Source organism: Embiotoca jacksoni, unplaced genomic scaffold, assembly GCF_022577435.1.
Source record: "Embiotoca jacksoni isolate LCO1_2020_lvr unplaced genomic scaffold, fEmbJac1.0.p SCAF_55, whole genome shotgun sequence".
Classification (NCBI taxonomy): Eukaryota; Metazoa; Chordata; class Actinopteri; family Embiotocidae; genus Embiotoca; species Embiotoca jacksoni.
The window spans coordinates 125,001-256,815 of NW_027185409.1; the positions used below are offsets into that span (position 1 = coordinate 125,001).

The following is a 131,815-nucleotide window of genomic DNA, read 5'->3' on the forward strand; positions in this document are numbered from 1 at the left end:
AACTTCTCTCATAAAGGTCGAAGTCAATATATTTTTTCCACACATTTTTTTTTTTGTCGCCTAAAGTCGCTTCTTGTTGTGTTTTTGGGGGCGTGTCTGTTTGATTGACAGGTCTGTGGTGCAGTCAGGTTTCCGCTAACTACCGCCGCTTGGAGCAACGTCATCGGGCAAAACAAATGATCATTTCCCAGCATACCTTCTGACCCGGTAACTGAAAAGAAACAAGTCAAAGTGACCGGTAGAAATAATATCTTATTTATGTTTTTTTTTTTTTAAATAAAAACATCTTTAGCAACATATCAATAAAGATATATGAAGATTTATATAAAATACACAATGACTCAAAACCATGTATTTTACACACTGAGGTGGGAAGGTTGCCACCCATTGCTTATAATATCTTTCAGTGTATGCACACGGCATATGTCTCCCCTGAAACCTTTTATAGTGTGATGAAGCTTTGAACTCCATGAATGTCAAATAATAAACGCTTTTTAAGTGTTGACTGTTTTGAACGTGAAAGAGTTTCAACCCCCCCCCCCCCCCCCCCCCTATTCCCTGCCTCCCCCCCGGGGTCTATTTTAAGAGCCTCTCTCTGAGATTACAACACCATGACGCCGGTCCAACAGGTTTGGGAGCTCGGCTTTGTACCAGCCGATACTGCACAGTAGCAGGCGGTATGACTTCGGGAGAAATTCAAAAAAGGAACAAATCCCTTTGTTGTTTAATGCCGATGGCGACGAGTACACGTGTCAAGAGAGGATGTTCGTTGCTCGGATGGATTACTGAACCGGTGTCCCGTTGCAGGAGCCTCTTTCTCTGAGGAGACGGTTAACATTTCTCGTTGGCAAGTTGTATCCAAACAACCACCAAAGAGACACAAAACAGCACTGGGGACGCGGACACTGCAAAAAGTTTCAACAACAAAAGAGAAAAGACGCAGTCAGCGAAACGAGAGATGTAAAAAAAACAAAACGTAGATGCACAAAATGACCAGAAAGAGATTTAAAACTGGGTGAAAGAGAAGCGACTAAAAAGAGACGCAGGATGAACTCAGAGATGCTGATTTAATGCAGAGATAAAAAGAAACTTTAAGAGTCATTGAAGGGCCGAGATCTAAAATGGCTGCAAAACGCCGCAAAAAGAAACGGAGACGCAGAACGACGAAACGAGAGATGCACGATGATCGGAAAGTGAAAACTTACAAAATAAAACAGATGCAAACCTTAAAAGACAAGCAAAACAACAACAAAGAGTCAAAACAACAACAGATCTGTTTGTCTCCTTCAGTCCGAGACACTTTAATGTGTCCACAAAGTCTGTATCCGTCCCAGATCTGGTCCCTCGAAGTCTGTACGGATGTAGGGAGGGGGCGCGGTGTAGTACCGGACCTCCGCCGCTAGAGGGCGGACGATAAACAAGAATGGACACGGGTATTAGGAGGCGCGATTGGAGGAGGGCCGGAGGAGGAGGAGGTCCGTCGTGATGTCAATCTCCGTAGTTCCTTTGTACACTGACAGACTAGAGATACGAGGAGGCACGCTGCTCTGACTCACAGCAGCTCACACACGGAGAGGACTCCTCGTGGCTGAGCCCGGCCCCGAGCACCAGAGCTCCTCAAACGGCACCGAGAGGCGGACCATCAAACCCCGGTGACAAGAGGGGGCGAGGGAGGGAGAGACGGGGAGGAGACGCGGGCCGAAGCCTTGAGGAAAAGAGGAAAATAATAATAATAATAATAATAATAATAAAAATTAAAAAAGAGGAAACAAGTCGGTCATGTCAGTGGTGAAGAAGAGGAACTCCAACTCTTCGGCGGACAGGGAGGAGGACAAGCAGGTCACGGAGAGGATGCTGTCCCCGGAGAAGGGGGGCTTCGACCGGGGCGATGCGGCGGGGGGCGACGTGAAGAGCCCCAACAGTGACGCCGCCGTCGCCGCAGGGAAGGGAGAGGAGGACGGGGTCGCCCTGAAGAGGACCATCACCTTGCTGAACGGCGTGGCCATCATCGTGGGCACCATCATCGGCTCGGGCATCTTCGTCACCCCGACCGGCGTGGTGAGGGAGGCCGGCTCGGTGGGTCTGTCCCTGGTCGTGTGGGCGGTGTGCGGGGTGTTCTCCACGGTGGGAGCCCTGTGCTACGCGGAGCTGGGCACCACCATCAGCAAGTCCGGCGGGGACTATGCCTACATCCTGGAGGTGTACGGCCCCCTGCTGGCTTTCCTCAAACTCTGGATCGAGCTGCTCATCATCCGGCCGTCCTCCCAGTACATCGTCGCCTACGTGTTCGCCACGTACCTCCTCAAGCCCATATTCCCGGTGTGCCCGGTGCCGGAGTCCGGTGCCAAGGTGGTGGCCTGCCTCTGCATCCGTGAGTACCCGAGCCAGGCCGGTCCGGGCTTAGCCACGCTTCCCCCTGCCGAGGATGATGCAACTACTTTAGGCGGTGTCGTTTTTTCTTTTGTTGTTTTTTTTTTTTTTTTTTTCTTTTTTCTTTTTCTTTTTTCTATGTGTTTAAATAGTTCACTTCCTGTGTGGAAAAACGGAGCACACCTGTGTGGGATGAAGGGGCGCGCGAGCATACACACCGTATCCAACATACATCTTACGCACCACGTGCGATGCCGCAAACACACACACGCACACGCACGCGCGCGCGCGAGTACAAAAGCATTCACGCCCGCAGCTTTAAAGACAGCGGTGAAAAATGCAGCAATATTACATCAGCTGTTTAATGTTCAGTGAACATGTTTGGTTTTTAATTTCTTCGTTGTAATAATTTATTTAATTTTGCCACTTAAAAAATATAAAAAAAAAAAAACATGCCGATATTAGCACATTTATTCTGAATTTGAAAGCATATAAAATCCATAATATTACTAAATATAAATATTTTAATACATTCAAATGAACTTAATTAGACGAGTTCAACTGTTACATTTGTGATATTTGATCCTTAGTTATAAATTTAAGAATTTGCATGTTTTTTTAGTTTTTACTGTTAATTTTTGCCGCATATTCGATATTCACCTTAAAATACGATCAATTTGAATGATTTTCAAAAACACGCGTTTTTGTCTTTTCTTTTCTTTTCTGCACTTTGTTTTGGAGTTTTAACCAGATTAACTTCATACATGTTGCATCTGACATACAAGCCCCCCCCCCCCCACACACACACACAAACACACATATCTTCAACTCTGCTTTAATACATGATTTCACATGACGCTGTGTGTGTGTGTGTGTGTGTGTGTGTGTGTGTGTGTGTGTGTGTGTGTGTGTGTGTGTGTGTGTGTGTGTGCGGCGGCTACCAACTCTGGTGGCTAATCTTCAGGATGACTGGAGGCTAAATCCTGACTGAGACCACATGACAGAGCTGTGCGGTGTGAGGCTCAGTTATCTGTGTGTGTGTGTGTGTGTGCGTGCATGCCTGTGTTGGGGTAGTCAGGGTCGCTATGGACCTCCGAGCCAGCTCCCCACACACACACACACACACACACACACACACACACACACACACACACACACACACACACAGACCATTAAGTCTATTTCGGTGCAGCTCTTTGTTGCATCTGACCTGCTTCTGTGGGAATTTGTGCGATTCAGATCAGCGTGTGTCCCTTCGATTAAGTTTATGCACACGGCACGCCTTTTAATTGCCCAAGCATTAGCCACTTGTGTGTGTGTGTGTGTGTGTGTGTGTGTGTGTGTCCAGCCCTTCTTACTGTACTCTCTCTCTTTGTCCTTTTCGAACACAGAGCCTCATTGTGCCGTCTCGTCTTTTCTGTTGTGGCGCCGACCTGATTTAGGAGCTTTGCAAGAACCTGCTGCTTTAGTTAATCACTTTTAATGGGGTCCCGGGTTTTAATGGCCACTTCAGCGATTCTAGTGTGTGTGTGTGTGTGTGTGTGTGTGTGTGTGTGTGTGTGTGTGCGTGTGCGTGTGTGTGTGTGTGCGTGTGCAGGACCGGCACTGCGTATGAGCGTTTAAAAAAAGTTTTGTACAATTTTTTTTTTAATGTTTTCGGGGAGGACGGGACGAAGAAATAAACTTTCTAATCCACAATGTGACTTTACAAAAAAAGTCGAGAACCAGAAGCTCCAAAACGTTAAAAAAAAAAAAAAAAAAAAGTGTTTGATTATTTTAAACATTAAAAAAAAAAAAACATCTGCGGTAGAAACGAATGCTCCTTCTTAAAGTGCCCGCCTCTCTCTTGCCTCCGTCTCCACAGTGCTGCTGACCTTCGTGAACTGCTACAGCGTGAAGGCGGCCACCAGAGTGCAGGACTTCTTCGCCGCCGCCAAGCTGCTGGCGCTCGGGCTCATCATCATCATCGGCTTCATCAAGATCGGCCAAGGTACCGCAGATAGACTAACTCACTCAGTGTGTGTGTGTGTCGCACGGCCGCTCTGGAGGGGCGGACCAATCGGCGAGCGGTGTCGCTGGTTAACCTGCGTTTGTCCCGCCCCCTTTCCTTCACTGTGATTGGACGGCTGGTGACGAGCGGAGCGGCGATATTTTTAATTTCTTGTTGACCGGTAAAAAAAAATAAAAATAAAAAATAAAATAAAATCGGTAGACGCTGAGCACCTGGTCAAGAATTAAAACAATTTTAATAAATATGCTGTACTCAGGAAAAAAAACACACTTTGATGGGAGGTGTCGAGTTTCGGCGCGTGCTGATTGGTTCAAATTAAACCGAGGTCGATGCCCACTTGGACGAACGACTGCAAACCGGAGGGTTGTTGGTATTCAAGCGGTGAAAGTGTGTTCTCGTTCACACCGGGTTAAATCCATAAATTCACACGCCAGGCTGATGTTAACATGAAAAGACGAGCATTATGGTTTTTGTTTTTGTCAAAGACTTTTAGATGAATAAAAGAAGCTCTTTGAAGTTGCGTCCAAGTCACATCACCGTTAGTTTGAGGAATCCACCTCGACAGGAAACGATTCAAAACTTGAAACTCTGAAAAGAAACAGTCGTTATTTCATAACTTTTGGGTTTTCAAATGACAAATTTGGACGTTTTGCAAGTTGCAAACGTGTTTCCTGTCAAAGTCATACATTCATGTAAAAAAAGCGTTTTTCATGATTATTCGGTGTTCCTCTTTTGTTTATTCAAATGCAAGTAAAATACAAATCCAAAAACACGCAAAGCTGCATAGGACACTCAGTAGATTCAGTAACACATGCGGGAAACACCAGCTGAAACAGGAAGTGGTTAGCTCAACTGAGAGCTGCTGGCACTGCCTCCTTTTTATCCTCTTTTATGGAGCTTCAGTTGGTGAATTTGATTATTTAATTTCTCCGTGACATCCAGTTCCTAGTTGCTGCGCAGGAAGACTGAATGTTTAGTATTTGTTTGTTCTGATAAACAACAAACAAAATCAAATTATAATTTTCTTGGTGCGGCCTCAATCACACACACACACACACACACATTCAATTTTTTTTTTTCTTTTTTAATCTCTTTGATCCGATGCGATCGCACCACATCCTCATTACGGCCGCGAGACGCAGGCAGAGGAAAAAAAAAAAAAAAAACAGCACAATGACTCCTCAGTCGAGTTCGTTTTGGCCGTAGACGTCCACTCATTAGCGACGTCTGGACGAACCCATCGGCCCGAATTCGCTCTCTGAAAGGTGCGTTGTTAACACGGGCCGGCGTGAAGCCCGTCTGCTTCCTGTCTGAACAGAAAACAAAGAGGTACATTAGATCTGGGAGGTTTTTTTTGGGTTTTTTTTTTTTCCCGCTCATAAAAAAAGAAGAAGAAAACTAAAACATGAACCTGACCTGCTCCCTCCAGCTGTGTTTTTTTTTCTTCCTCTTCTATCCGGAGCGCTGAAACATGACCTCTGACCTCTCCGACCCCGACAACCGGACTTGAACTTTTAGCCGAAGGTTCGACTTTTGCTGACTCCGCATTTTATCGTCGTAGTTTTAACAAGAACACCAAACGGATAAATTAACCAAACTGTCTGAAATTTCAAATAACTGTAAAAAAAAACAAAAAAAACAACAACAAAAAAAAACAGTTTTGAGGTCTTTTTTTTTTTTTGGTGATTTACGTACATTTCCCTTCATGAAGTAGATTGTTTTGTTTGTAAGGAATCAGAATTTCAGATCACAACAGCAAAGAGACAAAAGTAGGGACTTGCTTTAGCTTTTATTACATTCAATTTATATGCAAATAATCCATAATAAATATATATATATATTTTTTATAAGAGCCCGACATTTACAAGTAGAGTTTTGAAGCGTTAACGGACGGTGGGCGGAGACTTTTGAAGCCCCGCCTCCCGCCCGATCCAAAAATGTGAGCAAAATCAGACAAACTAGATTTAAAAATGAAAAAAAATAAAACAATTTTTTTTTTTTTTATTTAAACATTTTTTTAATGTAGTTTTGAATTGACTCAGAAATGTTTTTTTTATAATGTTTGCGTTAAAATTTCACCCTTAAAAAGTACGAACTGTTTGCAGGTAGTATGTAAACATGCTATTTCATCATAAAAAGAAAAAGGACGTGATTTGGACCGAGTACGCTTTCTTCTTCTTCTTCTTCTTCTTCTTCTTCTTCTTCTTCTTCTTCTTCTTCTTCTTCTTCTTCTCCCTTTTTGTGGGCGGAGCTTCAGCGCCACCGACTGCCTCGTCGACTCGGCCGATGTGAACCTATCGTCCGCCGCGCAAAGGATTGTGGGTCAGAACAGCCAGAGCAGCACGCTTGGCCTGCATACGGCAAAAATACGAGCGGGGGTAGTAGGAACATCCTGGTACTTTTACGTTTAACATACTGGGACGTATTAAATCCAGACACACTGGAAAACCTGTAAAGCATCATATTTAGGACGCTTCTGCATCGGTTATCCAACCTTGAAAGGTCCGTTTGAGGGTTAAGGATGTCAGCGAGTATCCGTGTGTGTGTGTGTGTGTGTGTGTGTGTGTGTGTGTGTGTGTGTGTGTGTGTGTGTGTGTGTGTGTTCGCGGAGCTCGGAGCCTCATAAGGTCAGAGCCTGCCGGTGTCTCAGATTAAAGAGCAGTGTAATCTGATTAGCTCCAGTAAGGCTCCCGCTCCCTCAACCTTCATCCCGTCACTCTCCATCTGTAACAACAGCGTCGCCCTCCCTCCTTCTCTCGTCTTCATCTTCCTAAGCACATCTTGTTGTCTGTTAGCGGTTGAAGGTGAATCACCGCCACCTTCTGGCGGTAGAAGCGCATTACTTTAAGTCGCCGGTAAAAACAAGAGAAATGACACCGATACGATCATTGCATCAACTGTGATTTTTTTTTATGACTTTTTGAGAATTATGACCCGTTTAATTTTTTTAAAATTTGTAGTTAGCAGTTTACGCTGCTTTTATGATTGTTTCCGAAGTGCTTTAAAACTGCAATACCACCGAGTACCACCAGAGGGTCAGCTCCAAAAAGCTCCATAGACTCCCATTCAATTTCTCTCATGAAATACAAAGTCATTCTTTCTGATTTCATTTTCTGTTGGTTCATCTGGGGAAAAAAAAATAATTCGATGAAGAAGAGGTATGTTTGGGGGGGTGTCTGTTTGATTGACAGGCCTGTGGTGCAGTCAGGTTTCTGCTATAGGTGGGCGGGGCATCTGTGTCCTGATTCACTGCATGCTCCGTCCCCAGCTCGTCCAAATATGGTCACGTCTGACTCCAAAATAGCAAAGATGACGACGTCACGGTCGATTAGAACGACTTCAACTTCATTGCACGAGTCCCTGATCGATGCGCCCGCTTCAGAGTGTTTTTACTTTTCTGAAAAGATGAAGAATTTCATTCATTTCAGTCTGAATGTTCTCACTGAATCCTCGTCAGACTCCTTTTAATGGCCGAATCCTTCAAGTTCACTTCGGTTTATTCAGTCCATGTTGGCATGTGTGCACTCGTGTGTGTGTGTGTGTGTGTGTGGATATTTCATTGTGTGTGTGTGTGTGTGTCTCACTTTCACTGCCTGGCACCGGTGTCATGTGACCAGCCGATGCGTGGTGGAAAGTAATGAGGCGAAGGAAGAAACAAAGCAGATTTAAAAGAGTGGAGTTAGAAAAAAGAAAAAAAAGAAACATATTTGTGAACTTTAGAGGTTTCTCCGCATTGCTGGCAAACACGAGGAATTCTGGTCTTAATCCGGCGAAACAAAACACATCTCGCTGAATGAAGGAGCTCGTTCCGTGTTTTCTTGTTAATGAGAGTGCGAAAGAGTCAATAAAGATGCAGCTGAATTCGTTTTTATTTCCTCCTGAAGAAATGAAGTGCCTGTAAGACTTTTCTCTGAAACACTTGTGTTACCACCGACAGATCAAACAGACACGCCCCTCAAAAACAGGGTTTTTTTTAAGCTTATTTTCTAATGAATGAGGGATTATTTTTAGTTCGACCTCGAGAAAACTAAAAAGAAGGAACGCCTTTAGCTAACAACACCGAAACAAAGTTATTGACTTTGTATTTCATGAGAAGTTGAATGGAAGTTCTCTCCCTGTTCTCGTCCTACCTCAACGACCTCACCTACCGGGTAACTTGGTGAGGATCTATGTCTGAACCTTGTCCTCTCACTACTGGTGTCCCTCAAGGCTCCGTCCTGGGTCCCCTCCTCTTCTCTCTCTACACCGACTTTCTCGGCTCTGTCATTCACTCGCATGTCTTTTCCTACCACAGCTATGCTGATGACACCCAACTAATCCTCTCTTTTCCCTGATCTGAAACACAGGTAGCAGCATGAATCTCTGCCTGTCTGACTGACATCTCTCAGTGGATGTCCTCACACCACCTGAAAATCAACCTCCACAAGACTGAACTGCTCCTCCTTCCAAGGAAAGACTCTCCCACCCTTGACCTGACTACTACCTTCAACAACTCTGTTATCCCGACCCTGACTGCTAAAAACCTCGGTGACACTCGACAGTCAACTCTCTCTTACTGCCAACATCACTGCAACAACACGTTCCTGTAGATACATGCTGCACAACATCAGGAGAATACGTCCTCTTCTCACTCAGAAGGCGGTGCAGGTTCTGGTCCAGGTTCTGGTCCAGGTTCTGGTCCAGGTTCTGGTCCAGGTTTTGGTCCAGGCTCTGGTCCAGGTTCTGGTCATCTCACGCCTAGACTACTGTAACTCCCTCCTGGCAGGTCTACCTGTTAGTACCATCCAACCTCTGCAGCTCATCCAGAATGCCGCAGCTCGACTGGTCTTTAACCTCCTAAATTCACTCACACTACTCCGCTCCTTCTCCTCCTCCTTCTCCTCCTCCTCCTCCTCCTCCTCCTCCTCCTCTACATCCAGGACATGGTCCAACCTTACATCCCAGCCCGTTCACTCCGCTCTGCTTCTACCAATCGGCTTGTTGCTCCTCACTGAGCTAAACACTCAACAAAATCCCGACTGTTTGCTGTCCTGGCTCCTAAATGGTGGAATGAGCTCCCCACCGACATCAGGACAGCAGAAACTCTGAACATCTTCCACCACAAACTAAAAACACACCTCTTCAGACTTCACCTTGAACAGTAGAACTTTAGTAGCTTAAAATGTCACTTACTGATAGAACTTTGTAGTTTGGCTTTCTCGAAAGAAATTGTATTTTCTTGATTCCTGTTGTTCTGGGTTTTGTACCCTCATGGTTGAAATGCACTTATTGTAAGTCGCTTTGGATAAAAGCGTCAGCTAAATGAAATGTAATGTAATGTAATGAGTCTATGGGGGCTATTTGGAGCCGACCCTCTAGTGGTACTCGGTGGTATTGCACTTTAGTGGTATTGCACTTTATTGGCCTAATTTTTCAGACCCAGAAAAGCTACGTTCACTTTTGATATCCACTCAACGGTAACGTGGACTACTGCCCTGCCTGAACAAGTCAGGAACAGGTTATTGACAACATGTGTGTCAATTAATGTAACAGAAGACTAAATTACACTTAACTACACCTGCGATGCCAGTAGAGCAATGTTAAACCTGCACACACACGTCGACTGAATGCTACAACAAATTCTCCCTCAATGCAGAAACCTCCCATCTGAGAATAAAGGAACTGATGAGTCATTGATGAGTCAGACTTCACCTGAATGTGTAGGTGAAGTCTTCACCGAAGCTGCAGGAGGAACAGGATATTTGACGAGCAAAGACGAGGGCAAATAAGGCCGGAGGTGGAATGAGGTCACGTTTTATTGGGATGTGTGGTTTCTCAACTGGTTTAAAAAAAAATAAGTTTTTAAAAAAAAAAAAAAAGCAGCACCATCCTTTTCGCAGATATTCTTCAGTAAAGCACATTTTCCTGACCTGGAGAATAACCAGTGGATTGATATACAGTTTACCATCTCAGCTAACCCTTATTCACACAACACACACCATGCCATGTATTTTTAAATTAAGTCTTTAATTTGCAGATTCATGATTTTGTATTCATGGTTTTGATTTCGAAATAGCAGGATGGCGACGGACAACATCCGAAGTCGTTGTTGGTTTGCCGCTTGGTTTGGTCGCAGAAAGACACGTGTCAGTGTTGCCGTGTCGTATATTTAATTATCAGTTTATCGTTGGTTGATTAATCCATAAGAACCGGATAAATTCAACGGGGTTCAACCACAACTGTCAAATAAATGTTGTACGGTAAAAACATCTGGAGTTGAGGTTATAGACTGTAAATAAAAGTAGCTTCCGGGTCTGAGAAATGAGGCCGATGTGGAAGTGTTTTAAGCTGCAGTACCACCGAGGGCCAGTAGAGGTCGGCTCCAAAAACAACAAGAGATTTAAAAACCCGGACCCGGCACAGCACCCCCGCCAGGCCGGTACGTAGACCACGCAGGACAAACCCATCTGTCTGGTCGTAGGTATGAACACGTGAGACGGTCCGGGCAGACAGACAGCCAAGTAATCTGTTTTTTTTTTTTTTTTTTTTCCCACACTGCACGGCGGCTTATTGCTAAAACCCTCCCAGTACCAACAGAGCCCGGGGATGTTGGTTTAGCAACCGTCGCCGTGTCTGAGAATGTGCGTGCACGTCGCCGGGAGCAGGAATGTTGAACAGATCCACAAAAACCGGCAGAAAAACCCGGTGGTCGGAGGAGAAGCCGGTCCCGTAAATCCTCGCAAAACAGTCCCGAGTATTCTCCGTCCTCCTCCACCGACGTCGGCGTACCTTTCAACCTCCTTTCGGACTTCTTCACACCGCGGGAACGAAATCGCTCAATGACCAAATAGCAAAAGTCTGCATCATAACAAGTGCGACTTTAAAGATTTATTAGCGTCTTGAAAACTGTTAATCTGTGAAATTAGAAGTGTAGAAGTGCTACTGTTGTTTTGTAGTTTGTAAAATCATCCTGCAAACTTCCCTTTCGACTTCGTTACGTACGGAGGCCCCGAGGGGTCAAAAAGCATTTCAGAAAACAGTGTTGGTGAAATAATGTCACGGCCATTTAAAGGCATTCAAAGTCTCTTGAAACGTTTTCCTTTTCCAATGAATAAAACTTTAAAGCTTCATGACGGTGTTGATATGCATAAGAAGATATTTTAGTGGTTTTAAGCACCGAAACAAATATTGTTTTACATCTATTTTATTTATTTTTTGAAGCTTTTCTTTGGAGCTCTACCAACAGCAGCCTGTCGGTTTCTTTAAGACGTCTCTTCTGATTGGCTGACTCTCTTCTGATTGACGCGAGTGTTGAGTTTGTGACATCACAAACTTATGGGAGTCCCACACGGCCTTTTGACACTTTATGTTCATACAGTGCTTAGACCTGTTTTAATTTAGACATGGGACCTTTAAGCAGATTAAAAATAAAAAGTCAGGTACAGCTACTTAAAGAATAAATTAAAGGATAAATTTCCGGTTTATTTTAACGTGACGTCACGCTCGAGGGTCGAGCTCGAGCTCCCTGAAGCTTTTTCCCAAAAAAACAAACGTTTAAATTAATTCATGTAAAAACAAAACAAAACAAAAACATTTTTCTGGAAAGTTCGTGCTTCATTTTTACACCGTTTGCTCGCTGTCTTGTTGCGTCTCCTCAAACAGATTCCACGTGAACAGAAAATATGAGGTTATATTAAAAAACAAACTGTAAAGATCCTTTAATGAAGACTTTTTCTCTCTCGATGCCTCGGGTCGGTCTGCGTTTCTTATTATTGACCGTCTTAACTCCAGCGATTCTCCAGACCGGCACTGATCCGCATACCAAGATGGATTTAAGGAGGAATATTCGTCTTTCCCTCTGTGGGCTTTTTTGTTGTTGTTGTTGTTGTTGTTTTCTGTGTTGTTTCATTTATTGTCTGGCAGGTTGGATGCGTATTTATTTATTTATTTGTCTCTTTTTATCCATTTCTTCTTCTTCTCCTCCTCCAGGCGGCACGGACGGACTTCTCCCGGAGAATTCCTTCAAGGGCTCCAAGTATGAGTTCGGCAGCCTCGGCCTGGCGCTCTACAGCGGCCTGTTCGCCTACGGTGGCTGGTGAGTTCAACATCAGGACCAACCAGAGTCCCTCAATCAAAATGGATGGAAATGGATCACGCTTTGGTGTAAATTAGTAGCGTGACATCATCTTCCGCAAGTTTCCGCTGAAATTGAAATAGTCGTTTAACTCCTTTTATTTCGCTCTAAAAATGCAAAGAACGTCTTTCTTTGTCGACAATAGTCTGATATCGGGTCAAAAAGATTCCTCTTTGTTCTGAGTTTTTTTTAGTTTTTTTTTTAAATTCTTGGACATATACAGACCGATAATACAATATTTAATACCTTTTAATACGAGCCCCAAAAGTGCTTCACATCAGAGCAACATAAAAAAATTAAAAAAAATCTTACAAACAGAACAGTAAGTTAAAAAAAAATGAATAAGGTAAAACTAAGTTAAATCAAAATTAAGGATTTAAAACCGCAACAATAAAACCACGATTTTAAGAATCAAATAAATAAAACTCAGGAAAAAAAAAAAAAAACACCAGGGATGGAAACAATAATTTACAGTTTCATATCGGGATGATAAACATCACTAGAAAGCCAAATTTGAAAGACAGGACTTTAGTTTTCTTTTAAAAAGAAGAGGAGGCGCTGTAACCGGACATGTTGTGGGACACGAGGAATATTTAAAAGAAATCTGGTAGGAAGATAAAACATCTGTTTTTATTCTGTAACCGGATCGGATTTTTTTTTGGCCTCTTCCAGGAACTACTTGAATTTCGTTACGGAGGAGATGATCGAACCCTACAAGTGAGTTCAAACCCTTTTAAAAACTGCCATATGTTTAAAGTACTGCGTGTTTTTACAGAAGGTTGATTGACAGGCGGCCATTGTTTCCCCCCCCCCCCTTCAGAAACCTTCCTCTAGCGATCATCATCTCTCTGCCCATCGTGACGGCCGTCTACGTTCTCACCAACCTGGCGTATTTCACCACGCTGTCGCCCGACCAGATGCTCAGCTCGGAGGCCGTCGCCGTGGTGAGCGCGCACTTTTGTATAAAATCAAATGAAATAAACAGTTTACCATCAACCCAACTTTAACTTTCCGTTGGCACGGCGACTGAAGGATTGAAATTCAACGTTTGTTTCCCGACCATAAACGTTGGCGTACTTGAGTGTAATTTTATGCAACTTTCTGTGTTTTGTGTTTTGTGTGTGCGTGTGCGTGTGCGTGTGTGTGTGTGTGTGTGTGCGTGTGCGTGTGCGTGTGCGTGTCCTGCAGGACTTCGGTAACGTCCACCTGGGTCCCATGGCGTGGATCATCCCCGTGTTTGTAGGTCTGTCCTGCTTCGGATCGGTCAACGGCTCGCTGTTCACGTCATCCAGGTAACACACACACACACACACACACACACACACACACACACACACACACACACACACACACACACACACACACACACACAAGGAAGCACCTCCATAAACACCCAGAATCTCGTCTCAATATTATTATTATTATTGTTATTATTATTATTATTATTATTATTATTATCATTATTATTAATAATGAGGTGTTGATGTGTCAGGTTGTTCTTCGTGGGCTCCCGGGAGGGTCACCTGCCCAGTCTGCTGTCCATGATCCACCCGACGCTGCTGACGCCGCTCCCCTCGCTCATATTCACCGTACGTGCTCCTTTTTTTTTTTTTTTCTAATCGTATATAAAATGATAATGAATTCAAATTAGAATCGCAGAGATCTTGGTTTTTGTCGTTGTTGTTGTTCTCTTTGGCGACACCTGTGGCGATAAGCAGTCATTGCAGCTGTTTTAATTTTTTTTATTTTCTATTTCACTTGAGATGTTGTTTGTTTTTCTTTGGATTGCCACTTTTTTTTTATCCTTCATCCCCATCTTCTTCATCATCGTCATCTTTTTCTTGTTCTTCTTCATTATCTTCCTCTTCATCGTTATCTTCTTTTCTTCATCGTCATCTTCTACATCGTCTTCTTCTTCATCGCCATCTTCTTCATCGTCATCTTCTTCTGCTTCATTGTCATCTTCGTCTTCATCGTTATTGTCTTCATCGTCATCTTTTTCATTATTTTCTTCATTGTCATCTTTTCGCCATCTTCATCGCCATCTTCTTCTTCATCGTCATCTTCATCATCATCTTCTGCTTCATCTTCGTCTTCATCGTTATTGTCTTCATCATCATCTTCATCGTTATTTTCTTCATTGTCATCTTCGTCATCTTAATAATCGCCATCTTTTCATTTGTCATCTTATTTTCATCTTCATCTTCTTCTTGTTCTTCTTCTTCTTCATCTTCTTCTTGTTCTTCTTCTTCTTCATCTTTTTCTTGTTCTTGTTCTTGTTCTTCATCTTCTTCTTGTTCTTCTTCTTCTTCATCTTTTTCTTGTTCTTGTTCTTCTTCTTCATCTTCTTCTTGTTCTTCTTCTTCATCTTTTTCTTGTTCTTGTTCTTCTTCTTCTTGTTCTTCTTCTTGTTCTTCTTCTTCATCATCTTCTTCTTTTTCTTGTTCTTCTTCTTGTTCTTCTTCTTCTTCTTCTTCATCTTTTTCTTGTTCTTGTTCTTGTTCTTCTTCATCTTTTTCTTGTTCTTCTTCTTCTTCTTGTTCTTGTTCTTGTTCTTCTTCTTCTTCTTGTTCTTGTTCTTGTTCTTCTTCTTCTTCTTCTTCTTCTTCTTCTTCTTCTTCTTCTCCTCCTGAATAAATAAACATGAAATCATGAACATGACCTGACGTCGTCAATGATGAACGTCAGACAGGTGATCTGTGTGTGTTTCTGTGTTTCTTCCCTCCAGTGTCTGATGACGCTGCTCTACGCCTTCTCCAACGACATCTTCTCCGTCATCAACTTCTTCAGCTTCTTCAACTGGCTCTGCATCGCCTTGGCGATCGTCGGCATGATGTGGCTCCGTTATAAGAAGCCCGAGCTGGAGCGGCCGATCAAGGTGAGTCGGACGTCCCGTCACACACAGGAAAGAAATGAGGTGCAGAATAAAACAAGATAAAATGCATAAAATTAAACACAAATACAGTTCAAATATAAAATAAGCAATATGAGACAGCTGCTATAACAGGAGGCTTCTTCTGTGTGTGTGTGTGTGTGTGTGTGTGTGTGTGTGTGTGTGTGTGTGTGTGTGTGTGTCACTTATTGTTTTAATTGTCCAGCCCGCATGTGAGGCATTTAGGGGACGTCTGTTAATTGGAGCTCTCAAGTGAAAATAACCTGGGTGACACTCTCCCCCCTCTAAAGTGCATGGAAGCTGAAAGGCCTTAATGTTTAACGTAAAAAAAAAAAAAAAAGACCAAACATCTTTCAAAGAACAGGATCGACGTTCGCGTCTCCGTTCGTTTGAGCTACTTTTAAGTCCTGAAACCGCGAGAAGGAATAACGACGTGAAAGAGGAAGGAGAGCGAACTATGGAGGACGGACTTGGACTTTTTTTTGTTTTTTTTGTCACCGCTGACTCCGGTTCGCTTCGGCAGACAAGAAAAACGTTGCCGGTCTGCCGGCCAAACAAAGATCCATTCAGATGAAAAGAGACTGATCGCTGATTAAAGGACAGAAGAGGAGCTGGATGCTTGTCAGCTGCTGTCGGTGTGTGTGTGTGTGTGTGTGTGTGTGTGTGTGTGTGTGTGTGTGTGTGTACTTGTAGTCCTTACGTTGTGGGGACTTGGATTTGTTTAGTCCTGTTTTTCTAGGAGAGGAAAATCAAGTAAAAAAAAAAAAAAAAAAAGAAAGTCGTGTCAATCTTTACACTTTTGAAACAGGGAAGATAGATTTGTTGGTCCGTGTGTGTGTGTGTGTGTGTGTGTGTGTGTGTGTGTGTGTGTGTGTGTGTGTGTGTGTGTGTGTGTGTGTGTGTGTGTGTGTGTGAGACAGTGGTGGCTCTGTCTCTGTGCTGACCTCTCTCTCTCTCTCTCTCTCTCTCTCATTCACTCTCCCACTCTACTTCTCTCTCTCTCTCCTTTTCTTTTCTTTGTCAGTCACATTCCTGCTGCTCAACAGAGCTGCACTGGAGAATCACACTTAGGTTTATTAATTTATTAAAGAGCATCAGCAGCATTCATCTGCGCTCTGCTCTGAGATATCTATATATATCCGGTAGATATCTGCTCGATAACTTCTCTGTTTTTGGTTCCCTCTTTGCTCTCGGTATCTGCAAACAGAAAAGTTAGTGGCATGAAGGTTAAAAGCAGCTCATCCCACTCCTTTCCTGAAGGGGGCGCTGAGGAGCTCTTCACTCACTCTTCTTCTTCCTCCCCCCTGCAGGTGAACATCCTGCTGCCGGTGAGCTTCGTGCTGGCCTGCCTCTTCCTCATCGTCGTCTCCATCTGGAAGACCCCCATCGAGTGCGCCATCGGCTTCGGCATCATCGCCACCGGACTGCCCGTCTACTACGTCGGCGTGTACTGGAAGAACAAACCCAAGTGGATGCTGCGTGGAATCTGTGAGTACATCACGAAAAAAAACAAAAGACAAATATTTAATGAGAGAAGTTTGAATGGGAGTCTATGGAGCCGGAGTTTTTTTGTTGTTTTGTTTCGGTAGCCTACCTCCAGTGGCCGTCGGTGGTATTGCAGTTTAAGTCGCTTCCTTGTCGGCCTTCATGAAGCTACGTCCACTTGTATAGACAGATTTTGTCCCCCAAGTATTTGAAACCATAGCGGATGGAAACCGGCTTTAATTCACTCGTTTCTTTTGGAGTATTTTCTTGAAGTTCATTTAAATGTTGTAAACACGACTCTCTCTCTCTCTCTCTCTCTCTCTCGTGTGTTTTGACAGTCTCCACCACGGTCTGGTGTCAGAAGGTGATGGAGGTCGTGCCTCAGAGGTGCTAGAAGGCCCCGCCCACTCACTTCAGCCAGTGGCCAATCAAATTGCACCGACAGCGATCTCTGGGCTCTGACATCACACCCGATGAAGCTTGACCTCCGTTAACCCACTTTCACCCTCTCTCTCTCTCTCTCCCCTACACACACACACACACACACACACACACACACACACACACACACACACACACACACACACACACACACACACACACACACCCCCTGTCTGCAGGGTGCTGATATGGACCTGATGAAGGCGTCTGAAGCTCTTTAACCAGTTTTTCCTGTTGTTTCTCATGTTACTGACATTATTTGACTATTTTGTTTTAGTCTCTACCATTTGTAGTTATTGCATTGTTGTTGTTGTTGTTGTTGTTTTTTTTCCGTTTTTTGTTTCTACAATGCATTTTAATGAGTTGTTTAAACACAATTTTCACGTGAATACGTTCATGTGAAACATCCTCTCGTCAGAAAACCTGCTGTATTTTGTAGCAAGTTGTGCCTTACGTGGCAAAAACGAGGTCGAAACAGCCGACGACGTGCGACCGCAGTCTTAAAAAACCCGCTGTTTCAATAAATCAGAGGCGTCGCAAAGCGGGATTAACGACGTCACACGTTCGTGAAGATTCGAGGATTCGGGTCAGTCAGATTTCTTTGTTTTATATATATATATATATATATATATATATATATATATATATTCCATCACACATAGTCTTGCTGCCGTGTTTGACTTCACAGCAGCTCGGTAAACTGAGCCAACTTTGCTTAACTAGAAGAGCCAGAAAAAAACAAAAAAATTTTTTTTTGCTTTTGTGGAAGCAAACGAGCGTATTATGTGCCGCCTACTGAAGTCGCCTCGCAGGGTTTCGAGTCTTTTCTTTTTCAATCTCCGAGATGGGAAACAGTATTTTCAGTCCAAAAGTGGAACAAAATCGTGTTTCGGGGTCGGCGATGTCAGGATCAATATCTCGCCACACAACGAGCCCCCGACGTCGCTGCAGCACAGAGAGTGTTTCAGACTGATGAAGCCGACTGTAGCGCACACTTTTGTTTTGTTTGTTTTGTTTGTTTTGCGTTGTGGATGTTTGTTCTGAAGTTTGTGTGTGGGGGGGGGGGGAGGGGGGGAGTTAGTTCTGGGACACACACACTTCCTCCGTATTATTTACTACGTACACTTTTGTCACTGTTCGACACCTCCGTTACATTCTCCGCTGTGTTTCCGTGTGTTTTTGGGATGTTTGAGGGGTGAAAGGTCAAAAGAGGATCACATGCTTTTGTTGTTCTTCTGTTTTGTTTTTAAGGTGGGGGGGGGGGGGGGTGGTGGGGGGGTTGAAGTACACAAGGAGAACCTTCTCAGATCACATTACGAACCGTTGGTTTTTCATTTCTCATTTACACTGCGAAAGTTACGACAACAACAATCAAGGTTTGTGATGTATTACTAATGTCAACACCCCCCCCCCCCCCCCCCCCCACACACACACACACACACACACCCCTCCTGGCAACGATGGACCAAAAGTACACGCTACCGTGGCGGCGCCGTCTCCGTGGAGACAGCGTGAGCACGGCGGACGCCGGAGGGGTTAATGTGTACGTTGTTGTTGTTGTTGTTGTTGTTGTTTTTGTTTTTATTAGGGGTAGAACCTTTCTAACACTTCAGCCATCGCAGAGCCGGTGGGAAACTAACACGGATAGAACCGTAGAAAAGTTTATTTATTTATTTTTAGGAACGTTTGATGTTTTATTGTTATTTTAGTTCCTCTAATTTGTTTACAGCGCAATTTGTGAAAAGTACTTTTCAAATAAATTTTGAGGTTTTTTTTTTCCACTCTTGTGTTCTCTTGTGTTTGTTTTTGATAGTTTCATGTTATTTCTTGATTTTTTTGTTCTTATTATTTAATCTCTTATTATTTATCATCTAATTTAAAATTAGTTTTTTTCGTGGATAAAGCCGCTCTAATCGATATTTTATATGAACGGTGGATGAAATGCCGTGAAAACAATGTGAAAGTCGTCGAGTCCGCAGTTCATTATCGACTCTGCTGCTCCCTTTAACTCCACAGAGCTCTTTATGGTCTTTCAGCTCCTTGTTTTGGTTCATCCTCACCTCGCTCAGCGACCAAGAAAAAAGCTTTTTGAGTTCAGTGAAAAAGTTCTGATAAACGTAGAGCTGCGAAGACAACGTTGGATGTGATGGAACGAAGTGGAGCATTTAGCAGTTAAAGACCAAAACAAAGCTGAAAAGTACATCGTTACGTTTGCTGGGTGTTTAAAATAGGCAAATGTTTGCCGACGTGTTATTGTTGTGTTTGTAGTGCCCCCATGTGGACTAAAAAAATATAACGCAGGATTGAGGAAGATGACGGTGAATATTCGGTTCCAACTCGTCCTTAATTTGACAGCGTTTACAAACGAAGGCTTCAAAGGCTCCAAATATACGCAGCGATTGTTGAATACGTATTAATTTTAAGTTAGCCGCAAGAAAAATAATAAAACGGGCTGCGAGTCTGAACCCAGCTCGGCCGTGAACCTTTTTTTTTTTTTTGAAGACATTTTTAGGATCCGTGTTCATTTTGAAAAGCTTTCAGGTTGCGTTGTTTATCTGCGGTTCAAATTCAGACCAAGTCCGGTCGTGACCCGCTCGGTGCCTTCGTCTCGGTATTCAGCTGCAGCTCTTCCAACTTTTCTGGTTTTGCCTCATTCGGCTGTCGATGCAGAAGAGAAATCCTTCAGAGTGAAGCGAAGATTTGTTCCTTCGCTCGCGCTGCTCGACGTGAACATCCGACCGAGTGCTTCTTTTCAAGCCTCGCAGAAAGAAAAAAAAGTGCCGACGCTCAAAGTTCTCCGAGCGTCCCATCAAACGTTTTTTTTTTTTTTCAAGTAGCCGCAAATTCCTGCTTCCTACTTCTGTTCCCGGGGTTGTAGGCTACAGTTGAATGGATGTGGGAGTCTTAAAGCCTTTTTGGGGAGGGGGGGGGGGGCCGGCTGCTTTGTTGCAGCTGCAGTCATTGTGATGGGAACACTCGGACGCTTTCAGACCAAACAGAGGAACGACTCTCGAGTTGTTTCTTTTACCTTCGGAAACTCGGGTTTGGGAAGGACATCACACCTCCTAGCGTGGCGTTTACCAGATTCAAAACTCACAGGGAGAATATATGTATATATATTTATATATATATATATATTTATACTCACATATATTTATTTATTTATAACAAGACTAAGTTGACAGAGATGAGATTTGAACCACAGTTGAGCTTCAGATGAAGGAAGATTAAACCTGAAAGATGAAATTAACGTCAACAAAAACATCAAATAAGAAGGTTGTGTTAAAATATAAGTGACGTAGTTTGAGTAGATAAAAAGCAGCATTACAACTGTTGATGTGCGCTCGTGTTTGCCCGGCCAATAGGAACGCTGGAGCGATGAAAGATGGTGATGAGCTGGTGGTTGCCATGGCAACATTACTTCTGCCCCCCCCCCCCCCCGTCGTGAAACAAGGAAAACAAAGACGTTCTCTGAGTATTTTTATTTTATTTTTATTTTGTTTAAGGATAACTGCTGATGCTGTTGTTTACGCGGAAAACATTTTACAGTGTTTTTTTGTTTGTTTTTGTTTGTTTGTTTTTTTTAAATGGCGGTTGTTGGTGCTGTTCAACGTCTCGTGCTGAAGTTGCAGCTAAAAAAAGTCCCTCATAAAAATATCATAAGAACTATAATCTAGACACCAAAAAAAAAAAAAAAAAATACGGCGCTTCCTCGAACAGTTATTCGAACAATTCGAAGCGCTTATTTCTTCTTTGTCGCGTCTCAGTTTGATGCGTTTAAATGCCGTTAGAAATGCCAACTTTTACTTTGAGCATCAGCTGTTTTCTGGACGACGCCGGAGCCGGAGAAGAGCTTGAGGACGGAGCGACCTTTTAACCACCGTGCTGCTGCTGCTGCCGTCTTTATGTTCTTTCCCTCTTGACATTTGTATGATTTTTTTTGTATTTCCTGTTTTTATTCAAGAGAAAAAAATAAATAAAAGTGTTTCTCTCGTAACCTCTTCGAAAGTACATATTCACGTTCACTAACATTTCGACGCAGTTTAAAAAACAAATCGGGTAAAAAAAAAAAATGTACTCAGGTGTTAAAATACAAACGAAAGCCGGTTGGTTTTTGAGGTTAACGTGACGCACGGCCGATGAATGTTCGCCGGACCGAAGGAGCTTTAATCCTCTCGGGTATTTGGAGCATTCGATTGGACGACTGATCCGAGGTCGAGTTCGCGGTCTCGTGGTGAACGTAAGCTACGATGGCGACAAAACTAAAACGGTTTCACTTCAAACGTGCAGAAGATCTTTGTGATCCATCATTTCATCCCACGATGTCGGACCGCAAGTCCGTTTAATAGCTTTCAGTCACATTACATGATCTTCATCAGCAGTTAAATTAAAAGCAGAAATGTGGGTTTAAAATTTCTTTTGAAGTTAATTTAATAATCTTAGATTTATACGACGGATTTGAAAGAATGAATTTAATGCAACATTTAAAAGAGGCCTCGGTTGACCTTCGGGGGCGTTTAGTCGTCTTCAAGCGGCCCGAGGGACGCGACCATGAGACCAACACCTGTGACGTGTTGTTGGGAGTATTTAGAGATTTTTTTTTTTTTTGACTGAATCCATCTGTCGTCGTTTTTGGTTTCATTTGCGTTACAAAGAGTTTTTGGAGTTTTGGTGAAGTTGGAAAGCACCGTACGAGGTGTGATGGAAAATGTCTGGCGCCAAAGGTTTTGTTAATTTTAATAAAATAGGTAAATGAAAAACAAAAATTTAGAACTGAAATTTTTTTTAAATCGATTTCTTTCTTCAAAATAATTTCAGAATTGAATCGAAATTATATTCAAATGTTTATATTAAATTCTTTCAGTTTAAATACACTGTTGGAGTATGATATTCACTGACAAAATATTATTTTCCTGGCAAAAACCTCGGCTCCTTCAAGATAATATCCCCTTTTTTTTTAAATTTTAGAAATGTTCATGGTGAACGTTTTGGCACTTGTTTAAGTTTCGGGAAAGACGATCTTGTTTAATACAGAAAAAAAAAGTCTACAACTGTTTACAATGAACTAAAAGCACAATCATTCCCTCACAAACAAAGTGTTTTTGTTGCCAAAACATTTTGCATCACAAGATAAGACGCTTGCTTGATACGTCTGCTGGGAACCGTTAGAACAGTACGTTTCATCAAGAACAGCTTATCACCACCAAGACACTGTTTCCAACAGCTGTTGTTAAAGAAGTGTAACTACCACACAACAGTCATGGAAACCAGTCATGAGTTTATGAGTTTGTTGCTCATAAACTAGCTCAATGATTGATGTTCGATTATAGATCAAGAGTTATATGTTTTAAGGCACAATTAATTATTGACTAGATCGTAACCTATAAGTTTTCTTCAGATTCAGGTCCAATTGATTTGTTTGCGCTGGACTAACCCGGCATAAACTCAGCTTAATAATTAGACAAATGCATATTTGCAGTAGCGCACGATAAAGACCTCATCATGAAAAAGTTCAGAGGCAACAAGTTTTGAAATATAAATGCACCGTTTTATGTACAGTTTTATAATCTGCTTTTTTTTTTTTTTTTGTGGAGGGATCCGTCTTCACTTCCTGAGGTTCCTTCCATGTTTTTGATGTGCGGAATAAAGGAGTTATTTTTCATTGTAAGTAAATACGTTCTTTATTCTAATAAGACTGAGCAATTCTTCAAGGTGATATCGTTAAAATGTGGAACCGAGGTTTTAAACTGGGTCTGTTTGGACCGTTCGGTTGTGAACATCCTCAGAAATGAACCAGGTGCAATATACAAGATGGCCTGTAGGGGCAGTGTGGAGACGGGACAGAGTCAAGGACCTGTTAAACTCGATGGAAACAAGTTCTTTTTCTTCTTGTTCAGTTTGTTTTGCAGTTTTTTTTTTTTTTCTTTTCTCCCACAGTCTGCTGCAGCTGCTGATAAAAGCCGTGCGAGAGGAAACTAGACTGCAGTACAACAAACAGTCTGCATCCACACGGACAGGTGTGAGCTCTGATTTTCACTTCCCTTAATAAACACACAAACAAACACAGATGCTGGGTGGAGCGCTGGGATCAAACAGTCACTTGTTTACTTGTGTTTGTCTTTCTCTATTGTTTGTGAGGATTAAAGCAGCAGCAGAGGACCTGAAACACAACATGAAGTTCGGGTTTGTTGCTGATTAGATTCAAACAAAACTTTATTCTCACCAATTCCAGTCAACTATATGTATATCAACTGTTGCTTGATCAATATGTACGTGTGCGAACAAGGTTTTAACAAATTGAAGTGCTGAGAGAAGGATGAAGGACTGATGACTAAAATACTTTGCATTTTCTTGTATGATTTCTTTTCAAATTCGATAATCCTACGAACCACCACATTATCAGGACTCTGTGTGTGCAGGGACAAATTTAAATAAATATAAAAATTAATTATACAAATATTTTTGGAGTCTGAATACAACTTAATTCTTATAGATTTGGTATCAGGTCACATGAAGGAAATAAATATTGTACTGTATAACGAACAGTGATAAAAAAAAAGATGTGTGCGTTTGCTTAAATTTCTGAATTTCATTGTTTCAGGAGGATGATATCCGTTTTCCACGACGGTCTGTGAGTTGTGTGTTCCTGCTGCCATGTTTGTGTGCGTGCAGCAGCTGCACCGGCGTCTATTTAAACAAACCTTTCTCATCCCGCTGGGGGTAATTTCCGATTTCTTTTTCAAGTGTCAACATCTCCGTCTCATCTCGTCGCCTCTTTTCCGTTATTCCCTCCCTGCAGCGTCAGTCACAACCAGACGTCCAGGCTAACAGGCGAGACGGCACGATGCCGAGGACAGTATTGACGCAACCTCGCTGAGTCACAACAGCATTAGTGTGTGTGTGTGTGTGTGTGTGTGTGTGTGTGTGTGTGTGTGTGTGTGTGTGTGTGTTAATGCCGAGGGACACAGGTGCGACCATCTGCTCTGATGTGATCATCAGATAAAACATCGTTTGTTCAGAGAAGATGTCCGTGTTCCCATTTCGACTCTCCGACTGACCTGCAGCTCTAAAAGTACCCGCGTTCAGAAGTCCAGTTAAATGATCCCGAATTAAGTCCAATCAGATGTCAAGCGAAGCCGAGTCATTTTAAAAGTACGTCGGGTCAACCTGCGTCATATCGGTTCGAGACGAGAGCGGCCGTCGAAAGTCGAAGTGAACGACGAGCTAAAAACAACTAATATGAAAAACAATCACCGTAAAAACATCGACTAAAAACCAAATCAGTTCAAATCCAACAAACTCAAATCAAGTCCGATTTCATCAAATCAACACGTCACCTCAACAAACTGAAGTTGAGTCGGATCAACGCAAGAGAAAAAAAAAAATCAGAAACTCAAACCAAACAGCACAAAGTCAAGTTCAGTTAATGGAGTCGAGTCGAGTTATAATAAATTAGTTCAAGTCGATGAGTCGAGTTCAGACGAAAATAAGTAAAATCAAACAAACTAAAAAAACAATCAGTTGAATTGAGTCAAGTTGAGTCGACTAAAATAAGTCAGTTCAAGTCAATTTCAAATTCACTTTAGTTTAATCGACTAAAATCGAACAAACTCCGTTGAAGTAAATCAAATCTGTTCCAGACAAAATTAAGTAAAATCAAACGGACACAAACGAGCTGATTTTAACTCAGGCAGGTTGAGAGTCAACTAAAACAAGTAGTTCAAGTCTGCTTAAGTTCCGGTTAATAAAAATAAAAATAACGAACTCAACTTTTGTTAAGTAAATTAAATCAAGTAAATCGAGTCAGGTTAAATCAAAATAAGTCAGTTCAAGTCATCTCAAGTGGAAACAACTGAACAAACCCAACGAGGAATTCAACTAAATTCAAACAAACCAATCAATTCAGCTCGATAAGAGTCGAGTGAAATCAACAAAGTCATCAACACAAAGTCACGTCAAGGCAATGAAGGCAAAATGAGTCCACAAAAATCAAACAAACTGAGGTCAAGTCAACTAAATAAAGTCCGATCAATGAAGTGAGGTCAACTCAAATCAAACAAACTGACGTCAAAGTCAAATTTAGTCGAGTCAAGCCAACGAACGCCAAATAAACTCAAACCAAGTGAATCAAATTCGGTCATTTCAAATCCAGTTTCAGAGGAATTCAATTCAGACAGCACTCGATTGTTCAGCTTCAAAATGTGGCCGAACTTCAAAATCCTCTCGGCACGTGTTTCCTTTAAAGAAACGCCGACTGTCCCTTTATCTCGGCCGAAGAATTTCACTCGCGGGCATCCGAAGCTGCAAACACAAATAGCCAGTTATCATTACAAAGACACGTCCACACGACCGCCGGCGCTTGTGATGGCGGCGTTTACGACCGGTCGGAGGCTCGACGTGTCTGCTGATCAACACTTCCCGACGCCTCGCGGACGTTCGCGCCTTTCGGGCACCGAGAGGCGGTCCGGCTCACAATCTCACAACGGCCGCTGTCTCACGGATCCCCACATGACTCCTGGGAAAGCGTTGCAGTCGGTCCGCCTCCCGGGACCGAAGGCAAGCGTGTTAATCGGGACTTTAAAACAACTCTAATTTGTGTTTATTTATTTTTTTTACCCAGCGGCGACGTCACCCGTCGGTTTGTGAACGTCCGTTATGAAGCCTCGAGTTCGGATTTTGTCCGGCGCCGCCTTTGGTAGTTCGGAGCGGTTGTGACCATATTTGGACGAGCTTGAAGGGGTGGGGGGATCTGATTGGAAACCTGACGATACTACGTCCCGCCCACCGATAGCTGTAACCTGACTGCACCGCAGGCCTGTCAATCAAACAGACACGCCCCCAAAAAACAGGTCTTCTTGAATCTTCTTTTCTAATGAATGAGGGATTATTTTCAGATGGACCTCCAGAAAACTAATAAGAAGGAGTGACTTTAGCTAACAACACCGAGATAACTGATGGACACATTTTATTCACTTTGGATTTGATGAGAGAAGTTGAATGGGAGTCTATGGAGCCGGAGGCTTTTTGGAGCCGACCTCTAGTGGCACTCGCTGGTATTGCAGCTGAAGACGCTTCTGGATCAGAACCATTTTTCAGAGCCAGAAGCTACGAACACTTTTATATTCAATCTGTGGTTTTAATGTTCACTTTTCTGTTTTTGCATCGGCCTGAAGTGGAGATGATCAACATGTGGTCCCTCGGGCTCTCTGCTAACCTTCCTGTCTGAACAGACTGTGTTTTATTATATTCACTAACGGCACACACACACACACACACACACACACACACACACACACACACACACACACACACACACACAGAGACAGAGGAAAGATTATATCAAATATGAATGGAAATATAAATTTATCCCACATTTCGACCTTTCACTCCGTGAGTCGCACACGCAAGTTAGCAGTCAGGAGTGAGTTGTGGGCAGAGAAGTCACGTGTTGTGTGTGTTTTTTTTAGTCAGCTGAGACCAGCGTGTGTGTGTGTGTGTGTGTGTGTGTGTGTGTGTGTGTGTGTGTGTGTGTGTGTGTGTGTGTGTGTGTGTGGATGCTGGGGAGGAAAATGAATATCACAATATGCTGATAGATGTCCGGAAAGAGCTGATAGCCACGGCAGAAAAGAAAAAGTGGCCTTGGGAAATGAATATGTCGCGTCTAAAAACATTGCGGCCTCCGTTTTTAATCACAGTGAAGAGATATGAAACAATCAGGAGGGATAACGAGTGGGCTGATGCATTCAAAGGAGCGGAGGGCAATATATATATATATATATCAGTTATCATTTAATCCTGCGGCGGGTAATATCCTCACCACTCAATACCCACATATTGCTTTAATCTGAGTCTTTATCTCTCTTCAGGTGTTAGACAATCAAATATTTCTGTACCTGTAAAGATCTGTAAAAGGAGAAGTAAACACACAGCTGCCCTCTTGTGGTCATAATTTGTACTGTCATTCATTTATGAAGCATCTCAGTTTGCAGGATTTCTAGTGTGTGCAATTAAAAAAACAAACTAATTCTCCACTCAAACCAGAAAATCTTTATTGAAAATCTTTATTGAATCAATGTTTTGTGTGCATTCAATAACAGGGACAAAAATAATAATAATAAACTTCATTTTTAGAGCTCCGTTTGTACCTGAAATGCAGCTCAAAGTGCTTTACAGCAAGAGAATTACTTAAAAACAGATATAAAGGAGCATCCAACTTTTAAAAAATGTTATTTGAAAACAAAAATAAATTGCATAAGAACAGGTGACTGAAACATAAGCCTTTACATTGATTAAATAAAATACGGTTAAAATATAAAATAAAGCAAAATGCATTTTAAAAAGCGCACTATAGTTCATAACTGCAAGTGCAAGAGAGCAAGAAAACTATTTTTAAAAAGGGCAATCGCAGCAGTAAAGTGGCTTCCTGATCTTGCATTTTCATATCTGTTCAACAGAGTTCAAAAGTTCCCCCATGTTGGTTTATTTTAAATGAACTAACTTTACATTTGAAGCTACAGTCAACAAGAAGCCTCGCCGCCGCCGTGTGAGTTCAACGCGGGTCACGAGGGGTTTTAGTGAAAAACAAAAATGCCTTATCAAGGTGTCAAAGATGCTTTGCGTCTGATTAGCATCTGTCTGTTTGTCTCTGTGACATTCAACACACACCGAAGACAAACAGACATGTGCATTCAAACATGCTGACCACTCTTTACTGCCATGCACGAGGACACGAAGCGAGGTCGTGACCATGGAGTTAAAACGAGCATCTCAAGTATCACTAAATGATTTGAAATGATTTGATGTCAATCAATATCTCGTCTGCAGAATCCCCCATAACTTAATTTAACGTGTTCTAAAGGCACACGTGAAGTTTCCATCGTGAATATGTTTTATTAAACTACAAAAAAAAAATACATGAGTCTCAAAGAGCATGCTGGGAAGTCTAAGCTACTTTTGCTTCTTTACAATTTGTATTTAATAAGCTTTGTGCATTTTCACCAGTGTATTCATTCAGGTCATTCAATTCAAATAGCTTAAGTCAGAATAACTCATGTTTATATGCTGTAAGGTCAAAAAATAGAAACTAAATATTTTAAGTTAAATTTACCTGAAATTAACAAATGTCTTTATTTAACCAAAAAAGATTAGTTGGCTCTACTTAATTCTTACGACGACTATTTCCCCACCAGCATGTTTGTACGTTTGTTTGCATGTGTGTCAAAAATGAGCTGAGTAAGCATGATCAGTTTGCATGTTTAGGGTGCAATGAAGGACTCTTTAATTATTATATATTATAATAATATATTATTTAAAATACACATTCATTAATTCATAAATACATTTACTTGAAGATGTAGTTTTAAAAAGACAAATAACAAAGTAGCCCACTGCAATAAGACTTTACAATAACTCGCCTCTGGCAAAATCCATCACAGTACAATAACACTGTTGACTGTGTTTCTTGGTTGTTTGTATATTATATATATAGATATATACTGTACTGTATGTATATATATACATATATATATGTTGATTGTGTTTATTGGTTTGTTGTATATAATATATATAGATATATAATGTACTGTATATATACTGTATATACTGTGCATTTTATATTTTATATTTATATTTTTTTACTGCTATTTACTGCTATTTTATTTGATTGCTTTTCTATTATTATATTATTCTATTCTATTATTTTATTCTATTGTTCTATTATTGTCTTATTGCTTCTGTATGTATGCTGCTGTGGCGAAAAAAATTTCCCCTCGGGGATTAATAAAGTATATACCTACCTACCTACCTACCTAAATAACTGGATTCATAAATGTAAAACTAACAATGTGACCGACGTCCTCCGAGGCGACAGAGGGCGCTGGCCGCGTTCACCGCAACCCGGTGACGTCACGTTTTGTTGCCGGAAGTAAATCTGACTCATCGAGGGTAAAAGCGCCGAGATTTCGGGCATGCGAGCGTGTTTGTGTTTTCCGTGTGTCTCGGAATTCATCGGAATTAAACCGGGAAATTAAAGTAGAGCAGTTGTCCGTGAAATTACCGGCAGACAAAATGGGGAAAAAAGGCAAGAAGGAGAAGAAGGTGAAGGGAGCCGAGAAGACGGCGGCCAAGATGGAGAAAAAGGTTTCAAAGAGGTCCAAACGAGAAGAGGTGAACTCTTCATGTTTAAATATTAGACGTTAACATTTGCTAAATAGTTGTTTTCTTCCCCCTCCATGACGTAATGTGTGTTCGTTTTTGCATATATTAATACTAACGCAAGCTATCACAACGGTCTTGAAAATAAAACCCACTGAAAGTCAATGAAAGTCAAACACGGAGGTAAAACGGTTAAAAGTCACCTTTAATTATTATATTAATTTTTTTTCTACAATTTATATTCACCGGCTTTATTTTCCAGCTGTTACTAACAAGGTTAAAACACCTGCAGCCTGTCCTGACTGCGGTTTAAGGTTTGTAATTGGGGAGCAGAACAGGAACAAAATGCTAATTTAAAGAAATTGTGCCACAATAACTGAAACAAGATACTTTAAAAAAATAATAAAATGAATAAAAATCCATCTGGTTTTTGTGTTTTTTGTGTCCTTCTCACTTCGTGTTTCTCTGCAGGAGGATTTGGAGTCTCTGATTGCCGAGTTTCAGAATCTGGACGCAAAGACGACGCAGGTCGTCGAGACGACGTGTTCGCCTCCAGCGCCGAGGTGAAAGACTTCGATATCCGTCTAAAACAAAACAAAAAGAAGCACATACAGATGTGAGCGTAAAATCATCGTCGTCGTCATCATCATCCACGGACCGATAACCGAATCAATCGATCGATTGATCGATCTCTTCAGGAGACAAACAACGACCGCACAATAGAGACAAAAGATCACAGAGACAGAATGACCGAAATGAGAAAAAAAAGACAAAGGGAGACACAAATCGACCAAAATAAGACATAAAATGACCACAAAGATTAAAAACTACCTTTAAAAAGATTCAGAATGACACAAAAAGCCCCAGAAACGAATAGAAAGAGAAACACGATCACCAATATTGGACATTAAATGACATTAATAAACACAGACTTTTACTATAAAGAGCTACAAAGAAACAAATGATGCAAAACATCTTTTTATTTTTATTTTATTTTGGGTTTTACAGTTTGGGCGTCTCGTCAGTAGAAGTCACCTGTTTTTATATTTGAAAGATTGCCAGCTGAGCTTTTTTTTTTTTTAACTCCCGTCTTTACTATGTCAAGAGACTTTTTTCCACTTCAACTTTTTTCCTCTAAACCAGATTCAACAGATTTTTTAATTTCTAATCCGTCCAATAAATCGTCCTCAAAAACTACAAGGTGAGAAAAAAGTGAATCACCGCAAAGTCATCGAGGCAACGTCTGTCCAAGACGTAACAGCAGTTTCATTTGACGGCTGTTTTTGACACATTATTTTAATCTGGACTCATTAAAACCACGACGACCGTTAATCTAGATTTTTCTCTCCACGCAGACTGAACGCGTCGCTGTCGGCTCATCCGGAGAAAGACGAGCTCGTCCTGTTCGGAGGAGAATTCTTCAACGGAAAGAAGGTGATTTAAAAAAATAAATAAATAAAATACTCTCAACTTTTTAACTTTGGAAGAGAGACTTTCCAGGTTTTGTCTTCTGGAGATGAAGACATAAACGAGATGGTTCAACATCTTTTAATCTTTAATCTTTGTGAGTTTGTAACAGCAGCTTTCTTTTTTCCTCCCATTTAAAGTTCCCGCTGACATTTTCAACTCTCAGCGTCAATTTGATCGTTTATTTATTTATTTTTAACAGTCAAATAAGAACTGAGTGTCATTTATTTATCTACGTTAAATCATTCCTTGTATTTATTGTACATTTTGTATATTTAAGTCTCAATTTTTTTTTTTTAATCTCTAGTCAAGGAAGGGTTTATTTATATAGATCATTTCAACAACAGAGAAATTAAGTGATTTACATAAAACCTAAAAAATGCATTAAAATAGAAGTTCAAAAGAAAATTAGATTTTATGATGTAAACAGACAAGACCAATATAACAGCTGTACTTTCTGTATACTTTATATTTGCAATTTTGTTTTATTTCTTATTTTTTTTACACAGATTAGCATTCACATCCACTTTTACTTTGTTGTTTGTCTCGTCGTATCTTCTGAAATTGCTTTGACCTCTTTATTAGTTTTGCTTGCTGTTTTTCTGCCGTCGTTATGACATCTTGTGCTGTTGTTGGTTTTTCAATGCGTTGAGCTTCTTGTTTTTGTTTTTTTTTGCAGACGTATCTGTACAACGACCTGTTTTTCTACAACATCAAGAAGAACAGCTGGGTGAAGTCGGAGATCCCCAACCCTCCTCCGCCGCGCTGCTCCCACCAGGTACTCACCACATTTTATAGGATCCGACGGTATTTAATTTAGTTTTTTTTGTTGTCGTTTTTTAAAAAAATCTTCTCTTATATGTGTTTTCATGTGAAACGCTGCATTTCCTATAGACGTTAAATTTTTCTATCATTATAAAAAAGTATTTTTACATGTTGGTAACGCAGCTCCACTGAGACAGTCAACAGAACACGAGGTGATGAGTTCTGCGATTCATCATTTCAGCCACAAGGGGGCAGACTGCTGCAGCACCAGATGGATGGATGGATGGATGGATGGATAGATAGATAGATAGATAGATAGATAGATAGATAGATAGATAGATAGATAGATAGATAGATACATATATAATATACTTTTTTTTTTAAATGCACAGTAAATTCAAATAACAGAATAAAATGATTTTCCTTTTTTTCTTTCTTTTTTTATATTAAACAACAGTGCAACAGTGTTAATGGTGAAACTTATCATCAATGTCATCGCAGCAGACGGCCTGAAAACCAATTACACCCCGAGGACATCAAACCTCCTTATCTGGCTGTGTTTATGCCTCCCCTCCCTCCCTCCTCTCTACCCCCACCCCCACCCCCCACAGGCGGTGGTCGTTCCCCAGGGCGGCGGCCAGCTCTGGGTGTTCGGGGGGGAGTTCGCCTCTCCGAACGGGGAGCAGTTCTACCACTACAAGGACCTGTGGGTGCTGCACCTGGCGACGCACACCTGGGAGAACATCAAGTACGAGCGGACGTTTTTTTATATAAAAATGGAAGGAAAATAATCACGACTCCAGATAAGAGATCAACTGTTGTTGTGGGTTTATTTTCCTGCAGGGCGCCCGGAGGGCCGTCGGGCCGCAGCGGCCACCGGATGGTCCTCAGCAAGAGGCAGCTGCTGGTGTTCGGAGGTTTCCATGAGAGCACCAGGTAAACAGAGGATCACCCAATAAATATTAATGATCCATGTAACGGACGAAAGGTGAAAAACAATTATAGTCAGTGTGCAAGAAGTTATATGTCAGATTCATTTAAGTAATACACAATATGCAAATGAACTGGCGTCTATAAAAGTGTCCTCGGCGAGTAATTCGCGGTGAACGGCCCCCTTCTGTGTTTTATCGTGATTTTTATGAGCCTTCTTAGGGGTACTATTAAAAAACATTCAATGCAAAACAGCAAATGTTCACAGAAGCACCTTTTTTTTAAAATTTTTTTTTTTTTAAAGAAACCCTTTAATTATATATTGAAGGGTGACATGCAATCGTTAAACTCTAAATTATTATGGAATAATATCGCTTAGTGCTGCTTCAAATTTTGTAAAAAAAAAATTACGAATAGGTGTTTGAAAGTCACCTCACTCTCTCCCGCAGAGATTTTATCTACTACAACGACGTCTACTCTTTCTCCCTGGACTCCTTCTCCTGGTCTCGCCTCGCTCCGTCAGGCTCCGCCCCCTGCCCACGCTCCGCCTGCCAGATGACCTCCACTCCGGACGGGACGGGCGTCATCATCTACGGCGGATACTCCAAAGTGGTGCGTGTTTTTGGTCCGCGAGCCCCTTTTGTATTCATGTCGCCAATGACAACGTGGTCTGACTGAACTGTGTGTGTGTGTGTGTGTTTGTTTGTTTGTTTGTCCAGAGAGTCAAGAAGGACGTTGAGAAGGGGACGATCCACTCTGACATGTTCCTGCTGAAGCGAGGCGGTAAAGACGGCCAAGGTACGACAGCGTCTCCTCTCGGAGCTTCACGTCCTTTCCTGGGAGATTTTTTTTTTTTTTTTTTTTTTGTGACTCATCTCAAACGTTTTTTGTTTTTTTCCTGTCCGGTCAGAGAAGTGGTCGTGGTCCAGAGTGAGCCCGTCCGGTAGTAAGCCCCCTCCTCGCTCCGGGTTCTCCCTGGCGGTGGGTCCGGCGGGGCGGGCGGTGCTGTTTGGCGGGGTTTGCGACGAGGAAGAGGAGGAGACGCTGGAGGGCGACTTCTACAACGACCTCCACCTGTACGATACGGTGAAGAACCGCTGGTTCCCCGGACTGCTGAGGGTACGTTAGCTCCAACACGAGGTCCTCTGGTGGCACACGGGGGTATTGCAGCTGAAGGCACTTCTGCATCAACCTCATTTTTCAGACCCGGAAGCTACGAACACTTTTATATAGTCTGTCACTATAGCGTCTCACTATCGCCTCCTTCGGTACAACGTGGTATTACAAGATTAAATCCCACATACTGCACCTTTAACTTTTTTTCGAGTCCTATTTGTTATTGTTATTGTTTTTGTTTCTGTGCGTCCGTCCAGGGAAACAAAACAGAGAAGAAGAAACGCCGGAGGGGGAAGAAGGCTGGAGCGGAGAAGGAGGAGGGGGAGGGGGAGGAGGAGGAGGGGGCACCTCGGGGACCCACCGAGGTCGTCAAGGAGATCGTCACCGAGGACGGCACAGTGATGACCATCAAGGAAGTGATCCCCGGTCCCCAGGAGGAGGAGGAGGAGGAGGAGGAAGAAGAGGACGATGAAGGCAAGATTACACACACACACACACACACACACACACAAAACAGACACACTAAATGAGTTCACATTTATTACGTGTTGCTGATTTCTGACTCGGATCTCGTTTCCCCGTCAGGTTCGGCCTCGGCGCCTCTGGTGGAGCCGTGCCCGAGGTCCAGCGCCATGGCAACGGCGCGTCAGGGCAAGCTCTTCCTGTACGGAGGGATGTTCGAGGTGGGCGACCGCCAGTTCACCCTGAACGACTTCTACTGCCTGGACCTGCACAAGATGGAGCGCTGGGAGGTTCTGGTGGAGATGGACCCGAGTGAGTCGCGCTGAATAAAACATCGCACCTCCGACGAGACGGGAGAGAAGAGAGCGAAGGTTTCATTTGGATTTATGATTCTCTCTCCGCAGAGACGCAGGAGTGGCTGGAAGAGTCTGAGTCTGAGTCAGAGGAGGAGGAGGAGGAAGAGGAGGAGGCGAAAGGAGCAGCAGGCGAGGAAGAGGAGTCTGAAGAGGAGAGCGAGGAGGAGGAAGGCAAGAGAAAGTCAATCTGACACGTATCTGTCTGTGTCTGTTGTCCGAAAAAAACAACACTTTTAATAACAGACCGTTTAAAATAGCAACTTCCATCTAATAATCTCAACACTATAATTCATTTTTTTTTAATTCAACCGACCTTTATATGGTTTCATTTATGATGAAAGGAAGTTAAAATAACAATAACAGTAAAAAACAAAAACAACAACAACAACAACAACATCCTAACAAAGATAAAGGAAAAAACAAATGTAAGGTAAGATATAGTTAGAGTATGAGGTATAAATACATAATTAATGAATAAAAAAAACAATAATTGTGAGCAGACTAATCTGAGCAGTTAGAAATGCTCAATATTCAAGGATGTTTACAGCGGGAGTTTTTTGTTGTTGTTGTTGTTGTTGGATGTTCTTTTCTTAAAAGCAGGATAACGTTATAAGAATATTACCACAAAACGACAAGAACACGGCGTAATATTCGGAGAACGTCGGCTCGCCATTCATCGGGTCAGATTTAAGAGGGATATTAATTTAGATGTATCTTTTTAAATGCACGACCTTTAACCTCGCGACCCGTCTGCGTTCCCAGATGATGATGATGATGATGGTGATGGTGAAGAGGAGCAGCGGCACCCCGCTGTGCAGCAGGGCGAGACGCTGGCGGACTACCAGACCCGTACGGAGCGGTACTGGATCGGCGTGGCGCGCGCCAACATGGGCGCCGACGCCAAGGACAAAAAAGTGGCAAAGGTCGCCGTCACCATGGCGAAGGTCTTCCACGACGACCAGTAGCGTGGGACGACGCAGGGCTGTCTGAGTGACTGTGAGTGTGCAGTTTGTGCGAATGTTTGTTATGGATTCGACCTTTTTTTATAAAAACGTCACTTCAACTTTTCTGCAAATAATTCAGCGGTGAAAGTATAAAAATTAATTGATATTTTTTTTTTTTTATGACGCTCAACAGTTTCCATTCATTTTAAATAAAGTAACTTTTATTCATTGACTTCACTAGAATATATTTAACGATGAGAGTTTATACAGCTGCTGTCGGTTTAGAGACCAGAGTGATAAAATTAAGCGGCTGTTACGTAACGTTACGGTTACCATGGTAGCAAACAGCGGCTGAAAGTCACCCATCCGACATACATGGAGGAAACACAACATCCATTTAAAGATGTGTTTGTGTCCACTTGAGAATATTAACTCTCCCGATCGCTCCACCACGTCGTCCCGCTTGTTGCCAACGTAAACAAGTAGACGTACGAGACGTCGGTTTTAGTTAACGAGCAACTTGTTGTTCTGGAAGTCATAACCGCAGATTCAACAAGTTCGGGACGCGAAGACTTTGTTTTTGTTTTGTTTTTTTTCTTCTTCGTCTCGGACGCTCCTCCCGAACTACGGCGGTTCGGCGACGCCCCCTGCAGGCGGCTCGAAGCAACGCGACTGCACAACAAGCAAGAGAGAGAGAGAGAAAGAAAAGAGGAAGGTGAGCTGAGCTGGGGAACAACAGCATTGAGGAATCATCATCATCAGAGGAGGAGGAGGAGGAGGTAGACAGCAGGGATGAACGGGAGGGAGAAGAAGAGGAGGAAGAGGAGGAGGAAGAGGAGGGACGAGTGCACGACGTGTCAGGGAAAGACATCAGTCACCAGCACCAGCCTCTCCCTCGGTGACCTATTTTATCCTCCATCAGCATGCCGAACGAGGGATGAGAAGAGGCTGATGAATAATAGAGGAGGAGGAGAGATGGATGAAGAACGAGGCTGCGTTCACTTCTCCCTCCCCTCCTTCTTCTTCTTCTTCTTCTTCTTTTTTTTTTTTTTTCCTCCTTTTCCGCCCCCTTTTTTAAAAATTTTTTTATTTTAACTGCGGGACAAAAAAAGATTTTATAAATAACTGAAGAGATTTTTATTTTATTTTTTGGGTGTACTGCTGACGTTGGGGGGCACGTAGAGTGTAATCGTCAGGCATACGTCAGTCGTGTGTGTGTGTGTGTGTGTGTGTGTGTGTGTGTGTGTGTGTGTGTGAGACAGAAACTTGTAGAATATGCTCACATCAGGTTTGAGGCAGAAGGAGTATTTCCAGCTTTTTTTTTTTCCTGATCTTGTACATTAAGTCCTAAAAATAGACCTGCAGAGAAATCAGAGTTTGGAAACACAACTTCCTTTTAAAGCTTTTTGTTTCGATCGTGACGATTTAGTTTTATTTTTGTTTTTTTTTTTGGGGGGGGGGGGTGTAATTATTGGCCGCTCGGGAGGAAGCGCTCTCGTCGATTCCTCCGAGGACGACGACGCTGTTGTGTACAAACAGAGCGAGACGCTGAGCAAACACGGCGAGCTGCTACACGAGGAACACCGAGGACGGAAACGCACTCGCTCGCTGGTGGTTGTTCGGTCCGATGGGGAGGCGTCGGCCTTTTGACTTTCTTTAACGGTTGGAATAAAAAAAAAAAAACGCTTCTATCCTGGAGTTGTTTCGCACAAACTAACGTCTTGCACGCTAAAAATAGAGTTTAAGAGGGTTTTTAAATTTGTATTTCAGTTTCAAAATGAGACCTCGTAAAGTTCGATCGACGACAACATTAAAACCACTGAAGCATCAAGAATCATCCATGAGGATTATTACGTTCAGGTTTTATTCTTCTATCGCTGTACGCTTATTGTTTTCTGATTTAAAAAGTTATAAGTAACCTCTAGCTACTCAGTGACTTCTATTTCTCAGTAGATTGTTTTTGCTGTTGGCTTTTTATCGAGCGCCGGGCGGGAGGCTGGACATTAATATAAGAAATAAATATAAAAATAATAGTCTTTTCTGCGCAGTCGTCACCTGTCGGTTCGTGAACGGCGGTTACGAAGCCTCCAGTTCCGATTCTGGCGGTTTGGGTCAGGAAGTGACCATATTTGGACGTGCTGAGGGGGGAGGAGCCAGCGAGCGGTGGGTCTGACTCGATCTGATTGGAAATGTCCCGCCCACCTGCAGCTGAAACCTTAGTGCACCACAGGCCTGTCAATCAAACAGACACGCCCCCAAAAACACGTATTTTTTTTTAGGCTTAATTTCTAATTAAAGACGGGATTATGTTCAGATGAACTGCTGGAAAACTAATAAGAAGGAGCGACTTTAGCGAACAACACGCGCAAAAAAAAAAGAAAAAGTAAATGCTTTGTACTTCATACACTCGATGGTATTGCACTTTATGGCACAGTCACATGCAGTCTGTGGTATCCATGGTTACCATATCCATGGTCAAACTTTCAACCGAGTGCCCGTCGTAGATACACATCTCATCGTAGTTTTACTCGCGTCATCGTTCGCCGCTGTGACACCATGTGACGTAACGGTCCAGTAATATTGTCCACGACTGAGTCACGGACTTCCTCCTTTTTCTCTCCGGTCAGATGATGTCATAGATTTGCGTGCGCGTGTGTTGCTGACTTCCTATAAACCCCCTTAATCCCATTGTTGTGGTCTGGAAATCACACTCACCCCCCCTCCTCCTCCTCCCACCTCCTGCTCCCCATTCACCTGCTCACTTTGCTCCACCCTCCTCCTCCTCCTCCTCCTCCTCCCCGTCCTATCTTTCTCTCTACTACCAGTGTGTTTAGAGGCCTAAACCTTAATCCGCGGCCTCGCAGTGATTTTATTACTGTAATCTGAGCTGGAATTGGCTTAACTCTCCCAGACAGCGGCGGGCGGGCGGAAGGACGAGGACGACAACAGCAACGGGGGGGACGGGGGACGTAGAAAAAAAAGAAAAAGACCTGTGACACAGAAAGACAAACTTCGTAATGAGAGGAGGAGGAGGAGGAGGAGGAAGAGGAGGAGGGAGCGATGGCAGAGTGGGTCAAAGGGCAGTTAATCCACATTAGGGCTTGATGTTGTCGTTTCAATCCCTCGCCGAGGCCGCAACGGTTAAGTGATCCAGATTGACACAAAAAAAAAAAAGAAAAAGACGAAGTTTGGACAAGAAGGTCCAGATAGTGTTAAAGGCAGAGGACGCCTTTGAGCAAGGCAGTGAAAGGATTAAAGCCACGCTGGGTCTCACGGGGGCAGAAAAATGACAGCAAGCGAGCAAAGAAACGCCACCGATGTCACCGCAGCGTCGACCGATACTTAAAAGTAAAAACACAAAAATGAATAAAACGAGATTGAAGTTGCGTTTCGATTGCGCCCCGTTTAAAGCGCTTCCACCAACTTTGACTTTATTACGTAATCAGCGACACGGTGACCTAAATGGCGCGAACAGCTGACTGGCTCACAGCGAGCGAGCGGACGGGTGAGTCGTACCAACTCTGAATGTAACTGCAGCAAATATATTTACGATCCACATTTCTGAGAAAGATAAATTCATTTAGTGGAGACGCTTTTTTTTTAATGTGACACAAATAAGCTTTTATCCGAGGACCAAGAAAAAGTCGGACACAATTATTTACAGAATGTGTTTTGAAACCTAAACTTTAAAAAAAAATTTTTATCTACCATCTCACTATAGTTAACATGTTAAATCTTGTTTATTTAATTGCAGTAACGTCCTTTAGTCCCGTTGTCATGCAAAGTTAACGTTTGCCTGTCTAAGCTAAGCTAACAGGCGGCTGGCAGCAGCTTCATATTTACCGTACAGAAAATGAGAAAAATGATCTTATTTGATTTAATTTAATACTTCCATTAAACATGGGGAGAGAGCTGTAAAAAAAAAAAAAAAAGTAATATTTCTTTATGCCATAATATGTTTAGTGATATGTTGAACACAGAAGCGTGTCTACAGAAATAAAGAAGGAGGCAGGAAAAGGACGCTAAACAATACGGCTGATAATAGAAAACAATAATGGGAGGCTGCGGTTATTGATAGCGAGTATAAAAACATATTGCCTCCCCGCTCGGCGACATATTAAAACTCCAGAACAAGATGATATAAGGTCGAATACGAGCACGTATAGGGGAAGGCTGCGTAGTGAGGAAGGTGCAGTCGAGCTAAAAATAACAACAAATATGACACTGAGCACAGAATATATTACAAGATATGAAGCAGGACCGAGACGGGCACTCGTTTCCGGGTTAATTATTCATCAGGCCTCCATTTGTTAAGCGATTAAAGATGAAACCCGCGATAACCAAAGTCATCTAAGAAAATTCAGATTTGATTTAATCAACAGAATCCAGAATTGATTTGTTTTGATTCTCAATTTGAATTTGTTAATTCTGTGTTTCCACGAGGCACCTTTCACACCTGAAACGCTTTAGTGTCCTCGGTTATGACGCAAAGGCAACTTCCCCGCATGCATAAGAGAAGATAAGATGAGATAAGAGAAGATAAGACTCTATTAATCCCACAGTGAGGAAATTTAGTCGTCACAGCAGCATAGAAACGCAGTTAGGGAAAAAAAAAATAAAGAAAAAAGGTACACAATAAGAAAAAAATGACAAAATACGCATACGATCAAAATAAGATAAAGACATTTAAAAACAATTAAGAACAGGTGATTAAAACATTAAAAACAGTCATTAAAACATTAAACAAGCTAAAAAAAAAAAAATAAGGATAAAAAGTTGCAGTGCAGCTTAAGAAATAAAATACAGAATAAAATGCAGAAATGGAAGAAATGAATGAACATCCTTAAATCTGGTTCAGTGTTTCTAAACCAGCAGCAGCATTTTAAAGTGGATTCTTTGGTTTGAGTCGACTGAAGATGAATGTTTTTCCAAATCCCGACGAGACATAAATCCTCTAATCCTCGATATATTCTTCAGGTGACAGTCGGCTGATTTTGTGATTGCCTCGACGTGGCCGCTCAGATTTCAGGTCTGAATCCTCGACGGCACATTTCTGGCTCGGTTTGTGTTTGTTTTTTTTCCACATCGGCCGATCGAAGCCGACTTCCAGTCGTTCGTCCTCGAGCACCGAAAACAACGACTTCTGTTTTATCTTCGTTTAATTGAAGAAAAATTCCGGCACATTCCACTCGTGTGATTTGTTCAATGCGTTTACAGCCCCTTTGTGTGGGATTATAATCCCCCCGGCGATAGTTATGTAAATGTGCGTGTCGTCTGCATAATTACGATAACACGCTTTGTTGTTTTCCAAAATCTGAGCCGAAAAAAACCAACGCGCGAAGTTTAAAGCAAATAAACCGCGTTAACATCAGGTACGAATACAAATGCGGAGACGGATCTCTTGAGCTTTTGTTTTATTTTTTTTTTAAATAATCAATATTAAACCGTTTCGAGATCGTGACGTGATGGTTGGTCGAATTTCGGGCCGACGAGACGAAGAAAAACGAAAAAGGCCGAGCGAGAGATTAAAGAAGCTACAGGTGAGGGAGAGAGGGAGGGAGGGAGGGAGAAAGGGAGGGAGAAAGGGAGGGAGGGAGGGAGAAAAAAAAAAACAGGTTGACTTTGTGTTGAGTGTCTGTTGCTTTAAGAGCTGGAGCGTGCTATTGAGCTGGGGAGGAGGAAGAGGAGGAGGAGGAGGAGGGAGGTGGTTGGTTGGTTGGTCGGCTGCACTGGAACAGTCCTCTAATGAGCAGATTTTCTGAGACACACACACACACACACACACACACACACACACACAGAGAGAGAGAGAGAGAGAGAGAGAGAGAGAGAGATCCAGTCGTAGGAGGAGAGAAGAAGAAGAGATTGTAAGAGCGAGACAGCAGCAGTGCTGTGCGTCAGCCCGGCGCTCCGTTGGGGGGAAACATGGAGACGAGCAGGAGATGCTGAAGAAAAGGACGGCGCGGCACCATTAACGTGGATCCTACCGATGGATGTTTATTTTCATCATAAAGCACCTGAAGGCAACCCACGCAGAGGATAAACCACTTATGGACGCAGTGGATTAAAGATCTACAGACGGACTGAGAGAGAGAGAGAGAGAGAGGAGGAGAAATTAATCAATTCACTTGTTTATTTTCATTGTGTGTGTGTGTGTGTGTGTGTGTGTGTGTGTGTGTGTGCCTGCATGCAGTGTATGCGTGCATGAGGCAGGAGACTGCATTGCTGCTCTCCGGCACCACAGGACAGATAAAAAAATAAAAGAAGAAGCGAGAGAAAAGGCAGCAGATTACCTGGTGGTGTTGTTTCTGTCTCTCCCTCTCTCTATGCATGTGTGTGTCCAAAGCGCACAGTGTGTGTGTGAGTGTGTGTGTGTGTGAGTGTGTGTGAGTGTGTGTGTGTGTGTGTGAAGGCTGAGAATAAGAAGACGAAGTCTGACAAAGTCTGACTTTTTTTTTTTTTTTTTTTAAATGTCTTTTTACTGTCTGATCATCCAGACTTGAAAAAAAAAAAAAAAAAAACATTTCCCGAGGAGGAGAGTCCTTTTTTTTTTTTTTTTTCCAATAATTTGTTCCGGTGTGTCTTCATCAGACGACATGTCACCGCTCCAGGTGGCGCCTCGGTGCTGATCCAGGGTGGCGTCTTATGCCGGAGGCTCGAAAGGTTTCGCAGGGCCCTCCACCGTGGGGGGAAACTTCTCGGCTCGCCGCCGCCGCTGCTGCCGCTGCTGCTGCACCCCAGAGAGGTGGAGGCACCGTCAGGTAGGAGGCGGCAGAACGAGTGGGCCTGAGCGGAAAGGAGCGGGAGGAACAGAGTAGGAGGAGGACGAGTTTTTCCGGTCGTGTCGTAGACTTGAAGTGCAGGCAGGGCCGATGGCGGGCCGCCGGAGCCGCCCGACGCTTCCAGCCGCTGCCGGGAGAGGATAATGGCCGCTCGCCTCCTCGCTCGCCTGCACCTGTCACGGAGAAGCCCGGGAGCGCTAGCCCAAAGCTTCGGAAGAGAGCCCGCCTGCAGGATGGTGTGAACGGCGCACCTTTTTTTTCCCCCACCTGACACACCTGTGAGAGGGGGGAGGGGGGGCCACGACTTCTCCTTCACCTCGTTTCTCCTTCCTCCTCCTCCTCCTCCTCCTCTTCTTCTTCTTCTTCTCCTTCGAGCTGCTTGAGAAACAAGAGGTGGCATTTCTTGATTTGTGTGGGAGTTCTCTCCCTCCCACTCTCTCCTCCTCCTCCTCCTCCTCCTCCTCCTCCTCCTCTTCTTCCTCCTCACCCCTGACCTCCAGACTCGGCTCCGTGGTTCGGTCCTAGCACCAACCCTGTCCGTCTTCTTCGTCCTCCCTTCGTTTTCTTTTCCTTTTCCTTTTTCTTTTTGTCGCGGCTTCGGGGGAATTGCCAAGACCTGTTTCATGCATGTCCACTGGCGGCAGGTTCAACTTTGACGATGGGGGGTCATACTGCGGCGGGTGGGAGGAGGGCAAGGCGCACGGCCACGGGATCTGCACGGGACCCAAGGGCCAGGGCGAGTACTGCGGCTCCTGGGCCCACGGCTTCGAGCTGCTGGGCGTCTACACCTGGCCCAGCGGCAACACCTACCAGGGCACCTGGGCTCAGGGCAAGAGACACGGCGTGGGCGTGGAGAACAAGGGCCGCTGGGTGTACAAGGGCGAGTGGACGCACGGCTTCAAAGGACGCTACGGCGTGCGGGAGAGCACGGGGACGAGCGGGAAGTACGAGGGCACGTGGAACAACGGGCTGCAGGACGGATACGGGACGGAGACGTACTCGGACGGAGGTAAGAGGGGAGGCGCAGATGCATTGTGGGTGTCGTGTTTGTGTGGTTGTTTTTTTTTCTGGTCGGGGGCGGTTGGTCGTCGGGCGCCGACAGAAGGCTCGTTTGAAACGAGCGGCGGCCCGTCGCCGGGCGACGTTGGACAAACCGGTCCTCCGCGAAACGAGCTCCTGGTGGACGGTGATGGACAGGCTGGTGGCAGATGTTCTGGAGGAGGAGGGTTGTTGTTGTTTTTTCTAGAGGTCTTCTCAGGTCATCGTTCCTGCTCAACACACACACACACACACACACACACACACACACACACACACACACACACACATTCATGCAGCGGCAGGAGGTTGTATCAGGACAGCCTTCGAAAACGAATCTCTACTGTGATTTTTTTCGCTCTCCTCCTCCTTCCTCCTCCTCCTCCTTCCTCCTCCTCCTCCTCCTCCTTCCTCCTCCTCCTCCCCCCTCCTCCTTCCTCCTCCTTCCTCCTCCTCCTCCCCCCTCCTCCTTCCTCCTCCTTCCTCCCAACACTCAACCCCTCAATTCAGCTGCTTGAGGACACGCTGTGTATTTTGGAGGCGTTCAATTCAGGCCATGCGGTCTTAAGGGGATGAGTAAAAGGTTGGAGGGACGGCAGCTCACAAACTAACAAGTCCCAAATAAATAAAGTGATTAACTGATTGTAAAGATTTAACAGGGAGGATTTTGTCTTTAATCCAGCCTTACCTTTTTATTTTGGGGTGTTTAATTACACCCGTGTTATGAAATACGCCCGCAAATTCGCTCCGGTACGCCGACAAAACTGAACGCTAACATCGGCGTGCCAACTGATGTTTGACCCGTGTTTGCCGATCGTTTGCGTGAAGCACAAAGCTGCTTTTGCTGATATTTGGTTTGTTAAATCAAATCCGACTAAAAGTTTCCACAGTTCTTCTTCTTCTTCTTCAACACGCCCGAACCTCGTCTTCGGTCGCCGGTCATCTTTCATTTTGACTGCGGTAAAAAGCTGAAATATGAAATCCTTCATTTTTAATGAATGATATCTTCCCTTTGTGGACCCCACCCTGTGAATCGTCAGCGCGTTTGCCCCGAAGTTGAACTCCGTCAACACGTCAACACGCCGTTGTGCTTAAATGTACAGAAACGCACACTCGGGCGTACGCGACGAAAACCGCTCGCACGCCGAGGTCCGGCGGCCGAGTTGACGGAAGCGTACACGAAGCGTAAAGCCTCGTTACGTAACTCTGCAACAGGGAGGCCGTTTTACAACACACACACACACACACACACACACACACACACACACACACACACACACACACACGAATCATAAACCAGAGCAGCCCGATAAAATCCGCAGACCAGAATGGTTTTTAAAGGGGGAGGAGGAGGAGGAGGGAGGTTGGGGGAGGGGGGAAAGGAGGGGGGGGGGGGCGTTGATTCGGGACAATGGAGAAGATGGATAACCAGACAGATGGGACGGACGGACGGACAGACGGGAGGAATGCATGAATCAACAGATGCACAGGCCGATAAGATGAATGGATCAGTTAAATAACGAACACATGGCGGGAGGGAGGTGGACGGATGACGATCCCGATTATCACGAGGGTTACTCTCTAAGTGGGAGATGAGGGAGATCATTACAGAAAGAGGAAAACAAAACAACAAAAAAAGGGGGGGGGGAGACTAAAATGGACGTGTTGGAGAGTCACTGTGAAGTATTTGAACCCACATACAGTAAATGCAGCAGAGGTTGGCCTAGTTACGAGTGTTTATCCAGATCCAACAGCACTCGGTGTCCTTGTTATAACGGGCCTTTATTTAGAGGTGATAGAACTCGTTTGTCGGCCTAAACTGTTTTAAGACGGAGACGAACCGACGAAGACAAACGGACAGAAAAAAAACACGGTTATCTTCAGCTCGTCTGTTTTAAGTTTCTGTTCTTTTTAAAAGTCGTCGCTAACGGAGCTCCCCGAGCGAAAATAAAACTTTTCTAGAGTTTGCGTCGATCCAGGTTGAAGCTGGAGGCTCGCCGTTCAATCCAGCTTTCAACTCCATTTTATTTATAAGGCGACAAATCACAGCGCAGGTGATTTCACGGCACTTTCAACACGTTAGAAGTCCTTTACGGCAGAACTTTACAGCATCGTACAGAGAAATTCAACAATTCAACATCAGCTGGGAGAGAAAGAAAAAACTCAGACAGAACCGGGCTCAGAAGTGGGCGGAGCTTCTGCCTCAAACCCGCTGGAGGTGAGAGGAGAGCAGAGAGAGAAAAGGGCAGCATGGTCGATCCGACAACAGCTGTGATAGATGTACCACCTTTATTTTAGCAAACATAGAGCGGCGATAGCGTTCATTCAGAGATGTTTTCAAACCCGTCAAAAGTGAGCATTTTTTGGCACTTTAAAAAAAAAAAAGTATTTATCTATATATATAATAATAATAATAAACTTTATTTGTAATGCACCTTTCATAGAAGAAATGCAACTGAAGAAATGACATGCGGTGTTTCACATAAAAACATATGAAGGCGGTGAAATGAACTCTTGTCACGAAGAGGTCGTCGTTCTTTTGAGGTTTTGTTTTTTTCCCCGGTGACACGTGTCGCTCTCAGGTTTTTTTTATTTTTTATTTTTACCTTTTGCACCCTCGGGGATCCGTCATGTCCGAAGCGATATCAGTCAGCGGCACCCGAAGCGTCCAAAACGATGCTCTGCTGCCTACGTACCTTTTGTTTTTATTTTTATTTATTTATTTTTTTGTTGAAAACACTGCTGTGCACTTATGAGCCGGCTACACTTCCCCTCCAACTGCACCTGCTGCCAACATTTCTAGGAAACGCTCCTCCTCCGTCTTCGCCCTGCTGCTGTTTGTCTTTTTTATTCTTCTCGATGCTCTCCCACGTTTCTCTCTCTCCTCGCCTCCCGCCTCCTCTCCTTCCTCCCTCGCTCGCTCGCTCCGCCGCATTTTCAACGGAGCCGCTCTCTCTCTCTCTCTCTCTCTCTTGTACAGTAGGGTTACCATAGCAACGCTCGCCGACATGCAGCAGGTCACCGTGTCACGAGGGACTCGGTGTTCCGCGCCGCTATTGGCCGACGGGGCCCGGCTGCACCCGCGCTCCGATTGGCTGGCTTCGGCCTTTTCCGGGGCTAATGGTGTTTACCCGAGATGAAGAGCTAAGCTGACTGATTACCAACCGCGCACACACACACACACACACACACACACACACACACACACACACACACAGAGAGAGAGAGAGAGAAAGGGAAGTGAAGTAGAAAGACAAAAAAAAAAAAAAGAAAAAAGAGCAATAGATTCAGTAATCACTTTAGTGAGAAATGAACTGAGTCACAAAGAGATTACGACAGTCACTGTGTACGGCGGCGGTAAGTGTGAGAGATTACAGCGGCGGCGGCGACTGTTGCGCCTGACGAGCTGATACGCCAGTGTCAACACAAGAGACTTTCACATCCCCCCCCCCTCCACCCCGCCCTCATCTCCCCCGATTCAAACCCTCAGAGGAAGAGAAAACGTTGAAAAGGAAAAAGGCGTGACAGCATTTATACGAGTGGCGCAGATGCTTCGTCCTGGAAACCTCCCGTCCTCCAGCTGTTGGCCAAAATACGCTGCGATCAAAAATCAGAACCGTCCAAGCGTTCCCGCCAGCTCGCTAAAAGGCCCGCTGCCGGCGCTGGAGCGGCTCCAGCTCCGACCACGTTACGTAAGACGACATAATAAGTTCACTTCTCGCCGTTTAAACTCACCCGGCGACGACGTGAATTAGTGTCTACGCTGGGATACGACGGGGTCGGACAAATTTGGGAAGAAAAAAAACAAACAAACACGGTTTAAATTATACTCTCGACACCGGGGAAAGCATCTTCATGCTGGTTGTCATGGCTACGACGCGTCCAGCGACATCGGTCGACAGCAGGTCCCGGCGAAAGGCGAATCTACCGAACAGTTTCTGAACTGTTCCTTTGGTTTCATAAAAATCTAAAGTTTAAAAAAACTAAACACCACGTTTGTTTTGTCCGTCCAAAACCCAAATAAAGTCCGTTTCGGGGGACGAGTTCGCGTGTTAGGCCACTTTTTTTATTCATGATGTGACCCCATCGACCTATAAACCGTCGAAAGGAAACACTTTCTCGTCTTCAACAAAAAAAAACAGCAACATTTCACGTTTGAACCTGAAACCAGAAGGTTTTGGGGCTTTTAAAAAAAAAAGAAAGAAATTTGCGTGAAAGATATTTAAAGGAATTATTTGCTGGTTTTTTTTAACCGAGTGTTTCCTGCTCTCGTCCCGTCGGCGGCAGTTTGTTGTCGGCCGTCTTCTTTTCCTCCTTTTGGTGTTTTTGGAGGTAACGAACTCTTCCGGACTCTTCGACCGCCATCGTTCGAGTTTACGTCGAGGATCCTTTTCTCTGCAATCGCCGAGTCGTCTTTATTTAGAGGTTGACGTGCCACTGGACCGTTTGTGCGTCGGACAGAATTGGACGTTTGTGATCGCCTCGACGTCGAGCCTCCTTCTTTTCCTGACCGCAGTCCTCACGATGAAAGTGTTTCGGAGTATTTCTCGGTCGCGACTCGGGTCCGTCCGGCATCTCTCTCTCCGTGGAAAAACCCCGACGTGCCGCTTCTGCAGCCGAACGCTCGCTGATTCATTTATTCTGTTCGAGATGATCCTGTTAAGCACTTTTCCTGCTATGGATAGGGTTGTAATCCTCTCGGTAGTTTCGCACAGTTCCCGAACGCTGCCTCGAATCTGACGGAGGGAGCGTCGCCACGCCGACCATAAATTGGGATGTCGGCTTGTCAGATGTCAGATTTCTTCTTTGGTGTCTTCATGACCTTTTGCCCGTTTATTCCCTTCGCTTGTTCACGCGCTGCCTTCAAATGCAAGTTGTGGTTATAACGCCGCTGCTGGACGGCGTCTGGAAGCCACGGAGGCTAATAAATATAAATACGTATATAATATGACAAACAGAAAAGATAGGGAGGTGTATTATTAAAAACATTTAATCTATTGCAATCAGACAATACTCACCTCTGGCCAAATCCATCACACAACAATAACACTGTTGTTTAGTTTTAGTTTAATTTAATATTATTCTATTTTTATTTGTATATAATGTGCATTTAAAAACAATTTTCAAAAAAAATATTTCTTACTACCTTCATTTTTATTGCTTTGCTCTGTGTATGCTGCTGTAACGTAAACATTTCCCTTTGAGGGATTAATAAAGTATCTATAAGACTAGAACTACAATATATTAGCTTATCATCCAATAAAACTAAATTTTAACCGTATCCTGCGTAGCGTTTGACGACTTGCAGAACTGGACCAGCCTTCGTTTCACGAGCTTCGGCAACTCTTCGGACTTACAGTTTGGTTAAATGGTAAAACGGTCAACTTTTTCACCTCAGAGAATTTCGTTTTGTTTTCAATTTTTGCATCTCACGAGCAATCCTGGGTTCAACGTCTTGCTCGAGGAACCTTTGTCGTGTGGATTGAACTCGCCAACCCTGCGATTCGTCGGGAACCCGCTCCGCCATTTTAGCCACAGACGCTCAGCTACTTTCCATTTTCTGAGAAAAATCCCCGTCAGATGGGAAATGGTGTTTCTTAAAGGTTTACGAAAACATAAATATTGAACAAACAAACAAATTTAGGTTGATTTCAAAATACTGCTGTCCTTTATCTAAACGTACAGAACGAGCCGGATGAAAAAAAAGGGCTTCAAAGCTTTGTTTATTTGTTGTACACGGGACAGCTGTGGCTCAGATGGGAGAATCGGTTGTCCACGAAATCGCCAAGTCGGCATTTCAGTCTAAATTGTCTAAAAGTGTCCTTGGGCAAAACACTGAACTCTGAGAAGGTTGGCGAGCACCTTGTCCGGCAGCTCTGCCTCCAGTCGGTGTGGGAATCGTAAACCTTGAAGGTAAAAAGCCGCTAAATAAGTGCGGACCGTTTACCCCATAAAGGTCAGGGCCATTTAAAAATGAGCTTTTCTTACTTCTGCAGCAAAAACCCAGAAGTTCTGCAGAGTTACGAGTTACGTGGTGACGCAATACGTTTTAGTTTTTTCTAGTATCAGACTCGCACAGCAATCGGTCAATTAAAAACTTATATACACTAACAAATGTGTTTGTTTATGAGAAAACTTCACGCTGTTACATTAGCAACGCGTATTAGTGTATTTGTAGGTCGTCTCTATGTTATTGATGTGGTGAGTAAAAAAAAAATTCAATAAAAAGCCGTAAGTGAAGACAACCCGTTTTGTATTTTGGACAAACTGTAACTGAGATGATATCGAAACGTCGGCCTCAAAAGACGACAGACGAAGTGTGGACGTTTTACAGACAGCAAAAAAACAACAACAACAAAAAAAAAAAACGGGTCTTTTTCATGAAATTTCTGAGCAGATAAATAATCCTCAAATGGAAATCTGAAAGACTCAGACAGAAAAAGGGCCCAAGCAAAATCTCTTAAACGGATAACGGTCCCACACAGTGATTTACGCAGGCAGAGGTTTAGCTTTGAACTGCCGACCCCCGACCCTCCCCTCCCTCCCCCCCTCCCCTCCCCCCGTGGCTCTCAGCGATTTGACCGTCGTTTCGGCTCGTCCGTCCACACGCTTGTCCGGCCTCGTCTCGATGTTTATCCCTTCGCCCGTCTGGGACGGCATGTTGCCCGTCTCCCTGTCGTTATAGTTACCGTCTCGTCTTCCCTCCTGCCGGCGTTGTTGTTGCTTTTCCTCCCCGCTTTGATGTGTCTGGGTCAGCAGATTCTCTGAACTTCGCTTCTCTCTGCCTTCATTATTTCTTTCTCTGTACAATCTGCATCACTTTCAGACACAATAGGAATCCATTGAATATTTAAAAGAAAAAAAAAAGAAGCATATTATAGCATCTTCTTTTATCTAAAAGAACATCAGTGCAGGAAAAAAGCATCTCATCCCCCTTAAAATGTTTGGGTCAGAAAATCCACCTCCTCAGAGTCTGTACATCTTCTTTTTTTCATTATTATTATTATTATTATTATTTCCCACAAACGTGCAGCACAAAGAAAGTATTCAGAAGTCTCACTTGCACTCTGCTTTGGTGGTGTTTTTTTTAATTTTTTTAATTATTATTTTTTCAGGGCCATTGCTAACACGCACCCACGACCACAACAACCCCACCGCGGGGCTTTAGTTTACGTAATGGGAGTGGTTTGATGTTTGTGGTGAGGATTAGCGGAGCTGTCTGAAACATGAAAACTCTGAATATCTATCTTGGAAGATTGCCCTGCACCACCGCTGCTCATGCAGGAATAAACCGGAGAGACTAATGAGGGAGTTTTGCCCTGGAAGCGCTTCGGACGAGGTGGTGCAACAACGTCCCCGAAACTCCACATTTTTTAGGGACTGTAGGAAAATCGATAGGGAGAGAGGAGCGTCTGCAAGGAGGGAGGCTTTTATAGTTTTTTAATCTTTATATTTGAATTTTCACAGGCAAATTCAGTCCAGAATTCAATATGCAATGCGTCTTTTACTTACTAATCATAGGAATACATCTTTTTAAGTAAAATATACGTTTCAACTGTCCTATCCCAGTGACTTTTGTCCGTTTGTTTATTCTTTCTAAAATTGTGTTTATTAGTTTTCCGTTTTTACAGAAAAGTACAATGCAAATGCAAAAAAGACCAAAAACAAAAATAAGAAGACAGAGAATAAATAATAATAATAAAAAATATATATATATATATACGTATATATAAAAATAAAGTGGAGGTTAAAGTTGTTCAAGCATTCAATATGAAAAGATTAATTGATGCTGGGTGTCCAAAAAAAATAACTGTAGGACTGAAGTTATAAGATTGAATGGGGTGCCACATTTTCTAACATTTATCAGAGTAATCATGAAGTATAAAAGCGAGTTTCTCCAGTTTCAAGTGCTGAATAGCGATGGTTGTGCAAGTCCAACGCATGCACAAGATGCAGTATGCACATGGCCTGTGGGGGCAGTGTGGAGGTGTGACCGGTTCAAGGACCTGCAAAACTAAATAGAAAACAAATCTGAGACTTACAGCGGGTTTTTCAAGGTTAAGAGAATCAACCAATGAGCTAATAACATTAAAAAGGTTGCAACCTTGTAGTTAGTTGCACGAAGAGGACAACCGAGGACACTTAATCAGGATCAGGTTCACTGCCCAAAACCATCTGTTTGGGAAACAGATTTCCAGAAGTGAGATAACTTTGGGCAGAGCCGCAAGTAGCAGGGAGCTCCCTACGTTATAATAAATAATACTGAATACGATGTCCTGCCTCGAACTGTACGAGCTTGTAGATGCATGTAGAGTTATGTCAGTTACGTCCAGTGACTGTATAAAAGTGTTTCGTAGCTTCCGGGGCTGAAAAATGAGGCCGACGCGGAAGCGACTTAAGCTGCAATACCACCGAGTGCCACTAGAGGTCGGCTCCAAAAAGCCTCCGTAGACTCCCATTCAACATAAAAGTCTCAGTTATAGTCTCAAGTTATCTCGGTGTTGTTAGCTAAAGTCGCTCCTTTTTAGTTTTCTGGAGGTCCATCTGAAAATAATCCCTCATTCATTAGAAAATAAAATTCAAAAAGACCTGTTTTCGGGGGCGTGTCTGTTTGATTGACAGGCCTGTGGTGCAGTCAGGATACGGCTATCGGTGGGCGGGACGTAGTATCGTCTGGTTTCCAATCAGATAGAGTCAGATCCACCCAGACTCCAAAGGACGTGTCAAGAATACGAGTTGGGTTTAATAAAAGTGCAAATTTGGAGAAATCTAAAGAATTGACTAAATTTAATGCACAAAGAGCGTGAATATCCCGTCAACATAAAGAGCGTTCGTAGATTAAATACCATTAAACTTCCACAACTCAAACACAGAGAAAAGTGCGTACGTTCCTCTTTTTTTGTATCGCTATTCTTTTATTCTTGTGTTATTACGCCAAAAGCTGTCGCTCTCCGTCTGTCTCGTACACGCGAGTGTAAAGCGTTAACACGGCGAAACAACACGTTCATAATTCATGAAATAACTGATTTATAACTAAATAACAGACTCCCGGACAAAGCGGCTGAATTTCTTTTGAAGCCTCGTGAAATTTGGACATGTGTGCCGTAACCTTTGAGCGGGAACGCGTAACCCTGAGAGACGGATCGGCTTTTGTTCAACCTAGAAACAGAGAACGGACACGCGCATTTGTTAAACAGACAATTATGAATTCGGCCCGGGGGTTGACGCGTGATCTGAAATCCGCTGAGCCTCTGTGATGTTTTCCGCAGCTTTGATCTCGTTAACCCTTTTCCGTGCGGCCGGCCGCGGCCCGGAGTCGCGGGCCCGTACGATCGCCGAGCGCTTTCCTGTTGGCCTCCGGGCAGAGTCGGGGAGAAATCGTTTTTGGCGTGCGAGCTGCGAAGTGGATTTTCCTTTTTGCAAACTGTAGGCCTCGGGTCTGAGGCCTCCACATATCCAATACAACCGTGACGGGGTCCTCGTGAAACGTGATAAGAGGAGGGGCTTAAAGGAGGCGAAGCATCGGACGTGTTCATGACTTCGTGTTCACTGAAACCTGCAGATGTTTTTTTTGTTTTTTTAAATCGATGGAAAATCACTGTGTTTTTTTTCAGCACCACGGAGAGCGACAGGCAGACTTTTGGAAAAAAGCAGCCCAGTTTCCACACGGCACACGGCATCACATACAGGCTGTTCATTCATTTACCTGGCTGTAATTAATACAGTAATCTTACCTCTGTGAAGGTTTCTGAGGTGTTGATTCAACGTTATGGACATTTTAAAATTAAACTTTGGTTGCTATGAAACAGACATACAGGAACAGAGGTTGGACGTTTCCAATGTCATAACACACACGAACTGCATGTGTTGTAAATTACGAGCTGGTCTTTATCGTACTTTATACATTTTAAGACTCGTTTTACGTTCCATAACGGGAATATTAAAACCTCAGTCCAACTTGAAGTTAAAGGAAAACGTCATCGATTTTGGAAATGTGTTCGTTGGCTCTCTCTCGCCGATAGTTAGACGAGAAGATCGATGCCTCTCTCTCTCGAGCCTCCACGGTGGATACGAAACTACAGCCAGTTTAGCGCGATCCCTCAAAAACAGCAGGAGGCAGGAAGTCTGGCTCCGTCCTTACGTAACAAAATCCACCTCGCGGTGCTTTAAAAGCTCATTAATTAATCGTATTTTATTGATCCAATCTGTTTATTAGCTGAAGTATAAAACAGTAAATTATTATTTTATGGTTTGTATGTACGTGTCATGTGCCTGTTTTTATTTCCCTTTAGCAGCAACTTCCCCGAAAAAAGGCCACGAATGAAATGAAAGTGTGAGTTATTGATTACCTTTGACTGAAGCCCAGAGAGCCCCCCTTTCCCCCCCACCCCCGCTTTTCAGGCTCATATTTACTTGTCATTTGACTCTCAGTATAAATGTGGAACGTATTCTTTTACAGTACAGTAAAGGTTCAGTTTCTCAGGCGTTGATTCAACTTTATGGACATTTTTTTAGAGGCTGCTGTTGAACAGTGTTCGCAAAAAATTCTCTGCATAAAAGGAAATAAATGTACTTCCCAAAATGTAGAACGTATTCTTTATAAAAAAACAAAAAACAAAAAAAACAATGAACAAATCAAATAGATAGTAAAATTTTTTTATTTAAATTTTTTTTTTTAGCTGTTTCGCCGTCGTTCGATTTTTGGTTTTCTGCACCGTCAGCATAAAACACAAGCGATGCTCGGTGCATCTTTTCTTCTTCTTTTTCTGCTGCCCTCCGTCTCGCTGTCCCGTTCGAGCGGCCCGACGGCCATTTAATGAAACGGTAATCTTGCCAAGCTGTTGCACGAGTCTTTGTTGGTGTGTGTGTTCTTTGAACTGTCTGTCAGATGGTCGTACATCTGCGTCCTGACGTGATTACAAAGGCCTGACCAGATGTGCTGGCCAGCTGTCGTTGACACAGCCTATTTGTTTGTGTGTGTGTGTGTGTGTGTGTGTGTGTGTGTGTGTGTGTGTGTGTGTGTGTGTGTGCCGGTATGAGGGATCAGAGGCAGCATGTCGTCCTGACGACAGGTTCAGCTTCAGGTTCAACACACCAGCTCGCCGTCAGGCTTCTTTTAAAAAGCGCCGTGCGCGCGCTAGCGTGCGCGTTCGAGTGCGTCTCATAAGATCGACTTCATTCAGCAACTTCCCATTTCACTGACACTCGAGCCCACGAGGGAAACGTTTGTGTGTTTGTGCGATGGAGACGCGGTTGCAGGCCATATATGGTCATGTAGTTCGGGGAGAGCGAGTGCGTTTGCCACAGAATGAATCAGAGTGCTGTTACATCAGAGGTACGGGCAGGCAGGCGGGATGGATCACTTGGCCTCCTGTTGGAACACACACACACACACACACACACACACACACACACACACACACACACACACACACACACACACACACTTCCGTTTGACTGTAAGAGAGAGAGAGGGGAACGACGGTAACACACATACTCGGATGCCCTACTTTTCCAGCAACATGGAGATGTAAGGACCGTTATGCAGCAGGGAATGCGGGTAGTGCAGAGGCACCGTGTGAATGGAGGGGAGGGGCGAGAGGAGGCCACGCCCACTTCCCCCCAACACTTTACAGTACTGTACGTAAAAGTGGGAGGAGTTACTGAGGAAGACTCTCCGACACTTAACAATACCGTACTACTATATGTAGTGTTCGGTCGAGTTACGAAAAATGAATGGCCTTCCTTCGTAGCTCACTCTCGCTCAATGACTTTTATTAAATATCAGTCGTTCATGTTTCGGGTTTCATAGTATTTTGTGTGTCTGAACTCTTGGTAATCGATTAGAGCTTCAATAGAAACTTTATTTTCCTAGAGTTGGTGTTAAATTTGTTCTCGTCTTCCTCCAGGAACATTTCAGGGCCAGTGGGTCGGCGGGATGCGTCACGGCTACGGAGTCCGTCAGAGCGTCCCGTACGGCATGGCGGCCGTCATCCGCTCGCCGCTCCGCACCTCCATAAACTCCCTCCGCTCCGGTTCCGAGCACAGCAACGGCACGGCTCTGCTGGACCGGACCGGGGCGGTGGTTCCCGGTCCTCCCCCCGTCCCCGGCACGCTGACCACCAGCGTCTCCATGTGCAGCACGGGCAGCAGCGGCAGCAGCCCCGCCGTGTCCCGCGGAGGCTTCGTGCTGACGGCGCACAGCGAGGCCGAGCTGCTGAAGGGGAAGAGGAAAGGCGGCCTCTTCCGGAGGTCCATCCTGTCCGGGCTCAAGCTGAGGAAGTCGGAGTCCAGGAGCTCGCTGGCCTCCCAGAGGTCCAAGCAGAGCTCCTTCAGGAGCGAGGCGGGGATGAGCACCGTGTCCTCTGCTGCGTCTGATATCAACTCCACCATCAGGTAATGAAGGCAGTAGATTACTGAAGGGTGGTGGTGGTGGTGGGGGTGGGGGGTTGGGGGCTCTGCTCCCGGCACAGATTGGAGATAAAAAATGGACGTAGTCTCCGCAACCTCTGCAAAGTCAAGTCAATGCAGAAGTGCCTTAAAGTGCAATACCACTGAGGGCCACTATGTTTGGGGGGCGTTTCTGTTTTCATTGACATTTCTGGGGTGCGGTCAGGTTTCTTGGTATTGGTGGGCGGGGCATAGTGTCCTCGTCCGAATATGGTCACATCTTTTTTGAAAAAAAAAAAAAAAAAAACAAGATGGCGACAGCTGAAATGACAGACTGGAGGCTTCAAAACACCCAACGGGGGGGACACCAAGTTGACTGGCCACTTGGCTGCAATCAACGCTCACCTTTTTACTAGTTGGAACCAAGCGGTAACCATTAGCGACGTCACCCGTTGGTTTGTGAACGGCCGTTTATGAAGCCTCGAGTTCGGTGTTTGCCAGTTTGAAGCCAGAAGTGACCATATTTGGACGAGCTGGGGGTGGGGGGGGGGGGAGAGCAAGTAGTGGATCTGACTGACTTGATCTGATTGGAAACCAGAGGACACTATGCCCCGCCCACCCAAATCGGACACCTGACCGCACCACAGACCTCTCAATCAAACGGACACGCCCCCAAAAATTTTTTGAAGCTTATTTTCTAATTAACGACGGGATTATTTTCAGATGGACTGTAAGAAGGAGCCGACCGCTAGTGGCACTCGGTGGTATTGCAACTTGAGGCACTTCCGCAACGCCCTCATTTTTCAGACCCGGTGTGTTTTATTAGTTTTTAATTAGAGTTTATTACAAGATCGTGGTTTCTTCTTTTAAAAGTCTTGTCAGTAATGACTTTGAGACGTGTTCGGGAGCCTCGTGAGTATATCGTGAGCGAGAGACGACTGTCCTTCATCTGGAGGACAGAGATTCACGACAACAACAAGCCTCCGACCTATTTAAGTGTCTTTGAAATGGATTGACGTGCAGTCTAAAGTGGCCTCGAGGTCGAGGGCCCGGAGCTCAGCCGGCCCGGTTCCTGTTAAAAAAGTACCCGCCCCGTTTAATCGAGAGCATCGGGATCTTCGACGAATCCATCGCGTGCCTTCGGAAAAAAAAAACACTTGACATCAAATTCCGAGTACGCTGGATTGAGGTGTTTATTTTTAAAGGCTCTAATTACAAGATGGCAAGAGTCAGCAGCTCTTAACCTGCTTGTTGGCAAATTGTCTGACAGCAAGCTTATCTGGTCTGATTAATTATTGGCAAAGACGTTAATGAACGAAACTTCTAGTTTGTTTTTGTTTTTTTTCCATTCGACTGCACAGAAAAACAAACCGTAAAATGAAATACAACATTTATAACTGGTATATATCAGATGTACGACTATTAATCGCTCATTTTCTTACGTGCGAGTTTTCTTTATCACCGGACGGTGCAAGTTATGAACATATCACAGACATGAATCATACGTAAGTAGTTTTTTAATGCAATGTGAAACCAAAACTTGTTTACAGTTGAACAAAAACATTTTAGTTTGTTCTGGACACTTTTAAACTTGACCTTGTTTGGTTCTTTCTCAAACTAAGATTATTGTTATGAGACTTCCCGACGCTCGTTTTACTTTTTAACCTTTCACCTTTTCCAGCCTCGGGGATGCGGACGCGGAGTTGGCCGTCGCCGACGACGACGTGGACGCCACGGCGACGGAGACCTACTGCGGCGAGTGGAAGAACGACAAGAGGACCGGGTACGGCGTGAGCCGGCGGTCCGACGGGCTGCAGTACGAGGGGGAGTGGCTCAGCAACAAGCGGCACGGCTACGGCTGCACCGCCTTCCCCGACGGCACGAAAGAGGAAGGGAAGTACAAGCAGAACGTCCTGGTGAGCGGCAAGAGGAAGAACCTGATCCCCCTCCGGGCCAGCAAGATCCGGGAGAAGGTGGACCGGGCCGTGGAGGGAGCGCAGAAGGCGGCGGACATCTCCAGGCAGAAGGCGGAGATCGCGCTGTCCAGGTAGGAACTCAAGAGATCGTGTTTTCTCCCCGTTCCTTTGGGTTATGTACGATGTGTGTGTGCGTGTGTGTTTTCTGTCCTCCAATGGCAATAATAACGCAAATTCAAGCAATCTCCACAATGTTGGCGGGAGTTTCGAATTTTGCAAAATCACCCGATCTTTTCCACAAATGGACAACAGGAGCTCTGCTGAAAGTTTTACAGCATAAAGTAGCTTTTTCCAAACAAAACTCGCTTTATAAAAACAAAACAAAAAATAACTGCTGCTAAATAATCGGAAGAGTTACGGAAAAACTGTAGGTGACGGGGTTTGTGGGAAATGTGGTCTTATCGCGGGAATGAGAAAAGTATTGTTTTAGTTTCATTCACACTTCCAGTTGTAAGAGATTTCACTTTTTTGTGGAACTGCAGGCCTACGTGTTCATTTAATACGATTTTAAAAAGCATTTAAAACTCTTTTTTGTTTTGTTTTATATCTGTACAGGAAGTGCGCTCCGCCTGCGAACACTCTTGAATGGCTCCGCTCATCGTTATAATGGAGATCAATGACAGATTAAGGACAGGATTAAGGTTAAGGTGAAATGAGGGTTAAGGAGTTCACGGCGAGAGCGAAGCCAAACCGTTCCTGATCGTAACAGAAAAACATTCATTTTGGAAAGAGGTCCATTTTTTTGGTGCTTTTTTTTACGCCGCTAATTAACGCATTGACCAATCACATCGTGCACTGCGGGTGTTGTAACCTTTAACCCGACTGACGTGAACCGCGATGCGTTTTAAAGGATCTCCGTGTCAGTTTAAAAGAATTAAATGAGCGCTTGGTTTACAAAGATATCGATGCTTTCCTCCTACAAGTGGAAAATCGTAATACTTTATTATCAGCTGTGCCGATTTTTTTAAAAGATATATATTTTTGCCATTTTGAATCCATCAGATTTTTTTGCTGAAGAACGAGTGAATTTGAAGTTTTCCTGGAAAAATTGCCGCAAATTCGCATCGTAGCTTTTAATGTAAAATATTCACCGGTATTTTGAAATTTTCACGACGTTGATTCGTCAGCATGAAAGAGACGATTTAAAAAAAAAAAGGAAAAGAGGTAAAGTAAAAAAACAGAGACCGAAAGAGATAAATTTCCGTATTAGGCTGGCGGGCGGCCGGAGAGGAGCTCAGCCGGAGTCGGTCGTCTCTTGATTATGTGCTTATGAGCTTACTTTGCGTGTAGTATGTGAATGCAGCTGCTCGAGTTTGTGGAGTGCGCACGTATAAGTAAAGGTCCGATCCCATTAGCGCCGATGACATGTCATCCTGTTCCTCAGCGGGCCGGCGGCCGCTCACCCGGCTCACCCGGTTCACCTGGTTCACCTCCGCGGAGAAGTCACGTACCAGAGACGCAAAACGGATTAAAAAGTGAGGCAGGCGTCAGTCACTCAGTTTCACTCCAAGAAAATCCTTACTTTCAATATTTGAGTTTTCTGTTTTACAAACGATTTCTCTACAGTGGAAGTTCTCAGTAGAAGTTCTGCTGAAGGCACGTAGCAGGCCCTTTCAAAATAAAACTTAATAATAACAATAACAACAATAAACTTTATTCGTAACGCACCTTTCATACGAAGAAATGCAGCTTAAAGTGCTTCACAGCAAAAGAACTACATGCAGTGTTTCACAAAAACAGATATAAAGGAACATTAAAAAAAATATAGAAAAGAAATGAGATGCATAAGAAACAGATAAAATGCACAAAATTGAACACAAATAGAGTTGAAATATAAAATAAAACCTGCTTCATCTGCAAAAATAGTTCTGCATTTACGGTCCGAAAGACTCTTCAACATCATCATCGTCACAACAAACTGGCAAAAAAAACAAGGTGTCTGATCTCAGCGTACTTCCTGTGAATAACAAAATATTCTAAGTAAATTTAAGTAATTATTTTAATTTAGTAAATCGCTCTAATCCACTCGTCCAATCTCGTTTCATTGATTGGACTCTAGGTTTGCTAAATCCCAACTCCCAATTCGATTTGGTTGATGTCATTCAGTTAAATTAAGTTAATTCAATTAAGTTCTCCAACTTTTTCCAAAACAACTCTAGTTTGAGTGACGTAATGATTTTTCTGTGTTCGGAGCTAAAAAAAAACAACAACAAAAAAAAGACGGTTTGATTTTGTTTGTAACTTTGATAAAGAAATGACTGCATTTTATGATATTTTAAAAATGAAGATAATGAATAAAAGGATTCATTTAGTTTTTCCTCAACACTTTATCCTCTTTGTTTCATTTTGTACAAAAAACACAAAAATGTTAAGCAGCGTTTTTACGGAGGGTTTTGCGAACCTTTTTTTTTTTGGCGCTAGATCCTGTAAGTTGATGATCATGTTATCGTCTTTTATTTTTTGTACAGATTACATGTTGTTTGAGAAACGGCGAACTTGTGCATGTTTCTATGCATAAATTGTCGGTACGTTAGACGTGTTCTACGCGTGTGCACGAGAAAACTCGACATCCTGACAATAACATTTTGTTTATTTATTTTTGGGCTGGACATCATTAAAAAAAAAATTTAAAAAAAAAGTGTGTGAAAATGACAAAAAAAAAATTGGGAATACAGTACAAACATATAATGAAAACAACATGCTGCACATCCTGTTTTACTTATCAAGCAAATGCCCAGTCAGCACTTTTGCTTGGCGGATCGTCCATGTGGACGTCCGTTCTGATCCAGATGTCAAAAGTTTACATGTAAGCTGTCTTTAAAAAAAACACGAGTTGGCCTTTTAAAAATGTACCAGATGTTTTTTTTTGTTTATTTACATTTGAACAAACCCTTTGGTCAGCAGTTTCCCCCCCGACCCAAAATGTCTTTTTTTTTATAAACTTCATACTCTGGTATGTGTTAAACTTCAAGCTTGATGTGCTGTGGATGTTTTGGAGGGCAGCGGGCGGGAGGGGAGGGGGGTGTGTATTATTTTTGGGGAGGGACGGAGTGTCCTTGTTTTAAGTAGGGTGCCACTTTGTGCACGCTTGATGCAGATGAACCCAGATTTCACAAACAAAAAAATGCTACAACCTCGAAATAATATGAGAACGAATGCGATTAAACGTCTCTGATCTTCGGTTTAATTAAACTGACGACGGCGCTTCACCGCTTGGTTTGTTTTCTTAAAACGCCAGCAGATGATATATATCCAGATGTTGACGTCGTCTCCGTGGAAACGCAAACAGTCCAACTCTTAAATTTATGCTCGATTTTAAAAACCGCAGCTTGTTTTTTTTGTTTTTTATCGTTGTTTTTTTTTCAGCCGTCTTTGAAACAGAAGCCGTATAAAGTTCCCAAGAAAAGTCTAACCCAGATTCAGACAGCAGCACAGGACAGCCTCTCTGTGTGTGTGTGTGTGTGTGTGTGTGTGTGTGTGTGTGTGTGTGTGTGTGTGTGTGTGTGTGTGTGTGTGTGTGTGTGTGTGTGTGTGTCCCAGAACTGCACACCAGGGTATTTCCTTGTGGAACACCAGGAGAAACCCGGAGAGGTGAAACAGTCACGGGATAATTGCGGCAGCTTCTCTTTCTTTCTTCGGAAAGCACGACGGAAAAATGGTTCAAGGATGATGCGACTCTTTCTCTCTGACTTCCTGGAGTGTGTGTGTGTGTGTGTGTGTGTGTGTGCGCGTGTGTGCGTGTGTTTCTAAAATTGTTCATAGATGTGTGTTTGAATCCAACTTACTTAAGGACATGTCAGCAAACGGAGAGGTCAAAGGTCAGGCCGTTTAACGTCAGCCGCCCACGTGACTGATGTTAGAGTAAACCTGGGATTTGTTTATGTGTGTGTGTGTGTGTGTGTGATACCACGGGGCTGATTACTGTTGTCCCATGTGCTGATGTGTCATCAGGCTACCTGTGATTAGTTGGTACCAGATAAATGCACCAGTGACTCACTGCGCTTTGTGGACGGAGTCATTCACTGCAATCCAGTGACCTCGTTTCATCAGCGAGCCCGAAGCCCAACACACAGTCATACACGCACACACACACACACACACACACACACACACACACACACACACACTGTGTTTCCATCACTTCAGAGGACATTACAGTCATTTTCTGGAGACTTACACCAAATTTTTAATACTAAAAATTAATGATTTACTTTGTGGGGATTTCCTGTTTGTCCCCGAAAGTGAGGCGAGTCCTCACAACACATTTAGTTCCCCACAATGTCAGAAACAGAAGCACACACACACACACACACACACACACACACACACACACACACACTGTCTTTCCATCACTTCTAAGGACATTATATCCATTTCCTGGAGACTTAAACCAAATCTTAATGCTAGAAATTAATGATTTACTTTGTGGAGAATTCCTGTTTGTTCCCGAAAGTGAGGCGAGTCCCCACAACGTCAGAAACACAAGCGCACACACACACACACACACACACACACACACACACACACACACACACACACACACACACACACATTGTCAGGCGTGCTGCAAACCGGAAAGCTCTGTGCATTATGAATCATCATCATCAGCTGGTTTCAGAGCGATGACAGCGATGATGGAGGAGTTTATTTTTTTTAAATGAGCTTAATGAGTCGCTTCTAACTCGCAGAAAATGATGTATAATTTAAGAAAACAAATTATTTTATTTTCTTGAGAGTTTGGAGTAATCAGATTTTATGGAAAGTGTGGGAGTGTTCCCTGTTTGTTGATTATCGTTGTGTCTCATTGTAAGCTCGGGGACATTTCCTTGAAATTAATTATCCTTAAGAGGAACAATATTAAGTAGCCCTTTTGATTTGGAGCCCTTCTAGTGGATTTAAAAATCTGAAAAACGTCCAGGAAGAGGAAGAGATCCATCCCTCCCCCCGTACAGTGACTGTCCAATCGTAGACGACGTAAAAGTGTTCGTAGCTTCCGGCTCTGAACAATGAGGCCGACGCTTTAAGCTGCAATACCACCGAGCGCCACTAGAGGTCGGCTTCCAAAAAGTTTCCATAAACTCCCATTCAACTGTACTTATTCAGTTGGAGAAACGAGCTCCGGAAAGCAACAAAACAAACTACATCTCCTCTCTGTTGCTAGGGGTCGTTGCTAAGGGGCGGGCCTACTTCCCGGAGTGGTAAACATCGCGAATACGTTACAGTCGCGAACCGACTGTTTTCCAGTTGTCGGTCATAACCCCATGTGTTGCCATGGAAACGGAGTTCACGCCAACAAAAAGTTACCGAATGGCGCCACAATATGATTCACATTTATATTACATGTTTTATTTAGTTGGTAATTTGTTGTGTAGTCGCAATATTACACGAGAGGGTGATGCTTTAATGTCATTATTGTCGTTTTTACTCCACTACATTTATCAGACTTTTCGTATGAAGATTTAACACAACAGATTTAAAAAAAAAAAAAAAAAAAATTATAAAATTCAACATTTGACCTTCTTGCGAACAGCCGTGTCGTCGAGGTGACATCAGATGAGTCGTTAACAGCTCCAACAAACACAGATTATTATTTTTTTCTCCCCTCTTAACTTCTCACATGGTTTCATTTTAATAAATGTTCAAATAATCCAATTTCTCCGGAAAAAAAAAATCAAAGATTAGACAACGAGTCCGGAAACTTGGTTATGAAGTATTTTCACAGCGATGTGTTTGTTACTTTTACTGAAGTCGAAGATCTGACTCGTCCTCCACGGCTGCCCGGCGGTGATTCATTGATGTCGAACACCTCTTAACTCTCAGTCCTCTCCGTTCTCACCTCCTTCCTTCCTCATCACCTCCCTCCATCTCTCCTTCCTCCGTCTCTCCTCCATCTGCAGCTCTGTGTTGTTGTTGTTGTTGTTGTTGTTGTGTGTTTTTCTTCTTCTTGGACAGGAAGCTGTGTTGTATAATCAAGCCCTCTTTGAACGGGCAGCTCCTTTTGTTTTTTCTTTTTGTTTTTTTTGCTCTCTCTCCAGGCAGAAACAGATTGTTTCTCTCCGGTAAAGACGGGAGGGAGGACAGGAAGTTGCGGAGGAGTAAAAAAAAAAGGGATGGAAGGAGGAGGGAGAGTTTAAATGACCTGAGATTTCTGTTTACAAAAATATATTTATGCCATTTAAAAAATGGACTCACACACACACGGCTGGTGTCGAGTATACTGTGGACCTGGTGGTGGTGGTGGTGGTGGTGGTGGTGCTGGTGGGGGAGGGGGTGGGGGGTGGGGGGCGCAAAGAGAAACAGAGAGGATAACAAAATCAATAGCCATCGACATGCAGCGCTGCATCAAGACTGTTACTCGCCAGAGAGACAGAGAGGTGGAGGAGGGGTGGAGGATGGGGGAGGAGGGGAGGGGGGGGGCAATGGAGAGGCGAAATTGTACCAAATGGAAACAGAGACGGTCGTAATTGAGAGGAAACATCTTTTTTTGATCAATGGAGACGGTGGAAAAGATGAAAAAGACGGGCGGTCGTTAGGAAGAAGGAAGGGACAATTAGGAAAGAAAAAAAAATAAATAAATAAATAAATGGAAAAGGAAATAAATAAAGAATGAGTGAAAAAGGCTGCGGAGGAGCTGAGACGAAGCCGGTGCCACGGCGACAGCCATTATTTTTCTGATAGTAAACCCGTTTTTCCGAGCTCAAAGATTACAAACACGAACAACATCGTCGAACTGTAAAACCTCAGCTGTGATTGTCCTCCTGTGAGGTATCATGTAACATGTTGATGCTGCTGCTGTGTGTGTGTGTGTGTGTGTGTGTGTGTGTGTGTGTGAGTGAGTGTGTGTGTGAGTGTGAGTGAGTGTGTGTGTGTGTGAGAGTGTGTGAGTGTGAGTGAGTGAGTGAGTGTGTGTGTGTGTGTGTGAGTGTGAGTGAGTGAGTGTGTGTGTGTGTGTGTGAGAGTGTGTGAGTGTGAGTGAGTGAGTGTGTGTGTGTGTGTGTGTGTGTGAGAGTGTGTGTGTGTGTGTGTGAGTGTGTGTGTGCGTGAGTGTGAGTGAGTGTGTGTGTGTGTGTGTGAGTGTGTGTGTGAGTGTGAGTGAGTGAGTGTGTGTGTGTGTGTGTGTGTGTGTGTGTGAGTGTGTGAGTGTGAGTGAGTGAGTGTGTGTGTGTGTGAGTGTGTGTGTGTGTGAGTGTGAGTGAGTGTGTGTGTGTGTGTGTGTGTGTGTGTGTGAGTGTGTGTGTGTGTGTGTGAGTGTGTGAGTGTGAGTGAGTGAGTGTGTGTGTGTGTGAGTGTGTGTGTGTGTGAGTGTGAGTGTGTGTGTGTGTGTGTGTGTGTGTGTGTGTGAGTGTGTGTGTGTGTGTGTGTGTGTGTGTGTGTGTGTGTGTTTCTTTCACCCTCCGGCTCAGGTGTCTTTCGTAATGAGATTCGTCAGCCGTGACAACACAACAGGAGAGATAGCCGAGACAATGAACGATGCGAATGTTCTGATAAGAGAACCTGAGAATAAAGAATAAAGGAGACGTGACTGACGGAGACGAGCTCGTCAGGGTTTTTTTTTTTTTTCAATTTTTTTATTATGAATGTCTCCGAGTGTGATTAACAGCAGAGCGAGCTTTCATTCAGAGTGTGTTACACTGAAAGAAAGTCACTATTATCTATTATATCATTATACAGACATATTATTTTATTTTTTAGGGGCCGAGACAATTTGAGGCAAAACATAACAAAACAGATTCGATCAGTTTAAGAAAACAAAATAATTACTGTAACCGTTAACTGTACGGAGGTCCAGAGCTGTTTTTATCTGCTCATTAAAGCGCAAACTGCTTCGAAAGGTTGGCAGAGCGTTGAGCGAAGAAGCCGCCCGTTTCTACGACGACTAAATTGGACGTGGATTTTGTCGGGCTTCATTTCTGGTGCCGTCAAATTTGCAGAGTTGAGAATTTTTGCAACAGGTTCAATTAAAGGCCGTGACGACTACATTTCCTCCGCTGTGGGATTAATAAAGTTTGATTTAGGTGGAAGTAAAAGCTGCGTGAATCTCGATTTCTTTTTTTTTTTTTTTTTTTTACTGGATTTTGTTTCAGATCTCAAATTTAGAAAAAGTGGAGCCGGTCGATAAAACGAATTAAGTTCTGTGGATTTAGATTGAAACTGAATCACAACTTAACTTCCTGTCAAGTTGATTGTGTTTTTTTTCGGGTTTGTGCTTCATAAACAAGCAACTTTATAAATATAAATCGTGTAAATCTTGTTTTCGAAGGGCTCTTTGGAATCACCAAGAAAAACGTAACAAACTCCAAACTTACAGCTATTAAAGTTAAAGCGGCATGTAAATGAATTAAATAATTAAATCCTGCTGCTTTTCTAGACCTCCCAAAAGTTTTTATCCGAACCAAAGGATAACAGTACTAACAGTCCGTTGTCTTTTGGACTTCCCATGCTGCTCTTTTCTCTCTCTGCTCTCCTTTTCCCGTCCGACTCCGACCCTGCTTCTGTCTGACGAAGTTTTTCCTTTCAACTTTTGGAGGTTTCTTCCTGTTAAAATGGAGTTGTTGTTTTTCTTTCCTCCCACTCTTTGCTCGTGTGTGAACTGATGGTTTGTAATGTTGTAAAGTTCAGTCATAAAGACTTTTACTACGTTAAGTGCCCCTAAAATAACGCTGTCAATGAAACTGAATCGAATTGAATTAAAAGTTTTGGGACTCACCGTGACGCGGTCGACGTAAGAACACGTCAACGGTGGTTTCGTAAATATTCTCGGTGTCAGAAAAAAAAAAGGAGATAAAAGTTCGGCACTGGATGTTTTTGGATCATCGTCACGCCTTCGGGGGCAACAAAGAAAATCCAACACAAAGAAAGTGTAGAAGTTGCTGTGTGTATAAAAAACACAAATACTCCCGTATCAGTGAAAAACTGAAGTACAGTGTTGCATCGTCGGCACTTTTTATTTCTCCAAAGGTCACTTTCTGTGTTTTTTTTTTATTTTTCTGACTACAGTGTTTTCAGACAAAGATTTTCTATTCTCTGTCTCCGGCTCTCCACTTTATTCTCAAAGGAGTAGCTTTATTTTTTGTGGGGGAAACAGAAACCAGGGGGTTTTCCGTTTCTAGTCTTTTCTACTTTTTGTTGTTGTTGTTGTTGTTGTCAGAGTTTAAAGTTAACTTCTTTTTACATCTTTTTATTTTTACTGTGTTTTCCAGGACGGCTCACGCACAGGGGAAAGCGGAGGCGGCGGTGGGGGCGGCTCAGAAAGCCCAGGACGAGAGTCGCATGGCCAGGGTCACCGCCAAGCAGTTCTCCCCGTCCTTTCAGCACCCGGGAAACGGTGGGCGCGCACACACACACACACACACACACACACACACACACACACACACACACACACACACACACTCACTCACACACTCACAAAATCACAACACGCATTCAAATGCAGCACATGTCCATATCCGTGTGTGTAAGTATCCGAGCAGGCTTATACATAACACGTGAGCGTACACATGCGTGAACAAACAAAAACACGTATGTATATGTATGCGTGTGCGTGCGTGTGTGTGTGGGTTGCTGATAAAGGTCAGTGTCGGCCACCCTCCAGCTTTGCGGTTCTGCCTCTGTCACTCACACCTGTAGAGCACCGCAGGTAGCCGGCACACAGGGACATGCAGCGTGACACACACACACACACACACACACACACACACACACACACACACACACACACACACACACACACACACACACACACACACACACACACACACGTACGTACCTGAGATGACAGTGATTGTCCTTTTGCCGTCTCCTCGGCTCACAGCGGCCGTCTGTCTCCTCGCACAGCTGAAAAAACAACAACAACAACAACAAAAAAACGCTCTGGCATGTTATTTTGAGATGATCGATGTAAACAAGCATCAGCGCTGACATTTTGCAGCATGTTTGTTTTGATCTCATCATCATCATCATCATCATCATGTACCAGACTGTTTTCATAGTTTTTGCTCACAGGTGACAAATAAAAGATTGTGTGAATAATTATTTGGGGGAAAAAGGTGGTCGGAGAAGTTATTCTTCCTGAGGTCAAAAACAACAACAAACAAATAAAACAAAGACAAAATAAAATCACATTGTAAAACTTTTTTTTTTTTTTAAAAGGCTTAAAAAAATTCCATTAAGAGCTTAAGTCCATCATCAGACACAAAACCTCCAACTGTGTTTTAATATTTAATAAGCAGCTTTTTAAAACAACAACATTTTTTTTTTTTTTTTTTACCATTTACAATTCCTTTTTATAAAAAAAAATAAAAAAAATAAAAAAAAAATAGGGCATGCTGGGAAATGTGAGGGGAGGAGTCCGGGAAAAAAAGAGATTCACTCATGTTTTAGTGCAAAAATTAGCGACACAACAACTTCATGAAAGTCTGTTTAGCCTGTTTGCATCATAATATTTGTGAGTGGACGCAACCAAGAAAATAATAATAAATAAAAATAAACAAATTTGCGTACAGATTTACGGCTTCTGTCACCAAGAATTATTGTGGTTGTAGGTTCTGCATTTTCTTTTTCTGCGTCATTGATAAAGTCCAATGAGATTATTGATCATTTTGCGAAGTCTTGTTTTTTTTAATTATTATTATAAAACGTGCGATTTCCGCATCGTAATAAGTTTCGGACGGACCCTAGATTATATGAAAACTTTTATACCTTCAGTGCTTTTACAAAAACACCAACCTGTTGTGATCACATGACGCCAACAAGCTTGAAAACAGCTTCTCCTCCTCCCTAAAATGTCTAAATGAAATGTCGCCCCCTGCAGGTATGGAGGTGCAGCGCCCCAAGCGGCAGGTGTCCAGCGAAGTGGAGGGCGAGGGCCTGTCGAGCAGCGCCGGTACCGCCGACAGCCCGGACCACTACGTGAAGAGCGCCGGCTCCGACGACCCCTCGAACGACGCCGCCACCCCGGACCTCAGCCCGCCGTCTTCCTCGCCGCCCCACACCCCGCCGCCCCCCGCCCGCCCGTCCCAGCGCACCAAGAGCGCCCGCTTCCACCGGCAGAGCGCCGTGGACCACGGGGACAGGGGGAAGGAGGGAGGAGAGAAAGGCGGGGGAGGAGGAGGAGGAGGAGGAGGAGGAGGGCAGACGGAGATCCAGGTGTTGATGGAGGGAGGCGGTGGCGGAGGGGAGGGTGTCGGAGGAGGAGGAGGGAAGGGGGAGTACGCGCGGGCCAACAGCTGGAGTGAGGACAAGAGGAGGGGACTGCTGTCGAAGGGCGGAGGAGGAGGAGCAGGAGGAGCAGGAGGAGCAGGAGGAGCAGGAGGCGGGCGAGGAGCGAGCCGGACCAACGGACACAAACACAGCTCCTCCAATCACAAGTCGCGGGAGCACGGCTCGTCCAATCACAGACAGGCCAGAGGGGACAGGTGGACGGAGTCGTCCTCGTCCGCCTCCTGGACGTCCGGGCACCGGGGCGTGCACGGCCGGGGGGGCGGCGGCCGGCTGCTGGAGCAGGACGAGGAGAAAATCAGCAACTACGAGATGGAGATGAAGCCTTTGCAGCCCAGAGACTCCGCTACCCACAAGCCCCATGGGCACGGGGAGGAGCGGCCCGGGCACGGGGAGGGGCGCTCGCACGCCGCCCCGCCGCGGCAGCGGCACAAGAACCGGGACGGGAGGGAGGGGAGGGAGGGGGGCAAGGAGGCGGGGCACAAGCCGGACCGACCGGGGGAGAAGATGGACTCGCGGCCGCTACGCCGGGACCTCACCCTCTCCGCCCCCCTCAAGTCCTCCCCCATCGCCCCGGAGCAGCAGGACCGCAGCCTCACGCAGAGCAAAGGCGGCTCGGTAAGACTCGACCCAGAACCAGATTAAAGCAAAGATGATCTACGGTTCACAAAAGTTCCACGTCGTCACCCGACAAATAACAAAACCAACCGACGGCTTCGACGTCACATTTCCGATCCTTCAAACGTCCCCAATTATTTTGTATCTTTTGCAGATTTTAATCTCTAACGCGACAGGTTTTAGAAACTCTTCATTCGCAGCAGTAAAATAAACCAAACGTGCCGTCAAACTAAAAGTCCGACGACGACACGATAGCTCAGACTTCCTGGTTTTGAAAACATCTCCAAGCAGCTGGTTTTATTCGGCCACGTGTGACCTCTGATTAGATTTGATTTGATTTTGAAAAACCATCTCGAATAATGTTCAAAGTTCACAGTTTATAGGAAACACGAACGTAATAATAGTGCTGCGTTAAGGAAGTAAACAACAACAAAAGAAATCTATAAAATGTCAAAATAAAAGCAAGAAATGTGAGAAATGTCTTTTTTTTGGGGGCGTTTAAAAACTCAGATAAACTTCGAGCACAAAGCGAAACATTAAAGCCGCAGGCCTCAAAACAACGAGCAAAAAATTTACTTTACGCTTGCCGTCACTGGACCAGCTGATTTAACACTTTTTTTTTTTTTTTTTTGCGTATAGCAGCTTTAAATTTCAGCCGTTTTCAAGCTCTTTGCCCGAAAACATCCGAGCGGACGACAGCTGCTCGCTGCATTTATCAGATCTTTCATGTCGCCGCCACACATCGATTCGACTAAAAGGATTTGTTGCCCCACTGTCATGAGGATACATCCCATCCCCGGTGACATAACGCAATGTTATCCCGCATATTAAGATAATCCCGGTTGGAGGGGAGGAGGGGGGGGGGGGCACGAGGTTTAACCTTGTGAAATAAAGAACGATATATTTATTTATTTATTATAATTTTTTTTTTTTGGTGTACCATGAGCGGGGAGGAGGGATTACGCCTTTGTTATATAATTTGTATTTCTTTTTTTTTTTTTTTCCGGCTACGTCTCGATTTGCCGGTGGACGTTAATCCCGGGCGATAATACGGCCGCGGCATTAGCTAATGAAAGCAAACAGGGAAAAAGTGAAAACCGCACGTCGTACGGCTGCAGACACACACACACACATACACACACACACACACACACACACACACACACACACACACACACTTTGGCTTTGTGTATAAAGGTCCTCACACAACTTGTTCACTTCGGTGTGAATTGGTCTGCGAGCCGTGTGACGGCTCCGGAGAGCTCAGCGAGAGTTCAGTAGCTGCTGCTGCTGCTACCTGCAACAAGGAAACACACACACGCACACACACACACACACACACACACACACACACACACACACACACACACACACACACACACACACACACACACACACACACTCAGATAGATAGATATACAGGCGGAGAAAGTACCCCAGCGGTCCTCTCCTGCACCTTAGTAACAGCAGATTGGCAAACTAGCCCCTTCCTCACTGAAAGCCCCCTATTGGTTAGCCGGCGCTCTGTTGCTAGGGAACAGCGTATGCCTTGCTTCATCGGCGGCCAATCGGTGGGCGTGTGACAAGGGATGGGGGGGGGGGGGTGCTTGTGTGTGTGTGTGTGTGTGTGTGTGTGTGTGTGTGTGTGTGTGTGTGTGTGTGTGTGTGTGTGTGTGTGTGTCTGCAGCCGCAGAGAAGCAAGTGAGATTTGTGTAAAACAGGTTCACAGCACACACAGATACTATCACACTCGGATAAATACACACACACACACACACACACACACACACACACACACACACACACACACACACACACAGAAGGGAGCGCCATGGGAACAAAACACGGGAGGGGGGGGGGCACCGACACACACACACACAGGTCGTCAATCAATTAATCAATTAAACTTTATCTCCCCGTCGGTGCTTTTTGCAGCAGAAAAGTAGATTAAATAGAGACGTCAAAAAAATAAAAAAGGAAGACGCACGCTCGTCTTTGTTTCCACGACGTCCACTCGGAGACGTCCACTCGGAGACGTCCACTCGGAGACGTCGACCCGTCATCGTGGAACGCAGAAAAGGAACCTCGGTAATTACAGGAAAATGTTTCATGAAAAGTAAAAGAAATAAAAATGAATTCTTTTATTTTTTTTTCAAGATGATCTCCCAAAAGACGATTAAAAAAAACAACCTGCTTCTTTAGCGGAGAAAAAAAAACAACAACCGACAGACGATGGAAGCGATTCATCAGGAAACGTCTTTCACGCACGAGTCACTTACACGTAACTTAAAAAGACGAGCAGGCGTTTTTGTGGACGCGATCCGTCCTCTCCTCCGGACCTCTCTTTTCTTTCGGCGGTTTAGGCCGCAGAGAAAAAAGAAAAAGCGTCGCCGCCCCGTTTGTCGAAGCCTGAAAGCAGCTGCAGGTCTGTCGGCGTCTGCGTGGGAGATGTGGCTCCACTTTTGCAGTATTTCTTAAGATGATATAAATATATATACATATATAGATATATATATATAGATATATACATATATCTATATATATATATATAAAAGGTGATATTTTGTTATGAAACTCAGATGAGGATCCAAAACAGCACGCCAAGGTTACTCGCCCGGCGGTGGTTTTGTGTTTTGTGTCAAGGATTTTGAAGTCACTGCACAGCTTCTGTCCCCGAGTCGGTGCTCTAATTATTAGAACTTCTGTCTTTGATCCAGTGGCGGAAAGTTTGTGGCATGAAAAGCTCCGGCGGCTCGACGAGTTATCGAGTCCACTAGGACGACTTTTTTTGTTTTTTTGGGGGTTTTTTGCACAGTGATGAAAACCAATTCTGTGTTTTCTGTTGATATTTTTTCTGAAGTCTGAAGAAAACAGTTGTCTCAACCCGGTGTCACGGCAAAGCGTGAAATAGACACGCTGGTCCGCGGCAGCAAAACGTGAAAGTGGGCGTGAAAGTTACACGTTTTGAAAACGTGAAACGTGCACGCGTGTAGAATGTCACGTGACTGACGTCCCGCAACAGAAGGTTTGAAACTGAGTATGAAGGATGTTTTTGAGGTTGGAGGTAGTGGACTGCCACGCGGGACGACGCGGTTCGAATCCAGAAGGTGACGATGTTTTTCTTGAATCGTTTTTTTTTTTGTCTCATTTTTTGCGAGCAGGACTTCTTCTTCTTCTTCCTCTTCTTCTTCCTCTTCTTCCTCTTCTTCTTCTTCTTCTTCTTCTTCCTCTTCTTCTTCTTCTTCTTCTTCTTCTTCTTCTTCCTCTTCTTCTTCTTCTTCTTCTTCTTCTTCTTCATCTTCTTCTTCTTCTTCTTCTTCCTCCTCCTCCTCTTCCTTCTCTTCTTCTTCTTCTTCCTCTTCTTCTTCTTCTTCTTCTTTTTCTTCTTCGCCGGCTCCTCAGTTTAATCATCAGGAGATTTTAAATGGTGTTCGGTGCGGTTGAAGTCAGCTGGCGGAGAGATTAAGCTGCATTTCTCTACAGTATTAATAACTGCAGCGTGGTGGAAGAAGGAAGAAGCCAAACGGAGGTCTTGTCGCTCTTTGTTTTCGTGATTAACCCGATCTTTGTTATCTCCGAGGGGCTCGGCGCCCTCTGCAGCCTCCGAGTTTCTCTCCGGGAGGATTAAAGAAATTAAAACGACTGCGGATGCGTTTCGAATAGTGAATAGTAGTTAGTAAATAGTTGTGAGATCAGCAGCTTGGTGACGACTGAAAATACAGATTTCTGAGCAGTGGACCAGACGCTAAAGATTACAATAGATTAATATATATAAAAAACACTACTGGATAAAGAAAGCGTAAATTATAACAAATTTCTTAAAGATATAAACTGCGTTCCCTATTTGTGCTTTATTTCTCCAAAACTAGGCTGTTATGAACTTTTTAAACTTTTCAATATACTTTCAATTTCAAAACCAAAACACTCTACAGACAAACTAATTGGCCTTTTTCTTTTTTTTTTTAAGTGATGCTCCATTTCATATGAATATATTTTGGTGTTACAAAAAGCTAAATTTAAAACTAAATTAAACGGAGCCAGCACCTTTAATCTGAATAATTCACACGTTCTATTTCGTGTGTTTAATTTACACAAATCACTGTGAAAGCTTCATATTTCAGTCTGCAAATAACTTTTAGTTTTTCTCTTTCAAGAGGCATATCTTTCACTAAGAGACGACTGTTTTTCAGATCATTTACTAACTGAAAACACTAATTGTGACTAATTATCCTCCAGCGCAAATTAAATAATTAGAGTAACGAATCAATTTAATTAACCCGTAATCAGCAAACCACTTTCAGAAAAAAGGGGGGGGGGGGGGTCGACTCCAGTGTGAGGACCTCTGAAAGCAGTTTAATGTCACGGATACGTGAAAAAATAAAAGCACAACATTTTGTACCGTTATGAGGCAGAAGAAGTCGGATGGCTTCGGCCACCTGCGGTCCGATAATCATCTCTGACACCGATCTGTGATAATCCGATCGGCAGAAACCTCTCCGGACTGATTCATTTACAACAATTGTTGCTCCGATGCGGCTTAATAACCGAGCGAGAGTCCCATTTCCTCTCTCCCTCTGCAGCCGTTGTGCAAATTATTTCAGAGGTAGACTTTAATTAACGGCGGTAGGTCTTCTTCGGGGTCCTCCTCCTCCTCCTTTTTTTTTTTTTTGGTAAATCCTTCATTGAGACCTAAAAATAAAACTCCTTGTTAGAAACCGGTAGAAAGTTTTCGAGCTGCACGCGGTGGTTAGGAAAGTGAACGCCGGTAGCGGACGGGTTGCAGGTTGAAACGCCGGCCTTCACCCGGCGCGACCTCCGAGGTCGTCAGCGAGCATCTGCGGAAGTGTCACCGAGCGAGACGAGCTCTGACCTCTGACCTCTGACCTCGCTCTGTCAGAGGCGACGGGTCTTTCCCTCGTCGGTCAACGCCGGACTGTGATTATTTATTACGATGCAAGTTGCACCTTTCGTTTACTGTTTATTTCTTTTTACATTTATTGAAAGTAGTAAATAAGTCTAAATACAGCCAGGCTAAATAGTTTTTTTTACATATTTTTATGTCATCATTGTTTTTGGCCTTTTTTTTCGAAGAGCTTCCAGTCAAACAGACACTTGAAGTTTATTTTCTTATGTAAACATTTGTCTCGCTGTATTTCCAGAATTCATTAACACAACACAGCAAATAACATGAAAGACGTTCACAGTCAATAACTATTTTCTAACAATGTTATTAGGATGTCTAGCATCACTGTTGAATGGTTTTCTTCCTGTTTTGTTTTAATTTCTGGCTTCCTTGGTTTTTACCACCATCTGACTTGTGGAGTTCCTCAAGGCTCAATCCTGGGACCTTTTTAATTGTCCTTTTAACACACTGCAACACATACCGCCGTGTCTTTTCTCGTTATGTCGCCAGCGTTTAGATTTGAAAGCACCACGGTAGCTTTTCCAGGAGCATATTTTTGCTGTCATGTTAAGACCTTCCATCTTCAAAATGTCACGGTGTTGTATTTAATTTGACACCCGTGTGTTTGAGTTCATCTGTAAAGAAAGTCTTTATAAACTCCCAGAGCCGCAGGATTTTTCTGAAGCGGTTAAAAAAAAAAAAAAAAAAAAAGAGCCTCCTACGGCTGGAGTGACAGTTTCGCACCAGTAAGCACCTGACAGGCAGCCGGGATGATTGATGTGTGCGCTGTGGTTACGCAATGACGAGCACCGATCCAACGAATGTGATGTAAAAAGTGTGAAACCATTTCAAAACCAGAAAATTAAAAAAAAAAAAAATCCTTTCATTCGTTAATTAAAAAGACATAAGACCCTTTGACCTTTACGTAGAATAAAAAAAATTAAAAACCCAGCGGTATAATCTTTTAACTTTCTGCACGTGGTGTTTACTGACACTTTGTGTGATGTGTGTCCTCATTTTTTGACACTTTCCCTCCTCTCTCTCTCTCTCTCTCTTCCTCTTCCTCTTTCTCTCTCTCCCACGCAGGCCTACAGCGCCATCCTGGTCGCCATGGTGATCCTGCTCAACATCGGAGTGGCTATTTTGTTTATCCACTTTTTTATTTAAAGACAGCAGCACTGCTTTAACAGAGTCAGCCTACCTATGCTACAAACAACTATACATTCATATGAGTATTACGGCGATCTCAGCTGCTCCCCCCCGCCCCCAACCCCAACCCCAAACCCCCTCCCTCCCTTCTCGAAGAGGACCGGGACCGGCCCGAAGGGAGGACCGGGGAAACCTTCCCTCTCCGCCCCCCATTGAAAAGAGCTTCCTTCGCCAATCATTCGGGGCTAAAGCTGGATTCAGCAGTTGTGGAGGAAGCAGGAGAAGCGTGTGGAGACGTGGAGGCCGAACCCGTCCAGGTAGCCGGACTACAGGGAGATAATCAGTCCAGGAAAAAACTGGACTCAAAGTGAACTTTCTAAAGAGTTCGCTCGGAGCGAGCCGAACCGGCCTCGGACCACGAGAGCTGCAGCTGCTGCAGACGGGACTGACGAGACGAGACTTTTTTCTTTCCATCTTCAGATCATTAGTTTTCAACAGATTTGTAACTTCTAATTTATTTATTAACATTTTTTTTTTTTTTTTTTCGTTTCTCTCTCATGTACAATACGTTGATGGGTATATTCTTTATTATTTTGTAACCCCTCCACCCCTCCTCTTTATATATCTTAAAAAAAAAGAAAGAAAAGACTCCGGCTTTTTTTTGGGTCCTCCGCCTGCCCCCTTCTCCCCCGTGCCCCCCCCCCCCCACCCACCCACCCACCCACCCACCCCCCGGGATGTTGTAACCGATGGTGGGGTTGTTGGTTTTTTTTTTTGTTGGTTTTTTTATCTCACGCTGGGACGGAGACGGAAAAAAAGTTTAGTTGTTTTTGTTTTTTTTTGCATACTGTGTGTGTACAGTCGGTGTGTGCGATGCTTTTGTCCGTCACTCGCTGGCTTGCGTGCGAGCGTCTCTCCGAGTAGCTCGGTGGCCTTTTTCACGCTGTTTGGTGAACTTTACGCGAGCATTTCACGACGACATCTGACTAGCATCGGCTGACTCTCCATCCACCTCCACACGCACACACACACACACACACACACACACACACACACACACACACACCAGTCAGAGGATGGAGCTTCCTCTAGAGTTGGTGGATGCTGAAGGCTTTTTTTAAGGCGGCGCCCTCCGGCTGCCTCTCTCGAAATTTAACCCCGAAAGTCAAACATCCTTTTTCTCTTTTTTTTTTCTTTTTTTTTTAATAACCTGCAACAATGTCTGAAAACAACAACAACAACAAAAAACACTAGTCGCCCACCCTGCTTCGCTTCTTGCAGCGCAAGTTGATAAAAGTGCAACAATGCATGCGTATGTACCCGTAAACAACAACAACAACAACCAAAAGGCTTCGGAAGCACATGTTAGGTTTTGATAGGGGCAGCGTCTGGAGCCCGGCCTGTTGTTTTGCTATTGATTTTTTTCTGGGATAAATGACGGCCAATTAAAAGCCCCGACGGGGAGTCAGGTGATGAAAAGGCCGTAGTGGCGACGCGACGCTCGGACTGCAGTTCGACCCGTCGACCAGCCGTCCGTGTTCGTTCGAGTGTGTGAACGTGTGTGTGTGTGTGTGTGTGTGTGCGTGCGTGCGTGCGTGCATGTGTGTGTGTGCGTGTGTGTGTGTGTGTGTGTGCATCCTTCCACCTTTTTTCCACCTGATTGGGGATGAGAGGTGGCGGGATGGTTGTGCCCGTTGCCATCGGTAACAACCTCCAGGGAGGCGGCAGCAGCAGCAGCAGGGGGGTGGGTGGGGTGGGCAGAGAGGTTTTTTTGCTGTTCGTTTTTCTGTCCGACAGCATTTTTTTTTTTTTAACTGCGGATTGGAAGTTAAACTGGGCTCATTTCTTGTGTCCCCCCCCCCCACCCACACCCCTCCCCACCTCCCCAGCACCCCTTCTTATTCCTTATTTCATGTTGGGTCCCAGACTGAGATTCAGGTCGGAGGAGCTCTGCTGTTTGCCATCAGCCTGGTGGACGGTGCCCTGCGCCCCCCCCCCCTCCCCCGTTAGTCTGCAGCATGCTACAGCATGCCAAGCTCTCTCTATAGTTTCACTCTTCTTTCTTTCTTTCTTTCTTTCTTTCTTTCTTTCTTTCTTTCTTTCTGTTTCTGGGAATTACTCTGTTTTGTTTTTCAGTTGTGTGGAGAAAATTAATGAAAGTGTTTGAAAGAAAAACGACTTGGCTCCCGTGTTTTTTTTTTCTTTGGTTTGTTTTTCAATCTGTGTTGTGTTTTCGTACTTTGTGTGTGCGGGTTTTTTTTTTTTTTTTTTTTTTTTTGCAGCATCCCTGATGCAGAGAGGGAGTGGTACAGGCCCTAGTTGAGAGGGGAGGGGTGTGGTTACTATGGCAACCTTAACTGAATTTTCCTCCGTCAGCGGAGGGGCGGGGCCTGTCTTCGTGGGCGGGGCTTACCTCCAGAGACCAGTGTTCTCAGAGATGAAGGAGGGATGGAGGGGAGGAAGAGCCAATGATGATAGAAAACAGAAAAGATAAAAATAGCACAGGAGGGCAAGATGAAGGAAAACAAGAGTCAGTTGGTGTTGTTACAAGTTAATCAACATTTTAAAGTCATATTTATTTATTTTTGCGCATGTGTGTATCATCTGTGAGGAGTCCTGATGGACGCAACATCACATTCAGCAGCATCAGGTTGTAACACGGATATCTGACGCCATCTTCTGGACGTAGGTATGAACTACAAAATACAAGCAGCACAGTGACTTCCTTCAAGTATACTGTAAATGTACAGTATATACAGTACCGTATGTATCTATTGAATAATACTCAATAAAAAAAAAATTTGTTCATAAAATGCAATGATTTGCACTATGCAGGCTTCAAGTTTCCACATCTTCACATGACCTCCACATCACTAAAGCAACTTTAAATTGGCCTTGTTTGGATAATTCAAAAATAATTCATTAGTGCAACCGTAACGAAAAATATTCCTTATGATGTTCTTCTTGTTGCTGTTTTCTTGCTACCATGGCTTTGCGAAAAAAAAAAAAAACTGACCTGAGAAAGTTATAATGCTAACCAACTGCTATTTTTTGGTTGTTGATGCAAAACTGGGTCCAAAACTGGCAAAACTCTTGAGCGCCAAGCTGAACGAAAACTGGATGCTGACTCACTATCGCCCCCTAAGGTAACCAAGTGGTACTACATGATGGGACTTAAATCTTCAATTTTGCAAATTTAAACCTTTTTTTTTTACACTTGCAGCAGATGAATTTAAAATATATTCCAGTGTCAAACTGTAAATATGGTGGAAAAAAAAACAACAATGACTAATGGTACTCAACCAGAACATCACACTTTCTAAAAAAGAGGAAGAGAAGAGTGAATTCCCTGTACAACTATAAACTGTGTACAAATTATTGTGTAGGATGATGGATGCTACCCCGTAGAGCCTTTTGTGCAGCATCAGCTGGACTAATATGAAGGTACATTGCCACATATTTTCACCTGAAAGGGAAAAAATATGTTTATAGGCCAATATTTCCCTTTTAATATCACTGTGTACTTACAGCTGACTTTTCTTACTCATGATATTCCAAAAACTCCGGTAAAGTTGTCATTTGATATATTTTGTAAGTTTATTTTTTTTTTTTACCACTTACACAGTATCTGCCTTGGTTCCCTTTAAAACTCGAAAAATCATAACATTTGCAAAGTAATAATTCCCAAGTAGTCGTCTGCAATAAACATATCAGCTTTCATAATAATGAGAGTTGTAAAAAGCATTAGTCGAGTGTGTGAGGCACTTTAAAGACCCAATAACTTGGGTTGACATGTATGAACGCATGAGAAAAAGATGTGCAATAAGAGGGGCGGCGATTATCCCTCTGAAGCAATCGCGAGCGAAGGCCTTGATGACAGACGGGTCCCGCAGCCAATCAGATCACAGCATCCCTCACGGTGGGTTTGTCCTATTGCCAGAGTTTGGATAATGTTATACACAGCTGTTTTCTCCTCGGATTGAGGACTCATGGCAGATTGGAGGAAGGCTGCTGCCGTATTTTGCACGAAAGGAACTCAAAGACACTGAAGAAACCCTCCGGTGTCATCGCTCAGAGTTGTTGTTGTTGGTTTTTTCTCCCCACATCAGCGTTTTGATGAGGTAACGTCTCGGAAATAATGATGTTATTTCCAGTGGCAGCAAGGCAGTAAAGATTTGGGCTCCACTTAAGTTTTTGTTTTCTGAACTTTAACCCCGGTACAGTGTTTTTTTTTTTTGACGTGTGCTGGCTGCTCGGACGAGTTCGTGGAGGAACCATGAGGACGAAGGAGAGGGCTGTTCAGGAAGGGCTCGTTGTGCTCCGCGGGACGAGACAGCGGGGCGGCGTGTTTTGATCCTCCCTTTGCCTTTTCTCCAACAACTGTTTCTGTGCCGTGAGGAGGAGCGCGGTACGAGTCGGCGAGGAGGAGGAGGAGGAGGAGGAGGGGGGGCTGGAGGGGCTCATGGCTGCCCGGTTCCACGGACCATCTCGCCTGCATGTGAGGAGGCTTTAGGTGGGACTATGGTCCGGACGGGTCCGCTGCAGAGTCGCCGCTCCGCCAACAAAGGAAACGACTGTTGCGTCTTTTTAATTTCGCTCGTGAGTTTGGACCCAAAAACTCCGAGCGCGTGAAACTTCAGTGGAAGTTGACTAACTGGCTCTGCGCGCGCGCGCGCACTCACGCACCCACTTTGATGTCAAGTTGACTTTGTGTTGGAAGTCTGACTCTTTGATTGCACGAGTTGTTTTCAGTAAAAAAAAAGAAAAAGTTTAAAAAAAGTTAAAAAAAAAAAAAAAAAAAAAAAGAAGAAGCAGAGGATGGATGTGTGAGGATGGTGGAGAGCCGGAGCTGCGTCCAGAGGGAGGGGGTGTACCGCTGGTTCTCCTCCCTCACCTCCGCCCAGAGAGCCGAGTTCCTGTGCGGCCTGCTGGACCTCTGCGTCCCCATCGAGCTGCGCTTCCTCGGCTCGTGCCTGGAGGACTTGGCCCGCAAGGACTACCACTCTCTGCGGGATGCCGAGATCAAAGCCAACAACGCCGCCGACCTGTCGGGCCTCACCAACATCACGGACGAGGTGGTGCGCAGCAAGCTGCTCGTGTCCCTCGCCCTGCTCGGCTCGGACAACCGGGAGGCGGCGGGGGTCCTGTACCGGACCCTGACGCACATCGACACGGTGATCAATAACTACGGCCTGGCGCTGAACGACGGCAGGACCGAGGAGCAGTTCCTGCTGCTCTTCACCATGGCCTCCAACCACCCGGCCTTCAGCTTCCACCAGAAGCAGGTGCTGAGGCAGCAGCTCGGCCAGATCCAGGACATCCTGCAGGTGAGAGGGGGGAGGCAGGAGAGTGCACGTGCAGCATCCACGGGGGGGAGGGGGGGGGGTTCACCTGCTGATTTTGATGTGAGCACATCAGCTAAAGAGGGAAATAATTTCACTTAATTGGCTTTAAATTAAATCACTGCTGTGGAGGAAACCGGGGATGATTGTATCACATGCAATTTGCCGAAATGAGATCCACACTTTCCAAATTGTGTCAAAACTTTATTGTGGAGTAAAAGATAAACGGTTATGAACAATTTCAAAGTAGCAAAAAGAACCACTTATTTCTTTCTAAGACTTTAAATTTAGCTCCAAAACAATAGCTGTGTGTGTGTGTGTGTGTGTGTGTGTGGACTGTATTGTTGAATGTTTATTTATGACATAATCACTGTCACAGTGGTGTTGAATGTGTCCTCTGGTATATTTTGAGTCGTCATTACGAGGATGGTTGTAATACTTTTTAATGCTCTGTTACATTCATCAACACCCTGAATGTTGGTTTTGAAGTCAGCGTGAATGCAAAACATCAAATTAAAACCAGAGAAACTGGCGCATTAGGTTGTGTAAGACAAATAATTTAATCTAAAGTACATTAAACGTTAGAGTAAATCCAACACTTGTTAAAAATAATGTACTTTTTTTGCCTTAAAATGTGATATATTTTTTTTTTTTTTTTTGTGTGTGTAAAATCCAAAATCCCGCTTCAACCTCAAACAGGACATGGGAACAGTTGTTCCAATTATTCCCGTATTACAACACACACCTGTCTTTATATAGAGGAACAGGTGGAAACGTTTTTTTGTAAAACATATTTCTTAAACAGAAATACAACTTTTTATTTATTAAACAACAAAGACTTTCAAAGTGAGTGAAACCTGTTCTGGTCGGAGGGAAAAGAAAGGAGTGACGCGCTCACGTCGCGTTACCTTTACGCCTAATTACAGGTGAGACCTCGTCAATGACAGGCTGCCCAGCAGGTACGTGGTTATTCAGAGGTAAAATTACACGCTGGTCGGTGAAAGCTACGAAGCAGCAAGGTACGAATATATAAACACGTCTTCTGGGAGAAATTTTTTTTTTTTTTTTTTTTTTTAATCTTTTTCCATCGACTGTAATTTCAAAGCTCTTGCAGCTTCAATTTCCTAATGATAACGAGCTCGTTTTTGAGTTATCGTTAAAAAAAAAAACATCATAAAGCGTCAAAAATAACAACATTGTGGCCAAAAGCAACTGAAGAACGTATAAGAGCCTTTTTCCTAAATTTGTGGAAGACTTAGTGCATTTTTTGGGGTAAAATCTTCTGTTTTGTTTTTTTAATAAAACAAAATGCAGTTTTACATCATTTTTCACCATTTTATCACAATAGATAGATAATAGATAGATAGATAGATAGATAGATAGATAGATAGATAGATAGATGGATAATAGATGGATGGGTGGATGGATGGATAGATAGATGACAAAGCAATAAAAATTAGATGGCAGGAGAAAAAAACAAACTGAATAATTCAATATTTACAACTGACAACTTTATTATTAATCATTAATTCTCCTTCGATTTTCACTTTTTCATTTTTCCTCAAACAAGCAGCGGTTCAAAGACCTTTTTGTCCCTTGATGAATACATGAAAAAAAGAAGAAGATCACACTCAGCGTGTCACAGGTAGTCGTATTTGTCCTCCTCAGCCTCGCACTGAGTCTGTTTGTTGTTCCAGGCGAGCAGCAGCAGTGGAGGAGGAGGAGGAGGAGGAGGAGGAGAGGCTCCAGCATCAGGGTCCGGCGCCGATCGAGCTGCCCTCTGTTACTCTCAGCCTCACCACCACCACCACCATCACCGCCACCAGGCCTCGCCGCCCGCCGCCTACCCGCCTCTGTCCGCCTGCCACGCACGCTGCACCTGCCGGCACAAGGTACGGCGGGTATCGTCGAGTCCGAGTGAAGCCTTTTGTGCCAAATTTGTGCGGGTGATCTGATTGGAAAACCCTGGCGATGCTAAGTCCCGCACCAATGGCTGTAAACCTCGACTGCACCACGGGGCCTGTCAATCAAACAGACACGCCCCCAAAAACAGGTCTTCTTGAATCTTCTTTTCTAATGAATGAGGGATTATTTTCAGATGGACCTCCAGAAAACTAATAAGAAGGAGTGACTTTAGCTAACAACACCGAGATAACTGATGGACACATTTTATTCACTTTGGATTTGATGAGAGAAGTTGAATGGGAGTCTATGGAGCCGGAGGCTTTTTGGAGCCGACCTCTAGTGGCACTCGGTGGTATTGCAGCTTCTGCATCAGCCTCATATTTTTAGAGCTGGAAGCTACGAACACTTTTCTATACAATCTGTGTACCTAACAAGTAGCACTGATATTTGTTTGTTGCGAATACTTCTCTAATTATTTTATGCACTTTTCTGGATTTTTTTTTTTTTCTTCCCTTTTTGAGTCTCAGTGACGAGACTACAACGCTGAGTCTCAGATAAATGTGAGGAAAAGATACTCTTCCCCATAAAATAAATACGACCTCCACACAGCGAGATCAACAGCGAGCCCATAAAAGGCCTCAAAAACATTGGATGACAAATCAAAGACGAGACGTTTTGTTTACAACCAGACGCACGCTCTTGAGCCTGTGAGTGCTTGTAAATGAATGCTGGAGATCGGGGAGGGGAGGAGGTGGGGGAGAGGAGGGAAGGGGAGGAGGTGGGGGAGAGGAGGGAAGGGGAGGGGGATTTCCCGGTGATGCGGGAGAAGCTGAGCGGTTTCCTTAAACCCTCTGTTACGGTAACATCTGGGATCGTCGAAGGATTATTTACACGCAAAGAAACTAATACGAGATGAGAAAAGAAAAGAAACTTTTAAGAGGCAAAAATTTGGCTCGTTTCTTTCTCACACACACACACACACACACACACACACACACACACACACACACATACATGCATATATATATTCGTGGTCACACGAGAAGCAGGCAGGCACACTGTCTAAAACGTGTGCGAGCAGCGAAGGGAAAGTACCCAGTTCAGAGAGGAGCGTTTTGTATTTAGTGTTTTGTTGCCCTTGGCTCCTGCTTAGTGCAGGTCAGCACATTTCTCTACGCTGAAATCAACCCTCTGTGTGTGTGTGTGTGTGTGTGTGTGTGTGTGTGTGTGTGTGTGTGTGTGTGTGTGTGTGTGTGTGTCTCCAGTGAATCCCCAGGAAGTTATAAATGCTCCCTCTCTGACTCCTTCTCTCTCTCTGGCTGTCGTTCCTCCTCTCGGCGCTCTGAAGGGAATCACAGGGTTTCATTGTAAAGTCACAGACGCGGATCCATTTTTTATTTATTTTTATTTTTTAAATTTTTTTGCAGTCAAACAGATTTTATTTTATTTTATTTTATTTTATTTAATTTTATTTAAGTTGAGCCGGCTTGTCGCCTTCGTCCGGATATGTGTCGCACAAATAGCTGGAGGCTGTGAAGTGGGGTTTTTATGTCGAAGAGTGAAGTCTTCAACTGCAATACCACCGAGTGCCACTAGAGGGCCGGCTCCACACAATCCAGCAGTTATCTCGGTGTTGTTAGCGTCGGTCCCTCCTTATTCGTTTTCTGGCGGTCCATCTGAAAACAATCACGTCATTAACTGGAACATAAACTTCAAAAAGTCGTGTTTTTGTTCTTATTTGGAATTTGGCCGTCGCCGTCTTTGCCAATTGGGAGCGTTTTGGAGCAGGAAGTGACCATATTTGGGCGAGCTGTGGGGGAGGAGCCAGCGGGGGATCTGATTGGATACCTGACGATACTGATAACTAGAAAAAGTACGAGAACTGGGGTTTTAGTTCAGAACTTATTTTCTAATTCAAAGTCAATAAAATGTATCTACAAGTTATCTCGGTGTTGTAAATCACTCCAGTTTATGAGTTTTGACATTTATTGACTTCGTATTCAATGAGAGAAATTGAACGGGAGTCTATGGAGCCGGAGTTTTTTTTATTTATTTTGGAGCCGACCTCTAGTGGCCCTCGGTGGTATTGCACTTCAAGGCACTTCAGCACTGGCCTCATTTTTTTCAGACCCGGAAGCTACGTCCACTTTTATACACAGTCTCTGCTCTGACCTGTTCAAAATACATAAATAAATATATATATCTTTTATTACCTTTAAAGGGCTGGTTTTTAATTTTAAGTGGGGTTGTTTTTCTTATCTATATTCAGTTAATGGGGGGTTATCATGTCCCCCAATCAGCTTTGCATATGAATTGTTTTGTCATATAAGACACTAATCCACAACACAACCATGAACTTCAGCTGTAAGATGAATGTTCTGGAACATAAACTACAATATGTCCCTAAAAATGTAATACTCGTAAATACCTGTTGGTCCTTTTCAAATCGTATTTAAGTGACTGTACTTTCTTACACATCAGACAGACTTTCATGACTCCCGAGAGGTTTTTTTGTTTTTTTTTCCTCCTAGAATTTTAAGTCGAGTTCGTTTTTTTTTAACACAAAGCAGCTGGAAGTCGAGCGACTGCAGAGAGAGAAAAAAAAATAATAGTTGAATTTGATTATCCAGCAGCAGTCCAGTGGTATAAACAGCATATTTAATACGCCGGCCGCATCCGTCGGGGCCACGCTGACCTGCATAAATGCCTCGTTATATGAGTGCTTTATAGATCTATGAAAACAAAGCCAGCGTCAGAATTTAACAGCAGAGTTGAAGCTGAGTTTTTTTGTTTTTTTTTAGTCTGAGAGGAGGAGGAAGAGGAGGAGGAGCGGCTGTCAGGGTTTTACAGTCTTTTTTTTTTTTTTTTTTTTTGCAAACACGCATTGAGATCCACATGTTTTCCAGATATCTGGCACGTCTCTTCTAATTTCATTTCAACATCTTGTTGTTTTCTTTCTGACATCCTCCCTCAGTAATCCTGCCAGCTGGTTCAACGTCACTCTCGTGCTGTTGTTTTTTTTTGTTGTTGTTGTTTTTTTTTTGTTTGCCTCGCGTACCTTTCGGTTGAACGGCGTCTCGAGTCTCCTCGGGCCTTTCAGACGGAGCGGAGGTTGTTTTGTTGTTTTCCGGGCAGGTTGGCCCGAGTTGACGTGTGGATGTGGCAGTTAATTGTTTTCAGATCGACTGCCTGTAAGAATTCGGGTGACGGCACGTATCTGTTATTTTTTTTCCCTTCGAAGAATGAGTCGAGCGGCGCTGTCGTAACTCCAGTGTGATGTTTTTATTCTTTGGTACATAAATCAGCTTTTTTTTTTTTTTATTGGGGGGTTTCCTGAAGAGCTGTATCACACGCACTGTTTTCCACCACGCTCACTGTGTCCACGAGTACTTGTACTTTACTTTAAGTTATTTTCTTTTTCATGCCACATTACGGTGTGTAAGCGTGTAATACACCCATCAGGCCACTAGAGGAGAAAACATGACTTGCTTTGTATTTAATGGGAGAAGTTGGTGCTTTTTGAATACGAGTCCATTGGAGACAAAGATTTTTTTTTTTTAGTTTTTTTGGAGCCAGCCCCTGGTGGCCATCGGTGGTATTGCACTCTAAGGCACTTCTGTATTGGCCTTATGTGTAAAGGTTTGCACTCGTATTCCAAAGTAAAGGAACTTTTATTGGTATCTCAAAGTGGTTTCCAGCTTTGTGCTCTCAAAAAGATGTTTAGTTTGACAAATTTGATTCAAAATACACGATCTGAGTTCACAACCCGTTGTATCCAACAAAACAAACTCGGCATTTATCAGACTCATTTGACCTCTCGCACTTCAACAACCCCGGATAATCAGCCCCTCAATGCAAACTCCAAAATTCCTCCTTTAAAATGGATTGAGGCCGCTTTGGTTGTAGTTTTGTACCCTCCAAATATGAATATGTGTATTTGTGGAGACACGTGGATGTGTCTGTTTACACGATGTGCTTTATGCTTGTGAGTGTTTTCTTATTATCACGGGGAAAAAAAAATCAACATTTATTTGAATAAGCGTAGACACAAACACAAACAGCATCCGACCGCACCGAGCGCTTTAAAACACAACAATGACAAGTACAAGAATTGAAACCTCTTCGCTGCACTACTCGGTCCATAATCCAAACATTACACAGAGCACAGTGTCCAGTCTGTAGTAAATTTAGTAAATGATTAAGTGACCATAAACAGCTTCAAAGCTGCTGAAGGAGGGGGGAAACAAAAGGGTTAAAAGCACAATTATTACGCAATACCTCCTTTTAATGACAAGAACAACAACAACGAGAGCTGCAGTGATTAAATTTCCATGACGAGCAGCAAATATGTGACCGGTGGCTCCGAGCGTGAGCTTTGGTTTTACGTGTCCCGAGTTTCTATGTAACTAAACACATAAACAACGTGTGAGCCCGACAGACTGAAGTCTTAATACTTCATTTTACTTCAGGGATTTCACAGACCGACGCTTTGTGGTGCAGGATCGCCGCATTTTAATCTTCTGTTTTCAGTAAAAACCTCAACTCATGAACAGCAAGGCTGAGTGAATACAGCCCCCCCCTCCCCCCCTCCATCGCCCCCTTTCATTTATTTTTTTCCATAAACCCACTTTTTTCCAAGTAGAGGCGGCAGAACAAGCTGTAAACGCACCGTCGACATGGTGTCACCTCGTAAAGTTGCCACGGCTGACTTCACACGTCCAGCAGACAACGTTAGAATTCATATGAAGGTTTAAGAGTTTAATATTCAATATTCAGTCTGGTTTTTGTTTTGTTTTTGGTCTCAATCAGCTCATGAAACGCTTTCACTGTGTTCACCAGCTAGTTGCCAAATGAAGACCAAAACAATGAGCTGAAAGTCACTAAAACGCTCTGCGGAAGAGAGTTCGGTGATCAATTTCTCTCACTGAGATCGACCCTTTTTACATCATTTATGAAATATATTTATTTAATCTCTCGTTCATACTAATTATGATTATATTTTATTTGAGCAGCTTTGACTCGTGTGTACAAACTGACGCTACAACTGTGGCGTGAATCTCAGATTTTGGATGTCGTATCGTAGAATCGACTTTTTTTTTGTATTATTATTTTATTTTCACGGATTTGCTTGATTCAAAACCGGAACATCACGTCTGTTCTCTTCTTGAAAGGTGTTCTGGGAAAATTGAGGCAATTAATTAAAGTAGGAAGGAAAAGTAAATCAGACACAAGTGAAAAGTTACAGAAGGATTGTTTTGAAAAAAAAAAATGTCAGAAGTTGGTTTATATGAGACCAAAATACAAATAAAAAATGAGAATAGTTTTGCATGTCGCGCTCTTGAACCGGTTGCAGGAGTTTTTCTGTTTTTTTTTTGGCAGAAAATCTTGCGTCGTTTCCTTTTTCGAGCAAAAAGCCCATCGATGGCGGGTTCAGCTGCAGTTTAAATGCGTGGATGTCGACTGTTCCTCCCTACGACTGCTCCTCCGGGACGTCGCTATAAATAAAGTGGACGGGCCTCGTTAAATATCGGTCTGCTGTGCGCTGCCAGGTCTTTTCTCCTCACTTTGTTTCAGCGCTGCGTCGGGCAAACGGTTCCAGTTTGGGAGTTTTTCAGCCTCGTGTTCGTGTAGATGGTTATCGAGCGTCGCCTTGTGTGTGTGTGTGTGTGTGTGTGTGTGTGTGTGTGTGTGTGTGTGTGTGTGTGTGTTTTTGTGGGTCTGTGGAGGTTGAGAGGAGGCGGTGGACTGTTTTCCATGTCTGAGCTCGAGTTTTTGCTTTTTTTTTTCCACAGTTTTTAGTTTCAATCCGGCTTTATTTCGGTCTGAAGCACGTGAAAGACAAAAATTAGATTAGTGTCAAAAAGTCATAATCTGATCAAAATGTGAAATATAGTCATCGTCTTCCCTTCTGTAACTAAGTTATTGTGTGAGTACAGCGGACAGAGAAGTCATTTTTGCACAACGTTATGATGTCACACGGAGGTTGACCTTTGACCTTTTGGATACATGAAATGTCCAAAATTTAGCCTATTAGGACATTTGTGTGAAATTCTGACATAATTTGCCAAATATATTTTGAATTAAGGTCTCGAATGTGTTTACAATTTTTTTTTTTTAATTCTGATGTCACAGTGACCTTCGACCTGCAAAACAGAACGACTCAAAGCTGTCGGCATAAAATAAAAAATAAAAAATCCCCTTAAGTAACAGGAAAACTTTTAAGTCATATTAACGAGTAAATAAATCGCCTCATAACAAGCTAATTCTACTATAACGCTAATTGCGATGCTATCTGTGTAACTTCTAAAAATGTTGTCGTATCGTCAAAGAAATGTCGCGATATTGTTTCAGGATCGTATCGCCCAGCTCTCGTCTATAAATACTAAATACTAAACATTCTCGTATGTATTCTACAACACGATGTTTGTTTTTACTTTTTTAAATTTTTTTTATTTATCCTCAGATTTGGTCCGTAAATTCACATTCATACATGAAACTTTCTTTCCTTATTCTACATCTACCAAATTCTTTGGTCGCTCGAGGAGGCCCAAGGAGTAAATGTTTACCCGGCGGCACTGTATCTGGTTCCTCCTCGACCTCCTGACCTTTCACCTCTGCCCCTTTTATAGAGCCCGACCAGAGAGGTCGCCGCGGGACACGGAGACCGGGCGATCAGCCGGGAGCTCACGTCTACTCACCCAGACCTCTGTCCTCCTCCTCCTCCTCCTCCTCTTCCTCCTCTACCACCTCCCCATTTACCTCCTTCACAACCTTCTGGGCAAAACCAGGATGGAGCATCAGCACCGGCGAAGAGCCGCCAGGGGAGAGCAGGAAAAGGTGAGCGGTCGTTACAGAGGCTACGTTTTCCAAAACTGCTGCTCCAGTAGGTCGGATGGAGAGGAGCGCTTGTCTGACCGACTGCATGTATTGATGTGTGTATATTAATAGAAGTCCACCAGGTTGAGAATTTGTTTTCTTCTATTCCAAGTTACGTTGGAGGACATTTGTGATTTCACCATCGGACCTGAAACCGGAGCAGAGAAACATCAGTTTTTTGGGGGGAACAGAAAGATCTGACCAGTAGGGGTTGCTGGGGATGATTTGTGTTGTTGCACATGTTGGAGAACCAAAGTGTCATTGCGCTCAGGTGTTCAGGTAGTTTGGCAGCGAATGTTTTTTTTCCCCCTCCGACGCCATCAGAAGTTCCCAGTAGAACTCGGTGTTGACAGTCTGACTCTGGGGAACGAATTCACGGTGACACCAATCTACACCAATTTCAATGAAAAAAAAAACACCCCGCTGGTGTCTCCTGACCTGACGCGCCTTCTTCGATGCTCCGCCCCCCTCTTGAAACATCCCTCAGAAACACGTCGCCCGGCTCGTCGCTTCATCGCCGTGGACTTTCTGAAGCGTTTCAAGAGTCTCTGTTGACGATCGGTCGAGTTTGACCCCAAAATCTGATGTTTCTCATGTTTCAGATCCGTGGTTGAAATCACAAACGTTCTCGTCACAACGAGCGGTCACAAAAACACAAGTTTGGAATATATACTCGTGGAACAACAGGAACAGTCTGTACTTTTTGATTGATCCTGGTATATATATATCTATATATCTATACATATAGATATAGATATAGATATATATAGATGTATATATGGCTTCACTCCCACCGTCCTTCTACATGAAGTGTGTTCAATGTTGTACACCAAGTTAAACCCAGTCGAACAAGATGTGGCACGCTGAACACTGCAAGCTGCAAGAATGCTGCCCTGAGGCGTAGGTGTGTGTGTGTGTGTGTGTGTGTGTGTGTGTGTGTGTGTGTGTGTGTGTGTGTGTGTGTGTGTGTGTGTGTGTGTGTGTTTCTCAGATTCTAATCTGTCAGGGCAATCATCATCAAACAATAATCACTATTGTGCTAAAAACCTCAGGATCTGCCTTGTTATTTTCTTCAAGTGCAGTTATTTAAAGATCCGCCTCCAGACATGTTCCAGGATTCATTAAAAAAAAACAAAAAAACACTCCATTAACAAGTTCAATCACCTGGTTAGAAACTCAAATGCCTCTACGCCTCCTTCCTCGTGTTTTTTTTTTTTGTCCTTGTACTAATATACAAATATAAAATATACCCTTTCGGATCTGAAAAAGCGACGCCAATGCAGAAGTGCAATACCACCGATGGCCGCGGGGGGGGGGGGGACTCCCATTCAAAAAGCATCAGTTTCCCTCCTGAAATACAAAAGTCAGTAAATGTTTTCCACAAGTCATCACGGTGTCGTTGGAGATATTAGGCCTCAAAGGCCTCAAAGAGAGCTATGTTTAAGGGCGTGTCTGTTTTGATTGACAGGCCTGTGTTTGCAGTCAGGTTTCCAGTAAAAGTGGGCGGGGCATAGTGTCCTCGTGTTCCCGATCAAATCCGTGTCCGAGCCACCGCTCGCTCCATCCCGGCTCGTCCAAATATGGTCACTTTCAACCAAAAAAAACAAGATGGCGACAACCAAAAAATAACAGCTTCCACAAACCAGCAGGTTTAAACTGTAAAACAAGCTGCCGCGGAAATACGTCTTTTCTTATTGCGCCGGTTTCCTTACGTCCAACTTGATCTCCGGGAATTTCTTTCCATTATTCAGCTATTTGGTAACCAATCGGCCGGCGGCGTGTTTAATGCCGGGATGAAACGTGTCCGGGAGGGGGGGGGGGGGGGGGGGGGGGGGGCTCTGTTATGGTCTTGGCCGCCTGCCACCGTCTGTAATGCAATCCTGCTACCTCATGGTCACGCTGCATAGCTGTCAGCAGCATAAAACACACACACACACACACACACACACACACATAATGAAGCCCGTGTGTGTTTTTACAGGTTTCTTTTTTTCACGTATCGTTTTTTTTTTAAGCTGTAAAGAAATAAATAAAAAAAAAAACAGCAGCGAGGCAACATGGCGTCCGTTTTTATCAGTGTTATCTCTGCAGGAGTGTGTGTGTGTGTGTGTGTGTGTGTGTGTGTGTGTGTGTTAGCTGAGATTAGTGAGTGGCAGGCAGCATTTCGAGCCTTCCACACAGCTGCCGGCCAACACACTCCCAAGCGAGGTGCCAACGGATGAGTGCCGCCTTTATCCCGCTCTTCTTCTTCTTCTTCTTCTTCTTCTTCTTCTTTCTCCTCCTCCTCCTCTTCTTCTTCTTCTTCTTTCTCCTCCTCCTTATTCTTCCTCCTCTTCCTCTTCTTCTTCTTCTTCTTTCTCCTCCTCCTTATTCTTCCTCCTCTTCTTCTTCTTCTTCTTCTTCTTCTTTCTCCTCCTCCTTATTCTTCTTCTTCTTTCTCCTCCTCCTTATTCTTCCTCCTCTTCTTCTTCTTCCTCTTCCTCCTCCTCTTCTTCTTCTTCCTCTTCCTCCTCCTCTTTTTCTTCTTCTTCTTCTTTCTCCTCCTCTTCTTCTTCTTCTTCTTCTTTCTCCTCCTTCTTCTTCTTCCTCTTCCTCCTCCTCTTCTTCCTCCTCTTTTTCTTCCTCCTCGTCTTCTTCTTCTTTCTCCTCTTTTTCTTCTTCTTCTTCCTCTTCTTCTTCTGCTTGTCCCACACGCCTCGTTTACTTTTCAAATAGAGTCATGTTGCCTGCTACGTCTGAATCGATGCCTGAATCAACACACACACACACACACACACACACACACACACACACACACACACACACACACGAGGAACCACAACAGACGTGTGTTCACGTATTTTTCCCGGACATAAAGAAAGAACCGGTTTAACTGAAGAGTCTGATGATAACTTGATGATAACTTGATGATAACTCTGCCACCGACTTTGTAGCTCCGCCCCTCACCTGTGAAAGGGCGTGTCTTACTACAGGAAGGAAAACGCCAACGCGGCTCGCCGCTAACGTTTTGACAACTTTATTTCAACCCAACGATGACCTTTGACCTTTTTCGAGGAGACCGAGCCGCACCACAGCCCTCAAAACTATTTCATTACATTTCATTTAGCTGATTCTTTTATCCAAAGCGACTTCCAACACGCCGATGGTTCACCATCAGGAGCAACTTAGGGTTCAGTGTGTTGCTCAAGGACACTCAGGCATGTGGACAGGAGGAGCTGGGGATTAAACCACCAACCTTCTGATTAGTGTGCAGCCCACTCTACCGACTGAGCCACAGACTCCCTGTTTCCGTTTGGGATTCTTTCCTCGCACAAATTGTTTTCGTTTCAGAGAGTTTTAAATTCCTTCGGACTCGTTTTAAGACTCACCAGCAGTTAGACTTTAGACTTCATTAATCCCACAGTGGGGAAATGATGTCGTCACGGCAACATGGAAACACGAAGAACACACATAAAATACGATTATTTTAGAAAAAAAAAACGAGCGATGAATAAACACACACAGACACAAAAACAAATAAAATAAAAATAAATAACGGAGTGATTCTGTGTTTCCTCGTTGTTTCAGCGCTGGTTGAGCGGGCGGTGATCAGAGGAGCGACACGCAAGGCCGAAGACGCCAGCGAATATGCGTTCGAGGTAAACTCACGTACTCCCACGCGCTCGTACATCACCATCATCATCATAGTCATCATCATCATCACCATCATCATCATAGTCATCATCATCATCATCATCATCATCTCACTCTCCTCCAGGTGAGCTGGTCCGACGGCTCGCTGCTGTCCGTCGTCAGGACTCAGCCGGAGGTGGCCGAGCTGATGTCTCAGGTCAGGAACGCATTCAGGACATGAGGACCATTTTGAGATACTTGTGCTCAGTTAAGTTCTTTTTTTAATTTTAATTTTATTTTTTTCATCTCATATTGTTTAATGTTTGTCTCCAAGCTGTCGCAGGCGTTTCCCGACGAAGGACTGGAGAAGTTCCTCCCTCAGTCCATAGAGCTGGACCCCAGGTTAGTCCCACCACAACCGTGTCCTATCAGAGGAGAGGGACCACCCTGTGTTTTTTTTTATCAGCGCACAATGTTTTGGTTTTTTGCCATCCAGACGACGACTCTTTCAGGGAAGGTCTTGTTTGTTTCGTATTTCAACAGCTCGGCTCCTCTAGTAGAAGAATCTGGGTGATAAACTGGCCTCCTGCTGTTCACATCTGTCACCCATTGAAAACATTTGCTGCATCATGAAATGAAAAAAAAAAAAAAAAAAGGAAACCCTGAACCGTTTTGAGCAGCTGAATTCTTATATCAGGCGAGAATGGGACAACATTTCACTTTCAAAACTCCAGCGACTGGCCTCCTCAGGTCCGTTTACAGAGTGTTGTTAAAAGACGAGTTGATGCGACACAGCGGTTAAAAACATGCCACCGTCCCAGCGTTTAGTTTTTTAGACCCGTTGCTGACGTTGAATTCAAAACGAGCAGATGTTTCTTATAAAACGGGAAAAAAATCTGTGATTTGTTGACTTTGGTCTATTTGATTAACTAAATATGGGTTTACATGATTTGCAAGTCATTGCATTTTGTTTTTTGATTTGCATTTTACACGGTGAGGAGGGGGGAGGGGGGAACGGGGTTATAGTTGAAATGATTGATTTGTTTTAATATTTGTGCACAAAAGCTCCTTCACAAAGCATTTATGGCATCGTTTTCAGCGCTTCTCTTCGTTTACTTTTTAAAGCCACCCCACCCCACCCCACCCCCCCCACACCCCAACCCACCCCGTCTCCCTTGCTTGTCCCGTCTCTCTGCCCTCTCTCTCCCCCAGGTGTCTGACCGCCCTGCCCTGCCGTGTCCTCCAGCACCCCAGCGTCCTGCCGTTCTTCACCTCCACCCGGCCTCCCTCGCCCGCCCGTCCCTCCTCTCCCCCCTCCTCCCTCCCCACCTCCCCCGTGGCCCCGACCTGCCCGCTCACCTCCGCCTCCAGTAAGTCTCGTGTTTTCTCGCAGGAGGAAAATGAGGAGGCGACGACGTGTCGTATCTGGTTTTACCAGCGCGAGGCGGCCGAGCCTATAAAAAAAAAAAAAAATCTGTCTTTTTTTGGAGGGCGGCAGGGATATAAAACAGGAGATATATATATTTATTCTTAGATGCTGAGAAAGAAGGTGCCAAGGAGGGACGAGGGGGGTGGGGCAGATAAAAAGATTTCATGCACCGTTGTTGGGGGGGGGGGGTTACGGAAAGGACAAGGCTGCAGGTCTGAGTCCTGGTTGGCTGCGGCGAGGAGGTTGTGGAGGTGTCGGAGGCAGCGGACGCGCTCTATTTTAGTCCGGTGTGGGAATTCAGCGTGGCATGTTTGTGTTGGGAAGCCTAGAGTGTAGTGACCTCATGCTGGTGTGTGTGTGTGTGTGTGTGTTGATCTATGAGTGTGACTTCATCCCAGAGAGTATTTATAGCCGGCAGCGCCGCGTGTTTCTATGTGTGCTTGTAACTTTTTTTTTTTTTTTTTTTTTTGCCTGTGTTTGTATCTGTGTTTTTATTCTTATTTTTTTCTGACTGTAATAAGATCCTGTTCAGCTCTGCACAAACAACAACAACAACACACACACACACACACACACACACACACACTCTCTCTCTGATATACCAGCTTCTAACAACATCCTACACAGGCTGCAATATGAAGCCATATTTACTCCGCTCGCTCGTGTTGCTGCACGTCTGCTTCCACGGCAGTTAAAGCGGTTTGATTTCAGTAAACAAAAAGACGCAGTCTGCAGGTCAGCAACAGGCCGTCTAATTATCAAAACTGTTGTGAGTATTTTGGTGCAAGTTGGCACTGAAAAAACCCAGAGAGAGCTGTGTGTGTGTGTGTGTGTGTGTGTGTGTGTGTGTGTGTGTGTGTGTGTGTGTGTGTGTGTGTGAAAGGGTTCTTGCTGCATTTCATTGACATGATTGATCCAAAGGTTTCCTTGATTAATCTTATTCATTAATTGTTATCAATATCTTACCAGAATATCTTTTATCCTATATCCAGCACCATTGTATTTTATTCGTGATGATGATGATGATGATGATGATGAAGGTGTTTTTGTATTCCACACAGATCTTGGCTGTACGGTGCAGCACAGAGGCGCCAGCAGGTACGACCGTCGCACCTCCTCCGACTCAAATCAAATCAAAACCGAAGCGCAATTTTTTTTTTTATTTCTGCTGTTCATCCTTGTTTTCTTTGCAATATATTTAAAAATAAGATCATTTTTTTTTTTTTATCTGCAAAGAACTTGGAAACAGTCATCACTGCTTTCAGTACATCCTGGTTGGATTTACTGCAACTTCCTGTATTGTTGTTCGGTCCAGGACGCCGCAGAAAGACTTCTCACAAAATCCAATAAATAAACACGTTAAGCTGAGTTAAGCATCTCTACACTGGTTATCTGAATGTTTTAGAGTATTTATAAGCATGCTGATGCAGCAGAGGTCTGTTCCCGGTTAACACTTTAAAAAAACAACAACGAGGGGGCGGAGCCTCTGGAGTCAGCGCTCCTGGCTCTGGAAGGACCTGCTGGAGGAGATCAGACATGTATTATTATTATTATTATTATATTATAACAGACAGATTTGTATTATTGTTATTATGATTTTTGTCACATTATAACAGACAGATTTGTGCCCCTCCGTCCGCCTCTCCTCTCTCAGGGCGGTGTACCGAGTCGCCAGCGTCCAGCCCGTCGTCAGCACCCACAGCTCCGTCCTGACCCGCTCCGCTCCCCACCTCTCCTGCCTCCCTCCTCCTCTGCCTCCCTCCATCCCTCCTCCTCCTCCTCCTCCCCCTCAGCTGTCCTCCCTCCCTCCCCCCGTGCCAACCCTGTCCCTGCGGAGCTCCGCGGCCGGCGGAGGCGACCCCTCGTACCCTCACCACCACCACCACCACCTTCACCTCCAACTCCAACCCGGCAGCCAGCCTCCGTCGCTGCACCTCCCCCGCTCGCAGCCGCCTCCGAGCCAGCCTCAGCCCAACGCCTCGGAGCAGAGCGGCATCCTGGACTGGCTGCGCAAGCTCCGCCTCCACAAGTATTACCCCGTCTTCAAGCAGCTCACCATGGAGGAGGTGGGTGCAGCTTCAGATCCTGTCATGTTTGTACATAAATAACAACCCCTCCACCCCCTCCTCCCAGCTTGTTTCTTCTCCTTCAAGCCTCTGGATCTGTTTCCACCCTTGTGCGACCTGCAGTTTTTAGGTTTGACCGAGGACGACCTGAACAAGTACGACCTGACGCAGGGAGCCAAGAAGAAACTGAAGACCCAGCTGGAGCTGCAGAAGTCGGCAGAGTAAGCAGACGACACAAACTCGAGCTTCACCGTGAGGCTTCGAAACGGTCCCCTTTAACAACAGACTGAAAAATCTCCTCACACACACACTGAACCCGTTTCCTGCTTCCACGTCGTTGGCGGTGAAGTTCGGTGAAGATACGGTGACGGAGCTGCACTCAATATCGCGTAAAAACGAAATACAAGCGACTTTGAAGTGATTTTTTTTTTTTTTTTTTTTTGTGTCGATGCTTCGCCGATATAAACATTTGACAGACGGACCGATGAGCTGCAGATTTCCATGGTAACCGTCCTGCAGTGACGGCGTCGCACGGCGTGAATGGTTAACCAGCAGAGATAAGATGTGCTTAATCAGCATGGAAAATGCATCCACATGCTGCGATACCTCTTAATCACACAAACATCAGCAGACACACACACACACACACACACACACACACACGCACCTGGATGGCTCATGTGACCCGGCTCTCATTATCTCTTGATTGTGTTTCCATTTCCAGCATCAACCGGTTTCCATTAGGCAGCTGATAACGTGTGTGTGTGTGCGTGTGCGTGTGCGTGTGTGTGTGTGTGTACTTACAACGGGATGTAGGAAATGGAAAGTTCCCACCTTGGGTTTCCAGTGTGACAGATGTGTTGATTGGACAATGTCTCCCCCTGGTGGTCATTTAAAGACATCCGATGCTGTTTCAGCTCCTTTAAATGGTTTTGGAGCATTTTGGTAAAAAAACAAAACAAAAACATCACAAAGCAGCTGCTTCTGGTATAAATAAACATGCATCTGATTACACAAAAACCTTATTTTCTGTTAATGGCAAGAAAGAAAAAAGGAAAATATGATGTCACACAGAAAAATTGAGGCTCCTCAAGTGCTCCATAATTCAACTTAACTCTATTTTGTAAACAGTATTAACTTTGTTTAAAAAAGAAAAATTATAACTTCTCCCAATAAAACTCCTGCAGATTTGGAATGTTTGTAAAATGACAAAAAAACAACTTTATATTTCGGTTAAAATTGCTTTTTCGTAAACAAACATGAAACACACTGAACAGCATGCTTGTGTGTGTGTGTGTGTGTGTGTGTGTGTGTGTGTGTGTGTGTGTGTGTGTGTGTGTGTGTGTGTGTGTGTCCAGCAGGGACATGAAGACGGAGAAGCGGTCCTGCGGCGGCATCGCCAGGGTAACGCCCTCCAGTCACATGGGACCGTCGGCTCACCTCAGCTCCTCCGCGGGTAACGACGCCGACGCCCTGACGCTCCACCACGCCGCCGCCTCCTCGGACGGCGTCTCCAACTCGGGCTACTCCAGGTCGCCCTGCTCCCCGCGGACGCTCCACTGCTGCGACTCATCCTCCTCCTCCTCATCCTCCTCCTCCTCATCCTCCTCCTCCTCCTTCGACAGGACCAGAGACGTCCACAGGCGTGAGTGTCCTCCCAGAACCGCTGGGTCATTTCAAACCCGAGGAGCCCGAAGGAAAGAAACCGAGAGCAGCAGCTCGGACAGGGCTTTCAGATTAATTGGGGATTCATCCGATGTAAACACTGACATTTAAACTGTTAAACGTATGTAATGTTTGAGCGTCTGTTTGAATTCTCCTCTTTCAGGAGCTGATTTCATCTCGTTTAACTGGATTTTAATTATAAATTCATGCGTCTGTTATGTAAAAAAAAAAAAAAGGAAATTGAAGTTGTTTAAATTCTGCTCGTCACGTTGAGATCTAAAAACAAAAAACATCATCAAGCTGCTCGAACTGAATTTATGACATTTCAAAAAACTAAATTCAAACTTGAACCTGAAGGTTCACACACACACACACACACACACACACACACACACACACACACACACACACACACACACACGGTGACGTTAATGTGTGTGTGTGTTTCAGGGGTGTTGGGTCTGGACGTGGCAGCAGGAGGTCCGGAGAAGGAGCGTTCCTGCCTCTTCATCCTGAACTCCAGCTGCCCCGCGGGCTCCGGTCGGCCCACCGCTCAGGTCCTGCCCGTCCAAACCGATCCAGCTCCTCCTCTCCCTCCCTCCTCCTCCTCCTCCTCCTGCTCCCACCTGCCCTTCGGCCTCCCTCAGTCTCCCTACCACCCGCAGGCCGGCTACCCCCCGACGCTGCTCTCCTCGGTCTCCAACCCCGCACACATCCTCACTGCCCCGCGCAAGCCCCGCCCACCTCCCCTCTGCACGGAGGACAGGACTAAGCCGCTGGGCTCGGGGCATCCCGGAGGCGGAGCCGGCTTCGGTCCGGGTCTCGGGGGGGTCGGGGTGAGGCTGGAGAACCTGTTCCCCGGTCACAGCGTGGACGGCTCCTCCGGGCTCCAGGAGGTCTGTTTGATGGTGGAAACCAGCTGCGCTCTGACCTCCACGTCCAACAGCCTCCACCACGTCTCCCACCCGCCTCTTCACTTCCACCTCTCCTCCTCTTCCTCCCCCTCTCTGTCCGGGTACTACTCCTGCCCTCCCACCTCCTCCTCCTCCTCCTCTGGCGCCGCCTCTCAGCCCGGCAACTCCGGTGGCGGCGGCCACAGCTCCCTTCCCGTGGCCACAGTACCCGGCAACACTTACTTCTCGACCCGGCCCACCTCCAGCCCCTCCCCCTCCCCGTCCTCCGCCTCCTCATTGGATCAAAGTTCGGGTCACAGCCCCTCCGTGTGTGTCTGCAGCTCCTGCGGTTGCCGGGGGAACTGCGGCGCCTACGGGGCGTTACCCGGATACGCGGCGGCCGGCTACCTGCAGCCGTTCCCGGCCGGGCCGTCCCTCTTCACCCTCGGGCCGCTGCTCCACCTCAGCCCCCTCATAGCCTCGTCCGGCGCCGCCGGAGCCGCGCCCTTCTCCTACCCGATGATGGTGCCGCCGCCGCTCTACCGCCACAGCCCCCCGTCACATGACCAGCACCAGCAGCAGCAGCAGGGCTTCGGCTTCTACCAGCCGCACGGCATCATGGGAAACGGCGGCCAGAAGCGGGCGGCGGGGGGGCACCTGTCGTGTTACAACTGCGGCGCCAACGGCCACAGAGCGGAGGACTGCAAGCAGCCGTCCATGGACTCGGTGCAGCAAGGTGAGCGAACACCACCGAGTCACCGCGGTGACACCTTTTAAATCCAAACTCAATCAATTCAATCAATTCAATCAATTCAATCAATTCATTCAATTCAATCAATTCATTCAATTCAATCAATTCAATCAATTCAATCAATTCATTCAATTCCGTTTCCAAGAAGATGCACACAAATAATAACTTCTGCAGCTTGTTCTGTTTTTAAATGACGAATAAATGAACATCTGAAATGGATTTGCTGAATAACATCCAGCAAAGTGAGCGAACAAGTACGGAGTCGAGAAAGGTGTCCGATTTTAAAAATCCATTTTTATAATTGATTAATTAATTTTTGATTTAAAAGATGCGCACACACAGAAAAAGGTTAAACTCGCCAAATACGGACGACTGCTTCGGCTTGTTCTATTTTTAAACGATGAATTAATTCAAATTTTTAAATGGAATCGCAAAATAACATTTATCAAACAACTTTTCTTTTTTGTGACTTCCTCGTTTTAATTTGACTCCCAGTTTTGTCTTCTACAGTTTTCAGACAATTAATGTGCAGACGTCACCAAACTGCTTTAAAATTTGAATAATGAAGTTAAAACTGTAAAAAAAAAAAGACGGCTGTAAATAACAGGAAACGCTGTTTTGCTGCGTCAGCGTGCAGAAGCTCCAAATATCCTTCAAACAGCTGTTTTTGTTCCCTCAGGATCGTTTCGGCTGAAGTACGCTCCTCACTCTGACGGGAAGGACCCGGGGGACTAACCGGCAGAACCGGCCGAGGACCCGACCCGGCCGCGGATCCGACCCGGCCGAGGACCCGACCCGGCCGCGGATCCGACCCGGCCGAGGACCCGACCCGGCCGCGGATCCGACCCGGCCGAGGATCCGACCCGGCCCGTCCCTCCCGGCGCACACAACCGTACCTCATGTTTCCTGCTGCAGCCGCAGAGCTGAAAAAAACAACAACAACAAAAAGGGACGACTCGGATTCTTTTTCAAATCTCACAGAAAGCGTTTTTGTACTCGCTTGATCTCGAGACGTTCGCTGAAACTTTTCTGCGTCGTCAAGAGGTGGAAAAAAAAAAAAATAAACCTGCCGACGATCAGCCGTTGAAGCCGAAATGTGTCGACCGAAACGTCCTCCGGAGAATCTGTCGTCTTTTTTTTTTTTTTTTTTTTTTTTTGGACGCTTCACAAACCAAGAAAAACCTCCCGGGTCCTCGGACGAGTGTTTTTGTTTTCACTTGTTCAGTTTACATATTCACTCTCTGAATCTGGAGAATTCACGTTCGTCCTTTTCGTCTCGTCGGGATTTTTTTTCTGGTGAACAATCGGCGAAAAAAAAAAAAAAAACAAGAGTTTGCTTTAACGTTTGACGGAGATTCAACTCGAAAGAGCAGCGAGAAGCGTCCTGGAGGTCACGGTGAATCTACGTCTCCGTAGACAACTGTTGTTGTTGTTGTTGTTGTTTAGGTGTTTATTCTCCAGGTTAAAGCCAAAGAAATCCACGTTTTCGACAAATGGAGAAATATAAACTCTTTAACAAAGTGCAGCTGAGGATCGTAGAAGGAAAAGACGCAGCGGACGTCGTCTTCGACGGAGGCGGCGAGAACCTCGACCGGGTTTAAAGATGGACGACGATTGACAGGTTCAGGATTCGTACGTGAGAAACACGGAGCGACTTTTTCCCGCTTTAAAAAAAAACAACTAAAAAAAACCCGACCGCAGTCGTTTTCTGAAGTGAACTGAACCCGATTTTTCACTTTGAAGCCCAAAACTTAATCAGTAGTTTAACATTAACGTTGCACGCCTTTTTTTTGTTTTGCAGAGCATTAAGGATGCTGCAGTGAACTTGACCTTTGACCTTCTGGATACAAAAAATGTCGTCATTGTATGTTATTAGACGCTCGCGTAAAATAAGTAGCGAACAGTCGCTATTTTTTTTTATATGAGGTTATCGGTGACCTTTGACCTTTGAGCACCGAAGTGTCGAGGCCGGTCACGATCAACTCGACCTTCTTTGGATCAGATAATGTCGCCACTTTGTCATTTTTATCCTTTTTAGACGTTTGTATGAAAACAAATTTATCCTAATTTCATTTCTCGAATTCAAACGTGTTTTGCGAGATCACTTTTTGACCTTTGACCCCCAAATTCGACTCCGTTTTTATCTTTGAACCCAAGGTTAGCTTTTTGGGGGGCAAAAGTTTTGAAGGTATTTCTTTTCGGGGGGAGGGGGAGGGGCGGAGCCAAAAACAGTCACCAATGTGCAAATAGAAAAACAACCAAGCGTGCAGCGAGCGTCCGAGCGGCGTCCCACCCCCACCCCCCACCCCCCACCCGACGGTCCGGGACAGCTGAGGTTTAGAAGGGGGCGGGGCCTCGTCGCCACGTCGTCCATCTTTACGTCGCCTCTGCAGCGACCTGCAGCTTTCTTTTTCTACCTCTGAGGTGAAAGCGGAGTTCCTTCGTACCGGACCGGGACGATCCGAGCAGGACGGGAACTTCCAGAGGGCGTCTCAGTTTGACGTTTCACGTTCTCACTCCAGCAGAGACGGTGCTGCCTGTTTGTTTTTTGTTTTTTTATATTTGTTGTTGTTGTTTTATTGTCTTTATGCCTAAAGGACGCCGAGCACAGTAGAGTTCAAAGAAAGAAGAAAGAAAAAAACTAAACAAAAAAGAGAGACAGGAAAGTGTTTGGGAGGTCTGTGACTGAGGAGGAGTTGCTGGGCCGGACCCAGAACTCTTCATCTGTACCCCCGGAGGGCGCAGCGTGGGGGGGGAGGGGGTATTTAAAATACTGAACATTAAAGATGCCTTAAAATAAGTCAGCAAATGTACCTTTTGCGTTGTGATATCAAATGTCTTCGGGGGTTTTTGTTTTTCTCTACCGGGCTCAGAATCAAGCAGCTTTGCACTCGGCTGAGTTTTAATTCCTCGATTTACGAGGATGTTTTTAAAAACACTTTTATTCAATACGTTGCGTTTTTTTATTTTTTTTATTTTTATGGATCAAACCAAAGATCAAGTTCTTAACTGGACGTGCGGTTCCCGTTTTATTTCTCTTTCAGCCCCGACGTTCGCATGTTGCTTCGTCTTCGGGGAAGTGTGCTTTTTTTCATGTTTTTTATTTTATTTTTTTGTGTGCAAATGTTTGAACAGTTTGTTTCTTCGTAGGTCGGATTTTATATCGCTTATTGTGTTTTAAACAATTGTTTTTCTCTGAGAGGGAAAAAAAATGTGTTTGAGTAATAAAATACTTTCTGCCTTTCGTCGCATTGTTCTCGTTATATTTATGTTCAAGTTGTAAATTCATAAGAAACATTGAGGCCTTGATTGGACTTTAAAAGTCCTTCACATATTTAAGACGACATGCTTTAGTATGACTTTTTTTTTAATCATATTTCAATGACATTTATGGATTAAAGGTCAAAATAACAGTAATTAAACTTTTTTTCTTTTTCTCTTTTTATTGTTTACAAAATACCAACATAAATACATAAAGGAGGCTTTGTGATATTGATGCTGTGTGTGTGTGTGTGTGTGTGTGTGTGTGTATGTAACGAACACACACACACACGTGGCTTTTCACTAGTCAGGAAATTTTAAAACATTTAAAAAAAAAAAAAAGCTTCACAGACGGCAGACAGAAGAGTCGAGACGCGGCGGAATTAAAAAAAAAATCACATAAAAAAAAAGAAAGAAACCAAAAGTGATAAAAAAAACAAACAACCGGTGATATAAAAAGCAGCGAAGACCTCGACCTGGTCCGAAGATGGTGAGGAAGAGGAGAAGGGTGAAGAATGCAGCCCTTAAAACAAAAAAAAACACTGTGCAGGTCAAAGGTCAACCTGCACGCTGTCTTTTCCTCCGTTTTTTTTAATTATTATTACTTTGCACCAAAAAGGGAACAAAAAAAACAAGATTGAACATGATTCCTCATCAGCATTTTTTTCCCCCACAAACACACACCATCATCATCATCATCATCATCATCATCATCATCCATTCACACACGCTCCTTTGTAGTACGTCCAAAATCAACTTGGTTACGCTCTCACAGGAACCCCGCCCCTTTTTATTTTTATTTTTTATTTTTGAATATATCTAAACTCAATATATCTAAACTCAATATATCTAAACTCAATATATCTGTACACTGAGGCATTTCAAACTACAATCGTCTGTTTGAAGCGGTTTCCTTATATGTTGTTTTTTGTTACAGTGAAGGACGTTGCGACGCCGGGAGGGATTAAAAAAACAACCACACCGTGAGAAGAAGGAAACGTGACGAGAAGCCAACTGCAATAAAAACCTGCGTTAAAAACCCCGAAGCGGAAACCTGTAACTTTCTATCTCTGGCTTCGCTTCATCATCTTAATGTGTATATATATATATATATATATATATATATAAAGAGAGAGAGAGAGAGAGAAGGGGGTGGAGCCTCACCACCGGTTACATCACTACCTGAATATATACATGAACATAAACACGGCCGAGGACACGACGCTGGACAGAAACGCCGTGACGTTTTTTTTTTTTTTTTTTTTAAACCCGAGAGGACGACGACGACGAAGCGACACACACGAAAACAGACCGGACCGGCCCGAGTCCGTCTGGCGCAGCTCTGCGGTTCTGGTCGACCCCGTGCGGCGTTCTGCTACCTGGTGAGAGCGGCGAGGACACAACCGGTCTCAAACTGAACCAATCAGAGACAGACGAGTGTTTTATAGCAGTTTGTGTCCGTTGTACAGTCGAGACTAAAAAGGTGTGTGGCGGTGGGGGTGAAGGGGCGGGGCTAACAACTACAATTGTCCAATCGCAGGGGCCACAGTGGGAGGAGGGAGGCCGTTCACTGGGCGGAGCCGAAGGTCTCCTGGGAGGCGTACACCATGTAGAGGAAGCCGTCCTGGTCGCGCTCCCGCTCGTACACCTCGGAGATGGGGGCCGACACCGACACCATGCTGTGGCCGTTGACCAGCAGGAAGAAGGCCTGGTTGGAGTTCAGCTGGAGGCGCCTCCTGGTGGAGAGAGGAGGACACGACAGGCGTGAGCAAAAGAAGAAGGCGCTAGATCGGATCTGCCAGAGGAAAATGAGAGGAGAGAAAGAAAGGGAAGAGGAGCTGCGAGGGAGAGTAAAGAAGATGAGAGGATGGGAAGTTAGAGACGGGGGGAAAAAAAGGAGAAATAAGGAGTGGAAACAGTCAGGAAAGGAGATGAAAGAAAAGGAGAGAGGAAGAGAAATGAGAGCAGAAAAGGGAAAAAGGAGACGAGAGTAAAAGAAAACAAAAGAGAAGGAATGAAAGGAGATAAAAGAAAAGAAAGGAAACAAGAAGAAAAGAGAAAAAGCACAAAAACAGAGGAGGTGAAGAAAAGGAGGTGAAATGAAAAGAGAGGAATGAGATGACGAGAATGAATAGAAAGGGAAGAAACAAAGAGGAGAGGAAAACGAAGAGAAGGGAGAAAAGTAAAGTAAAGTAAAGGATTAAAGGAAATAAAGAAGAGAAAAGAGGAAATGAAGACGGGTAAGAATGAAAAAAAAAGAAAAAGATGGAAGGAGCAGAAAAGGAGATGAAACAAGATTCTAGGAAAGGAGGTGAAGACGAAAGGGAAGAAGGGAGGATGAAAGTAAAGATGAGGTTCGGGGCCCACCGGATGATCTTGATGAGCTCGCTCATGTTGACGTGGTCGGGAACCAGGAACTTGGTCTTGTCCAGGATGGGCAGCTGCTTCTCTCCTTTGTAGCGTTCGATGATCACCTGCAGGAGGAAACGCATCATCAATAAGCGACGCGCCGACGGCCGAAACCGTTCTCAGACCAGCGGCTGATGATCGATGAGAGAACTAATGAGGAAACGGAAAGTCGCAACGCGTTTAAAACCATCAACGGTGCTGCTGTGGTGACTCCTCCCACCGCCCGCTGTGATTGGCTGAACTGTCTCGGAGGTGAATGAACACCGTCAACGTCTCCCGTGACATTTATCAAAAATATTTTGTTCATTTTTGAAGTTTACGTGAAGTAGATCAACATTGTTGAAAATAAAAAACAGCCACAACAAAAGAAAAGTTTCTTTTTCACCTGAAGTCACATGAAATGAGACGTTTGATGACATCACAAACACCCGAGTCCTTCAGTTTGTTTTATGCGCCCTTAAATGAAAATCTTTGCGATTACTATTATAATAATAATAATAATAATTATTATTATTATTATAATCTGTACTATGTTGGTTAATTACATTTTGCATTGTGATTTTTAAAAAAAAATAATTTGTTTACATCACAATTATTAATTAGTAACTTTGAATTTTTGCTCCTTTTAAACTACGTTGCTGATATAAAACTTGATTTGTAAAACGCATTAAAGCCGAGTTTCAAATTATTGCTGAGAGCAATCAAATGAACTGTTTCACAAGTTTTCTCTTCCTCGGCTGTTGTTTGTTTATCATCTCGTCTCGCGTTTCCATTTATTGTTTTTACACAAATACGATCATAATAGTGCTCAAAAAGTTGCATAACTTTAATAGAAAAAAACATCGATTAGTATTAAGACTGATAACAACTAAACCAGCTTTACGTGCACATATTTGTTGAGGGTCTCAGGTTCTCCTCCCCCACAAGCAAAACCTGACATAATATAGTATATATATACATATATACACATATATATATATATACGTATATATATATACGTATATATATGTATATGTATATATTTTAATTCTTGTTTTTTTTTCCATATTTTGAAGGACATAATACAGCATCTCTGACTATTTAATGAAGTTCTGGATAACAACCAACATGTGCATGTAAAGCTGCTGTAGCTGCTGCTCATTAAGAGGCTGTAATCACCTCCTCCCACCTCCCACCTCCCCCCCCTTCCTCCCTCCTCCCCTCCAGGCTCCTCTGTGGCTGTCTGAATGGAGTTACATTACAGTGACACAGCGCATCTGCCTCTGATCTCAACACTTAGTGTGACACAGCACTTCCTTTTTTTTTATAACCTCATGAGAGTGACACAGGAAACACACACACACAGGAAACACACACACACACACACACACACACACACACACACACAGCAGATGGAGAGCTTGCGGAGATACTCGATCCCCAAAAAAACACAAAACCGAGCAGGTGAAACTCCAGCTTTGTTTATCGGTGGTTGCTAAGAGACAGCTAACTTATGAGCATCCATTTTCTCTAAAGACTCCGGAAACAAGCGGCGGCCGATCGCTCAGACTAAAGTGATAAAAAAACGTCGGCCGGACAGAAGAGAAGCAGAAATGCGTTATCATGACGTGGAACAAATGTCACATTCACTCTCAGCTTTGAGCTTCTGTTTTTATTTTTGTTTGTATTTCTTCTGGTGGCGTGCAGCTTTGTTTGAACTCACGGGTATCTTGTTCGGGTGCTGCTCTCGGATCAGCCTGACATCTTCTACTCGCTGTTCTGTGGAGCAGAAACAAACAAAAACCAGAGGATCCAGAATCAGCTGACGAAACACAAACGAGGTCAAAGACAAAGAAGACACAGACACCGAGGCGGTCGGCCGCTCCGCCTCCATTTGCGTACGGCGTTTTAAAAATCCTCCCTGGCGGGTTGTTAACGTGTTCACACGAAGAGCTGCAGTTCAACAGGTTCGAGTCCACGTCACGGCTTCTACAGAACACGATTAATTACACACACACACACAAAACCCAAAACATAATAAGATTACAGGCTTTATATCAAGCCGAATAAAATAAAATAAAACATCTGGGAACGGCGTATTAAATAAAACTGCTTAGCGGAGTAAAGACTCTCTGGTGAAAAACATAATGAGCTTTACTGAAATCCACTCGTGGTGCAACAACAGCGATTAGCAGAACCGCCGGTCCGAAAAGTTCTGATCCACTCAGTTTCTGGTCCGAAGGGTTTGAACACCGTTTGGTAAAACACGCCGAACAAACGCATCACAGCTGCATCATATCCTGTATTTTGTATTTATGTCGAGGGTGTCTCCTACAAAATGGCGGCGGCCTCCCAACCGAACGGGTTCGAGACAATCTCGATGCAAAAAAAAAGTTTTTAATTCTTTGCGGCGAAGATCAAAATTTACTTGGTTTCAACTTCGGTAAGTAAATCTTACATTAGAGCAGCTTACTTGATCTGAGCCGAAACAACACCAAGCCCCGCCCACCTATCATACCGCTTTATGAGGCCTAATATCTAATTAATAATGGTGGCACCGTTATGACTCTTATTATTATTATTGACTATTTCATGAGAAGTTGAATGGGAGTCTGCCCTCTAGTGGCCATTAGTGGTATCGCCCTTTCAGGCACTTCCGCGTCAGCCTCACTTTTCAGACCCTACGGCCACTTTTATATCCAGTTTATATAATAGAAGTGATCGCTTGGCGTGCGAGACGTTTAGGGAACGTCGGTAAATTGCAGCGTCTACAGAAAACAACCAGGGTTGCGTGATGTCGTTTTTCTTTTGTTTCGTTAAAATGGATCTCATTTACTAAAAGTACCGCTCAAGACCCGGTATGACCCCCGGCCCGCCTCCTTTAACCGCCCGTACGATACGATCACTGCGACGACTCCAAAGAGCAGGTCGGTAAACTCGGCTCCTGATTGGACGAACCGCTCGCTCATCCGTGACCCGTGGGCCAAAACAAACAAACAAAAACAAACACACACACAAAAAAAGAAAACTTCAAGCTTTCTGCACTTTGGACCGACGGCGGAGAAAAAAAAAAAAAAAAAATCTAATTCACCCGACAAACATCTCAGATTTCGAGGCCTCAAAGAAGAAGAAGAAGAATAAAACGTTTGTAGTTTGTCGCTGAAGCTTTTTGATTTACTGCCGTTCGGTCTTGTGACCCACCGCTGAAAAATGTTTGCTCAGAAAGACACAAGTTTTCCTGAACATTTCCAGCGTGAACCATAATTACGCTTCGTTTGGGAGCAGAATGAGGAAGCTCGGCGCGCAGTCAGCTTCTCGTGACCCGAAAACGGACGCTAAAAAAACCAAAACAAAAAAAAAAGAGGCCGCTGGAAGATTCCTCGTGGTTTCCTGACTGCATGTTTTTATTTTCATGACAAACGGCGAGAGGCATGCGGCCGCTCGCTCGCCGCTGAACTCGAACCTGTTGACTCGAGACGGGTCGATAAAAGGAGTAAACACAAGGCAGAGATAAAAAATAAAAAATAAATAAACCCTTGTAAACAAACCACTAATATACAAAACTAGCCAGCAGGTAGTTTAGTCGCAGCGTCATGTGACCTGGAGGTTTCTGCCCTCACGGGCGCCAGCTTATGTACATTTTAAAACCGTCATGTCAGCCTTTTTTTTACATTTTTTTTTTTAGTCATACTGGGAAATATATACATGACACACACGGGTACATACATGGATTTAAGTAAAACTACTTAGAGCCAACATACATTCATTAACCGCTCCACTCATTAGATTTAGATTAGATAAATTTAGAGGAACTCGCATCATCTGGGAAGCTGCTGCAGATTTTTAGTGCTGACAAAATGAAAAGATTTGGATGCAAAAAAAAAAAAAAAATGCTGTATCATCATTACTTCATTTTTCATCGTGACTTTCTGCAACATACTTGAAACGCTGTTTAAATTTAAATGTATGGACACCCGAGTACACATTTGAGGTACTAGTACTGTACTCGAGTATTTTCAGTTGGCCAACTTCGACTCTGTTACTCCACAGCTTTAGTTACTAATAACTTTTTAAGATTGGTTTTATACCAAATCTGAAGGATTACATATTCCTTAAATTGGTTGAATTGAAAATGATTCTTCATTATTAGCTTCAAGTTGCAGTTTCACACAACGTGTTCATGATCAACCCCAGTAAAGATATGGATGTGTTGTGTGTGGAGTCCTGCAGGGGCAGAAAGCAGAAACCGAAACTAAAATTAAAAAAAAAAAAAATACAAATATCTGCATGGAGGCTTGAAACAAAAACACGAAACGAGGAGGTAAAACTCGACCTGCTTCGGCACCATTTTAGATCCCGTTTGGGCCCTTTTGAACCCCCCTGTCCCCTGTCCTCTGTCCTCTGTCCCATCCCCCAATCCTGCAGCTCTGCCTTCCCCACACCACTTTTTGTTTTTTGCTGCTCTGATGCTAGTAAACACGGAGGAGATGCAGGGCCTCGCAAAGCAAATGGCTCCCACTCTGCTCTCGACCTAAAGGACCGGAGGAAGGGAGGAAGGAGGGAGGGAAGGAGGGAAGGAGGAAGGGAGGAAGGAAGGAGGGAGGCGATGCCTCGTTTTCTTCAGCACAAGTTGAAATGAGGCCTCGGGGTGTGTTTAGGTCTTTTTTCTTCTTCTTTTTTTAATTAGAAGTGCAGACACGAATACCAGCTTTAGAAAATGAACGCTTAACGCTGCGATGTAAACAACAACAACAACAACAACAACAACAGTCTTTCTAGCCGACCGGGCTCACATTAACGTCGTGTTTTCACTTTGTCACAGTTCAGAGGGGAGAAATTCAGCCTGCAGCTTTTCATACCAAAAAAATAAAATAAAAATAAAAAGGATAAAAACAAAAGGAGTGTAAAATGTGAAGAATAACGAGGAGAAACCTACCGAACGTCCTTCTTTGTTTGAAGGTTTTTTCTGAAGGCATACTGCGTCAAAGTCAGCGGAAGTAACCGACGGCTGTAATGAAAGCGACGACAATGTGGGTTTTCTTTTTCTTTTTTTCTTTTTTTAAAGAAAAGGAGCTTAAAAAACACGTTTTATAAAACCGTTGTGGGTTTTTGTTGTCGGTACCACAAGCTAACCAAAAAGAGAGCGAGAATCCTGTCGGGTGGGAAGCAGGAGTTTCGAGCTGGTGTTGACGTCGTCGCTTCCTTCCTCTCTCTGCCTGGTTTCATCGGGACGAGCTCGCGCAAGCAAAACAAACCTGTCAGCTGGCCTCTGACGTCACGCGCCGCCCTCTCATCTGCGTCCTTTTTTTTCTTTTTTTTTATTTATTTTTTTAAATGCCCGATAAGCTCCCGTGTAAACATCAAGGAAATAATGCTCAGTGGCTTCAATTTAATACACTTTAAAAAAAAAAAAAAAAAAAAAAATTAAGTAAATAAATAAACACATTTATTACGTAAATATCTATTTATTTTTATGAGTGTTATTATTTTGTATTATCATTATAAAAATTTTTAAAAAATCACTGATAACAGGCATTAATAAATGTAAGGGTGCTACTGTTAGCTAAGTTATCCATTAAAACAACAATAAAACAACCAGGTTGCTAAAGTATTCATCCACCTTTTACTTAAGTAAAAGTACTAATACCACACTGTGAAAATACTCCGTTATGAGTAATGTAAAGTACGTAGGAAAGTAAGAGTACACACTATGGTAAATGCTCATTGTCAGTTAGATCTTTTTTTATAAACTGAATCAATATCACCTAAAACAAGATCTGATTTTCATGCAGGTCCTAAAAGTAGAGAAAGAGAACCTAATCAAACAAATGAGACAAAAATATGATACTTGGTAATTTCTTTATTGAGGAAAATGATTCAATATTGCCCTGAGATGGACTGGCAGACCTGTCTTCAAGTACTTAAATATTATATTTAGCTTATAACGTAGAATACTTTTCTCAACCAATTAAAGAACAACAAAAATCATCAGATTTGACATTACACTTTGTGGTTTTCTGTGGAAAAGGAAGTGTACAAAACTGTAATCTTAAAAGTTATCAGTAACTAAAGCCTCCTTGATTTAATGGAGTACAAGTTGGCCAATAAAGTTGCATTAAATGAAAATACTCAAGTACAGTACTAGTACCTCAAATTTGTACTTAAGTACAGTACTTAAATGAATGTAATTGGTCACATTGAAGCACTTAAAAACAACAAGTTAGTCCAGGAGCAAGCAAAACAGAGGAAGGGTAAAAAAAAAACGTTTAAAAGGATTACGTCAAGCAGCATGCAAAGTCGTACATCCAGACATACAACTGATTTGTCTCATAATTCATCCATCTTACCGGCATATTTAATACAAGCAGGAATGTGCTGTTGGAGCTCCTTTCGGTACTTTAATCTATAAAACATGTAAAAACCTGCAAAGTAAGATCGACCTGCATGTGGTGGAATAAAACCTTCAACATGTTCCTCTGAGACGTAATCAAATAAAAACGCCTGTAAACTGTTGTCAAATCCATCGTTTCAGTAAATATATTTCATTGGATGAAAGTCGACGAGTGGCTGCAGGATTCCTGTTTGTCCAGCAGGTGGAGAACTCTGATCACCTGTTGCTGTCACAGGAACCAGAACCGCATCTCTATTTTTTTTTTTTTTTTTACTTCCTGCAAAAAAAACAAAAAACAAAACACTGAAGCCAATCAGCACATCGGTTTGTCTTTACACGGTAATGATGGACAGGTTTAATACTGCAGGTGGACCCCCGTGTTAGTTTTAATAACAGAGAAGACACACGTGCTAAAGTACGTCGTCCTCTTCCTCCCTCGTCTTTCCTGTTTTGTTTAAACACAAAAGGCCTCCCGGGTTTTTTTTGTTTTTTTTTAGATCAGCCATGTTGCGAAACCTTCCCTGCAGACTTCCACCTGAAACACCCCCCAAGTCGTGCTCACTCAGGTGTGTGTGTGTGTGTGTGTGTGTGTGTGTGTGTGTGTGTTGCAGAGAAATGACTGTTCGGATGTGTGCACGTGTTGTGGCGCCCAGCTGAGTGATGTCTGGGCCAGAGGTGAAGTCGGTCAGAAACCATCTCCCACCGTCCGGCTGTGTGTTGTGCCTCGGTGTGGCGCTGGGCCCTTCGGGGTGGGGGGTGGGGGGGAGGGAGGGAGGGAGTGTGTGTGCGCTTTGTATCTGTGCACACACACACACACACCTCTGAGCCGACCCCCCCCCCCCCCCTTCAGTCAAATATTAGCTTCGCTGCAAACCCTCCCGGCTCATTAGGTGGGTGGTGTTGTGATTTCACCGGCTCTCACCATGGGGGGGGGGGGGGGCCTTGTGACCGACAACCCGGTTATTTTCGCGATATGAAATGTTGACACTGTTACAGCTGTCAAGTGTGTTGCAGGAGGAGGGGGGGGGGGAGCAATGGCGGTCGATACCAATAACAGGTGAAGGATATGAAGGGTGCAAAGGTTGGACGACGGGTCGGTGCGCTAAGCCTCATTGATCCGCAGCATTAAATTAAAAGAGTGGAAAGCAGTCGGTTTTAGAGGAGAAGTGTCAAATCACATTTATTACAAAAGGAAAATTTTGTTGTTGTTGTTTTAAATAGACTTAATGGTAAAAATAAGAAAAAAAGAGGTCAACAGGACGCTGCCACTTGTGACAACAAAAAAAACGACATTTCAATGCAGATGATATTCTGTTATATTTCGGTCTCTTTGGACATTAATGACTCAAATCAAAACCTCCACATGCAGATATCAACAACTGAGTGCAACTACATTTGCTCCCATTTCGATCTCCTCCCATCTAATATCACTACTTCCTGCTGAATCTCTTTATTATCTTTAAGATAAGGTCTTTTTTTTTTCTATCCGCCAAGAACTTAGAAACAGATTTTTTTTTTTCCGTGCATCCAGTTTATCCCAGTTGGGATAAAGACCTTGTTTTATTTGGTTTCATTGTATTTTATAATCATATTTTATTAACTGTTGCTTATCGTCTTTTTTTTTTTTCAAATGTACGTAAAGTTTATCGCAGTTTCTTTTTCCAATCATTGTTACCGGAAGTTGCTTTAATGTTTGCAGACTATACCTAAAATTTAAATTTGCGTGGCAAAATCCTGAAATCCCTGCGGGGGTGGCTGGACGTGAACTCTGCAGGTTTCTACTGTCTATAAGCGTCAGAAGTCCTTCACGATTCAATTCGGTTTTTAAATTGACTGTAAAAAAATAAAAACTTTGTCGAGCAGATACGTTTAGTGTTGAAGACGCCGTCGGCCTTTTCTCCCGGAGACGAGACGTTCCTGATTTGATTAAATGTGGCGCAGGTGAAAGGAGCAAAGCCGGAGAGATTTTGCTTCAAATGTGAGCAGAAGGATATATTCTGATCATAAATAAACTCCGAGGTTTTTTTGATGCCTATTTTCCAAATAATGACGGGATTATTTTTCAGATGGACCTCCAGAAAACTAATAAGAAGGAGCGACTTTAGCTAAAACACACACAGAGATAACTTTGTATTTGATGAGAGAAGTTGAATGGGAGTCTATGGAGCCGGAGGACTTTTGGAGCCGACCTCTAGTGGCACTCGCTGGTATTGCGGTTCAAGGCGCTTCAACATCGACCTCCGTTTTGTTTAGACCCGGAAGCTGCGTCCACTTCGGGATCCGTCATATAAACATGACAACACGGTAGATATTCCATATATAGAGCAATTAAAGGTGTAAATAATCATAAAGCGAGTTTCTCCAACGAAACAGAAGGAGGGTAACCGAGTGCGACGGCAGTCAAAGCGGGATATAAAACATCGAAATGCAGCAATCCTCTCTGGAGTAATAAAACTGGCCCTTCAGTCATCAGTGGACGTTCTGTCTGCTTTTTTTTTTTTTTTTTTATATGTCACAGGATAATGAAATCCCCTCCTGGTAAAGCTTCCCTGACCTTTTGTCACGCACCTTGTATCCATATGATTACACGTTCATCCATCACCAGCCTGGCCTGTATTTTTCCACCAGTTTGAGTGGCAACAAGCCGTCCTGATGGATAAGATGTTCCTCGGGGGAATAAATCAGCATCGAGAGGAGTTTGTGTTCGGTTTCCTTCCTCTACAGAAAGATGACGGTTGCAGTTTGTTTTTTTTTGTGGGTTTTTTTTTGTATTTCTTTGGCTTCTTCCTCCTTTTGATTTCCTCATTCAAACTTTTCCAACAAAAAAATAAAATGGAGGCAGGAAAACAGATCACAGTCGAGAAGTTCAATCAACAGCTAATCTTTCAAATCTGGAAGCTTCAAAGCTGTTTTTTTCTGAGGCCTCGAAATTGTTTCTGCATTCGCTCACTTTGGCCTTTTTTCTGACAGAAAACTGGATTACAACATCGACTTTGTCTCTGAAGTCTCTAAATAGTATTGCGACAAGATTCTCGACATTTGAACTTTAATCTTAAAACGGTATTTCAACTTTATTCTCAATATTTTGACTATATTCCTAAAATGGTATTTCAACTATATTTTCGACATTTCAACTTAATTCGCGACAAAATCTAAATTTATTCTCGAAACTTTGACTTTATTCTCAAAAAGATATTTTAACTTGATTCTCGAGATTTCAACTTTTTTTTCTTGAGATTTCGACTTTATTGTCGACAGTTACTGAAAGATCTTATTTCTTTTCCTTAAATGTGGCCTTGATGCTTAATTATAATAATATACTATATAAATATAATAATAATAATATATAGTAATAAGCATATCTCATTAATGAATGTTCACTCAGACCGACTTCCTCGTGTCTTTAATGTTGCTGTGGACAAATTATAGCTCAAAACCTCCGGATGTTCCTGGGTCGTGAGGATTTTTTGTTTTGGTCGATCTTCACACCTTCAAAAAGGCCGTCTGAGGGTTCAGATCTGGTTTCGGGGTTAAAAGTGAAGAACGAGGTTGAGATGAGGGTCGAGGTACATCTCCGGGAAACCAATGTTAGGTCACTGTGATGTCCTCCGGAGTCACGGAAACAACTCTTGGTGTGAATTTCCAAATCCTCTTCGAACAAAGTTGGCAGTTGCTGAATTACTTTTTGACCACAAAACGGACAAAATGAGACGACCTGAAAACAGAACATGGAGATCCCTGACGCTGCTGCTGCTGCTTCTAAACCCGCCGCGACTGAAAATTTAAAAAAATGTACATTGCAGAGATCCATTTCTGTTTTGTCTATCTTGTGCGTAGTTGAGCGTGAGTCCAGCCGCCGCCTCGGCAGCCTCGACCTCGCTGCGTTTTGTAGATGTCCCCGTTGTCTGGATGCTGAAACGTGTCCGTCGGAGACGGCTCGGCTCGGCGAGGACGAAGCGCCGCGACGGGAAGGGGGGCGAGAGGGGGGGGGGGGGGACCACACTTTTTTTTCTTTTTTTTTTAGATTGCATTGGTTGCGCTGTTGCCACGACAACGGCAATTAGAAAAGACTAGGTTACCAAGCAAGCAGAGAGCGGTTATGTTTCCGTAGCAACCAAGGTCAGGAGGAGAAGGCTCCGAGTTTACCTGATTCTTAGGAATGAGACGGATACGACATATTTTGTCATCGCGCTAAGTGACGGAGGAGGAGGGGAGTTGGGGGGGGGGGGGGGGGGGAGGAGAGGGGAGGGGGGAGGAGGGCATCGGGTTCAACGCGAGAGATCTGTTTCCTCCTCGGCGGCGAAGTGAGCATCTCGTGGAAAATAAGTTGAGTTAAGAGTTAACATTTCCGTGCAGAATATATATATATATATATATATATATATATATATATATATATATAAGAAAAAAAATAAAAAGTGTCTTGAAAACAAACATGAAGTGTAAGATTTCTTTTCTGTCGGCGGCGCGTCTGCCAACATAATATAATGTGGGCCCGTCTGCGCCTGCTGCGTGAACTTCCTGTAATTAGTCGATTATCACAGCTTGTCGTCGCCGACTTACACAAACACGCCGCGTAACGACGACGACATCCTGCGGCCTCCTTTAAGCCTCCTTCTACCAGATAGCGCTCGGCGGCGCAAAGCTCCCACTCCTCCGCGCTCTCACCGATTCTCCCATCATCCCTTCTGTTTGTAAACACCCCCCCACCCCACCCCCCACACACACACCCTCTCTTTCGCCTTTAAACCCTCGTTAGTTTGTCAGACGCACACACACACACACACACACACACACACACACACACACACACACACACACGTCCACCGCGGTGTGTAACCAGAGGCTAGTAGAACACTTAATCCCTCAGCACCTGCTCTCCGTGCCACCCTGACCTCCCTGCAGCTGCCTGGCCGTGTGTGCCTTTTGCCCCCTTATGTGTTTATTATCCATGTCCATGTGTGTGTGTGTGTGTGTGTGTGTGCGTGTGTGTGCGTGGTGTTAAGTCAATTTGCATATTTGTTTGTATCCGCGTGTGCTTTTAATAACACGTTGGAGCTAAACAGATGCGTCAGCGTTGCGGAGCAGATGGAGCCGGTGTAAAACAGCAGCGTCATGATCCTATAGGCGGCCGGAGAGACAGACTGCAGGGATTTCAACATGATGTGACGACGCCTGCAGTGCTGTCTCGTCCGCTCTCTCGCTCTCCGTGTGTGTGTGTGTGTGTGTGTGTGTGTGTGTGTGTGTGTGTGTGTGTGTGTGTTGAAACCGGTGCCAGCATCGTTTCAGCTCCCCGATGAGGTTAAAGATGCAGCGAGATGAAGAACGATGCGGGAAAACGTACCGAATCTGAGTTTCAGTGTGTCTCGATACGTATGCGTGTTAAAATGTAGGAATGCCCCCCCCCCCCCAATTTTTTTTTTTTCCGTTTACATACGTAGCTGCAGTACGTACTAAAAGCAACGAGCACGCTTCCATTTAATCTTCTTCTTCCTCCTTTTGTGGGCGGAGCTTCAGCAGAATACGACCGGACTATTCAGTACCCCAGAAGTACCAGGATGTTTCCCGACTCCATCGGTCTCATCGACTGAGCCGCCGAGACAGTTTGGTGGCGCTGAGGCTCCGCCCACAAAAAGGAAGAAGAATCTCGTCCTGTTTTTTTTCTTTTTACTTCAAAACGTCGGACTGCGACGGACGTGACCGAGAGGGTCAAAGGTCAAGGCGCATTTTTCATGAAGTAGTACACGTACTATTACTTTTTAAAAGGTAGCTGCAGTACGTACTGAAAGTGAAAAAAAAAAAGGAGACAATAATCTGATGGATATTTATAATTGGAAGCAGAAAAAGTTGAAAATAAAATAATTCTAGTTTGAGTTCTTTACACACCAATAAAAGCTTAAAATATCACTCGACCTCAGCGACCTGCTGTTCCAATGAACACAACGAGCAAAATTCAGAATATTTTATTGTCAATAAAATATATACAAGCGGTAATATGTTTAAAAAAAAAAAAAAAAAAAAAAAAAGTAAAATGAATTTGAATTAAAATGACTTTCCTTCCTCGTTCGTGTGAGAAAAAGAAAAAGGTGAGAAGTCCGCCGGTCGCGGACCGACCGGACGAGCGTGTTCTCCTGATATGAAATGAGAACGGCGGGACGGAGAAGAAAAAAAAATCCTCCTGCGGCTTCCTCCTCCGTCGCACATCAATCACTCGCTCCACGTCTCCATTTACACTTATTCCAGCCTCCCCTTCCCCACAGGTCCCTCTTTGTTCGGGTGGGTGGAGGGGTTAGGTGGGGTAGGGTGGGGGGGGGAGGGGGCGACCACTGTGTGACGGCGAGGGGGGGAAAGAGGAAGAGTGGCTTCTCTGGAGGAGGAGGAGGAGGAGGAGAAGGAGGAGGAGAAGGAGGAGGCGGCCGGCGGAACAAAGTGTGTTTTTGTTTTTTGTGTGTCGTCGGCGTTTTTGTTTTTTTTTCCGGCCTCCTCGTCTTCACGCGCAGACGTGTCTCATGTGGAAGTTGACCACGTACTCGGCGTTGGTGCGCTGCACGGAGATGGCGAAGGGTTCGAACGGGTGGAAGGTGAAGGCCACCAGGCGGCGCACGGCGTGATTGACCGGCCGCCCCAGCAGGCCCGCCTGGATCTTAAACTTCAGCAGCCCCGAGTCTCGGGCGTAGAACCTGGCGGAGAGACGGAGGAGCTGCGGTTAACTCGGTTAACTCGGTTTAAAGAGACTCCGGTCGGGCGTTTTTGGCCGTCGCCATCTTGTACGCTCCAACACAGCGATGATTAGCCCCCCCCCCCCTTATTTTGGAGCTAGAATTGACTGCGATAGGAGGGGAGGAGCCCCCCCCCCCCAAAAAAAAAAAAAAAAAGATGATCGTGATTGGTTGCTCAGAGAAAAATATTCAGTTTATATAAAAAATAAATAAATACAAAAAAATAAAAGCAACTGATCAAAGCAGAGAATCACCTTGAAGATGTTTTGTTGCATTTTTCTTCAAATTAATTCCGTCCACGTCGACATTTTTCTTTAAATATTGGCGTTAAATATTTGCACCTTTTGTTGCTTTTTATCCAATAATGAAAACCGGTTTTTTTTTTTTTTTTGAACTATTTGAATGAGCTCCTGTAAAAACACGTGACTAAAGTTACATGTAACTAGTGAGAAACCTCCTGAGACCTCGAGTTTCCCCGTTTTCTTACTTTTTTTTTTTTTGGGGGGGGGCCTCAAAATTCAGGACTACTTTTCAACATTTAAAAAAAAAAAAAAAAAGGACCTGCGTTACCTGATGGGATGGTCTCCGCAGGTCTTGGGCCTCTCCATCACCGACACCCACTTGTCGTCGTAGCTGAAGAGCGACAGGTCGAGGTACGGGCTGCTGCTGTACGACTGGGCGCTGATGGGCAGCTGACCCAGCAGCCGGCGCACCGCCTCCGTGTGGCCGCCGTACTTGGCGTTCACGATGGTGTCCTTGAATCTGAAAAAAAAAAGAGGCGGAGGACGAAGACCATCCGTGCGATTCAACAGATATCTAAAATATGATTCTAAAAATGACATTTCGTGTTTAGTCGACTCTTCACTTTCTCTCCTCTCGTCGCTCTTTTAAGCGAATGTACTTCGCCAGCTTTCAATTTCTCCTCTCCTCTTTTTCTGCCATTCATTTTCACCACTCTTGAAAAAAATCCAATTTGGACCCTTTTATCTTCTCATCCCTCCTCCTCCTCCTCCTCCTCTCCCACCCCGTCCCCCTCCTCCCCCTGGTGATAGCTGCTGATCTGCTTCCCTTCCTAACCACCATCTTTAAATCCTGCCTGACATTTGGCTTCATGACATCAGGTGCAGCTTTTTATTTCAATCAGAAACAAACCCGACAGCGGCCCCATAAATAAACTCATATTCAAAACTATTTCATCGGTAAAAATATTTTTCCATAATCCTCATTTCCTGCAGTACGGAGGATGTTTTTTTGGTTTGTTTGTTTGTTCGGTCCGCACCTCCTCTGGACCTGCCGGGCGTAGTTGTTGGACGAGGCGGAGCAGGGGAACTGGACGGCCTGGCTGTGCAGCGTGGCGTTCCTGAACAGGTCGCAGAAGTTCTCGAAGAGCTCCAGCAGCTGGTCCGAGGTGTTCTCGAAGACGGCCAGCACCTCCGTGGACACCATGTTGTACACGACGAAGAAGGACGGCTGCGAGGGGACGCAGGGAGGAAGGAGAGTTACGGTATTTATTGTAGGTATCGTTGTCTTTAAGGGTTAAAATTAAAACAATATTTAAACGGTTTGATCTTCATTTTGTCCGAGGAAAATGGCCAGTCGGCACGGAAGATCTTCCCCGTGCATAAACTGAACACTCATTAGATCCGTTCGTTGTCATCGGGACCGAAGAGAATCCGAAGGACGAACGTGTCCTTGGAGACCTGAAAGAGGAATTCCTGTCATACAGCACCGACAACAAAAGACAAGACAGAAAGAGGCCGGAGGGAAGCAACAAAGAGAGCAGGAGGAGGAACTCACACCGGGGAGATCTGTGTGTGTGTGTGTGTGTGTGTGTGTGTGTGTGTGTGTGTGTGTCTATGTGTGTGTGTGTGTGTGTGTGTGTGTGTGTGTGTGTGTGTGTGTGTCTATGTGTGTGTGTGTGTGTGTGTGTGTGTGTGTGTGTCTATGTGTGTGTGTGTGTGTGTATGTGTGTGTGTGTGTCTATGTGTGTGTGTGTGTGTGTGTGTGTGTGTGTGTGTGTGTGTGTGTGTGTGTGTGTCTATGTGTGTGTGTGTGTGTGTGTGTATGTGTGTGTGTGTGTGTGTGTCTATGTGTGTGTGTGTGTGTGTGTATGTGTGTGTCTGTGTGTGTGTGTGTGTGTGTGTGTGTGTGTGTGTGTGTGTGTGTGTCTATGTGTGTGTGTGTGTGTGTGTGTATGTGTGTGTGTGTGTGTGTGTGTGTGTGTGTGTGTGTGTGTGTGTGTCTATGTGTGTGTGTGTGTGTGTGTCTGTGTGTGTGTGTGTGTGTGTGTGTGTCTATGTGTGTGTGTGTGTGTGTGTGTGTGTGTGTGTGTTTGCGCTGCCACCTGCGAGGGGTCTGTGACTCTCAGTGTGACCACGTCCTCGCTGGTGTACTTAATGAAGAGGTGATGCTCGTCCAGCAGCTGCATCTTCCACATCCTCAACCTCCTCAGCTGATCGAAGAACTGGAAGAACCTGACGGACAAAACAAACAAACAAACAAGCAGTTAACATTTAAGAGTTTAAGAGCCCGATTAACACATGAAACGTAATTAATTGTCACAATAATAACCTCCTATATTTGTGCTGATTGATTACAGTTTGAAAACCACAGATGTTGTCTTCTTCTTTGTCAAATTTTGTGGCCTACATTACCCACAATGCAGCGCGACCACCGACGGATAACATTACAGCAGCTGATCCTCCGGGCTCCAGCAGAGATGAGGATGAGGAGCTCACTTCCTTCTGACTCCACATTAAGGCTCCAATTTATTATTATTTGATCTGGTAATTATTCTTTTAAATCAATTTCAGAATTACCGAGTCAATAAAATGCCCATCAGCAGCTTCACGGATCCAAACGTGACGTCTTCAAATGTCTTGTTTTGGTCGGACCAAAAAACAAGTACCCTAAAATATTTTATCTTATGATGACATATATGATGAATAAAAGCAGGAAGCCACATTAAAAAGAATGTAATCAGAATATTTGGCACCGTTTAGTATTACTGTATTTGAGAAATGAATTAAACCATTTCATCATTACACTGGTTACCAAAGATTTAAAACAAAAAAATGATTCCCATTTCTAATGTTTTATTTCACCTTGAAACCAACAAATACATTTATTTTCATCTTTGACATTTTTTGCATTTCTGAGATTCGGATATCTGCGTTACAAGGAGACTTTTTTGTTTCTATGTGCTGCATTTATTCAGTTTGAGAAGCCATCTCGTCTCTGTTGCTAGGGTCGTTGCTAAGGGTCGGACTACTTCCCGGAGAGGTAAACAATGAGTACGTTACATTCGCTTCTACTGAGGACACTGATTGTTTTCCAGTAGTTGGTCATAACCCCGTGTGTTTCCATGGAAACGGAGCTCCCGCTAAACAAAAAGTAGTATATTTTGAGAGCGAATGGCCCCTTAATATGAAATACACTTTGATTACATATTCTATTTAGTTGGTAACTTGTTGTGTAATCGCAATATTACACTGGAGGTTGATGCTTTAACGTGATTATTGGCACGGCGGTGATGCGTTCAGGATCTCAGGGCGCTCGTCTTCATCGCTTAATTAATAATATAATATATAATTAATAATAATAATGCACGTTGGTAAAAATTTTTTGTCCGTGTGCAGCTTTTCCCTGATTTCCTCGAGTCAACGAGCGAGCGAACAAAGCAGCGCCTCCAAGCGACGTAGACGCACAGACGCGGGCGGAGCCAACCGCAACCCTTACCTCCTCTTGGCGGTGGCGCTGCCGTCCTGCTCGGCCCGCCTCCACAGGTAGACCAGCAGCCTGTGCTTGAGGGAGTTGATGGTTTTGTCGGTGTAGAGGCGGGGGAAGCCGGGCTGGCTCTCGGCCTGCGCTTCGGTGTAAACGGCCGAGAGGGTCAGGAGGTCGTCCTCGTAGCAGAACCGGCCGATGGTCCGCACGTCCAGGAACGTTCCATCTGGAGTCACCTGACGCGGTCGGGAAGGAACATTTAAAAAAATAAAATAAAAACAGAGCTGAAAGGTATCAAGTTCCTCTGAATTACAAACAAATTATGCAAAAAAAAATTAAAAAAAAAAGAATCCTCTTTTTTGGGGATTTAAAAACCTTTCTGGGAACAAAAAATCATGTGAAAATGAAAAACATCCGGCAAATCTTAATTTTATTTTATGCACGTTTTATAGATAATTAGTAACTTTCAAACCTTATCAGGTTTCAGTTCGTCTGTCACACTTTAGTATCAATCAGCTTGTTTAAATCAAAGCTGCATTAAACGAACAGAATGAAAACAGAGCAGCGCGGGTACTTTTAAATTATTATTTTTTTTATACATGTTAATAAACGTTCGACACGCTAAAACATGGATGTCTCACCTGGAAGACGTGGATGGTCTGCTGCTGCACCGACAGCACGGCCAGGATGTTCCTGTACAGGTAGAGGCCCTGGTTGTGCGACAGGATGATCTTGTCGCACTTGAAGGACCTGGTGTCGCACAGCCGGCCGGTGTGCAGGTCGATGATGTGGAGGGAGTAGTCCTCCAGGGGAGAGCGAGGGTTGGGCGTCACCGACTCGTTGTTGCGGTACACCTGGCGGGAGATATATATAAGATATATATACAATATACAACACACACACACATATATATAAAAACAACAACCTTTTCAACACCATCCTGTAATAACGTTGCACTGTTCATTTCATTTCATAGCACCTGACACTTTTTCCATCCATCGTCCATCTGTATTTATTTTTATTTGATTTGTTTTGGTGTATATAGTCTGCGTGTGTGTGTTCATTCATTCCTCTTATTTTTTTATCTATCTTATTTCTGATATCTTATAAAGTGTTTGTAAATGTTTTCATATTGTGTGCACCTTTTTGTTTTTCTATGCTGCCGTGACGACTAAATTTCCGGACCGTGGGATTAAATAAAGTCTAAATCTGATCTATCGTCTAAAGATTTTAACATTTTCTCGACGCCGTTACCTCGAAGAAGTACGGCGGCGGCTCCTCGGGGACGTAGACGGCCGACCCCACGATGACGTAGCGGCAGTCGTCCGTGAACAGGCTGCACTCCCGGTTGAGGTGCTCCCCGTTGGACGCCACGTTGGTGACGTGCAGCAGAGAGAAGAAGCGCTCGAACAGGCGTCCTCTGATGTTGAGGGAGCGCTGGTCGTTGGCCGTGAGCAGAGTCTCCCCTTCTTGGCCTCTCAGCAGGTCCTGAGCCGCCTGGCAGCCTTGATATTCGTAGATCTGCGAGAGGGAACGTTTAAGATGAGTGTGTTTTTTTTTTTGCATCTTTTTTATTTCAGGGGGGAAAATTTAGAAATCTAGAAAATGTAGCAGCCGGAGGGGTCGATCGAGAAGCCCTGAAACGGTTTCTGTGATGTGTACGGAGCAGCTGCAACCTTCGTGAGTTACATCCCCTCGATCGACATCATCACCTGAGTTCCAGACTTGTTTTGGTTTTTTTTTTGTGAGCGCTGGTACGGGAACATTTGAGATTCAAGGACCCGAAACTGAAGCAGAGAAACGTCCTATTTTTTGGTGGGAACAGAAAGAAGTCGAATCCAGTGAGAAGGAGGATGGTGTGGAGTTGACGATTGTGTTGTTGAAGGGGGGGGGGCGACTTGTCCGTTTGACTTGTCGGAGAACCCTGTTGCCATGGCGCCACAGTTCAGGGTGCTTTGCGGCGAATGTTTTCCCCATCAGAAGTTCCCGGCGGAACACGGTGTTGACAGTCCGACTCTGGAGGGCCGAATTCAGGGTGACACCAACCTCCGCCAACATCAAAGAAAGAAAACCCACCTGGTGTCTCGGACGGTGAAGCTCCGCCCCCCCTCTTGAAACGTCACTCAGAAACAACCTCGTCCGGCTCGTCGCTTCATCGCCGTGGACTTCCTGAAGCGTTTCAAGGAATCTCTAGCGACGTTTTAAACACAAAATCTGATATTTTCTTTGCTCCAGTTTCGAGCGTGGAACTCAGGCGCCGATGTCGACCGAGCGGCGTCACTTGAAATACTTGCTCGAGACAGATTGCTCCACATGTGACGGAAGTGTTTCGTGACACGCGAGGAGGTTTCTCTTCCCTCTCACCTCCAGGGACGTCTGGTCCGAAGAGAAGGCGATGAAGCAGCGTCCGTCGGGGGAGAACTTCCTGAGGAAGCAGGGCGGCTTCTCCACGTTGACCACGGTGAAGTTGGGGAACAGGTTCTGGTGGAAGCAGCGCACTCGGTACCAGTGAGCTCCGGGTCGACCCGAGCAGACGCGACGCCTCTCCAGACGGTGCACCACGTTCTGATTCTGGATCCGTCTGGGCTTCAGGGTCGGGGTGTCGTCGTCCATCGCTGCGTCTGGGGAACGGACTCCGGCCCCCCCCACCCCCCACCCCCCCGTCCTCGGTCGGGAGTCGAGACAGACACGACGAGTTCGACTACGTCGCGAGCGCGGTCATGTTTACCTGCGTTTTCAAAAGGAGACACGAAACAGTTGTTGTTTTTGAGTTTTGGGAGCTCAATATCATATTTAAAGAATCTAGTGCTTAAACGATTATTCATTACATCAAGAGACCGACAGTTTTCTTTTTTAAACATAACCTGCTCAACAAAAGAAGAAAAGTGACGAGTAAAGACAAAACAGCAGGCAAGTACAAAAACAGTAAAACAGACCAGACTTCGGCAAAGTTATCAGTAGATATTATATTAAAGTTAAACAGATATTTTTTGTTTGCACACCAGAGAAATAAGAGACAAAGATACACAAAATAAAAAAGATTTCAGTGCAGAGGCAAAAAAACAAAAAAAAACAGTGGGCTTTATTTGAAGCCTAAACCCAATAATAATACAAATATACAGTTATAGAAAAGATCAAATTTCTTTTGTGAAACTGGTCCACTGAAACTGAAAGGTAGAAGGAAAAACACAAACTACAACTTCTTGGTTTCTTTAATTGAGATTTTAAATATGAGTGAAGCTCAGTATAATTATTAAAGCGTTCATCAATATGTCCTGGTTCTCCGGTCCAATCAGTTAAATAAGACTATAACAAGTCTGATTAAAAGGTAAACAGACTATAAATATTCCAGTTCGTCTTCAGTAGCATTAAAAACACATGAAAACACGATGAGGCCGTTTGAAGAGGAGAAACTACACAGACGGATTCATTCAGTCAAAAAAAACCCGTTGACTTTATTTACATCACCGGACATGTGACACAAAATAAGCTGAAACTCACTTTTTGCCTTTTTTTTTTTTTTTTTTTTAAACTGTTTTTTTTTTTTTTTCTGCCTTCAAGTTCAGCTGTTAGCACGAGCGGTTAAGTTTGTTATTTTTAAGCCGCCGACCTCGACAGTTACTTACAGTTAAACGTGTGGTTCGTTACCTGGCTCCCAGCTGGTTCCCCCCCCCCCCGTCCTTCAGTCGTAAATATTCAGCTTGATTTATTCTCTAAAAACGTCCGAAACCCGTCAAATCCTCCCTGATGTCCGACCCGCCCGCAGCTGAACCCGGGAGCCGCTGTGTGTTTGTTGTGAGTGAGCAGGAAACGCAGAAGAACAAGAAGAAGAAGGGCTCAGAGGGCGGCTGCTTTAAAAACAGCGCCACCTCTTCCTCCTCAGGTGGAATTAAGGTACTGCAGCCTGGAAGAAGAGAGGAGAAAAAAAAAAAAAAAAAAAAAAAAGATATGTCAAATAATCGATTAGATTTGAGCTCACGAGTGGTGGACGGAGTATTCAGGTTCTTTACTAAAGTAAAAGTACTAATACTACTTAAAGTACGTAAGTACGTATCAGCAAAATGTACTTAAAGTAACAAAAGTACACACTATGCAGTAAATTCTCCCTCTCAGTGATTTACTATTATATATGATGTTTTTGAATTAACATTTCTGCTACATTAATGTGCATTTTATTGATTTAAAGTTGTGCTTTTGTATTGTTAGTTTGTTTAATCCACAATAATACATGATATTTTATAAGATCATCACGTGTTTGTATCATTTCCAATTGTAAGTGTGGACGCATCTAAAAAAAATCAACAAGCTCAGACAAATCCAAATTGACTTTTAAATAGTTTATTTCTCTTAAAAAAGTAGGAGATTTTCTAAACCTATAAAGGAACATCTAATCCTTATCAGAGAAAATCACAATTAAAATCAAGAAATTTGGAGACGTGTGATTTCTTTTACTTAAAAAACTAAAAAGTAAAAGATTTGCCTTTGAGATTTAGTCGAGTAGAAGCTGCCTATAAATTAACATAAAATAGAAACACTCCAGTAAAGCACAAATACCTCAAGCGTGTACTTAAGTACAGCACTTGAGTAAATGTACTTGGTTACATTTCACCCCTGAAAATGACACAGTAATGTGCAACCATTAGTCCTGATTAAACCGACATGTAATGGGATCAAAATGGAATATTATAGTTATACTACGGCATAATAGATATCAGAATTCCCCTAAAAACTGTGATCAAAAGGGGAAAATTGCCTCAAAGATTCTGCAAAATTAATGATATTTACAACTTTAAGCCATCATTTTATTTTCATTCATGTCTCTAACATGCAAACAGCGCTGTGGTTCATACAACGTATGTACGTAACTCTGTCATGATGTTTATTAACATTAACATATGAATTACACACATAAGAGCTAAATAGAAACGTAAAATGATCTCCTGTTTCCTCTCACACAGTACTCTTTTAAGGATGATTGATTTTATTTTTATTCACTCCTGTTGGCACAAGTTGATCATTATTGTACGTGTTTTGAATCTGGACTCGTTGTAAAAAAAATACAAATTTAGTAAAATGCCACAATCTTTCAGACGCCCCCGAAATATCTTTCAAATTTTCCGACACCGGATGTTACGTATGAGAACCAACAACCTGATGACAGAAGTAACTTTCACTGCAAATAACACACAATAAAGGCGTCAAAAAGTTATTACGTGGTTGTTTTAGGTTTTTTTTTAAACATAACTGGAAACCAAGACACATGAATACTGTAAATCATCTCAGAGCTTCTCACCTGGTCTTTTTATTTTTTGACTGAATCCATTTTTAACTGGGTAATTGTGGTTCATTTTCAAAGAAAAAGTCTTGCAGAGGCCAAAAATGAGCCAAATGAACACCTGCTGGTTTCGCTGAAGTGGCAATTTGCTGATCGGTAGGTGGGTCCACAGGTGAGGAGCACAAGTGCTCTGGAAAAACTTTGACCATGATTATAATTGCTTTTGACAAAATCGGCAGTGAAAAAAAAACAATTTTTTTTTTGGCCACTGTACCTACAGCGACCAGAACTGTCTTGTTTGTTTAGCCTGTTTTCGGCTAATTGATTTGTTTATAACAGCACATGGCGTACGTGAACCCGAGGACGGCCTGCGTTTTGCTCCCCCGTAATGACAGATAATTAAATTATGATTATCCACTTTCTATGAGGCATGTTCTCGCGCATCGAGAACGGCATTATGATAAAAAAAAAAAAAAATTAAAAAAAGAGAAAAAGAAAAATTGCCTACGAGTACTTTGGTCTTGGAAGACTGCTAATGGTCCTCTGCGCAATTATCTCTGACCAAAGAGTCTTGATTAAATGTTGTAATTTTCCATAAAAGCACATGTAGTGGGGCATAAAATGGCCAGTTTGAAAAGAAAAATGAAGAAATGAACAGAGAGAGAAGAATGTGAAATTATCCACTTTGGAATCTAATGGCATTTTTTTTTCCTTTTCAGACGAGTCTCATTAAACCTTTTGCATTTCGAGACGTGTGACGCTTTGTGTTCCACGAACACGTAGCACGTGCTACGACGATAACCCACGAGGGGAGTAATTTGACGCAGAAACCATATGCACTATCCTCCAGCTTGTTCTTCTGTCACCCCCCCCTCCCCCTCTAATAAACCACTCACCGGCCAGGACACTCGCCTCAGCTTTTAGTATCGGCCCATGAAGTACAGAGGAGATGGAGAGTCTGCATCTGAGTGTTTTCATGCACTTTTTTTGTTGTTGTTTTTGAAGCCTCTCCACCAAAAGACACACGGCTTATTTAAAACCCCTATTTTTTTTTTTAATTCCATCCTTCTGGGGCTTTTTGCAAAGACCCAAAACACACGCCGACTATTCTTCCCGCCTGTTTGGTTGACATCTCTTTCTCCAGGTTGAAACAATAAACGGTCCAGCGATCGACACCAAAAATAAATAAAAAATTGGAGTTACTTCCGAAAAAACTTTAAATTGTTCTGTAATCCCGGGAGAAAACCGAGAGACGGTCAACAAAGTCTGATTTATAGTGTTGTAAAAAAAAAAGAAGAAGTAAAAACACACCCCGTTTTGGATGAACTGCACCGAGCAGCCGAGTGCCGTTATTATTGTCATTATAAACGAACAGAATCTTTTCTCTTTAAAAGAGCATTTACATGAAAGGACGTCTGAATGGAAAGTATAGAGCCGATCCACTGGCTTGATAAAGCTCCTATATGAAAAGGCACTTAGAAAAGGTTATTCAAAAGCTTGAGGAGCAAACAGAAATACATTGTTTTACCCCGTTTCTTACTTCCTTTTTTTCTTTTTTTTTCTTTACAGCGACAGCTGTGTTTGGCATTTAACAAAAGCTTTTAACTTTTCGATCCAGTGTAATTTCAGAGCACAATAGGACGTTTTAACACTGCAACTTTTCCAATCCTTATGCACCTGAACTTTTCATGTCTTTTTATTTCTGAGAAATTACAGTGATCACGGATGCATTAAGGTGAGGCCGCGTTAGCTGCAGCTTCCTTCGAAGTGTTAGATGCCAGACTTGCGACTTATAAGGTTTTAAAAAGAGGGGCGACGGGGGGAACATGCACTTCTTGTGGGTCGGGACGGGAATAAATCCGGTACGGGTCCCAAAAAAAACCCAAAGGGGTCGCGGTGGTCTGATGGTCAGAGGGGCGTAGGTACAATGTTTGTGGCTACATCTCTCTAAAGACTGAATTTCTGAGTATATTCACATCTTATCTTAATTTTTAAAACACGGGAGATCTCAGACATAATGAAAATAATTTTTACAATTTTATTTGTAAAATCGCACAAAACCTATAAAAAAAAATTTGAACTGAGAAGCAAGGCAACGCATTTTGTATATATATATGTGTATATATATATGTTGTTTTTTTTTTTTTTAAAGAAGGCGTTCACCGGACACGATTTACAGAAAGGCGCTTGAGTTCTCAAAAAAAAACAAAAAAAGAACGTGAGATCTAACGATAGTGTGTGTGTGTGTGTGTGTGTGTGTGTGTGTGTGTGTGTGTGTGTGTGTGTGTGAAAGAATATTTCGGACATGTTAACTGACCTTTGACCCCACTCAGATTACATCCCAGTATCTTGGAGCACAGAGGCCGAGTGTGACACGAGCATCAACAAGATCCGACCGCTGTTAGTTGGAAATTTTAGAGATTTGTTTACACACACACACACACACACACACACACACACACACACACACACACTGTTATTTTCAACATGAATAAGTTGAACAAGAGATTTCAGCTTTACGTCTCCTAAAGATGCAAAATTCCTCCATTTGTCGCTTAAATTTTTATAAAAAAACATTCCCTTAGATTTTCTTTCTGTTTTTTTAGCGGTGCAGATGAATTCATCTCCACATTTCTCTCAATTGTTCGACAGTTGGGAAAGGAAGGAAGTAAGGAAGGAGGGAGGGAAGAAAGGAAGGAAGGAAGGATGGTGAAGATGCAGACGGTACTTCTTTGTGTGTGTGTGTGTGTGTGTGTGTGTGTGTGTGTGTGTGTGTGTGTGTAGGTTTTGTGCACACATACTTATGTAATCTGAAAAATGTCAATTGTCCATTCCTTTTTTTCTTGATTATAGCAAACAACAGAAAATTGCTGTTTCACAATTACAGTCACATTTTGTTTATAATATGTATAATTTCGTCCCGGTTATTTTTTTGTTTTTTTTTGCAGCGTGTTGTTCCGCCGCCGACTTCCTCTTCCATGTTCACCCGGTTTAAACATAATAGGAATAAAAAGCAGAGGCTGCTGTGTGTTTGTGAGTGTATTTTATGTGTGTGTGTGTGTGTGTGTGTGTGTGTGTGTGTGTGTGTGTGTGTGTGTGTGCAGAACCAGGACCGAGTGGGCCAGTTCTTTCCACGGGGGTCAAACTTTTCCTCTCGCTCGGGTCAGCCACACAAGACAAAAAGTCAGGGACACAATTATTTAGCCATTTTTCCCCCCTCCTCTCGAGTAAGAAGAGAGCAAACGAAGAGCTTTGAAAAAACAACAACAACAAAAAACCACGAGGTCACCTGAACTTGCCTCGCTAACCTCTCACTTTCCCGATTCAGGTGTGGGGGGGGGGGGGGGGGGGGGGCGCATGGCCTTGGTAGGGGGACCGAGCGGCTGTACACATACAGCCCGAGTCTCAACAGCCGCAGCCAGAAGCAGGCCTGTAATTTCCGCCATTTGAGAGTGTGAGCTGAAAAGCAGAGTGATGGCCACTTTTCTGTTATTACTCCTTTTCGGCAGAGTGCTGCGAGCCGGCAAGGAAACAACCGCGGCTTTAAGACCATGTCCATCAGGCTCCGGCAGTATTTGGAAATGGTATTTGTACAAAAAATAAATAAAAAAAATAACTCGGTCGGGTTGTATCGTTAACTTTTGAAAGGCAAGTACAGTAGCACGCGTTTTGCGAGAGTAGAGTGTAATATCCCAGCATGCATCTGTCCTCCTCGACTCCAGCGTGACACGGATAAACGCTCTGATGCAGGAATGACAAACTGCAGGTTGACTGACGTTTTATCTCATACCTGCGTCACAGTGTTCGGGATGGTGTGTTTTGTATGTATTTAATCAGCATAAACTTAATTTTTTTTTTTAAAAATCATATTTTTATGATAAAAGGCCGGGTTACCTCACGGTATTCAAGAGAGTTGCAGATATGAGAAGATTTT

The 131,815-nt window shown here is 43.9% G+C and overlaps 6 protein-coding genes across 8 annotated transcripts; 4 read left to right on the plus strand and 2 right to left on the minus strand.

Annotated features, from left to right (window-relative positions):
* Positions 1–1,506: 1,506 nt before the first annotated feature.
* On the plus strand, positions 1,507–19,094 carry slc7a5 (solute carrier family 7 member 5). The gene is made up of 10 exons (XM_069172714.1): positions 1,507–2,371; positions 4,235–4,360; positions 12,350–12,455; positions 13,167–13,211; positions 13,315–13,438; positions 13,683–13,786; positions 13,987–14,083; positions 15,223–15,372; positions 16,698–16,875; positions 17,211–19,094. Exons 1-10 carry the CDS (start codon positions 1,780–1,782, stop codon positions 17,264–17,266), a joined length of 1,578 nt encoding a protein of 525 aa, XP_069028815.1. The 5' UTR covers positions 1,507–1,779; the 3' UTR covers positions 17,267–19,094.
* Positions 19,095–29,241: 10,147 nt separating this feature from the next.
* Positions 29,242–35,738, plus strand: klhdc4 (kelch domain containing 4). Its single transcript, XM_069172713.1, has 13 exons — positions 29,242–29,478; positions 29,938–30,029; positions 30,822–30,900; positions 31,613–31,711; positions 32,310–32,446; positions 32,542–32,634; positions 33,078–33,240; positions 33,348–33,426; positions 33,539–33,747; positions 34,002–34,218; positions 34,330–34,518; positions 34,611–34,733; positions 35,325–35,738. The coding sequence occupies exons 1-13, from the start codon at positions 29,380–29,382 to the stop codon at positions 35,525–35,527; spliced, it is 1,782 nt and encodes a 593-aa protein (XP_069028814.1). The 5' UTR covers positions 29,242–29,379; the 3' UTR covers positions 35,528–35,738.
* Positions 35,739–41,189: 5,451 nt separating this feature from the next.
* jph3b (junctophilin 3b) lies at positions 41,190–78,417 on the plus strand. Its single transcript, XM_069172712.1, has 6 exons — positions 41,190–43,297; positions 55,236–55,722; positions 57,398–57,763; positions 66,893–67,017; positions 68,506–69,530; positions 75,520–78,417. The coding sequence occupies exons 1-6, from the start codon at positions 42,916–42,918 to the stop codon at positions 75,598–75,600; spliced, it is 2,466 nt and encodes an 821-aa protein (XP_069028813.1). The 5' UTR covers positions 41,190–42,915; the 3' UTR covers positions 75,601–78,417.
* A 1,124-nt stretch (positions 78,418–79,541) lies between these two features.
* On the plus strand, positions 79,542–103,734 carry zcchc14 (zinc finger, CCHC domain containing 14). Of its 2 annotated transcripts, none has more exons than XM_069172722.1 (13): positions 79,542–80,909; positions 82,622–82,816; positions 89,459–89,666; positions 93,273–93,343; positions 93,463–93,534; positions 93,652–93,719; positions 94,530–94,687; positions 95,808–95,844; positions 96,401–96,812; positions 96,936–97,033; positions 98,171–98,457; positions 98,928–100,106; positions 100,801–103,734. In XM_069172722.1, the coding sequence occupies exons 1-13, from the start codon at positions 80,415–80,417 to the stop codon at positions 100,854–100,856; spliced, it is 3,336 nt and encodes a 1,111-aa protein (XP_069028823.1). In that variant the 5' UTR covers positions 79,542–80,414; the 3' UTR covers positions 100,857–103,734. The 2 variants fall into 2 exon arrangements, with proteins under 2 accessions (XP_069028823.1, XP_069028824.1); XM_069172723.1 differs by having other exon boundaries at positions 98,174–98,457.
* Positions 103,735–103,957: 223 nt separating this feature from the next.
* map1lc3b (microtubule-associated protein 1 light chain 3 beta) lies at positions 103,958–110,997 on the minus strand. Its single transcript, XM_069172725.1, has 4 exons — positions 110,707–110,997; positions 107,494–107,549; positions 105,750–105,856; positions 103,958–105,118 (listed from the first exon to the last, which is right to left on the minus strand). Exons 1-4 carry the CDS (start codon positions 110,744–110,746, stop codon positions 104,950–104,952), a joined length of 372 nt encoding a protein of 123 aa, XP_069028826.1. The 5' UTR covers positions 110,747–110,997; the 3' UTR covers positions 103,958–104,949.
* A 7,112-nt stretch (positions 110,998–118,109) lies between these two features.
* det1 (DET1 partner of COP1 E3 ubiquitin ligase) lies at positions 118,110–126,402 on the minus strand. Of its 2 annotated transcripts, none has more exons than XM_069172817.1 (9): positions 126,255–126,402; positions 124,971–125,334; positions 123,861–124,127; positions 123,248–123,460; positions 122,619–122,842; positions 121,225–121,354; positions 120,160–120,350; positions 119,451–119,642; positions 118,110–118,841 (listed from the first exon to the last, which is right to left on the minus strand). In XM_069172817.1, the coding sequence occupies exons 2-9, from the start codon at positions 125,217–125,219 to the stop codon at positions 118,652–118,654; spliced, it is 1,656 nt and encodes a 551-aa protein (XP_069028918.1). In that variant the 5' UTR covers positions 125,220–125,334; positions 126,255–126,402; the 3' UTR covers positions 118,110–118,651. The 2 variants fall into 2 exon arrangements, with proteins under 2 accessions (XP_069028918.1, XP_069028917.1); XM_069172816.1 differs by having other exon boundaries at positions 126,233–126,402.
* Between the last annotated feature and the right edge of the window lie 5,413 nt (positions 126,403–131,815).

Coding starts and splice junctions, on each gene's coding strand:
- slc7a5 (XM_069172714.1), top strand. CDS start 1,780: ATGTCAGTGGTGAAGAAGAGGAACTCCAACTCTTCGGCGGACAGGGAG. Junction 12,456..13,166: donor CTGTTCGCCTACGGTGGCTG/GTGAGTTCAACA, acceptor GGCCTCTTCCAG/GAACTACTTGAATTTCGTTA. Junction 15,373..16,697: donor AGCTGGAGCGGCCGATCAAG/GTGAGTCGGACG, acceptor TCCCCCCTGCAG/GTGAACATCCTGCTGCCGGT.
- klhdc4 (XM_069172713.1), top strand. CDS start 29,380: ATGGGGAAAAAAGGCAAGAAGGAGAAGAAGGTGAAGGGAGCCGAGAAG. Junction 33,241..33,347: donor ACGGCGGATACTCCAAAGTG/GTGCGTGTTTTT, acceptor TTGTTTGTCCAG/AGAGTCAAGAAGGACGTTGA. Junction 34,734..35,324: donor GGAGAGCGAGGAGGAGGAAG/GCAAGAGAAAGT, acceptor CTGCGTTCCCAG/ATGATGATGATGATGATGGT.
- jph3b (XM_069172712.1), top strand. CDS start 42,916: ATGTCCACTGGCGGCAGGTTCAACTTTGACGATGGGGGGTCATACTGC. Junction 67,018..68,505: donor CTTTCAGCACCCGGGAAACG/GTGGGCGCGCAC, acceptor CGCCCCCTGCAG/GTATGGAGGTGCAGCGCCCC. Junction 69,531..75,519: donor CGCAGAGCAAAGGCGGCTCG/GTAAGACTCGAC, acceptor TCTCCCACGCAG/GCCTACAGCGCCATCCTGGT.
- zcchc14 (XM_069172722.1), top strand. CDS start 80,415: ATGGTGGAGAGCCGGAGCTGCGTCCAGAGGGAGGGGGTGTACCGCTGG. Junction 94,688..95,807: donor CCCGCTCACCTCCGCCTCCA/GTAAGTCTCGTG, acceptor TATTCCACACAG/ATCTTGGCTGTACGGTGCAG. Junction 97,034..98,170: donor GAGCTGCAGAAGTCGGCAGA/GTAAGCAGACGA, acceptor GTGTGTGTCCAG/CAGGGACATGAAGACGGAGA.
- map1lc3b (XM_069172725.1), bottom strand. CDS start 110,746: ATGCCTTCAGAAAAAACCTTCAAACAAAGAAGGACGTTCG. Junction 107,550..110,706: donor CAAACAAAGAAGGACGTTCG/GTAGGTTTCTCC, acceptor TCTGCTCCACAG/AACAGCGAGTAGAAGATGTC. Junction 105,857..107,493: donor AGCACCCGAACAAGATACCC/GTGAGTTCAAAC, acceptor TTCCTCCTGCAG/GTGATCATCGAACGCTACAA.
- det1 (XM_069172817.1), bottom strand. CDS start 125,219: ATGGACGACGACACCCCGACCCTGAAGCCCAGACGGATCCAGAATCAG. Junction 123,461..123,860: donor CGCCGCCGTACTTCTTCGAG/GTAACGGCGTCG, acceptor ATCTCCCGCCAG/GTGTACCGCAACAACGAGTC. Junction 121,355..122,618: donor AGCGCCACCGCCAAGAGGAG/GTAAGGGTTGCG, acceptor TTTGTCCGTCAG/GTTCTTCCAGTTCTTCGATC.